Genomic DNA, 103,455 nt, shown 5'->3' with positions numbered 1-103,455 from the left:
TTAATGACAATTTCACAAATTACTCCTAGCCAGTCCCACGCATTGCGCGCCTTGCTGCACTTCTACCGTCTCAACACTGTCAAAATGCTGATGCGGTTTATTGCGCATGCCCAAGGGCTTTCTAGCTAATCATAGGAACCCAAATCAATACGCAGTCATGACAATCAATGGTTGTAGTTGAGGACCAATGAGTGCCGTATATACGCGTCAGGTGCCGGGTGGTATGACACATGACATACGCACCTTCCACGGAGAAAGTCTTTTTGGTAGATACTATTTTTTCTATTGGTCACAGTCACTCGTCCTTAGAACACAGTATTTTGCAAGTGGTGCCCACACAACAAAAGGTAAGGCTAATTTCTATTCATGTTTTTAAAGCTTTTTTTGTTACCAGGTTAGTGTTTTGGTGAACGATAGAGAGATTATATTTCCTGGCTATGAATTATTTTTAGGAGTATTTCAGATTCCGTTTGTAATTAACGAATTAACGAGTTCTAGTAGCCTAGAGGTAGTTTGGGATTGGAATATCGTGGTATCGGTTTAAGATTTCTGACAAAATACGGCTTGCAGTTGTTCATAACAATGACTATCTTTAAGCCACAGAAAAAAACCGACATTTGGAAGCTCGTTTTGCTTCTCGTCCGTATGTGGATGTCAAACTAAAAAAGATGATTTTTTGATTGTCTAATTTCCTCAAATGAGTTGCATGGTGAAGAGCGCAAGACCAAATTTTTCAAGATGTGACCCTTTTCTGGAAAAAGCTGTAGGCATTCAAAGTGAAGTTTCCAAATTCGTGTTTGATTCAATGAAAAAATAAAACAAATTATTCAAAAGATTCATTCTTCGGAATACAACTAAGTTTTTGAAACTGACAGCCTCACTGCAGTCTGACAGTAAACTAGACACACGAACACGTTATCGAACATATAACTGGTTTTAACAGTTTAAATATCAATACATACCTGGAAATTCCTCACTCGTCACAAGTAACATAACTCCATAAGAAGAATGTATTCATTGTATTAACCAGATCATACTGCGAAGGCCAATTAATAAGCTTCCACACAAGACAAAAGTGTTTTTTGTTGTCACAGTAAATATACTGAGCTCTCTTTTCATCGATTTACAAAAAGCGCTGGGCAAACACTTTTCACACTCCCCGTTTACTGTCGACAGATCGGCAGTCGTGACGAGCCCAGAGAAAAACGCTTTAGCAACTCTCAAATTGACCGGAACAGCCAAGGGAATAAACACGTCAGGTCTAATTTCGCGGCAAAACTGAGAGGGGATTACGCGGCAGCCTGATACAATAAAATCGGATCGTGATCACACTGTTTAGTGAACTCAAATTTCCACCCAGTTAAACAGGTTTCCTTTGTAGAACAAATATTTTTTTTCATGAGCTGGAGATTTACATTTCGCGACGTAAAAGGGTTTTATTTTCAAGTGCATTTGGAACAACTGGTTTGATAAACCTTTAGATGGCAGTTTGTCTGAAGAAATTGTAATTTGAGTATTACTTCCGAATTGATAACCGTTTAAGTAAAACTCAAAGCCAGTTTTAAATTGATTTTTTTAATGAAAGGCTAGGCGACACATAAACCACTGAACAATTACGAATAATGTGTGTCTACAATTGTAAGAATTCAGTGCAACAAAAGAGTGTTATACCAACATGCTAATTTATCAAAATGAGGGTAGAATATTGTCTCGTTTTAGCCTCGGTTTGGTTACGACGATTTGAGTCTGAGAAAAGAAAAGATGGTGGCACGATGTTATCTGGTAATTTGGCTCCAAACTCTTCATGAAACTTCAGACTGTTGTTTTGGAAGTTAATCAAAAACGTCAAGAATAAAACAAATAAGAAAACGGGCTTACTTCTATCTTTTTGACTTTCAAATGTGTGATGTTTTCAGCTGGGTTAGAACGACTATCAAAACAGTCTCTCTAAACATGTAAAGTGAGATCTGTCTTCATGTAAACGTGCGATGTTTCGTCCCCTTTAGCAGAAGTCTCTTTTATTGTTCCCACTTTGCAATCTGTAAATATTCCTAGCGGGTTTAGTTGACTGTGTCACAAGGCGTGAAGATACAAGGTACACAACTTTACAGTCATGTCCTTGTCTGTTTGGTGTATCATACACAACTACCTCTAACGTCCTCATGAGTTTTACGTTCAGCCAGTTATCGAATATCGGAATCACAATCTTCAAGAGGGCCACTTGAAAGTCACTACCCGTGTTAGTGTCTCTGCCCCCAAGTCTTAAAACCTTCTCGGGTGTGATGAAACAAAATGCTTGATTCGACCGGGACCCTGGCAGTATGCTCTCCGAACGGTTACTGGCCATGGGGAAGAACACCCTCAAGTACCGTGAAGGACGAGGATGACACCATGAATAAAACATGGACACTGAAGGAGTGATGGCTCTCGGCAAACGCAAGCGCTGATTTTGTTTAGGCAGAGGTAACAGAAAAATATATCAAAAGAGACAAATATCAGTGTCAAGATTCTCTCGTGAATGGAACAAATATTCCCGGCTCTATACTTAAATGTCAACATTCTAAAATATCAAAATAATACTTTGACATGATGAATGAAACACGTACAATGAAATAAATCACGAAAATGTCAATTATAGAATGTATGTAAATTTCTTCTTATGGTTATTGACCTGACGTTTCGAACCTAGCAGAGGCTTTCTTGAAGGCTGCACTGATAGCACATAGAAGCTTTATTCTTTTAGAAATTTACATTTTCAACAAAACAGTGTTTGCAAAAAGAATCACATGGAGGTATCACTTCCTCTGATAGAAAAATTTATGAATTCCATACGATCAAACACGGCAGTCTTGAAATGTATTTTATTCTTGCCAGACCTTTTCAATTTGACCAGAATATAGGTATTGTCTGCTTATGGGATTTTCATTTTAATTTTCAAAGGCAATCCCTAACCAAGGTTACCAATGATCCCTTTTCGCGTCCTTGATATTGGCCCACACTTTTGTTATAGACAATCACAATGTCTTGAATAGTTGTGCAGAAGAGAGTCGTTTTTTACTTGTCTTGTGAAAGTCTTAAGGCGTATATGAAGAAACTATAATGATTGTTCATACGCGTGCTTCGGGAAAGGTCGCCTTCATTTGTATCGTTCCGGTTTCTTATCAAGTTAAGAAAAGTTAAAGCCGATAATTCTAAGAAATCGTAACAATCAAATGTTTTAGCTCAGTTCATTGTACAATTATGAAAGCCGACAACATAATTTCGTAGCATACAAGATTTGTATTCAATTTATTGCTCTGTCTTCGCGATGGCATGTTTCTGTCGTTTTGGTTAGATCCAATTTAATCTTCTGAATGTTCATGTGCAATTTTTTATAAATTAATTACAAAAGCTCATTCCTAAAGTTATTCAATCAAAAGTTCCTGCTCATTTTATTCTGCCATTTAACAAAAATGACCTTCCTCTTATTGTGTTTTGTTAATTATATGATTAGAGAAAATATGTTTCCAATGAACTTTTATAAATTACTTTGAATGAAAGACTTTCAGTTTAAAAGAAAGAAAGAAAGAAAGGTAACTCATATGATTTCCGATGAACTCGCTTAACATGTTAGAATCAACGGCATAATAATATACTTTCATTGGTCAGTTTCAATTATTGTATAATGCACTACAATTTGATAACAACGATCCAAGAAATGTAAAACCTCGCTAAGTGATATTACTAATTGACAAAAAGTGTTTTGTTCAATTAAGCACTAATCTTTAAATTAGTTTGGAAACTAACTGAAAAGAAAACACCTTTTTATAACTTTAAGGAATCTCGTGTATAGAATAAATTATCCCCTCTGTCATAATTGTTCGGTGATAAGGAGGTGGGAGGGGGGGGGGGTTGTTTGTGAGCTGTTGTTACCATGTGGAATTACCGTTAATGATTGCTGTTGACTTGGAAGCTGGCATATAAAAAGTGGTTTCCTTATTTAAACCTGTATACACGGAAACTGGTGCAGCTGGTGCAGTTGCAGAGCTGTTCACCGTACGGACTTGTAGTGACAGGACGGCTTCCGGTTAGGTTCGGACCGGCTGTAATATCCCAGACTAAAAGACTATACAAATTAATATCAATCTTAGGTTCCGGCAACCCAGTAGTAAAGATTGTATCTTTAAAAATCAGTACTGCTCATAATACAGGCAATTCGAAAGTATTTATTTCAAAGGGCAAGTAGTATAGGGTTAAAGGCACTGGACACTATCGGTAATTACTCAAAATAGTTGTTAAAACCTTACTTGGTAACGGGCAATGGAGAGCTGCTGATAAAACATTGTGAGAAACGGCTCCCTCTTAGCTTTTGAGAAAGGGGTAATTTCTCACTCAAATATTGAAAGACTACAGCTGAAGCCTTTAAGCACACTAATGCAACAAAGAGCGTTTTTCTTCATTATTCTCTTGCAAATTCGATGATCGTGTGAGCCCAAATTCCCACAGATGTTTTATTTTATGCATATCTTGGGATACACCAAGTGAGAATACTAGTCTTTGGCAATTACAAAACGTGCCCATAACCTTTAAGTAAGGGCTATAGAAACTCACTGGGTAATTATGTGAAGAGTTGGGTAGCAATGGAAAACTGTATGACAACCCTTTTGCAGAGAGCAAATCGGCGTAAACACAACTAGGTTTGTATTACAGCCTGATCCAGTTGGCCCGAAGCGAACTCTTAAATGCAATGCAGTCTCAGCTTTAAAGGATGTCCACTCTCGTATTAGAATTGTAAAAAAGAAAAACGAGAAAGGAGAAAAGGTCTGAATGACAGTGATGTAATTGGGGGTTGTATTACCCGTATCAAATCAGCACGATGCAGGTCTTTTCTTTAATTAACCTGTAGGTGAGAACTGAGAACAGTAGACATAATGCATCCCTCCATGATGAGGGAACTCTTTTGAGTGATTGAAATACAGTGTTTTTTGCTGCTACTAACCAGTAGACACGAGAAGATACGAGAAGTCACTTGAACCTTCGTGCCCTCCCGAGATTTCATTACTCTAAAAGCCAATGCAAGGTTCATGTTGAGTTAAGTGGCCCGTTTGGCATTGCCAAAGTATTATACCATCATCGTGGAATATTCAAAGGCTGAGGGTTGAAGGAAGAACGGCCATGAAGTTTACAGAAAGGGTTCCAGGCAAATTTGTTCAGAGATTATTTCTGTGTTTCTCTTCAAGTCCCCGTTCAGATCGTTTGAAAATGATTTAACTTGACGCTGTCGATGAACGTTGCGAGGCGGGGGTGGGGGGGGGGGGTAGGGGGTGGGGGCTGTAACCACAGAAGAGAGAAACGGACTTTATATTCTGAGTGCAAGTTGGGGGATATTAGGGATGGCTGAAACATTGTAGATTTGTTTTCGACTTGAAAACAAGTTATGCGTTTCGTCTTGAATTAATGTGAGTTTGAATTGAATTGAAATTAATTGACTATCACGTGATACATGCATTTTGCCGCTAATTGGTCAGAAGTTGCAATGATCCGCACTCATTCGCTACTTAGATCGATGCCAACGAAGTGATGACGCTTATAAAGACATTTTGCTAATCCGATTATGAGCGGCTGTCATTTTAACAAGACATACTTGTCCTTATAATAGATTTTAATACAATTAATAAAATGTGTCCACCACTTAAATCATGTTTAGGGCAGAAGGCCATGATTTATATTTTCCTTCTGATAACTTACTAGTGAAAACAACTTTGAAATAACATGGTTGATCCGCTTCAAGTTTAATTGATATGAATAGAAACAAAAAACATTAAAATATAGTTCAAGTTTTATGACGATCATTTAGAATGACATTAACTGACAAATTTAATATACTCATCTGTTATTCTTTGCTCTTATAATAAACTTTGGGATTTATTTGATCGAGATCATATGCGCCAGCCATTGAAATCAATACAAATAATATTTATTTCACTTAAAACACATATTCTTTCACTTAATTACGAAAACTATACACATGTTTTTCACGGACCCCGTCCAATATTCTTCTCTCTACTGACATCGAATTACTCGCACAAATACTTGGGAATTTAAAATGCAAAGGCGGACCAAGGGTCTAAAGTGTTAATGGGTTCATGGTCTCCAAAGGCTTTGGCCCGTGAAATGCACCCGTAAAATTCGTTAAAAAGTAGGACAAATTTAAACTCGGGTTCCGCCAACACATTTCCCGCCGCGGGCACGAAGATGTCGTCAGCTGTCAACACGCAAATTGAGCGTGTGGTATCGAGGCGCTGGCACGGCGCTTTGCTTACCGTCCAAGCACTCCGGGCGCCGTTTTCAATCTTCAGGAATGAAACCAATTCCTTGGGAATCGTGAGTATCAAGTGCAAAGGAATGAGAAAACAGAAGAGGGGAAACGAATGACGGGTAGACAAACAAAAATGGCTCATTTGGCAAGACGTATGCCATCTTTAATCTTAATAGAATGTGCTAATGGTGCCTGATTATATTTGTGTTGAGTTTTGGATTATGACTACCATGAGAGTTGTATATAGCAGAGGGGAAGGGGGAGATTGGGGGGGGGGGGGGCAAATTACGAAATTCGAAAAGTTTTTATAGTATAGGAAACCTATGTACTATAAAACCCCTTTTATGTGTCAGTGCTATAATCCTTGAACATTGTAGTTCCATTCCAAAGAGTGTTTTCAAATACCCAAAATGACCTATAATTGGATAATTTGTCAAACAAAGGGGCAAAAAGATAAGTAATTTCTCCGAAGGGATATTTTGCTATTTGTGGTAAAAGATTTGCATAGACTTGTTCACAATCAGTTTGAGAATACGTTTCGAACTGCATAAGTCGTTGGTATCCGTCAAGCAATATTAAGAGCCAACGATGCCATTTTGACTTTACTTGAAAGTGGTCCAGACATTAAAGCCATGTCACTCAATGTAACTCTGATATTTCGACTGACACAAAGTTTCAACAATCTAAATCTAAGTCTTAAACGCAGCTCTTAAACAGAAAGGGAACAAGCGCATTTCTATTCACTCTTATTATTTCGTCACATCTCTTTTTAGCCCTGCATTTCCACGGGTTTGTGTCAACAGCCCATCCATTTAGTTTGGATCCATATAAAACGGGGCTGGTGATAAAGGACTGTTAGCATAATTTGATACCTCGCCTGGCAAGCAGGCTTTGCCACCTTGAATCCTAAGGGGTAAGGTAGCCACTTGCTTGGGCATGCCTAATGGAAAGTCCTGTCCAAATCAATGTTAATAAAGTGACTGTTATCGATGTACGGGAGGCTTGCTTTTTATTAAGTTACGTCAGCAAATATTAATATATAAATGAGAAGAGAGAAACCAGGGGAGTTAATTTGCACGTGCATGATAACATGATATCGACTCCTGGGCTGTAATTATTTTAGCGAAGGCTGGAGGTGGTTAGGAAAAAAAAAGACAATTTGGAAAATTGTGTCATCAGTTGGAACAAAGTGTGAAGGGAACTTTTGTTCAGTTTTTGTTCTTCATTGAAAAAATTTATCTTTATTGAGAGCTGTAGATTTTTGCTTTTTTATAAACCACCTGGGTCAATTTTAAATGATTTTGAGTTGAACAAGTTAGTTCAAATCATTTTGCTATTTTTTCCCCCTGAATTTGAACAAATTAGTTGCAAATAACGATACAATTTGATATTGGAATTTGTCTATAATTTAAAAGACACTAAGCGATAACTTCAGTTTAAAAGCAAATTTAATGTCAATTATTCGAGGACAAAATATCTTACTTAACTTTGTTTTTCTGAAGTATTCAGTGACATCGTTTCGCAGTCCTTATTCATAGATGAAATGATTTTCATATTGTATCGTGTTGAATCCATGGTCAGCCGTCCATCATTGGAACGTGTGAGTTTCAATAGAACGAGGTCTGCATGACAGCTTATAATTAGTACCAATTGCAATAGTTTTTATCCTCAGTCACGGACTTACAATTGGGAGGTCAATGGAACGAGATTTCAGATTAATTCATACCCTTAAAATCCACATTCTCTTGCAAAATACAACTACCAATTATTAAACTTCCCTTATTGAAGATTATATAACGAATAATTTGTTACACACAATGTGTTTTTGTATGTTTTACTGTTCCCATTTCAATGTATAGGAGACAACACTTAGGAGAAGAACAATATAAGAATATTGTATCAAAATCAATGGGGACATTTAATTAGACTATTTGAGTCTTAAATATCATTCTAAATTAATCTTGTGTTCACACATTAATCCGAAATGTAGAGTATACACCTCGGGGAGAAACCGTTTCCTCGATGTAACATAACATTTACATTAACAATGATATATCACGAATTCCAATCTGTTTTCAAAAAGACAGCAGACCATTTAGGCTGAGAAAAAAAAGATATAATTCTGAAGAGGCATCAAATGAGTTACAAATTGTGTATAAAACATGCAATTTTAGGATGTAATAGGCACTACCCATTGCCATGCAGTTGTTGTTCCGTCCCTATAACTGCTCATGTGTCAAGGCTAAGCCAATGTTGGTTCTCTCAGACTTAAACAAAGATCAGTAAATATTTACATCCATACCGAATGTACTGGAAAATATCACTTGCTACTTTATATATCCTCATGGTGGAGAAATGCACATTTGAGTTTACAAGGCAGGGAATCTATTTGAAAACAGTATACTGTAGAATCGATTATCTTGGCGGAGTCTTATCAAAGAAGGGCAAGGAATCGATGAGTTGGGAATAGTTGATTTGCGTAAGTACAAATTAAGAGTAAGGCCATACTAACAGTCATGCTTGTGTGGGTAAATGAAATTCTAAGATCGATTCGAGCAGTCGAACTAATTAAAAAAATTGCTACTGCCGGTAACTACATTCGTAATAAACAAACATACGGCAGCTCTATGTTTTCAACGTGTTCTAGTAATGTGACATTCGTTTAGTTAATGCTGTTTGGGGTGATTAATGCTGAGTTAGCATATGTCGTTATATGAGCAATAGGTAAGCTGAAACTGACTCCAAACAGAGTTAGGTATTAGTCACTGACTCATTGTGAGTCAGTTGTCAATATGACGTAGGTCTGGTAGTTGATTCAAAGAGTTACCACGAAGGTGCCATTTGGGGGTAATACATGCTGAGTTAGCATATGTCGTTATTAAAAGCTATAGTTTGTCATTCTACCGAGTCAGGTCTTTGTCACTGACTCATTGCGAGTCAGTTTTCATTATGCTGTTGAAGATTCGTTAAGAGTTATCACGAAGGTCATGGGTTCGATTCCAGCCCTAGGCGTCTTATGGATTACAGTCACTTGTTAAGATATGACTAATCAAAACGGCGCCTTAGAAAAACTTCCAAATGGTCAAGCCAACATGAGTAGGCCCTACTGGTTGTATGTCACATTGAATAGTAACTCTGAGTCAAACAAAAATGGCAGGTTTGGCTCTGACTCAATATAAATGACCACCTTAATCTCATACTTTTACGTGTGAAAAGAGTTTAGTTTTTTGCCAACGAACTCTGCGATTTAAGGATAAGGGGAACCCTGCCGATCATGTTGACAAGAAAAACAGTCTATTGTCATTGTTCAGTATTCAGTATTTAAATTTGTGGCCTGAAAACGAAAGCTATCTTTACTGATTTTGTATGAAAATAATGTCCCAAACATGATGTATTGATTTGTTCCCTTAATTTTTCATGTAAAATGAAATTGCTCCATTTCCATGTACATCATGATCATAGTTATATTTCTAGAAGTACAAATATAAATGAAATAAGTATTAACTTAGACATGAATTTAAAAGTAGATATGACCATATTCAGAAAATTAAACAGTGACATGAGCTAAAAGTTGTCTCTTCGGTCTGATGCTTCGAGGGAAATGCTTCCTAAAATTGTAAAAAAAAAAAATGTGGTGTTTTCTTTTGAAACTATTACTTATTCATCACATGATGTTTTGAAAGCATATGTTTCCCCAATTCAGTTGGTTTCTTAAGACGCCCTACCCGGTGCCAACAAGTCAATAATTGCATTTTTAATTATCGAGGATGGACCATGAAACCAAGCTAGAAATCGTAAGTGTGTACCTAATTGGTTTACGTCATTGCTATCCGGCCTTCATAATATCAATAAGGCTTAAAGAGAGTGAAGACTAATAACGACTCGAATGACGTCTATGTTCTTCCATAGACCCGGATGACGCAGCGACATTTAGTTAATGGTTGTGTCTTTTTGCAGTCTTTATTAAAGGCTAAATAAAAACTACAATTGAATGTTTATGTAAGTTTGAAGTATTTTGAGTTTTGGTAAATTTGGAGTGTTGAATGAGATCGAAATTGTTTGATGAGCGCATTTTGAAAAGCAGAAATTTTTTAACAGTAAACCAAATAAATACTTTATCATCCACAGCATCAACAATAATGAATTCACGCTAATTACCCTGATAGTTTAACTGCAGCAGCAGCTGCATAATGATAGTTTATTTGTCTAGCCTAAATTGAATAAAACCGCTTGACTGTTCCCTTTTATTTTGTTGTTCTACTTTTCAAATATTTGGGAAACATGATCAAAACTGCTGGACTTGCCCATGATGATTTTTTACATTTTTGTCCTCAATTTGAATGATTTCCTTCAAACAACGATACAAAACTGTATAAAAAGTCACCAGGTTATTATTATAGTGCTTTCTACCGAAATACGGTCCACCCTCTTAAAACAAAATCCCACAATTTATAGAAAGCAAATTTACATCCTTTTAATATTCCTCTTATAAGAAGTGAACACAAATATCTGAGCCGAACCTAAATCCATATAAATGTCCTCCAATGAAATCTAACAAGGCGATAGCCACTCATATCCCGGAGGCAAATTGTTTGTCCTTATGTCTGTAAAGCTTTCACAGCTTACGTTTATACATTACAAGCATTTAGGGTTCCTTACCTGGTTCCGAACGCTTCGATGCCCTAAAAAAACCAACCGTTGACTTAGTCTTAAACTTCTTGATGGGTTTCACTCTTGGCTGCCTTCGAATGTCCCAGGCCTACGGCTGTTGCATGTATGTAACGCATGTTATGTTAAGGGTCACATGGACCACTGTGGTGGCATTATGAAGTTGCAATTTTGGCCCGAAGGAGGTGATATAACTGCTTTTTACTGTCCATTGAAATACATACGTTGTAATTCCGGACATAACGTTTGAAACGGGAAATTCAAATTTGCCTTTGGTGCACGTGGAGCAAAACATACACAAGCTGCATTGCCAATTTCTCTCTTGGAAGTTTACACACAAACGGTTAAGTAACAATGGAACTTTGTCATGATATTGACCAATAGTCTATCAAGCTTGTAAGCAAGAAACATTGCTCAGCACAGAAAAAACATGGCTTATCAAAAAAAGGTTACCGGCCTAATACTCTCTTGTTAACAATGTTGTAATTAGCAAAGCCATTTAATGCATGTTAATTACTATAACAAAGTACCTGTTTTAGCAGCATTATGACAACACTATTTGTCGAAGAAAGACACACCCTTTGTAATTTTCCTCTGTTTGAGCTAGAAACAAGCCTCTAAAACAACAAGCATAATTGCCTATCTCAAAGTAACCATATTGTTCTTTCAACAACAACAAACTCTTTACCCCTTAAGGCTTGCCTCACAACCAAGGTCTAAACCTGTGAGGTCTCCACGCCAAAATACCTTTATAATTTATACATTCAATTCTTTCGACTGCTACTGTTCAAAAATTTATTTCAATGGAATTCCTAGCTTGTAATTTTCCCTACTTTCTTTCTCTAACCAAGGCTGTAAAGAGCCGTAGGGTAACGTAAACACTGCTTCTTGCCTGCGGGTCACCTGTGAGCTTTTTCTCTCTAATAGCTCGGGGATTTTTTCGCCTTTTTTTCTTGGTTGACGCGTCTGAACTTCCGATGCAGCTGTAGTTACAAGGTGTTCCGGGTGTTTTTCCCTTTTGTATATCCAATTATTGTAAGAAGACCCCGGGCAATAAACTGCACCCGAAACACTTGAATGAGTCTGAAAAAACACAAGGCATACCTTTTCTGTTTTGTGTGCTGGGTTCGTTCAGGTTTTTCCACTGTCCCATTATCGCATTAATATGAACAGAATTGTCAATGGGAGACAGCGCTGCAATGCTATAATGCAGTTATTACAAAAACGAAGTTACATTTTGGTAGATTTAGCTAATTTTAATGTTTTTGTAAAAACAAAATCTTAGTAGTATGCAGTTTGTGTTTGCTTCATGTGCATGGTCTAGCGTAGAGTTTACAGTTTTTAAATCTTTAAAAAGATTTAGCTTGTAGTTTTAGACTATTGTACAAACAATAACATGTTAATAGTAATACTAATCCCTATCATAAGTTAGGCGAAAAAAAAAATTGTGCCAGCCTACCTGTTCTTAAAACTATTGTTGGAATAACACTAATAAAAATGGCTTCAATTTATACCAAAGGGATTCTAAAGAGTACATTCCGTTAGGTCAGGATCAATTTATACAATGGCCAACATAGGAAACACCGACCAATGGCTGCTAATGTGAACCTGTGTTTAATCAAAATGGACTTAACACTTGACATCTTGTAGTGTTTTAACTTCTGGTATAGCGAACAATATTCGTCATTAAAGTCCAATTCCGAACCCGGTTCATTATCTGCCCTTTTTAACATTGACTTGACACCCGGTTAGGTCTTTGTATCCTGAATAGATATTTAATCAACACTACAGCCAAAATAAACTTAGTATCTTTGTTGAACAATTAGCACTTAATGGATGACTCATTGACTGCTTCTGAGGTAATTAAAACCTCATTGCTTTAACAAAAGACACCCCCCGTCTTGTAGTTTGACTCACACATTGGTTCTATGTGTAAACCACATTTATTGTTTTAATTGCAACATCGCTTGAACCTCTTTGCCTTGGGGCTAATTGGGTACATTAGTGATGCAATGTTACAATGTGGTCATGGACGAAGCCGTTTCGGACATTGACAGTTCTATGTCTTTAAAGCACTGGACACCTTTAAGTACTCTCACTTGATGTATCCCAACATGCATCACAAAACATAATCTGTAAAAATTCGGGCTCAATTGGAGAATAATGGAAGATAAAACGTAAACTAAAATGCTTCAGCTGTTTAGTCTTCTGTTATCTTTGAATGAAAAGTGAACCCTTTCTCTTCAGAGGGAGCCGTTTCTCACAATGTTTTACTGTTAACAGCTCTGCATTGCTCGTTACCAATTATGTTTTTGTGCTACCACTTATTTTGAGCAATTACCAAAAGTGTCCAGTACTTTTAAGATTACCTGTAACTGCTTGTCCACTTAGTGAATGCATCAACACATGATATAAAATGCTGCACAGTTGCTGCACCCTACTGAACTCCTGCAGTTGAATGGCTTATAAGCAACTTACTGGCAATAACAAATATTTTAAATTGCTTCGTCCTTGAGTATAACGAGCAGAACGCCATTCGTTCGTTTCTACAGTATAGTAAAGTTTACTCTTAACCTATCCATTATAATACAAACCACTGTGATAAAGAATAACCTTCAATTCGACAACGGGCTGCTATATCTGGACTAGCATGCAGTCTCACTATCGCTCTAAGGTGTAACTTTACATTAAACAAACTCCCGCCACGTGCGATATCACAAATTATCATACCTAGTTTCTGGTTTAGGATGTTTACCTGTGATACACTGGCGCGAAATTTAAGATGTTGATTTAGAGCAAGGTGGCTGATTCGGTGATGGAGTTTAGTTTAGCCCCACACATTGAGAGAGGCCTTTATTGAATTTGGTGGAACACATGATACCCAGGTTTGACATACTATCCAGGCCGGGTTTTATTGGTGTGAATGTCTTGATGTGAACTCAATAACATATAATTGAAATATCGTCCTGTTGGTCATGAAAGATTGTTTTCGCCTATGACTTGAAAATGTATGTAAGATGTAAATAATGTGTTGACCATATTGTCACCAATAATCTGTCACGTTGCAGTTTGACACTATTCAATAGTCACTGGATTTCTACTCATACCATACTGAGATCTATTTTTGTTCAAAGCATAGACAATAGTTTTGAAACTGAAAAGCAAATTCCTTGTAAATTTTACTTTCCAAAAATGTATAAAACAAAACTTAAACGGCAAAATTCACAGGTTGCTACAAACTGCACTTTTTCTTTCTGATTTGTTTAGTTTGTTGTGTCTCGTTTTCTTTGTAGTTGTACCACCACATGAACAAAATATATTAAAGACTACTCATCACAAAAATGATTACACAAAATAACAGACAGAATATTTTGAAAATTAAATTCTTTTTATTCATTTCATACAGAGTTTTCTAATCGTGACATTGCAGCTTTGTGTTGGTATCGGCAGTGGATATTTTGCATGCAAATTGAACTGGGAACAGCATCCAGTTACTGGAGCCTGAAATGTCCCAAACTAAACTCAAGGGATATTAGAGGTCTTTGAAAAACAGTTCTAATCGAGACACTTTCTTCCTTCTGTGTTCTTCTACAGGTGTGCAAAATATCCAATGCCGAGTGCCTTCCCAGGGGGTTTGTGTGACCGTTTATCATAGAACGAGGTTGTAAACCGATAACTCTCATATAATCCCGTGAGATTTAAGTTGTGCTCTGGATAAAAACATCTACACTAAATAAAGTATGGGAGATCAACTTTATTGCGTCTGAAGAGCTTAAAGATCTTGGATTGCGAGGCTGCCTAGGCCTGTTGAGAATCACCTGATTTGAACTCTGCTACCACCTGGAGCACTGTAAACCCGGAAACAAGATGGATATGGAGTCAGCTAAAGAGAAGATGGAGAATGCCAAAGAGACAATGTCTGAGTTTCTAGGGACAGCTAAGATGCGTATTAAGAATCCAGCTGCACAGCGTCGGTTTATTCTAGTCATCGTCTGTGTAGCCCTCCTCCTTGATAACATGCTCTACATGGTGATCGTACCAGTGATACCAGACTACTTAAGATCTATCGGAGCATGGGATAAAATCATCGCTACAGCTGAACCCATCTATAGTAATATCAGTAATACAACCATTAACTCCACCGCTGAACCTAATGTGATTTACGAGAATGAGGATATCTACGTTGGATTACTGTTTGCCTCTAAGGCCTTGGTTCAACTCCTGATCAACCCCTTCTCTGGTACTCTTATTGATAAGATTGGCTATGATATCCCAATGGTAATCGGACTAAGCATCCTCTTCATAGCAACCACCATATTTGCTTTTGGTACCTCCTATGGCGTGTTGTTCATGGCGAGGAGCATGCAAGGTGTGGGGTCTGCATTCGCTGATACATCTGGTCTTGCCATGATCGCTGATCGCTTCCAAGTCGAGAGTGAACGTACCCGAGCTCTTGGCATTGCCCTTGCGTTCATCTCATTCGGCTGCCTCGTAGCACCTCCTTTTGGCGGGGTACTGTACGAATTCGTCGGGAAGAAAATGCCATTTATAACTCTGGCCTTAATTGCTGTTGTTGATGGCCTACTTCTACTGTTCGTTATTAAACCCTACAGTGATCGTCGTTGGCAAATGCCCAAAGGTACCCCTATCTACAAGCTCATCGTTGACCCATACATTGCTGTCGTAGCGGGCGCCCTCTCCATGTCCAACGTCTCTTTGGCCTTCCTGGAGCCCACAATATCAATATGGATGAAGGATACCATGCAGGCAGTCACATGGCAGACTGGTATCATTTGGTTACCAGCTTTTATTCCCCATGTCTTCGGTGTCGTTATGACTGTCAAACTTGCCTCCAGATACCCGCACTACCAGTGGCTATATGCCGCTATTGGACTCGTTGTCATCGGTCTTTGTACATTTATAGTCCCTGCTTGTGAGACATTTGGTGTTCTGATCATTCCCCTGTGCGGTATTTGCTATGGAGTAGCTCTCGTAGATACCTCCTTACTACCAACTCTAGGCTTCCTTGTGGATGTACGCTACGTATCAGTGTATGGTAGCGTATACGCCATTGCTGATATATCCTATTGCCTAGCCTATGCCATCGGTCCAATCCTAGCCGGTCAGATTGTTCAAAGTCTCGGCTTCACCAATCTCAACGTCTTTATAGGAGTTCTTAACATCGCGTACGCACCTGTCTTGATTGTTCTACGGAAAGTCTACGACCTGAAACCGATGCAGTTTGAAGATACTGTGCTACTGACGGACGAGCCGGCTACTGGGCTCTACGACACGGTCAAGGCAGAGGCGAAGAGAGAAGCGAAAGAAGGAGATAAGTTCTATGTCAACCATAACGCGTTCAGGATGCATAAAGTCAACGGCAATGTACCGAATGGTAATGTTGTAGATAGTGATGATGCTAGTTCTACAGACAGTAGGCATTTGACTACGGGAAGACCGAGTAATGTTATCAACAGGACTGAGGATAATGTACGAAGTGCTATAGCTCATCAACATGGTTACGGAGCCTTCGCTGATCATGATGATTGAACTAATAAACAATCCTAAACTTAACATTGATAATAATAATAATAATTATACAAATAATACGCCATCTTGAGGTATGGTGGACACAATACTATGACACTAATATGTTTGGTTAAATCTGATCATATCCACCCAAACCAAACATTGTACTCTCAAAGTGTCCACCATTTTTCAAAAAGGCCAATATTAAGAACCCACTCCGCGGCAGTGAAGTAAATAATGAGAAGTCCCAGCGGTCCACTAAAGCAAAAGTAGTAGTCCCGGCTGATATCCTACCTTCTACCCAGGTAGTAGTTATTAAACAGGATGGTTCAGACATCTATTCCATGGCAGTATAACAAAAAGCAAAACCTAGTTCCCAAAGAACCAAAATCTACACAGCAAGGCAGATGTTATGGTGTTACTGTAAACGAATACATCAAAACAAATCCGAAAGATCCTTTCATGGCACCCATAAGATATATTATTTTTCCAAAATCAGCCATTAATATTCTTTACTTAGGAAGAAGTATACTGTCAAAATGATATGGTTAATTTCCGTATCAACTTCTTGGAGCCCTTTTTCAAACTAATAAATCAGAGAGCATTTTTCCTGACCAGACGTATTAATCTGACTCTCAAACTTAAAAACCAGACAAACACTTCACAACAGTAACACGTGTGTCTGACCTCCTGTGAGTCGCATGCAGACATTTTTAAGTTTTGAATAGAAAACCATCAATAATTTTTATTGAGAAATCTTCTTGTTGTACTTTAATTAAATTTGTAAACTTGATTATTGTCATAAAGCTAAATTGTTAGTTTGCGTCATGCTTGGTGGGACGATTCACCGTATTTATCGCCTAGTGTAGCTTGGTCCAGAGATTTACAAGCGTTGACCATGTCTTAGTCAGTTACAATAGTTTCTGCATGAAACCACAAATGAAGAAGATAAACTAAAGATGGGGAGAGAGTTAATCTTGGCAAAAAAAGAAAAACAAAAAGCTAAAGGAAATGTATTTAATTTGCCTTAACATGATTCCTGCGATCCGCCAACCTAAATACAACACCATGAACAGTCCGTATATACATTGACGTCATCAGTTTATCAGATGACGTCATGAGCGTTTTGATGTGTAGTTAATAGTCGAATTATTTTCTTTGTCATTAGAAACTCAATTAAATTTATCGTCCCATTTTTATCAAGACAACAGAAAACTAAATAGACAGACCATAATAAGAATGGCAATTACAAAATGCTAAACATATAAAATGCATTTCGATCGGTTGTCCTTAAAAAAGATGAAATGCAAGACAAGTTGAAATGCCACACAGTGAAGTAAAGACGGGCTCTAAAGTTGAGCCAATTTGTTTTTAGTCCCTAGAGACACACGGAATAAGAGCACACCCGAGGGGCTCATAATACCGTGTATTACAAAAAGACATCGTCAACCAACATGCTGACATATTGTAACTACCCATAGGCTATATGTACATGATTCTCTATCTACTTAGATCTAAGCCGATGCTAACTAAATAGGTTTTATCCATTCGCTGCTTTTGAAAGTACTGTTGGTTCTTTCTTCAAAGTGTATGCTTTGAAATTTGAGAACTGACAAATGTTTTGTATAAAGAATTGTGTTCTATAAGATGGTATATATTATTTAGTTTAGACCACTACCCGTCTTTCCAAACTGGCAATAACAAATGTAGAAATCGTAAAGATGTTCAGTATTGTAAAAAAACATTATTGCGCATTGTGTTTAACAACAAATTATATAATTAGGTAAAAAATTACAAGAGTTCTGGTATATTATTGTTATTATTTGTAAAGGTTTGGAAAAGATTATAAAACAAATATATCAATGTAAGTTTTATTTAAATCATGTATATAGATGAGGATATAAAGAGTTAAACGTGGTATTTACACCAATAAAAACTCCTGTGTATTTTGACTCTTATTCTGCATCAGTTTGACAAAGTTTCGGGTCAGTTGGACACCGATTCTAGGTAAACTAACCAGAAATAGGTCAGGCCAGAACCAGGGTCAATTCTAAGCCGATATGTTTTAGGGTGTAAGTTACAGCCATTTTACAACATGCTTGTCAACAAGATTTAAATTAATTTGCTTTTTTTCATGACTAACATGAACTGATACATTTTATGATACAATAATAACATTTTGTTTGAAATAAATCTATAACTGAATCAATCAAATTTTATGGATTGAGACACTTTTATTTATCAACATTTGCTGAAATTATTAAGCGAGGTTGTCCAAGTATGGTAACCGTATTGACCAACGTGAATTACCTGTATTAAACTGCGTTTAAGGCAGGGAACTAGACACACAATGGTTAGAACAAGGCCAATTATTGGGTGGAAGTTGAAGGTGATAAAGTTAACAATTTTCTGCAAAAACAGTACCAATGCTTTCAGTGTAGTATTTTAGTTAGACAATGGTTATCAGTGTGTCATATGGACAATAAATTATTTAAAATGAGTTGGATTAAAATAAATCTTAGTTTTTGCGTGGATAAATTATGTTGATTTGAGTGTTAATGGTTGAGTTTGTTAGCTTTATCCCCGTTTGAACAAATCTAAATAATATGGTTACAACACACCGATCAAATAATATATATTTCTTTTAGAGCTAACACTACTCAATGAAAGATATAGAGCATTATAAGTTTCAGTCTAAACCTAGAGCTGCATTTGCCAGTCAGCAAAGTCTCCAACGTGGCTAATGTTACTGCACCGGGGAAAACAACACTCTACTCACTAGCAATGTCATATTCATGAAGGCCTTGCTTCGTTATCCGGTGTATTGTAAAACCAGTGTATTTAATTATGGACACACACTGTCAAGGGCCCACTCTACAGCCACTTGCCCTTTTTCTCGGTTAGGTGTTTTTAGGTGACCGAAAGGTTCCATGTCAAGGGATGGGGAAAGGGTCCCAAAATAAATACTGCACGGCGTCTTAAAGATGCGATACTAAACCCAGTTTCATGGCGGAGTTTAAGACCCGGAAGTTTAGATTTTGATATTTGTCCACGTATGACCATGGCTTACGAGTGAGCATTGTAGCCAATTGAGTCACTATCAGAGCGGTTCGTACAATGGACCTTAGCATGCAAACGGCGGCATTTTAATTAAGGGCGATTTCGGCTTGAGGTAGAAAAAACCCCGAGTACCACATGTGATTGAGTATACTTTTAAAAAGGCCTGCAAAAATTAGGCCTATATCACTACAAATGAAATGGAACTAAAATTGAGCTCTCAAAATTAGTGTCACATTAAACATACGGATTTATGATCAAATGAGTAATGCTGTGAACTAAAAGAGATTTTATTCTTCTTTTAGACTGCAAAAGAAATTCTATTAAATTATTATACATGTATATGGAGAGTATACATTTTGTTTATGTATCTTGTGGACTTGTATATCCCATGTATAACCCATGCTCAATTAATACTTTATTGACAATTAAGGCTGATTGCACACTGAAACATAGAAATTGATTTTTTTTTTGAGAGGCCATTGGCAAATGATAGAAAACAGTATGTATGCGCAATTTGAGCTGTCTTGTTTTTTTAAATCAAGTTGAAGGGTTTGGGTTTTCTTTGTACGACACAACAACACAAACGTCTACAGACTGACTTTAAACTTACACAGTTTGAAGACAATGATGGTAGAAAGGGGTTTCCCCTAAAATATTACCTACTGAGATGCTGTAGTTTTTTTAGGGACGAGTAAAACAATTTTTTCACTAACATATTTTTTGCCTCAGTGAAATGAAAATTGTTTTAGCATGTACAACGGGTTAACGCGACTCTCCTGAAAACATTGCTCGGTAATTTTCACATTTTTTCCCCCTCAAAAACTTGACATCTATTGAAGCTGTAGTTTGTAGAGGTAGATTATAATATCACATACATTTTTATTCCCAGTGAGTAGGGATTCATGGCATTGTACACAATTTGATCCACAGCAGGTATCAAAACCCTTTAAAAAGGTATGAATCGGTCAGAGTGAAATGTATGGAAGCGCAGACGGAATGCTAACGGGAGTTTATTCTGTGGCAATGTTTACGAGTTTCTGCAGACACCGAGACCAAATAATCCTAGACAAGTCTATACAATGTAAGGACAAGATCCCAAGCCGGTCGAACAAATCTGATTTAGCTCCTAGAAACATTGACAAGACTAATTAAGAATGGCCGCCAAATAACGGTAGGGGAGACAAAATGTTTAACATTGTGCAAATATACACAGAAACATAGAGAAAAAAAATGCTTTCTGGCTTCTGTAAATGCCCCCATATTGGTTTGCTCCATATCCATTATATTATGTTTTTTTTTTTTCAATTTCATTCATTATTTTCTTTACCTGTTCTTGACTGTCTTCAACTTAAATAATTATATTTAATTTGTTTATTATTCTCATTTGTCACCAAATATGGCAATAAATGTTGATTGAAATGAAAACATATAATTCAAGGACTAAGAAGAAGCAGAAGGAATACTGTTAGATTGCATTTTCAAACTGCAGTGTCGAAAACAAATTGTTCTCCAAATGTTGTCTAGGTAGAACGCATATTATTAATATTGTTATTCCCGGCATTAATCAATAATTATTCCTTGTAAGGAACCGGCTTTTATTGTTTTCTGAAAGAGATGCTCATTGATTTTTGAACAAAGAGTCTATTGTCATAATGAAAATAACAAATAGGTTATAGGTTTGCGTAACTAATCTCATTCTGATATAATTCTACACTCCCTCTGTCTGGGCACAAACCGACCCATGTACAGACCTCCATCCATGACAATTAAGAGAATAAGACGTTGGGTACTTGCGTGCAGCTGCATTGAAGAATAAAATAAAATCTGGTTCCTCTTTTTGTCAACAAAGAGCTCTCCAAGAGATGATGTCGTCATCAAGAGGAAGGCTTACGCGTCTTCAAACTATCTTATTTATTTGTAGGTCTTGATATTCTTAAATGGTGACGAGTCTTGGCATAAAGACACAATGCACAACTCGAAATTTGGTTTAGTTATCTCCGAGTGTGGGTTCACATCACCATGACTGTGTACTTCATATTGATTTGAATGATTAGAATCATGTTTGGTTGCTGGTGCTGTGTACTCGTACAGAGTTGCCATGGTTTCAAGATATGCTTGTCACCAGAAGAACCAGGGGTAGTACTACTGAACGGTCTTTTGATTCACCTGTCTTGAGAAGGCCTATATACACCAATAAAAACAAAACCTTATACAGTTTACTGGTATACGGTTTTTACTGGTCCACTTTCTTCACATGAACATGTATTAATACTCGAAAGGGTTGCTGTGGAATTATACTTTTATTCATATAAAACTATTCATTGAACACGTTGTCATGGGACAGTCCTGAACCACAAATCCGCAACACTTTCCCACAACCGTCAACTTGGCTATTATTGAATTGAACATGCCATCCGTAGGCGTAAGTAAGTAGTCTCTTCAGGCACCATATTGATGACTCCTTGTTTGTGTAAAGAGAACAGTTTAAAGGAAGAGGAACTGGAAATACAAATTATTATGTTTAAAATGTTTCTAAACTATGCATGAAGGGCTGAGTGTTCTCTACCAAAAGTGTAGCATTGAGTTTAACCGGAGCCTTTTTCTTACAACTTAACACTAGTGGAAGTAACAGCAATTGACAAATATATTCAAAACCACGTTCGTAACGGAGCGTGAAACTGAACCTTGTGACCCCCCCCCCCCCCCACCTCATGATACATCTCCCGGGTGTCTACTTTGCACTTAAGATTTAAAGGAGAAAGTCAACTTCCACTAGTGGCTTTAATGGATTCAATAAAATCGAAACTGAATAATTGTGACTGGTTGGTGGGAGGCACGTAGTTGGAGTTGGGTGAGAGTGACGGCGTGTCTATGTTAGGTATCGGTAGCGCTTTTCACTACTCACTGCCTCTCCCAATTAAACAGGCAGAGTATGATTACGTAAAGGTTGAACTAATATTGGTACATAGAAAGTGCCAAACCTATTTCCCAGTAATGGCTGCCATCCTCTTAAATGTCTTAGGTGTTGTGCTTGTGACAAAATCGAGGTAGTCATATTAATTTAAACTGTTCAGTAATCACTGGGCTTGTGATTGTGAAAAACCTCAGCAGCAGCAATGAAATAATTAAAAGAAACAATATCTTCAACAAAGACAACAAAGTATTAACCAAAGTAAACAACATGAAGACAGTAAAGACGGCACACCCCATCAGTAGTAACGAAACACCCAACCCAAATCTCATTACTACCGGACTATTATAAGCCACGACATCTGTCCTAACCAGATCCCCCAATTACTTTACATCTTCCGTCTGTTAGACTCAGTGAAACACAACGTTTATACAGGTGTAAATTATGGTGGTCTTGACACGTCAGCCCTTCTTTCTTTTCAATGCATAATGTATATAAATTTCTTCAAAAACAGTAGCTTTTTCTCATTCAAGTTTGTTCATTACAACGATCTCCAAAGGCTTATTTGAAATCTCAACTTGGGCAAGATTGTGTCCATCCATAACCCATGGAATTTAATACCGTCAATATTGTATATTTTTTTAAAGCAACATTTGTTGCTTCGGATTCTGAGGTACACGTGAGTATTCATGTCATGAGATGATATTTTTATTCACAGGATATTCACGAAGCCTGAGGTATGCATTTAACCAACAAGGTACAGACTCGTAAGGTTGTTGTCTATATGGTTGTACTTTCCCCAACCGAACTTTCAACGAGTCGACCAACTGTAAATTCAAATCCGCCACATCAGCACGTGTAGGTGCAACAAAACAGACGCCATTTTGTTTTTTAGTAGGCCACTGCACTTCTCTACGTTCAACGTTCTCTAACAATCTGTCTCAGACTTTTCAGGGTATAGCCATATAGGAAAATCGATTGTGACACTTGGGTCTGCTGATTGAAATCAACCAGAAGCTATAAATCGATTATAGTAACATCTTTATAATCAATTTTCCCAGTACAGTGCTGTGAGGAATTTTTATTTTATTTTAACAAACAGCTTGTCATGCCCCATATATATGTTCCTTTACGATATACAGACTCAAACTTGTCCAGTGGGCAATTGGAAACAGAACTGGTTTGAGAATTACCTCTCTACAAGACAGTCACGTGCAGTGAATTTGATGAGTGTCAATCAACGTCTGCAACTGACGGTTAAATCTCTGAACAGAAGATCTTCGTGTCACTTAATGGTTTACCATTTGATGCAGATTGCATCTCATTGGGCTAGCACATGTAGCAGAAGCTAATTTTAGAATTACTTAGATATGAAGGTGTCTTTGGTCTCCCAATGGAGTGACATTCATATCCTTATTTTGAATAGTGGGTTTCAATCAAGGATCAAGTATTCTAATTGGGGTAGTTTAGGTGGCAAAGTCCTTGTTGTGAACATTTACATGCGGAGATGTTGTCTTCAACCAAAAAGACAACTACACACCAGTGTCTCTCGATTGAGAACATTGAGACTCCCTTTGGGATATAAGGTTCAAATCAGATTATTAGTATATCCCAACTTGGGATAGTTTGAGCGACAGCTACATCCGTGAGTATTAAGAACCAGAGGTGGGTAATCACTCAAGTGTCTCCCGATTGGGAACAGTGATATACCCTCATTGGGGTATAAATATCACATTCAGGGTAACGTTACATCCCAATTGGGAACAAGATGAGGATTTGCTCCAAAGCCAAACCACGTGACTTGGTATGTCGGGATTAGAACTCATATCAAAATCATGGGATCGAACATGACAAGTTTCAAGTCAAGCGGATTCTACTTTATTATACACTTGTCTTTGTCTTTTTATAAAAAAATTGTCTTTGTGTTGTATTTTATTCCGTATTAGTAAGTTTAGATTCACAAAACAGTGCATGAATGTTTGAATGGAATAAAAAACGTTAATTACGGCAAAGCACCCTAAGTCGTTGTCCAATTAAAACCACTGAAACCAAACAGAGGCTGTAAGGAAACAATGGTCTGGTTGCGTTCTAATGGTTGGTATAATGGAAAAAGGTACTCATCAACGTTGAATTACACAGGATGCTAGACATGATTACGTCAGAGCTTCAAATTCGGGACACTCTGCTGCCTTCTGGTTGCGGGATATAATTAAAATACAGACATAACCTCAGGCACAAACACGTATACATTAAAACAAACAGTGTAAATTTGCAATATTTCCCACTTGTAGTTAACATGTTTACAAAGGTATGGCTAAAATGTACTACACAAGTGTTTAGTATGGCTTGGGTTACCAGTTATAAATTAATTTGTAAATTGAGATATGTATGCTATGTACATTCATTATCTCTTAATGTATTTAATGTTCCTTGAGGATTGTTCAAGTACCTCATCATTCGATACTCCAAACTCGATTTGATGAGAATCGTTATTTGTTCAGATGTCGATACCAAAACATTAGTCGATTTGCATCGTTGACGATTGCTGTGCATGTATGAGGAGGCGATGAGTCAATATCGAGAAGTATCTGTTTAGGTTTTAGTTACGGCTGAGTGAGGTTTCCGCTGAACTGCGATCTTCTTAAAAAGAAATCTTTTGACACACTTCTTTTTAAACACAAATACTGAACATTTTAGTTGAAAGAGTAAGTTGACCCGATTCGCAGGATATTTTGTTGGACGATCTGATGTTATCCTTATTGGAATAAACAGGTGGTAATCAGTGTCAATTTATATCCCAGATGGGACAGTAAATGACAGCCATACTGTGATTTATACTCACTCCATCTATGGAGCATTAATCTCCTAACATACGCCCACGCTAGCGACTGTCTGGATGATAGAAATACACTACCAATTAACACCATGGTTATCGTATACTTAATAGATACCAAAGAAATAATCTAACGTTACAGCATTATACGGTTTTGCAATAACACCAATGTCTGCCAACACGATTACATTAGTAGTAATTTTAACACCAATAGTGTTAATTGTGATTCTCTTTGGGATCTTTATGCGATAATAACACCGATGGTGTCAATTTTGACACCCCGGTGTTTGCAGTGTGCCATCTTCGGATTCAAACTGTTGGTCACAATTTCGCAAAGTCAAGCCCCTAAGAGAACGATTCACATGGTCAAGTCCATGATAGGTATAGTTCAATATGAAAAATTTACAATGCCGTTCATTTGATATAGCCCTATCATATTCACCATACTGTCCATACATTGACTCAAACTAAACTATAAAGGACCTAATTTATAACTGGGTCAAGTTGTAATGGGGAAGATGCTGAGGTTACCAGAAGCTTGATGCTTCTAAGGAGCACCTTTTTCATGAAACAAATCTCAGTCATTAAAGACACTGAACACGTTTGGTAATAATTGTCAAAGACCAGTAACCTCCTATGGGATGCCAACATATGCAGAAAATAAATCAAATCTGTGAAAATTTGTACTCATAAATTGATCATCGAAGTTGCTAAAAGAGAACAATGAACAAAAAAAAAAAAACCTTGTTGCATTACTTCGTAGCTGTCAGCTAGATGCGCAGTAAAGGCCGCAGCTGTAGTATTTTATTATTTGAGGGGAATTCTTTTCTCTCAAAAACTACGATACTTCAGAGGGAGCCGTTTCTCACAATGAATTATATATAACCTCAGCATCTTCCCCATATATTGCTCGTAAGTTTGTATGCTCGTAAGTTTTTATGCTTACAATTATTTTGATTAACTACCAATAGTGTCCAGTGCCTTTAAGATTGAGAAAAGCTCTCTTTTTATATCAATCACTACACACGTCTGAAACATCATCACGTGTCTGCTTTTAGTAGTTCTTGAACCAATTGGCGCCAATTTGATTGACACTGTTGAGATCCGTATTGACGTGTGGGTACCATGGACGCGGGAAAGGTTCTCACGTTCTTAGCTAAATATAGACCCTTTTCGAAACCACGGCTTCGGCTTTGGATTCGGCTTCGGTGGTCCTCTCGTCTGAAGCCCTGAGCATGTACGCAAAGCACGCACAATATTGTCAAAACAACCATAAGCTAGCCTGAGCTGGAGCTGAAGCAGTGGTTTCGAAAAGGGCTGTAGTTTTGGAATCACTTACAAGGTTATTAGGACATTGAAACAAATTTCGTCAATTTCGCCCCCTGATTATTTGTTTAGTTTGTCAACAAACCTGACTCTACTCTAATGGATCACGGAAGATAATTTATCTACTCGGACATAAGGGAGGTTGGTAACTTGTTTTAGGAAAATAGTCACATTACGTTCTGCTTATTGCTATGCTCTTGATTCTGTCGGACATCTGTGCGGTCAATATTTTTGTGCAAGCAGTATTGCAAATACTGGTCAACGCGTGTGAAGTACATCGAGTGTGCTTAACACACTTAAGGTTAAGGATGAATATAATATAGAGGTAAACCCGGACTGAATCAACATCAGTGGTCAAGTTCAGCGAGGGATTAAAGCCGACCATTTTGCGATTTTGCCTGGTACCCAGGATGTATTTCCTGCGTAGTCAACAATGGAATATTGACTAGTGGTTGACAAAATGGTCGCTTCTCAAACTTGCTCAGTGTTGTCCAATGTTTGGCAACACTAATGAACTGATGATCCATATAAATGTGATGACCCATATAACAAGATCAAAGCTCTTCACATAAACCTAGAACCACAAATAAACTATAAACAGAAATTGGACAGAGGAAGGTTTCAAGACATTTTGCGACTCGTTCCTTTTTTATGAGGAAAACAGCATTGATGTGAAATTGTCCGGTCGCCACCCTTTAAACTCCAGCTCCACATTACTGTAGCTACATCAATTCATATACCTTGTGAGACCCCTCATGCCCTTAAGCTACCAGGGAACTGATGAAGCAACATTGTTTAGATCTACCGTGACGGTATTTTCTTAGCTCTATTTGCTCACCATGAGTCTGGGATTTCCTTCCAAAGCTTCCAATAATTGCTTATACTCCTAGAGATCCAAACCACCAAATCTAGTCGTTTGAAAGGGTTTTAGAGAAGACGCAATAGTAGTAAAAAGAGTCGAGATTTGTAGGAATTTGCTTGGAGGTTGTTTTACTATCAGGAGGTTGATCTCACGTTAGGACACTAAGTCGGTCAATTTACAGCGAAACTATGATTTTCATCCGGCGGTATCGAAAGCAAAATAGAATGAAAATATTGGATCTGTACAAATTACCTAGGTATTGATGGTGAAAGATGCCTGGGAATTTGCAAAAAATTGTAAAATTGTCTTTTAAAACTAAAGAGGCTTCGTTAGAATTCAACTTGGATATGGTAAAGCCTGAAGACAGATATTTTCATTTACAGCTAGAAAAACAGAACATTGAAACAAATAACTCTGCCTTCAAGTTACTTTAAACGTTTTTGAGCTTTGCTTGTTTTCTCAAAATGTTCTATTTTGTTTTTAAAGCTTTGAGTATAACCACAAGAGGCAGCCGCCGGGACTGATGTGTACACAGGTAGCAAACGGCCACCAGCGACCCATGCCTGTGTCAAACGGAGTTACATCTGCAGGGAACCAGCGTGGGGCAAAGAGGGCGCCCTCTGAGTACATGAACCACGTGACCACCACCCGCTACGTGGCTAACGGTGAACTAGACGATGACATCCATAATCCAATCCAGTTGGTGAGTTCAATCTACAACCCCCCAAAACTCAGTTTCCCAGCTAAAGTTTTGATTGTTTTTAAGGCACTGGACACTATTGGCAATAACTCGAAAAAGTTGTTAGCATAAAAACTAACTTGGTAACGGGTAATGGACAATATTGTTAGAAATGGCTTCCTCTGGAGTAACGTAGACAATATTGTGAGAAATGGCTTCCTCTGGAGTAACGTAGTTTTTTAGAAAGAGGTTTTTTCTCACACAATAAATACACATGTGTGATACCACATTTTCCAATTGCCATGCGGCATTGTTTAAAACGAGAATAGGTTGGGATGTAAACAAGTTTTAAAACATGCTAGATCTGTTGTCAACCTCGTCATCCCAACAAAGCTCAGTGGTTCATTCCCACCTAATGAATAAGTCAAATTTAGAGTCCATAAAACTACTGCTCTTTTTGAAACCACGACTTCTGTTTTGGATTCTGCTTCAGGCTCCGTTCTCTCGTCTGAAGTCCCGAGCACATAACGCAAAGCACGCGCATTTACCAGCACAACCGCGTGGCCATGCTAGCCTGGGCCGCGTCACAGCTGAATCTGTGGTTTCGAAAAGGGCCACAGAACATGATGAGGGAGTTGTGGTTTTATTCAGGGTTTTAGTCAGCCCTATCGACAACTCTCACCGGACGGTCTCGTGCCGTCGAGCAGCAAGCTTGACGGACTCAGCCCCCATGTAAATCGCACCTAACCACCCGCGTGAAATTGAAGCATCGTCCCGCACTCGTCCTTGAATTAAATATAGTAACTGATCCAACAGCGATTAATTGGATGCTAAATTTTGCTAAGCGTCAAACTGACTGCTCCCTTGCACATCTTCGCCACTACTTCTTCGTATAGATGTATTTATTAAACCGATAGGTCCATGCAGTTAGTTTGGACTAGCTGGGGATGTAAGGTATGCTGATGTATATTTTATTGATTAAAAAGAGTCGTGTCTTGTTTCTAGCCATGTCTCTTTTTAGAATGTCTGAGGTGTATCTTTGCAATGGGTTGGTTTTGCTCCACAGACTGCCCTGAACACATTTTATTTATTGTAGTTTTTGTTTTGTGTGTGGATACATCGTTCTTGCGGTAAAATCTCCCGAATGTAAAACTATTTGCGGTAGTAGAATTTACAGTTCACAAATAACACAGTTTACTACACAGCAAATATATTATATATACACATGGTGTTACCGCAAACCATAAAACATTGATACCTCACCATGCAATGCCCTATCGGTCTTGTTTGTCACAAACGCAGCCATCTTGTCTGTATCCTTTTCGAATTAAGGTAGGCCTAACCAAACCGAGACTTGAAGGTTGACATAAGACAGATCCTTTTCCCCAAAGCCACAATCAGCAGTCTTAACTGCAATGGAATAAAGGGGACAATACAAAGAACATGCCAGCCATCCTAAGAAGATACAGCCTAAATAGTTCGTCTCCATCACTCTGATAGCTTGACATGTCGAATTGGGGCAAATTTGTAGAGAAAAACATCAAATCAAAACTAAGTCATCTTAGAAATTTGTCGGACGTGCTTCCAGACTAGATGTTTTGCAACTTTATGATGTTGCTTTTGAAATTCAATCTATTACGATCTGATTTCAGTCAGGACGGCGTGACAAATTGATCGATTAAACAGCCATTGGAGAAGTTGTTAGTTTATACAATTTTGCTATTCGAGAATCCAATCGTGTTACGTTGTAGTCTTAAATTCGAACAGTCTTTAGAAGATCTAACAGAATCCTAAATACTCAAGTCCAATTTGGAAAAAGTGGAAAGGTTTAGGGTTCAGTTTCTACCCTAAACCAAATTAGGATGAAAACTTATGCCTTTTATAATTTGTTTTACCCTGTTGGTATAAAGTAATTGCGTCGCACGCGCGCTCAAATATGTCTCTACTTTCGGTTCCAAAGCTGGCTATACGTTTGCGTGTAATTTACAAGAAATCCCAATTTCATCGTTAACAACTGATAATTCTTGGAAGACCTTCAGTCTTCGAAGAAAGATTGTAAAGGCCAGGTTTTGAACTTTTCTTGCATAAATTCGAGAAAAACGAGCTTAAATCAGCTCCTACGGGCCTCTGGTTAACAGTGTAACCGGTTTGTACGAAGGGGCGTGGCATAGTGGAACGACGTCAAACTTACGAACAAGCTTACACATTGGTGGACTATATACAGTACACTACATCAAGGAATAAGTAGCTGTGGGATGCCTTTGTGTGTCAATGCCTATGGGTGGATATCATAGAAACTAATCTTAGTATTTATTATTCCCACTGGGAGTATATCTGCTCTTGTAATCCGATCTCACTATTGTAAATGATAATGCATAGATGTAGTAGGCTAGTCTGGGGAAAGTGGGATTCATAGGAATGTAAAGAAGTTATTTTTAGTTGTCTGATCTTACTTTCTTACCCATATTAAACATTATTTAAGGAGATGTTTTATTAATAATATATCACACAATATTATTTCCTTTTTCAAAAAGTGACTGCCCCGATGGCTCTCCAGGGGAACAAATGCGCCTCTTTTATTCATATGTATTTATTTTTATTTTGTAAAGACAACAAAATACAAGTTTAAAATTAACATCACATTTTATATGAAAATGAAAAAGAATATGAGAAGAAAGAAGCAACTTTAAAACCCGAAAGAATGACGGAACTGTACGTAAAAACCTACCCAAAATATCATTTTGTTGTTCTCATAGGGGTTTAAATTCAAACGGTTTAAACAATAATATGTTATATACTTTATAATGCGTCAGGATATTTTAACCCACTTCTCCGTTTTTAAATCCTGATTAAAAACTCCAAGAAATTTCCTGAAGATAGTAAGGGATTACCACATGGGTAGAAGAAACGCCTAAACCGAAAATCCAATCTTATATGTAAATCAGAAAATATAATCGCATGGTTTTGATCAAGCTGATTTTCAAGCAAATTGAAGGATATTTTTTCAAACCGGATATCCGGGGTGTTGATTTTCTTTAGGGATAACTGAATTGACGGGCGAGTGTTGAGACGTTCCACTGCCAGCCAAGGGCGTTATTTTCCCCGTCTAATTGAATCAAAGTCTCGGTGACTTGCCGGACTCTAATCTTCGCGTGCGATGCGAGCGGGTGAGGCGTGTCCTGTTCTAATACCACGCAATGAAGACTTAAGACTTTTTTTAAATCCAGTTTCATGTAATGCTTTTGAAGATACTTATAGAGCTTTTGGATTTGTAATTCAAGTTATCTATCGGTTAGAAATACTTAAAGTCGGTTTCATGATCGTTCAAAGCTTGCGAGTTTGAAAAGCTTACGACCTACAATCGTTAATAAATAACTAAATAAATAAATACAATAATACGACTGAGATGCGAACTTTAAATATCCCATTATTAGAGCTACTTAAAGGTAGTTTAATTTTCGGTTTGTTTTTTCCACACTTAACATTAAAGGGCAGCGACTATCTGGAGGGACAATTCTAAAAAGAGTTGATCAATAATTTGCGTGGCGAGATCAATATCGGTTTCATTTTACAATGAGCTCATTTTGGGAACTTCTTAACCAAATCGCCTTAAAGATGACGATGACGTTTCAGAGAGAAGATATAAAAGACGGGGAACGACTTATCAGGCTAGTGGTGTAACATGGTAGTTTCCTTCGTCGACACTGTTCCCAATAGGTTGCTACGTTACGGTTAGTTGACTTGTAGAGGAGACACAAGAATCGTGAGTGTGTTATGCTTCACATCACACCATGGCCCACTTACCCTATTTACAGTTTTTACGCTCGTCTGTTTTCTGCTTAACGTATCAGTTTTCTTAAACATGTAGCCCCCCCCCCAGACAAGAACAAGCAACACACGTATTTGCTTTTGTGTTTGATTTCTAAATAAACGAAATATCTTCCGAATGAAGACTACGCACAAACGAGTTGAAACGTCAAGTAAGATGGGAATAAGACCCAACGAAGAGAAATATAGTTAGACTAGGCGGAGTTATGACGAACCATGAGTTATCCTTTTGATTCGACACTCTAAGGGACAGGTGGAACAAATTGATAAGGTCAAACAAAAGTCAACAGTTTTTTGTTCCTTTTTTGTACAAAATGATTTTGAGCAATCGCAACCAAGTTTTTTTGACAGCACAACATAAATTATTTGGATTGCTTGAAGTCATTTCGAGCGCTTGATATCATTGCAAGGACTCGAAATAATCCTCATCGCCCTGCTCTCACTTTGTGAGCCACTCTCTATCCGTCTAACTATTTCAAACAGTAAAAATAATTTGCAGTACAAATATTTCAAACTGACTTAAGCAAAATGTTGCAGGCCAAAAGTGAAACAATTATGTACAATTTGAACAGATGCTCAGACTATAGCAACAAACTGTAAAGAAGCTTACGGATAATAGAGGGTTGTTACTCAAAGGTGTGAACCTTTGTCGAATATTCTAAGAATTTTGTTTAAAATTCAAGCCCGCAAACACAATAATTATAAACATTGTTCAGTATCAATTTTGTTTAGGCTCACTTATAAATGTTTGCACATTTTGTCCAATCTAGCGCCACTCATAACCACAAAGTGATAAGCGGAAAGTCTGCCGTATCCAGTCCACAAACAGAGTCACCTTTGGTATGGAGTAAAAACAAAATGATTATTAGTGCATAATTAATTTCAGACTCTAACACCACTGTGCCATTGTATTTAACAATTATGTTGTGGCAAATGAGCCCCAAGGCTATCCTATACATTGTTTTAACATAAATCAGAAATAATACTAATAATAACAACAATAACTCGCTGTGTTTCTTTCATAATCCATCCGAAATAAAATATAAGTATTCTTGTAAGTAACCATAACATCACTGAGAGCCTGTAAAACTTTGTGAACAACACAAACATGACAAGTTAGTTCTCACATTTCTTGACTGCATATAGATGTTATTGATACTTAAATTAAAACATTGATAATACTTTGATGCTACAACTTAGTGAACAAATTGGTGAACCTATCTTTAGGTGAAGTTGGTGGTTGACATAATATGCAGATGAAGAACTTTTTGGAATAAACAGTGGTCTTACAACCAAAAGTAAAAAAAATAAGAAAACGGGTACCTGCAAATGAAATGCTCCTGTTGAACAGGTTGTAACTTTAAACTACGTTTGAAGTAAATGTCATCTGACAAAAACACAATGCATTCCTTCTTAAAGAAAGCTGATGTTTGTCTTCACTCCTCAAGAAGTGTTGTATACCCTGTCCCTTTAAAACAGCACATTCAAGTAATCTCTGTCAATTGGAATCGGCCTTTCCAGTAAATTTCATTTGATACGGTATCAGATTTAAGAAGAGTCGTATGAATGATTGGCACCATTGCCGAATTCTGAATTGCAAGTTATTCGCTTGATCCCTCGTATAGCTATAAACTTGCGCTCTCAATATTTAATTACGAAAAAAGTGCAGTAGGACGGTTCAGGTTCATCACATGATTGGTTTGCCTGCATGGTTGTGTTGATTTGAATAAATTGTTTGCTCAATCAAGGGAGATAAACAAAATTGTGTTATTTATTAAACAGTGGCGAGACTTGGTTTTGTGGATTGGGGGGGGGGGGTCAGGAGCACATGCCCCTCGGGAAACACCTTAGTAGGCGCCAAAATCGTAATACATTGTTTTCTTTGACTTTTCTGTTTTACTAATATTGTGTTATTTCACATGGATAGTAACCGCCGTGAAATGTAAGACCCTCGGTTGTAACTAATATTTAACCAATGATTAATTGTTATTAATTAAAATAAATAAATATTGGACTGGTTTTAAGGAAAGAACAGGGCGCCATCTTCTATAGAATTGCTCCCGGATAGATATGCTACTCTTGCTTAGTTTAAAGGCAAATCAATTTCATATTATACTTCGGAAAAAATCGTTTTGATTGCTTGTCACACTTTGCCAAAAAGAAAAGTCTGACGTTGTTGAAGTTTGTTCTTAAGAATTGTGAAAACGGTATAACTTTTAGGGTGGAGCGAAGAGAAACAGATTTGCTTGTACAAAATATCAAAAATAATAATTTTGGAAAAGATGGTTTTGTTTTGAAACGGAGGCGAGGAACACAACGAGTGAAGTACAGATCATGTTCTCTTGTGATTTGTTTTCCTAATAGTTTAGATGATTTGAGTGAGATGATCAAATATGTCCCATTAGTAAGAAGGAACATCTCCAGTTATCAAACAATTATGAAAACTTCATTGACGTCACTGTCAGAGAAGATGTTCACTGCTTACCAAACCTTGGAAATTACCAAATTGACGCCATAATTTGAATTAGCAACCAATCGGGCTCGTAGTGAAATCATCCCCCAGATTATTATTGCAAATTCACCGAAGCATATTGTATCCATTGCAGAATCGACACACCATCAACAAAATTATCAAGTAACACCTAGTTATAGTCTGCGTCATATTCTTGTAGCGACTGAGTGACGTTAATTACACCTCGAGGCAAGGTGCCAGACCATACATGAAGTTCCAGTCAGGCCGTTGATTATTTTCCGGCTGATTAAGGTCCATTACGATCCGATTCCTGTAACACATTACAGCGAGAGTATCCGGACCCGTCTCGACGAGACGAAAAAAAAAAAAACCCGTAAATATTGCCTGAAACATTTCTTGTGATATTTCTTGGGCCCCTAAAGGTTGTTAGAGGTTCCTTTTTAGAACGTGGTCGTACGTCGTGTTATTGTCTACCACCCAACAGTGTTGATTACTTTAAATAACATTTAACCCAGTTCTTTTCTAAAAAGCATCTTCAATTGTTTTTCTTCGTTGGGTGAGTGGAGTTGCAATTCAAACTTTACTGTCTTCCTGTGGGTCCTGGTTCGAATCACGGCTCAGAACTATAAGCATGACACTTCAATTTCTCGGACTAGAGTGCTACCAAAACCGATTGCCAACTAACCAAGTATTTTGTATTATGTTATAATTTTTGTTTCAAACATATACTTGATGTAAATAGAAAAACAGTTTTTTTTTTAAAGTTAAGTCCGTGTTCACTTTAACGTATCATATGCATGTAACTCCATCCCTAATCTTAAAAGAAAATGTTAAAAGTGCTCCTAAAACGTTTCCGACACCCGTCGATAATTAACTGTACCAAAGGTTTTATGTACTACTAAAGTGATCACAAATAACTTAAGCAATCACCACTTGTTTTGTTTAAGTGGTCGGTAATTGTTTGAGTGCTCACAGATAACCAAAGTAAACCTTGCGTAAGTGGCTAATTGTCCTGCTTTTAAAACAAGGGTCATCGCCCTTAGTGCAAATTTGAAAAAAAAGAAGAAAGAAAGATCACTCCCTTAGACAAGTTAATAAGCTTAATGAGTGAAGGCATGCAGTGAGAAGAGATTTGCAAACTAGTTTGCATGCTCTAGTTGAGTCAAGATAAGGTACGATATTTGTTCATCAAGTAACTGCTACAAGTGTCTATACTTTCTTTGATCCGTAAGTATGAGCTGCAACTTTATTTGGCAGTAGGTACAAACTTTTCCAAAATGCCTACTCTGTATGAATCAAGATAAAGTTAATGTCGCTGGTAAATAAATGATGTTTTGGAGTACTAAGTCTCTTTGGCTCAAGCACTGCGCAATACTTTATGCAGATAATGGTTGTAAAACTTGTACTGGCTCTGTGTAGATGACATTCCACAAGAAGGTAAAATATTCCAAGCAAAATAAAATGAAGATTTATCTAAGTATTTGTCACCGTCCCCATCTGTAACCAAAATGCTGTAACCTAACCCAATATTGCTTTTATTTCACGTGCAGTTATCGAAAGGAGAGCTCTAGAATATTGATAGTAAATGCATCACTTGTTAACGCTATTTCACCCTAATACGTCTAGAATAAAATCAATAAGAACTCAGTACAGTTACAAACAGCTGTAAAAGCTGCTGGATTGAACATTGAAATGCATACCGATCATTCTATGTTTAAAGTGTAAACGATAACTTCTCTCATGTGTAGTGTATAATGGGGAAAATAATTCAGTTTATAGTGTTTCGTGTGAAGTGTAAAGATAACTTCGTGTCTTGTGGTACTTTTGTAAAGTGCTAATTTAACTCCGTTTAATTTGTAATGACAAGTATTAAGATTATTACAGAGTGTAAAAGGTCTGGACATGTTGTATTCGTTGACAATTTGTTGTCGGGAAGAATGGATTGTCCCAAATATTATATCTCTAACCAAACATTCAGACACTGCTGGTTTCATGTAATACTGGTTTGTCAGACGTATCAACGAGCCATTATTTGAGATATGGCGGATACACTACTATAAACCTATTATATTTGGGTAAATTTGATCACATCAACCAAAACCAAACATTGCACTCCCAAAGTGGCCATCATTTTTTTCAAAAAAGCAAATGGGCTGGTTTATAATGAGAAAATATAAAGGTCTGTTGACATATAAAACTTAGTGTTGAAACCTCACTCTGTAAATCTTCTTATTCTCAGAGACCATTACCTCGACTTCCCGTACCGCTTCTCCATAACACACTAGTGAGGTACCTTCAGTCGATACGGGCCACCGTTTCTCGAGAACAATATGATAGAACTGAGAATCTTGTACGTGAGTTTGGCAAGACTGGCGGACAAGGAGAGTACCTTCAAGAGAAACTATTGGAGTATGCGGAGTCGGTTACCAACTGGGTGAGTATAGGCTTCAACAACAAATTTCCAGTTATTCCTTACATCTTTTTTAGAATTAACATTTGAAGGGTAACACAAAATGTTTTGACATTCATTCAAGTTTTGGTGTAAGCGAATAGGTTATGTTTAAATTTGCTTTTACATTTTGACAGATGAACGTAGCGTGGTTGTGTAAAAATTCCCCAAATATTTCAATATTTCTTCTTTTGTTTGTATCAAAGTAAAAGTTACTCTGCGATAATATGTTAACTCAACAATGTCGATAAACTTTGAAGAGTATTTTTAAGGCGAAATTGTGAGGCAAGGCAACAAAGAGAGCAAAGTTTTAGAGGATACATTTACTAGTTGTCAAACAAACAGTTGGATTTTTTTTAGTAACAAGAACAACGATAAACGAACAATCGTTCACATTACGTCGTCGTTTTTGTCGTGGCAAAGTTTGTGAAGTCATAACTACTCACAGAACTTGACTTACCCAAAGTGTGTGTTTAAATTAACTTTCATATGTTTGTTAATTTCCCGTGATTAGTCTAACAGATGGTGGCTGAACGACATGTACTTGAAAAATCATCTACCACTTCCACTAAACTCCAACCCCGGGATGGTGTTTCCCAAACAGCACTTCAGAGACGAGGGCCAGAGATTACGGTAAGTACTCTAACACCATATGGAACTGCGAAAAAACATCCAAATTCAAAATGGCGTCCCGTATGGGAAGCCATAAAGAGTTGGTTAATGTTGTAATATTCCACCCAGAAAGTTGGGTTTGAAAATAAATGCAAACAGATTGTAATTAGTTTGTAGTGTGCGTCATGAAGTGTTTACAAATATTTTGTGTAGACTGTGTCAATTAATAACTGAAACGGAGCAAATAATAGTGGCAGCATTTTAAGTGTGGGGTTGGCGTCTATTCTGGGTTAAACCTTCCTTTAAATATTATTTTCTTGTTGTACTTTCTAGCCATTTCTAACTGGCACCAATCACAGTGCATAACAATTTAACATCACAATCTGAATGTTAAAGATCGATTATTCATGTATAAATGTAGATAATAATTATAAATAACAACATAATGATGTTTTATAAACATTTATTTTTTTAAGGTTTGCAGCTAAGCTGATATCTGGAATCTTAGATTACAAAGTCATCATTGATGCGTAAGTCATGACTTCTCCCTTGAACTTTTCTGGTTTAGCAGTAATTTAAAAGTTGTCCCTCAAATTACCATAAAGAAGATCAAATGAGTCTGGGTTCAAATCGAGTTATCTTGAAATAACATTGACTCCGTAAGAGCTAAGCTTAAGTATATTTACATTTGATTAACGTTAATTTTATTAAAATTGGTTACTGGAAAATGCAAGCAAGTCTATTAGATTACTGGAGAACATTTATGTTATTTTGCCCTCTCCGTATACCGGCTCTTAAAGTCATGTATTTACCCCTAAACATGTTGGAACATTTAGGTGCTGCCATCAAATTTTGCACAAATAAAATAACAAAAGAGGAAATCAAAGTGGCTTAATAGGATACAAAAGAATGAAACACAAACACCAACAGCAAGATAGTTTCACAGAAAAAAATAGCTCAACAGCAACAAGCAATTGACAGGGACGATTCTTTAACTTGATACAAATCGAACAACCCTCTCTGACCTGTAGATTTATTTTGCAAGACGTGCTTGAGCCTGTATACCATTATATATTGTGTTGTTCAATTTCCAGATAAATAACAAAAAGTGTTAAAGGTAAAACAAAAATACATCGGGTGAGCTCGTTGACATCGCCAAAAACTACTTCCAAAACAAGATTAAATTAAGCTCCGATTAAAAACAAGTGTTTGTGGCTTAATGTTAATCCTAACCTTTTGAAATTTGAAACTAGATAGAGAGCAAACAGAATCGCTTGACCTAATCGGTCAAAAATAGAACACATTGACAATTACATGTATAGAATAGTTATCTGTTTTCCGAAAAAATATATATTTACTTGTGGAGTACGTGGGATCATGGTTAAAACTCCTCCAAGCGCCTTAAATGTCATAGGTGGATGTTATGTAAAATGTTTATCGCACCAGAACTGTGCCCCGTTTGCGTCAAATGCCATTTTAGCAAATGATTTGATGTGCTATATTTCCTAGTGACCTATAATTATAAAACTTTGCTCAGGTTAACATTGTAATGGAATTGTACGTTAATTTGGACGATCTTGTTTTCTTTAGGCGAGCCCTCCCTGTAGATAGAGTTCGTTACTGTAAACCAGGTCAACCATTGTGTATGGAGCAATATTATCGTCTGTTCTCATCATACCGGGTACCAGGGGAGGTAGCAGATAGCCTGGTTTCACCTACGAGTAGCGTCATGCCTGAACCTGAGCATATCATAGTGGCGTGTAACAATCAGGTACCAGTCAATAAATAAAAATGTTCCCCTGGCCACTTTTTTGGCGCCATACATTAATTCAAATACCAAAAACGGCGTTACTGATACTCCAACTGCAGTTACAAAATGTGCAAATTATTTGTCCACATCCACCTTTTTCAATTGGTTTGGAAAGTCCATGGGCTGATTGAGTGGTTTTTGCAAAGGATACCTGTGCAGTTGACTTTACAAGTAAGCTTAAGTGCAGTGGACACTGGTAATTGTCAAAGACCAGTTTCTCACTTGGTGTATCCCAACATATGTGTAACATAAAAAACCTGTGAAAATTTGAACTCGAACTCGAAAAGAGTAATGAAAGAAAAAGCACTCTTGTTGCAAAAACGTGTGTGCTTTCGGATGCCTAAATGTTTGTTGAAGAAATTGTTGATTTTTTAAAATTTATTTCTATTCCCTTCAGTTTTTTGTACTGGATGTGATAGTGAATTTTAAGCGGTTGAGTGAGCAGGACTTGTTGAGTCAGCTGAAGCGAATCGTAGACGTCTCCGCTGAGAATCCACAGCCTCACGTTCTCGGGCTACTCTCTACCATGGGAAGGGTCGAGTGGGCACATGCACGCAAAAGATTGATCAAAGGTTAGTAAAAACATAGTCCACGAGGGGACGGGGAATTGTAAAAGAGACAATGGTCAACCTCTCACAGTATCATACTGGAGAGTTTCAGTAAATGACAACGTATCCCCCCCCCCCAATACTTATAACAAACGACTACATGACTACCGTTTTTATACGGAGCTCCAGGAGTGCCAACCCACAGATTGAGTTACCGACATAAGTTATCTCATTTTATATGTGGGATGGCACTCCTGGAGTTCCGTAGTTTTATGAACGTGGGTTGTGTACATTTGTTGGAGGCTATTTATAACGGGAAAACTATTTTAACTTGTTTACCATGTGTTTGTTTATCATTTATGTGTAATTTCGATAATTTTGAAGCAGAAGGCCTCAAACCCCAATGTTTTAATGGCCAACCCCTAAACTTCTGCCTTTGAGGGCTTGCGTCAAAATGACGTCATTTGTGGGAAGTTTCTCCATGTTGTTACGAAGCGACTGTACAGAACGGAGCTCCCACAAATACTGATATATGTCACGTGTAACGCCACTGTCATTTAAAGCAAAGCGTAAGATACAAGGTGTGAGTTGACAATGTAATGTGACACACGTTGCTTTATGTTAAAACCTTGGCTTTGGCTTTGGCTAAATCACCCAGTAAATCATATTGTCACCTCTAGGCCGAAGCCGTAGCCATAGCCTGAAAGTCTACCTAAATCACACTGTGGTACAAACTGCGTTTAGGCCAACAAGAACCCCCGTCCCAGTCACACACCTTCCTTGACCGTTCTGTATCCAGGTTAAGTCTCCATACGAGTTGATAGCCTGCCATTTAAAATGGGGTTTCAAATTGCCACGAGGTATTCTACGTAGCATGGGACAATCACCACGCGTTTGTTCCATAATGCCTCAAGCTGTTTATCAGTCGTAATTTATCAATGCATACATCAACGCTATTGTGGACATGGTGAAGTTTTTTGAGTTGGTGAGCCAGTGAACTGCCGACTGCCGACTTCAAAGCCCCCTCGATGTAATGTTATCTACCTTACAGTTTTAAGATCAGTTATATGGTTTAAGTAAAAAAAAAAATAATTAATAAATCTAGTACGACTGACTGCCTTAAACCAACGACTTTCAAACCGCAAATACTTACCCACCTTAAAGGTTAATTAAACTTTCATAGGTTTTGGAAAGCTAAATAATTTCTGACATTTTAATGTGATTATGCAAGCGACGCGCCGTGCAATTAACTGGGCAGTCAGTCGAGTAATTGGGCAATGAGCTAGCCACACTCTGTGAGTTGAAGGGGTTTAGTGGCGACAATTTATCGGAGACATGGCCAATAAAATATATAGAAATTAGGTTCGCGTAATCTGACATTTATATATTTCATTAAAGACCTTTTGATTCATTATTCAAGACTCAGAAAGGGCGCTTGAAGCTTTGAGGTTTTTTTTCTTTCGGTTGCTCTTGGAATTGTTTTATATATAGTTTTTTTGCAGGCATCCTTTTATTCTCCAATGTTTTTTCTTCCCCTCACCTTTGTTTCTTTTCCTTCCTTTTTCATTTTTATTAAACCTTTTTTTTGAGGGAGGGTCATTGATTTATTGATCAAACAGCTCATACGCTTTATTGTGAACAGCGAAAGGCAAAATGCTTCTGAAAGAAATATCGTTTTTTATAAATTATAAAATGTGACAACGCACCAAGACATGAAATTACTAACATTTCTGAAACCCAGACGACGATAACAATATTATTTATCACAACACGTAATCGGACATTGTAATCTTCCGTGGTGTTCACATTTCCCATGAACGTGTCTCGTTGGTAAGGATGCAAAGACACGTACAAAACTCCTCATCTTTTGTCCAATTAATTTATGTTTTTCATGCAATATGATGTTTTGACGATGGAGAAATACACAGGCATAAGACATTCTTTACGGTAACATTTCAATTTGACAGAGCTGTTTAAAGCAGTAACTGACGATGAACAACGAAAACGCACATAAAATGAAGTTTTTTTTCCCCCCAGTCAGCATTGTCATACGTTTCGTTTACAATATGTAAGACTTTGCTTTAAAGGCAGTGGACACTATTGGTAATTACTCAAAATAATTATTAGCATAAAACCTTACTTGGTAACGAGTAATGGGGAGAGGTTGATAGTATAAAACATTGTGAGAAACGGCTCCCTCTGAAGTGGAGTAGTTTTCGAGAGAGAAGTAATTTTCCACGAATTTGATTTCGAGACCTCAGATTTAGAACTTGAGGTCTCGAAATCAACCATCTAAACGCACACAACTTCGTGTGACAAGGGTGTTTTTTCTTTCATTATTATCTCGCAACTTCGATGACCGATTGAGCTCAAATTTTTATGCATATGTTTAGATTAGCAAGTGAGAAGACTGATCTTTGACAATTACCAATAGTGTCCAGTGTCTTTAAAGATCCGATTAAAGATAAGTCAAGTTCCGAAGGTAAAACAAATAATGGTGATATAAATCTTCTAATCATAAAAGCCACCAATGCCAAAACAAGAAAGAGCTTTAGATCGAGGGAGCAAGAAGACAAATGGGTAAAATTATTGTAATTTTGTTACATGACGTATTCAATTCAATTCAATTCAAAAAACGTTATCAATCCTGAACATGCAATTACACATAGGCCTACTACCAAGGAAGTGAACAGTCAGTTTCTGCATAATGATTTCATAATAACTTGATATCATCAGTTAAGTGTTTGTAAATAAGTAAGGGGCTAGAATATCTGCTCCCAAATGCAAACACGCAAGGTGTTGAGTGAAACCTAATACCCCGTGATATCGTGCAAAACGTTAATAGACATTACGGTAGCGTAGGAATCATTTACAGTGATGACGTCAGATATTTGCTATGGGCTTATCCCTGCGTGTAATGGCAACCACATATAGAACTTGATGGCGGGTTATTTGTCCACTCATTAATTTATATGAATCTTGTGATAGTTTTGCTCTTGACTTCATCAGAGTTATGAGCAAAGCAGTTCGTGTAGACCGTTGCAAATGAAGTAGCATACGGCACCCTTCATGTACGATTTAAGTCATCGAGCGCGTCAAAATTTGACAGCCAATTACACCTTAATTACGACATTCAACATTTGGCACGCGACTTCTTTGTCCATACATTATTAGAACATAAATTCAGTGTAAAGCCATGTTGACGAAATAAGAATCTGTACGAGTGAGCAACAATATGTTTATTATGAAGGTGTCTTTAGTAATGCGCGGGGTCCGAATTTGCGGCTATGGCTTCGACTGGATCACTGTGTCATCCTGCGTTGAAGTATAACAGTCTTAGCAGCAGCTATAGCCAAAGCCGTAGCCATTATTTTGGATACGGCCCTTGTTATTTTACCATAACTTAAAAGTCAATCAAACAGGCATAAATCCCATTTGAGGGTGGGGTCGTCTAAGTCGCATTGACCATCCAACCCACCAAGCATACAATTAATTAGTAGAAGACAATCTTTCAAAAAGCCGCAAACAGTCAACCTATAAATGATATTTCTTCTTTGGACTTGGACATATCTAGGACGCGGGATCGTTCCCAAAACCCCAGCACCAAATACAAATCACAATATGTATCTCTCCTTCTGTCATCGCACCCACTATCCCAAGCACACCGCCTCCCCCACTGATTGAATGTGCCTTAAGCAACCAATATATTATAGGATTCGTATCAGGCCCGGAAGTTGCAACTATTAATCAACTCTGGCAGTGATAGCTTAGAATCGCACGATGGCTCCTTCTCAAACTCTGATGCCTTTTCCTTCTACGAAACCGAGAGAGGGAAGCCGAGAGAGAGAAATTGAAGTCGCAGTGCTGATGTATTTGCAATTACATTGGAAAGACAAATATATACAGGATTTCTCCAGACCAATGTATATGGCGATCTGTGGAAAGACGTCACACGTCACCGCGACATTTTCCGTGAATTTTGACATTGTTAATTTGCCTCCGTCCGTAATTTGTCAGTTTTTTTTATTGTTAAACATTTCCTTCTAATTATTGACCATATTCAAAGGCTGCAGAGAAGCCGTGGCGTTGGTCTGTATACCCGGCTCTGGTCATTGGCAAAACAAAATCTTACAATATTATAACTTCTGTTCTTTCTTCATTCCTACACATCCTTACAGTTTCCACCAACCGAGATTCGTTGGACATGATCGAGAGGTGTATTTTTGTACTTTGTCTTGATGCAAATATGGGAAACCCCCCTGCTGAAGTGGGTAAGCCCATAGATGCTGATGATGAACCATTAGCTCATCAGATGCTTCATGGTGGTGGGACAGCTCTAAATAGTGGAAACAGGTGGTTTGACAAAACTATGCAGGTGGGTGTGAAATCAATTAATCAGTCCTTCAAGTACACTTTAATGTTTATCATCAGTTGACCAATATTGTTGGCAAATCCGTATAAAAACAGGTTTACCATAACCCCGCCCCTTCCTAACATAACAAGGTTGCGAAAGTGCCGTTTTGTTGTGTATTGTTTAAAAGATTTAAACTATCAAACGGCCCCCAAAACAAAGGAATACGTTCCCTTTAAGTGCTAGAGTCTGGAAAGTAATATTAGACACCCCCACATCCCCAACGGAAGCTTCTCCCCACCCATTCCATTTTACTCTCGCTATAATAGACAGAGTGAAAAAATAACTCAATTTCACAAATCAAAACAAAATTCATGGTATGCCTTTTAACGAGTGATATTATAAAAACAACATTTTCCACAAAAGGCTACCTCGAAACTAGAAGTGCATTGTGACGGTCCATTGAAACAAAACAAAAAAACTCACCCTTTTTCAACCATAGCGTTATCAAATAAGTGCCCTAAAAATAGCCAGGGGCAATTCGACTTGTTACAACCTCAAATTCAGTTATCTCTTTTCGTGTATCAGGGAGAGTTTGACGTCGACCCCGGAGTGAGCCTCATTTCGTTTTTGCTCCTGTATAATAAATTCCTTAAATTCAGTTACTTTCCCCAACCCCGGAAAACTGCTGTTCCGTCCAGGTTGATAATTCGCTCAAATCAAGAGTGATTTGTACATCTTTTGGTCAGGCTCTCCCCGTAATATTTTAATCAGCTTTACATTGAAACGTTCGATGAAGGATTGAGTCACTTTTCTTTCAATGGAATTGACAATTGTGTTGACTTTATTTTTCCCAAGTAATGACCTACGGCTAGATTCTGTACTTTCGGATAAAAATAAATTCTTCATGGAATTCAGAATAAATGTTTAATGACGACAAAGAAACTTATGACGTTTAAAGCGTCACGTGACCACTGCCTGGACAGTCTCATTGAAACTATACGTTTAAATATTTAAACCTTTCTTAGCTATTATGCTAATTTTGATTAATTTACATACGTTTATTTTGCATAGTTTATCATCGGAGATGACGGGACGTGTGGACTCAATTACGAACACTCGCCGTCAGAGGGCGTAGCTGTCGTCCAGCTAGTGGAACATCTGCTCAGATATATGTAGGTCTATGAATTATTAATTTGTTTGGCAGTTGCTCATTTTAATACTTATTGGTTGGAATAATAGCATGTGTTGCATACTTGAATAAATGAGTCGAGCTATTTGAATATTTGCTAATTGATCATGTTCCCTTGACCTAAACATGTGTACCCTTTCAGAGAGGATGGCTTAAGCACAACATATAGCTAAGCCTATAAAAGTAACGTTTACCAGAATAATGGTTTCTAGTCACAAGTACAATTTGCGACTGGTATCCTGTTCATTCCTGCTTAGCAGAAATGTTAAGCAAATGTATTTGTTTCTAACTATTCTTGTTTAATCTTCCATTTGTGTAGTGATTCTGAGACGCATAAGCGAAAGTTGACGAGAGCTCAGTCGATATGTGAGCTTCCTTGCCCAAGAGTTCTCAGATGGAAACTCTCTGAAGAATCAATCCAAGATATTGAGACGGCTAGAATACGAATGGATAGGTAAACAGTTTAAATGAAATTTCTCTCAACGAAAAGACAGACCAGCTTCTCTAAACGGCTATTCCATGTTATAGATATGTAAGATCTTGTAGACATTGTCACAACACGAAGCTCTTTTGCCCAATTTACAAACAGCGTGAAATTTCCCTAACCTCAAACTGTTTTCTATAATGTAGCACCAACCAGTTAGCACAAAAGCATCAAAGATGTACATGATTATAACGAGCCTAGGCTACATCTAGGCCAGTGTTTAGGTTTATGTTTTCGGAACTATAGTTCACTGAGGTTTGAGCTATTATTTACTATAGGCTCGGTTACAATTTGTGGCTACATTAATGTCTTATGGTTTGGGTTATACAGTGGGCTCAATGGTGCTGCCCTGAGATTCGGGCTACATTAGGTTCGGAGCTATACATGTACCACACATCATACAGTTCTACGTCGATGCTCCAACTCCTTTTATGGAATAATTAGAGGACATACCACCTTGTTAATACACTGTTTATTATTTTCTCTCAACAGACACGTTGGTGATTTCGATCTAAAGCTCCACAGGTACACAAAGTTCGGCAAAGGCTTTCCTAAATCACAGAACATGAGCCCAGACGCCTTCATCCAGATCGCACTTCAGTTCACTTATTACAGGTAAAGACTTGAGTCACTTGAAACATTCCCGCCCCCCCCCCCCAAAAAAAAAAGAAAAAAAAAAAAGAAAAAAAAAAAAAAGAAGAAGTACATTTCCATAATCAGTACATGTGGCGGATACTAAGTTGCAATAGAAAAGTGTTGTGCCTTATGTTATGCAATTATTATCAGCTCTACCAGTGTTTTTTAATACGTGGAACCAAAGCCAAACAAGAAGACTCTCATCTTTGCCAGAATAACCACAATATGGGTTTCTTTTTATTTACCGTCTGAGTGATTCCACTGACTTTGTTGGAGAGGAGCAATGTCAACAGGGGATAACAATGGCTGGTTTAGTTTTTACAGCATGTATGTGGAGCTTAACACTGCACGATTTGCATTAAATACAGTCACATTGTGGTCGGTTTCTGTTTTCAGGATCTATGGTCACCTGACGTCAACGTACGAGAGCGCCTCCACTCGGCGGTTCCAGGAAGGTAGAGTGGATAACATCCGGGCCGCTACGGTTGAAGCACTGGAGTTTGCACGATCGATGGTCGGGGATCGAGTTGCAACGGTAGGTAATCTGTCAGACGGGGGAAACTTCCTATGGGATCTGAGAGTGGTCAGGTTGATGGGTCCCTTTCAACTAAAGGGCATTGAAATCAACATGAGGGCAACTATTTAGGCTTTAATGGTAATATATATACACACTATACTTGAATAAACTTGCACGAATTATTTCCTTCAAATCTTACGCCTTTCGCAACCCTTGCGCCACCCTGTGTCACCACTGCTCCTCGAACACCCTGTCCAGCCACCCCTCGCCTTAGCGAGAGTCTGGACCACAATGCTTGGAAAATAAGGTGGACATAAATCTAAACCGAATGACTTTTATATCAACTGATGATTACGGAAGCAAAAGTCTTTTCAAACCAGTGATTTTTTTATTTATATATTTACAATTAGGCGGCTTATTCAAGGTGGTCTTCTTTACTAGCGCCCTCTATTGACCATTTTGTTTGTTTATAACAGCAGTTTTGTCCACACGTTATTGATGACGATTTGTTTCGAATGACAATCTTTTTTTGCAGTCTTTAATTGCAGTTCAAAAAAAATTGATTTGTGAACCGATTTGTGCTGAATAAGAAAAATTAAATCTAAATTTGATTTTTTTTTTAATCAATTTTTCTTTGAAGGAAGCAGAGAAGATGGAATTGCTCCGAGCTGCGATTCAACAACAAACAGATATATGCATTATGGTAAGATTCGATTTATAACCATTTCATTTCAAGTTCTTATTCTAGTTTCATGCCCTATTAATTTCCACAACAATATCATTTTATTTGTTTTCCTGATTGAAACTTTTATCACAACCTTTACAGAATATAACAGGGCAGGGTTTTGACTGCCACCTTCTGGGACTTCGCGAACTCGCGCGAGAATTGGGAGAGCCGATTCCGGATATTTTTTCAGATGAATCTTACCACCACAGTAACTACTTCAACTTGAGCACAAGTCAGGTGAGTCAGAACTTTACTGCAATGCAAAGGTCGTGGGTTTCAATCCCACCCATTTGTTTTCTCTCCACAGAACTCGGGAAAGTAGTGAGTATAGTTCATATTATAACACATCGGTATGGTAGACTTAAAAATGTTGTTTATATCTCTCACCAATGTTGCATATATAGGTCTACCCTTTATCAATTGACTCATTAGTGGCATTGGCATTTTCTATTCTGCTAGGTACTCACTAAGTTAGACACCTTCATGTGTTATGGAGCCGTGGTACCAGACGGATACGGTGCTGCGTATAACCCACATGAGGACTACATCTTATTCGCTATCGCATCATGGAAGAGTTGCCCGACTACATCATCTGAAGTGTTCCGGGATAAGCTTTTCAAGAGCTTGAATGACATGCGCGCACTTTGTAAAAGGGCATCCACATTGAATAATAATCACATTGTGAAGTAAACATTTAGTGATTACAACTGTGGATGGTACAGCATTTTGATTTGCAATAAATAATAGCGGGTTTTATTTCAGCGACGTTGGGTTTTAGTTGACTACAAGACCAACATTAAAAACATACAAATACTAACGTGAATAACTATTTCAAAGAGAGGACTCAGCCACTTCCCTCATAACACCCGTCCCATCTCCTACACTAACACGAAAATCGTCAAAGCATTGCTTTTCTTTTATTTCAAATCGCTCTAAGCTTGCTGCATAAAAAATGCCCTAATTTGTCAACTCCTGGATTTTCGAAGCCCTTGTTAGAATTGAGCGTAGCGCCCCCTGTTGATGTAATTTTACAATCTATTATTTCATACATAATCAGATACATTGCATTGGTGGTCAAGGAGCCCGCAAAGAACATGAAGAAAATCATGCCATCAACTTCAACTTTGAACATTATTTTAACCCATTAAAATGTCGTCAAAATGCTGTACCTTCCCTTATAGAAAGAGAAAATTATACCAAATTTGAAATGCAGTTGATATTGTTTAAGACCAGTGCGAACCCACAATGGCAATCAAGTTTCTGCCGCAAGAAAATCGAAGAGATGGATCGCACATGACGTCATTGACCACCATCTTTGATGAAAAACAATAGACCTTATGCATTGACGTCACCCAGCGGCCATCTTAGTGGAAAAACGGTGATGAAACAATCAAAACACACAGATTTGTACGCGCGGCGCACAGGATTGACCAATGAACAACCTCCTTTTGTGCATAAGGTCTATAGAAGGTGCACGCATGTACGCGCTGCGCACGACTCTCAGCCAATGATGCAGCTCTTCAGTGGTGCACGGTACATTAAATTGGCGGTCAATGCAAAGGGTCTAAAATTATAACACGTTGTGGAGTTGTGCCCCACAAGACCAATACAAAATACATGTACTTTAAAGATGTAGACCGTTACCATGGAAATGCTGTGAAATAACTGTTGAAGGATATGATACATTATGCAAATTAGTTTGTAGGTTTAGGTTCCAAATAACGTGCGATGTATGAGCGAGAGAAGAGAGTGTGTGTTTGTGTTGGGGGGGGGGGGGGCTGATTACAACTTAGCCCTCCTGGAGGTGTGACGCTGTTTCTGGAAGTATTTGGGAAGTAGTTCATGATGCGACTATCACTTTGCTAAGATTTCAGATGTATCGCTCCAACATGGGTGATAAGGTTGCCCCATGATCCAACAGAATGGGGCGTGAAGTGTCCATTGTTAGGGATTTGAGAAGGTGCCCTCAATTATACAATTAGGAATTCCATCCCTGTTCCTTTTTGTTTTTGTTTTATCTTCAAAATGTAATCAATGTGTCCCTCACAACATCACATCTGGTCACGATTCAGCGGGGCCGGTTGGTAAGGGGGTCTGGCGCGTATGTCACAGTGAAGTTATAACCCATCAACTCAAACCGCTGTTTCTTTAATTCCCTCTCATTTGAGTTATATTTACTTTGAGGTTTAAATTGTAACAGGGGAAAAAAGGTATTGATAAGAATAATTAATTGTTTTGTCAGCTTTGGTTCAGTTTCATTAAGTTTTGACCATTTTGCTTCCACTATACAATTAACGGTACTTTTTGATGAACTTCTGATCGGAAGTGATTGTTTGTTTTTATAATTCTCTTTAAAAAAAGACAATTATTCTAAGGATCGTCTTCTACCCTTTGTTTTCAATGAGTTATGTGATCCTTTTTTACTCAGAGAGGTAATTTTTGACTATAAATTGATATACAATGTTAATTGTGTGTGAGAAGGGGAAAGAGTTTTGATGTGAACTATTATGTATGACGTTTAGGTATTTCCCGATCAAGTGGTAGAGGGCGCTCTGCACAAAGCTCTATCGCTGTAAAGTTAACTGTTTTGAAGACAGTATACAGAACTGGGCAGCAAAATCTGCTAAGGATTTATGTATTGAACCAAGACTACGTGTGTAATAGTTATTATTATATTATATTGGGCATAGAGGTGTTGCGGCTTGTTTTAATTTCTTTAGGGCTGATACAAATTAAAACCCAGAGATTCCTGAGAAATTTGAAAAGAGTTATACAAAGTAAATCAACATTTTAAATCGCTTTGGCGCAATAATTGTGAATACAGAGATGTCTATAACAAATATTTATTGTAGAATTAATTAATTAACTATTTATAATAATTACTAAAAGCGTGTACCATAATTTATTTATTAAATTTAGGAGCGAAATTATTAACTAGAGTTTTATCCCAAAAAGAATTTATAATAAATATTGTTAACTGAATCAGTACAACATGTATTTTATCATCTTCGTCTGAATAACTGTATTAATCCAATAACATGGATTAGTTTGATTACTTTGTAAAGAACAGTTGTTATGCAATAATAATAAATAAATGTAACAACCTAATCAAGTTTGATTTAATTTGTTGTAAGTATTAAAATAAATTCTAAACCCACTGACCAACGTGAACCATGCTTTGTGTTTTTTGGTTAGCCCTTGCACGTACTTGGTGGGGTGTTTGTTTGTTTTGTGTCTTTGTTTGTTTTTTTACCAAAAGGACAACTTTTAATTGGATGCAGAAGTTGCGTTTTGGAAGACAGTAATGAGTTCCGCGGATTTTTTATTATTTGATTGTTTGTTAATTTTTTTATTTGCTTATTTAATATCATTTTTCCCCTAAAATTTATTTTGTTTGATAATTTAGTTATTATATAATATTGATGTATAATTTTTTTTTGGGAATGTATTTATTTTCACATGGGGGTTTAGTTTAAACATTGCTCTCGTTTGAAATGACATTACAAAAGCTGAACAAATCAAAAAGGCACCTCTGATGTGTGTTGAGGGACTCCTTAGAAAATAACCACAACAATACACATTTAAAAAAATAATTAATGGCTTGACGTTAAGGCCCTTTTCGAAGCCACGGCTTCGGGTCTGGATTCGGCTCCGGCGGCTAGCTTGGTCCCGCGGTTGAATAGTGCACGTGCTTTGCGTACACGCTCAGTGCTTCAGACGAGAGAACGGAGCCTGAAGCCTAAGCAAAAGCCGAAGCCGTGGTTTCGAAAGGAGCCTAAATTGACAGCAATACAATGCTGGTGATACGACGAAACCAGCCAAGTAGAAAGAAATACAAAGAGGGAGAAATGCTCTTAAAGACGTAGTGCTATACATGGATGGATATTCACAAAGGAACAGTGGTGGTGTAGATGGGAGAGGCTGGGTACGGTTTGACTACGATGAGCAGGAACACGAGGACAAACAAAATAGTTTGCATCCCCGTCCAATCTGTCAGAGTTTTATATTATTTGTTCGTATTGACAAGAATTGTTCATGTTTATTTTGTTGTCTTTTAGCTTTCGAGAAAGACTCTGATAGAGTCGAAATATTAGGTCATTAATTTGACTACGATGAGCAGGAACACGAGGACAAACAAAATAGTTTGCATCCCCGTCCAATCTGTCAGAGTTTTATATTATTTGTTCGTATTGACAAGAATTGTTCATGTTTATTTTGTTGTCTTTTAGCTTTCGAGAAAGACTCTGATAGAGTCGAAATATTAGGCCATTAATTTATTTTTGCATTTTAAAAGAAAATCGATTTTGTTTTTGCTGGTGGGTGGTTTTAAACATGACACAGTTGGGAAAAATTATCTGTACGAGTCCTCATCAGTTTCCCCGTTACGACCCAGTGCGCACGGGATAAAGTTTTACAAGAAATGGTTAATGTTTAATGTGTTGTCTATCTGATATAGTCGACAATATAGGCAATTAATTAACTTTAATTTGCATTAAAAAGAAAATCGATTTTGTTTTTGCTGGCGGGTAGGTTGTTTAAACCTCAACAAAAATAAAAATGGGAAAGATCCGCACGAATCCTCAGTTTCCGTGTCACAACCCAGTGCGCAGGGGCCAAAGTTCAAGGCAATTAACTATAGCACATTACTGCCTACTACAGTAAACCAGGTTGCATAGCTTGATAGCTCTCATAACACCGAGATACTGGTTGGGAAAGTAGCGTAAATTGCAATGGCTGTCACCCGTCGGACGGCGCTCCTTGTCGGTTGGATGTGCCTGGTTCTCTGCCAAATTACAGGTAACTATTGGGTAGATTTTAGCTGATTATACCATAATTGTTGTTGTAATGCTTTTTAAAGCCCACAATCTACACATGCAGCATGTTTGTGTGTGTCAGAGATCACTTTAATGGTTGGTTTATATACTATATTATTATTATTAACACAACAACAACAATATAGAAATGTAAACACTACAACTGGTTGGACTTTGTCCTAATGATAGTAAACACAAACCCAAATGTGGGTCACTCAAATGTGTAATCAGAAATCCTATGTAGACGTTGTCGGAAGCCGAGTTCGACACATTGCTTCACTCCTCCGAGTAAACATTAAGAAATGTTTTACGAATGTCTTCAACGTAATCGTTTATAATAAATTTAACTTTCGAGGAGTTGTAACAGGTATTTGTTTGCTGCAAAAAGACATCCCTTGTATTTTGCTAAAAGAAGACGGTGTATGGGGGGGGGGGGGGCACCCGAAAACAAGAAGAGACACAACACAAACACAAAGGGAGGCGTGGTCCTATTATAAAGGGTCAGATTGTCTCAACGTTATGTTTCATGTGCATTAATTGCATTCACTCTTAATTTCTTTTCTCAGTCGCCGCACCCGTGAGCTCCAATATTCTGATACAGAATGTGTTGAATGCACTGCGGGCACAGGTTAGATCTCAGATTAGTCTGCCCCGCTGTTATCCCATTTCTCTCTTTCTCTCTCTTCTTATTCATCTTATAAATTGTTCTTACTGTTGAGAACAACAAGGTTTTGCCTATAAATAATTCTTGATACAAAGTCGTGCCTTAAGCGCGGTGACCGTCGCAAGCACCCCTGCAGTTTAGTGCGCACTGCCCAATCAATGCAAGGGTTGTTTGCCCCACTAAAACCATTTTATTTAATATCCGGCAAATATTAAAGTACGCCATTATATAACCGATTACCTATACCAATAATTAATTTACAAGAAACCAACAGCTCTCCTCTAAATTTAATAATATTCATTACTTACTGTATGGTGTTTCATAATAGAGTCGAGCAGATACATTTCATTGAAGTTAACTAGACTGCATTCAGAATTATGGAGATCAATAAATCATGAGTGAAGTGGTGAGAATGGATGGTTTTGCCTATAAATTATTTACTTGATATTCTTTTTAATTCAGTATGAGTCGGTGAATCAGGTTATTATTGTATTTGTTGACACAATCCAGTTGTCTATAAATAATTTCATGCTTGCAAAAAACTACTGTAGCAGTGACTTGGTAGAATTTGATTGAATGGTCATTTGCTTCCCAAAGTGTTTACACTTTTGTAACATCGTCGTAGAACAAAAATATTTACAAAATAGGGAGACCGCCAAAACAGGGCTGGTATATAGCTTAGTTGGTAGATCGGTGGCACGTTCATCCGGAGGTCGTTGGTTCCCCACTCTAGTCAATTCTTTGTTCAACCCCCAAAGTAATAGATTTTCGATAGTAGCATAATTTTCCCTGTCGCCTTTCCATAAAGACTGGAACGAGTGTTCGTGCAAGATGTGTCTTACAAGTGAACTCTGACCTTGCAGATGACGTCAAAGTAAATAACCAAGTCAGTGGGACACTTGACTTCGAACAGTCGGTAAGTTGACATCAAAATATACACCCAAAGTAAAACACGGTTTATTGTGCCATTGGTTTTACAAGTCATCATTATTGCATCGATTCTCGAAAGAGTTCCCCTATAACGATACAGCAAACTCTCAGGAAAATATACCTGAAATTCATACCACTTCATCCAGTAAATAACTGGTTTGAGGGTAAGTTTATATCAATGCTGCCATAAATCGCAATAATTCCGAATGAATCATACATGTTTTAATACAAATGGCAGTCGTGAACATTTTACAAATTATAGTGATAACAAGGTGAACTTATAAACAAAATAGCAACATCTTGGTCCGGGCTGAAGCAAGAGCCTTTGTTCCCAGCCTGGGGGCGGGCGGACAGACAAAAGATGACATACCCGACAAGACAGCACATAGTTTTGTCATTGAAATAAATTAGTGTCCAAATTGAGAGTTCAACGAACCATGCTTTGTATTGCTATACGTTTTTAGAATAAAATATAACCCAGCATATTGTAATAAAGCGTACTTTCTCTGTACTACGTTCAAAGGCGCACCGGTCCAGGTCAATCAAATAATTCTCAGATATGCTCAAATGCCAATCTGAAAAGATGTGTTTTCTTAGAAACAGTTTTGGAAGTGAGAAAATGTCATAATAATATTTTAGTATTATAAGTGTAAATGATTTGCTTTCCTCAGTCATTAGGTGGTACTCTGCGGGTATCCGGCACTGTGTCTGGTATAGACCCAACCAGTGCTGATCTTCACGGGTTCCACGTCCATTCATCCAGTGATATGAGTAACGGATGTACGTCAACAGGAGGGCATTTCAATCCGTTTGGTAAAAACCACGGGGCACCTAGTGACGAAGAGAGGTTTGTTTTTGTGTTTGTATCTTCAGATCTTTCTTTGGATTTTAATTTTGGCTTTGTTCAATTCCTTCAAACCGTTGAACGGCAAACTAAAATGAATAACCTGGTCTTCTCCTACGCTTTGAATTAATCAAACATTTACATTGTGTGAAATAGTGCAAATTTCACTCATGTCCAAGTGGTGTTAGTTTCGCTCTTTTGAGAGTGAAAGTCAGTCTGTTTCACTCTTTTGAGAGTGAACGTCAGTCTGTTTCACTCTTTTGAGAGTGAAAGTCAGTCTGTTTCACTCTTTTGAGAGTGAGAGTCAGTCTGTTTCACTCTTTTGAGAGTGAGAGTCAGTCTGTTTCACTCTTTTGAGAGTGAGAGTCAGTCTGTTTCACTCTTTTGAGAGTGAGAGTCGGTCTGTTTCACTCTTTTGAGAGTGAGAGTCAGTCTGTTTCACTCTTTTGAGAGTGAACGTCAGTCTGTTTCACTCTTTTGAGAGTGAGAGTCAGTCTGTTTCACTCTTTGAGAGAGAAATTGAAACGAGTTGACCCGTCTTTCTCTCTTAAAAGAGTTGTCCGCCGATGGGCTCTTTGCAATAGTGATGACGGACAAAACGAGTGTTTTTTCACGCATTTTACTCTATGGAAGTAGGACGCTCCAGGTATCATAAACGACGACCGACGTGTCGCCACGCCGTTCACTTCCTGCTTGCCGTAACATTTACGGTACGGTTAAAGGTAAAGGTTTTTACGTCTACCGTTATTAACGTTCAAGCTACATCATTGAAATACCTTGCTGTGGTGTATTAATACGTTTCGACTGCATGCAGTAGTTTTTAATTAATGTCATTAACCCTTGAATAATGTGTCTTTATCTTGATGTTTAGGCATGTTGGTGACTTTGGCAATGTTTACCAATATCAAGGCAATGTGGATGTCTCTATACAAGATCACTTGGCGTCTTTGGTCGGAGACAACTCTATTATCGGAAAAGCCATCGTGGTATGTCAATTTCAATTAATTAATTATTATATCAAAACTTTCGAAATACTTACCAAAAGACTAAAATTGAACGCTTTAAGCATTATCGCCTCAAGAAACTTGTGAAATTCACGACACGTACAAAAAGGCAATTATTTTTTATAGTATAATAAGCAATAACAGAAACTTGTTTTATTAATTTTAGTATTTCTCTAGCATTCAAAAGGGAAACATTGCTCACGGAGTATTCGAAAAAAAACAACATAATGAGCTGTGTATTATGTGTTGCCTCACAATAATATTGACTCGGCCTTCTATTGATTGAACCAATACCTTCTGTTTCTTGCATGTTCTCCTTGTTCTCCTTTGGAGACCCTCAGTGGCCCTTCGGTCCTTTTTTATTAAGTGGAGCGAGTTATCTTAAAAGAAGACATTATTATCATAAGATGTGAGATGTGTGATTAGTGGAACTATACGGACAGTGTGACACAAGTACTATACAATACGAATACCCCCCTCTGTCCACTACCTAAAGAAGATGGAAGATCATCGCAGGGGGTCACGTCAGTGCAAACGATAAACTGATTGATTCCCTAATTGCAAAAATCTCTGATTCTTTTTTTTTCAATGCAGTTACACAAAGAGAGAGATGATCTTGGCACAGGTGGTTACTCCGATAGTTTGACTACTGGACACGCTGGAGCTCGTCTTGCTTGCTGTGAGATCGTCGCGGTCTAATCAGCTTGCTGTCCGAGATCGCCGGGATTTAATCAATTACTATTCAAGGATACCCCATTCTTTATTCACAGTGGACAGAGGTATTCGTATTGTATTCATCTCAGTATTCAAACTATATTATTATGTATTGAAAGATTAATTATATCCACGTTCTCTAATTTTAAGTGAGGACTTGGTTTTAGAATTGCATAACCTAAGTAAATTATAATGGGCTCAAACCCGATAACGAAATAAGGAATAATATATATTGGTGCTTATAATAATCACTTTTTGGTGTAGGGTAATTATTTGGAGGAATAACTATTAAGATCTCAATTACATTTTTGAATGACCAATTATTTGAATTATTGACGTAGAATAATATTTCTATGTCATTATTTGCATTCAAATTATTGGGAGTTTTCAGTTTAGAATAATGTTTGGGTGGGGGCTCGTTTTTCCCTTCTTTTTTCCCTCTAGAAATATCCAAGATAACTTTTATTATTCTCTCTTCTTGCAGATGCAGTTGATTAAACAGTTATTAAAATGTATCTAATAATAGCCAGATGTCATCAATAATCCTTTATTGATTTTCTCGTGTGATTATAACACCGTTCTCAGCAGCAAAACTCGTCACAACGTAGTTATTATGGTTAGTTGACATTAAAACACACAAAGCTAACTGTAGTGTATTTCATTTTTGTTAACATTTATGGCAGAATTATAGCTCTTTGGTGCTTTGCATGTTGGTGGAAGGGGAAATCGTGGGTGATAATTATGTTTTAATTTTATCAGTTTTCGGAATCAATAAATCTATACATCTGATAACGATTTTCAATCCGATAACAGTAAACACCTTTTATTATAATTATTTATTCACCCGTGTGTCTTAACGAATTTTTATTTTTCATTACCTTTGTTGATTTTACTTTTAATTAGCTCTATTGACAAAGACAAACAAAATGAAGAATACAAAATCAAATTCATAATAAATTTTATTTAGTATATAATTCGTTCAAACGTTTCAAATTGGAATTCATAATGCGTTTTGTAAAAACAATGTATCTACCCGCAGCAACAAAAACGCATTAGAAGATAACAAAAGCATAGCGCCCCCTCCCTGACAAGATAAACAATAGAAGAGGCATATAAGAAACCCCAATATAAATCGATGTTGTGGTGAGGACAATAGCCTCCCGCCTGCTGCCTGCTGCCTGCTGCCTGCAGCATGCACTGATGTTACTACAAAATCACGCTCAGCCCCCGCCCGGATCCATTACAGCGCCCTCTGTTGAGAAAACAGTCAACTTTGTTTGTTGCCAAGTTACACACATAATAATTCGCCGTAGCACGTCAGAGTTGTAATCACAACAGATTTCCAGCTCAACTTTTACACTGATGCCCGATGACAACATTTCTCTTTAGCAGCTTCCAACCTATTGCTTTAAACGTGAGTTATTTTGATAAGTCTTGATTCCTTGATGTGTTGGTGTGTGACTTCTTTTTTTAAAAGTACGTTACCATTGGGTTTCACTTGATGATATTGATAGGGGATTTGTTCGTTTCAAGACGTCAACAACACGACAAAATGGGTCAACTCGACCGATCTAAAGTTAGACTTAGAAATAACTCATGTGGGGGATGATGGGGTTTGGAACAGTTGAGTTTTGTTGCAGGCGTAAAGCTCTTACAAAAACAGAATATCATGTCTTCATGATTTTAACGGAATATTGATTGAGCCATTAAATTTATGTATTCTCAGTCAGAGTCAGAGAGTCCCGAGTCCATCCATCCATGAAATGAATCCACGATTCATCCAATTTTAGTTACCGAGGGTAGGCTAATATAATATTATAATAATAATAAATACAAATATAAATATTTAATAGCAGTACAGTAGATTTGCGGGTACAACATACATGTTTAACTTTTTTTTTTTAGGGAGTGTTGGCTCAGAAAAGAGCCAGTTTCAAAGCTGGTTTCAGAGCCAACACCCTCTCAAAAAAGATTTTACACAGTATGGTTGTAAACTTGTTGTAGAATGTAGTAGGCCTACCCGCAAATCCTAGTTTACTAAGCTATGTATTAATTAGCCTATGTCTTTATTTATGTTTATTATTCTCCACACCATCACCACACAAAGCTTCAAACACCATTTACAACTTAACCAAGTTTATATTAATTTATAATAAATAAATATATTTTATATTTACCTCTCTGATCTGAAATTGAGAATCTGACCTTTCCTCGTTCATTTACCAGCATTTCACCTCTACTCTAGTCTCTACAAACAATAAACATTGAATGTTAATTTTTTTTTTTTTTTTTTTGGGGGGGGGGGGCGGTGGGCGTGGTAATAAGTTTGCTAATTTGCTTGTAAATGATTTCATTCTCCAGATTAATTCAAAAAAGAATAACACCCAACCACTTCCACCATGCCTGTCCCACTGGTTGAGGGAATCGAAGACCACATCAGAAAGTTTATGCTTTCTAAACGGGTCCGTGTCGCAGAATTCTTCAAAGATTTTGACAATTTGAGAAGTGGATGTGTTACAAGTGAGTACAAAAAATAGGTGCTTTGATTGCTTTGAATGATTGTCTAAAGTAAAGTAATTTTGTACACAATACCTCCCAAGGTTATTAATCCTAGCCTGGGCTGCCGGGCATGCCCTTTTCCCGAATGTAGAGTCGGTCATGAGAAATTTCTCATGACAGAAGATGATTGGAGGATGATTTTTTAAATAAGATCAACTACAAATATAAAGATGAATAGAAGACTTGCGGGTACAACCATGGGTAAAATCTCTTTTGAAGGAGTGTTGGCTCTGAAAAGAGCCGGTTTGGTCTTGACGTTTCAAACATTATACTCTGCTCGTCTTCAGAAGAAATTTTAAATGTCAAGATAACCGCAGAGTACTCCCCTTTTCAGGGCCAATACACTTGTTATTATTACTAAACGTCCTGTTGTTTTTATCTTCTTTGTCCTAGAATCCCAATTCAAGAGATGTCTTGATCAGAGTTTTTCCAGTATCCTCTCTGAGGGAGAGGAAGAAGTTCTTATTGAGAAATTCAAAGACAATAATGGAATGGTCAACTATAAGAGGTTTGCAGATGTCATCGAAAGCAGTAAGTACAAGAAATTCAGCAAACAATTCAGGGAATTGACTATAACGTTTTGACTGTTTAAAAAAAAACATAAATAAAACCCAAAACAGCAATAAAAAAAGTCACTTTGTGTATGAAGAACAAATTTGCGCCAGGAGTATCATCATTGACAGATATAAGCGCACTAGATATTTGCAACGTTATTATTGTTATGAATTTAAACTCAAATTAAATTACAAATCTCTTTATTCAATGTTGCAGCTTTCCAGCCAGACAACCTTAAAGTTGAACCAAAGTCACAAACGATTGCACCAGATGAGTTGTAAGTATTGACGTGATGCCAAGCTCAATTTCAACGAGCCACTGCTTAACGGCAGATTTTAAGCTTACTGCTCATTTCTCATATCTTAGCGCTGCTAACAAAAAAGCATGCTACCCTTTCCTAGCTAATTGATGAAAGTATTCAACGCGATTACATAAGCTGGCTGTATAACCTGTGCCGGCTTCATCTGGGATTCAACCCAGGGTCCTTGCAGGTGAAATGCAGGGATGAAACGATTAGTTGACCTGAATGCCAAGATTTGTAAACATTAAACCACAACGATCTCAACATATTTATTAATAATTTTTGTGTTTATTATTGCAAATTTTAGCCTAGGTACTACTCGTTCTTTGCGACCACTCAGCCCAGCGTCAGTGAAGAAGGTTCAGCTGATCATTCAGAGGATTGCTCCGTATTACAAATATCATGGAATCAATATCAGTTCTAGCTACACTGACTTTGATAGACATCATATTGGAACTGTTACTGACAGCCAGGTCAGTACAATAAGAATCATTAATTCAGTTCTTAATAACACTTAACATCAGACCCTATTAGTGTCACCTAGCCCTATTGGTTTTTCCTACAGGTATGCATAGCTACACTTGGAATTACAAGACATACTTAAAAAAAGGGACTTTTACAGTTTATTTACAAGCTGCGGCGCAAGTTAATGCAGGCAACACCATGCCATAAACATGAAGGTTAACCTTCTTAAGTTAAGTGTACTCGGTTGTTATCCTTGCATAGCAACACACGCAGGAAAGACAATAGTGTCTTTGTGAAGGACATTATATAGTAGACTGCGACGAACATAGTCATCGAACCCAGATTTCACCAAAAGCTTTCTTGTCTTTAAGGGATTCTAAACCAAGTTGCTTTTTGGTCTTCTTTTTTTGCAGTTTGCGAGAAGTTTTCCACGACCACCAGGTCTTGAAGATGAAGAAGTGGAACTTTTGAAGAAGAGCTATTTGGACCCAAACACCCCAAACCTCTGCAACTATCTCAACTTCCACAACGACGTTGAGGCGGCCAAAGCTGGACTCGAGGACGATCTATTTAATCCTTTGCCTCAGAATCATTACAACATTCCAAGAGTGGTGCGTAACTTTTTGTTTTTGGTTGTTAGATTTTTGTATAGCTGCAATAAGATTAAAAACAAAACTTGAGAGAAAAGTCTTCAGGTGTTGAAAATTGTGAACATGTTTGAATACAACTCCTTCACATTTAAGACTGCTGCCAGCTTTCACTATGAATATTTATCATGTCCTTTATTTCTTAACCAATCAGGAAAAAGGAGACGAGGTACTAAGGGAGATCTTCAAACGTATTCAGATCGCTGTCCACAAGAACGGAATCCGAACCACCGAGTTCTTCTGCGACCATGACAAACTCCGCAGCGGTGTGATCACAGAGAATCAGTTCAAGTGTGGTCTGATGTTGTGTGTCGGTAAAGAAGGTTGTTTGACTCGCGGAGAGGTACAGCAGCTAGCAGAGTTTTACAAGTTGCCAGATGGGAGGGTACGCTACAAGGAGTTCTGTGATCTTATGGAAAACGGTACGTATAATGGACTCATCTCACCCAACATCATTACTCATAAAAAATCTTGGTAGAATCTTTTTCACAGTCCCTAGTCAGCTTCCCTGTTTTGTTATTGCACGGTTAGCATTGTAGATGACGCGCATGCAGTAAGCCCGGTTGTATTTCCTGCGAATGCAAAGCAAATATTGACGCCACATAATGCTGTTTTTGCAGCGAATGTTTTACAGGAGTTGAACACAGGAAAGCAGGAAGAAATAGGAAACCAAGCTTTAGAATCTGTAATTTCTTGTAGGCTTTAATTTAGTTGTGACTTAATTTTCAACGAATTTGTATTTCCTCCCTTCAATATTCAAAGTGCCTCCTTTAAGATTGCATGAATTTTATCTTTGAGTTTCCTTAAAATAATTTTTTTTAAATAATTTCTTGGCACAGCATTCAATGAGCCCCACCTTGAGAAGAACCCAGAGACGCGAGTGTACCGTCCGCCTCAAGGTCAACTCTCAAGGTCGTTGAACCCTCTTAACCAATCAGAGGAAGCTAGAGTTTCTCAGATTCTCAAGGAGATGTCTTCAACTGTTGAGAGGCGGAGACTCATGTGCTTCCCCATCTTCAAGGATTACGATCGAGTAAGTCAGAAGAAAGCCTTTTAACTGAGTTTTGTTTTCAATAATTAAAGAAAGAGTAAACTTTTGGTTGGCCAAGGACCAGTACCCTCAGTTGAAAATTTTGACTCAATTGGTCATTGAAGTTGTAAGATAATAATGCATGGAAAAACACAGAGCAATTATACTGTAAGTTCTTTGCGAAAGTTGTGCCATGATACGCAACCAATTCTGTAAAAACTGTCTCCATATAAGACGTAGGAGAAAATTAAACTAATGTGTGAGTTAATTGTTCAGAAAACTTGGGATTCTGTCTTGCCTTTTTAATTATGATCTTCATTTTTTGTGTAATGTTAGAGTAAAGCCTACACTCGTAACATCACACCGTCACAGTTCCGTCGCATCCTCCACTTCTTGAGCATTAACGTCCAATCAGAAGACTTCAAACTTCTATGTCGTAAATTTGAAGAACCCAAAAGTGGTGACGTGAACTATCCAGCACTGGTTCAAGCTATTGATAAAGGTAAGCTTATCACCGCAAGTCTCGATTTTATTCATTGCTTTAAATGTAAACAATCAAAACTAAATAAAAGCGTTGTTTTAAAGTTGCAGGAGTAATGCCAAAAAGTGCACCAAAATTGAAGATAAAATAGACCATGCCACATACTCTTTCTTAATTTGTTTGTCTTTGAGCTACTGTCAGTGGCTTGCTTGAGGCTTGGTTTAATTTACCGAGTCGCTATGAGCAGAAAGTGCTATAATGAAAGAGTCTTATAACTCAGAGGGCTTTCAATAACAACTAATTCAGGACTTGGGTTCAGGTTGATTTATGTCGGTGTATCTCAGCTCAACTGATTCATGTTACAGCAACCTACTTTCTATAATTTGTTTCCATGGTGCAAAGTTTCAAATCCTACTTTTATGGATAATTTGTATTCACCTGTTTTGTGTCTCTCCTACCAGACTATATTGCCTTCACAATGGACTCAGATACACCAGCTGAGAAGGAACCACCTCGGACTCCATACGATCAGAAAGCACTGGACACCAGCCAAGTGGATCTCATTGACTTGTTGAAGAGGATTAAACATGATGTATTGGTCAACAGAGTCAGGGTAAATAACTGTTTATTTCTCTTGTATGATAACTGGTCTCTGTGACAATGCAAGAAACTAGTTCTATCCCCATTGCATCACTTTCTGTATCATTGTTATTAACTCTCATGAGTGTTCATTTTATGTCTAATTGAAACAGTTTTCATGAGACGTTCTGGATACGTTTATCAAGCTATAAACTGCAACTGAAAAAGGCATTGGTAAAAGTTGAAATAATTTGAGGATGAACGAAGAAAAGTTGACTGGCCAGTGTTCTTCACTCAACTGAAAATTAAACTCTATCAAACAAACACTTCACACTCAAAGGTGAATGTTTCTGAAAATATTTGAGGGAAAGTATGTAATAATTCTTTGAAAAATTAGGGAAAATGTCACACAATGTGTCACACATTATTCGAACTTCCACATTTTATTTTCTGCCACACAGGTTTGCGAGTACTTCCAAGACTTTGACCCGTTGAGAGAGCATTCCATCCCACGTAGTCAGTTCACTATGGGTCTGACCTCGATGGGACAACGTAACCTAACCAGGGAGGAATCAAAAGCTCTATGTGATTATTACACTCACCCCCAGAAACCTCTACATGTCCAATGGAAACGCTTTGAGAAAGACATCGAAGGTGGTGAGTTCACCCTTTTGAAATTTCTTTAATTATTATTTTAATTTGTTTTCATGCAAGTCGCCAGACACACAATGCCTGAAGGCCACTTCAAGGTGTTGGCTACAACCAACTATTTGTGAGGGGCCTGTGCCACTTCTCGGGCTGAAACAGGGTTGCCTCATTTGCAGTCAAAGGAACCAGGGCTCAGTTTGATATAGAGCTCAGAGCGGTTATGCCTTTTGACAAGATATAAAAGCGGAAAGGGCCGTCTTCAGGTGCTAAAAAATAGTCTAAACTAGATTTCCTTTTGAAAGTAATAGTATTTTTTTTATCAGCACAGGTTTTAGTTTTTAAATCTTGTTTCTTTTATACAGTTTTTACTCAGGTAGAACCTGACCTGGAGAAGACCCCCACCAATAAAGTCCTTCCACATGAGTCTTTCCTCATTGAGAAGCCAGGCACCATGAACTGGTCTTCAGCAACCCCTGACCAGGCTGCCATCGTTGAGCAGGCCATGGACCGCATGCACAAACGCAGCGTCCAGCGACGCATCCACAGCAAGCCCTGCTTCCAAGACTACGATTTACACAACATGGGGGTGGTCACCAAGCAGCAATTCCGTCAATGCTTGACCTTCCTGGGGCTTAACGCCTCTGAGATTGAGATGGAGCTTTTGGAGTTGAAGTACGCCAATGCGATGGGATTCAACTACCTGAGGTTCCTGGAAGATCTACAGCCGAGGGACCCCCAGGAGCTGAAATACACCAAGAGGCTTGAAGACCTCAGACTGGTTAACTCTAGAGTGGTATCGCTAGAGAAGAATCCACTGTCAAACTATGAGGAGATTATGAAAAAGATTAAGATTAAGGTACAACCCTAAAGTAAAATTGGATTGAAAAGTCTATTAACCGACTCCCCAAATCACCCCCAAAACATTCAAGACAAGGATCAGCAATACTGATAACAAGAAAACAAAACGTAGTTTCAAAAGGAAAGTTCACTGATTATAACGAGCAACTGTGTCAATGTATAATTTGATTGGCTCAACTGAAATAAGCATACAATGAGCATTACACAAAACTATTTGAAAACCTTAGCTGTTTGTTATTGCTTTCACTGATTCAAGATTATTAAATTTGATGAAATGTTCAAAAGTTTGTCGATTGGTGATGTACTGACGTGCTATTTACTTCCTAAACAAAATTTTTGTGCACAATTAATTCAAAGCTGCAATCTAAAGTAGTGAAAACTTAGATGAGTATCCTTTTGTTGCTTCTCCCAGTTTTTCATTTACCATCAACTCGGGCCCACGGCACCCACACATCAATTGCTATTGTGGTGCCCTGTGCTATGCCCTTTGTAAAGTTCCAGTACAAACATTTTCCTCATACAAGTGCCCATTGACAAAAGGAAATTACTGTGCCCATTCAAGAAGGAAGTCCAAGGCTTGTCAACTATTTTTTTACAATAATTTTTCTTAAAATCGCAGGTCAGTCGAGAGAGAATCCGAGTCCAAGAGTTCATTCGTGACTATGATAAGCTCCGTACGGGTCGCATGCTGAAGACGACATTCAGGCGAGCTCTTGATCTTGCACATCTTGAACTTCAAGCGTCAGAAGTGGACATCTTGCAGCAAGTGTAAGTCTCTAATAAGACTTTAGTTATCATATAAAGTAACACTTATTTTACATGGCTATAGAAGTACCCTTTTCTATAATATTTCTTTGCCCAACCCCAATTTTTTATTTGTTTGGAGTAAAATGCTCATCCTTGATACCTTATTGCACCGCAGAAAATATAAACCAACAATGGAGATTTACGATCCTAGTCAATCTTATTAAAAATGGCAAAAGTTTGTTGTCTACCATAAACTGAGGCAGCTAAAATGAAAGTAGATAAAAACAACAATATAACTCTTGCCTCAACCCCCAACTCCCGCTTGTAAGATTAAAACAAGTTGAACAACTCATAAACTTCCATTCACTTTATCTACTTGTGCTTATAGATCCTTTCTTTGTTTATCTTTATAGCTATGAATACCCACCTGATGTTGCCTACGTCCAGTACGAGCCGTTCTGTGATGAGATCGAAAGCATTTTCACTTTGAAGCATTTAGAGAAAGCTCCTCAGGTCAAACCCGTCCAGTTCAAGCCTCCAGTTGAGGTCGATCTGAATATCCTGGATAAAGACTCGGAAATCATTCTTCAACGAACTCTGGCTAGACTTGCAGAACAGGTAAATACTCTTAAAGGAATCATTGTTACTGAAGATTTGCTCATGAATCTATTGAATCATGTTTGTTTTTGTTAAACAAAAACAATATTCACATTTGAAATTGACATCCTTTTTCACTTTTAATAAAAAAAATTCAGTGCAAAAAGAAAAGAAAATCTTCCTATGATTTATTCTTGGATTCATACGTTTTTGTTTTGCTCTATGCCATGGACAATGTACAAAATACATCATTCAAAATTGACATTGTACGTTGGGAAAGGATGTGACTTAAATGTCAGGATCCTGGCAACTTTTATTTGACTACTTTTAAAAGCAACTTTGTTTTGCCTCTTGTTTTTCTTGAACAATCTAGGTCAGGAAATCGAATATGCAGATGTACACATTCTTTGAGGACTACGATCGTGTACACAACGGCACAGTCTCGCGGTCACAGTTCCGTCGTGTCCTGAGTGAACTTGAGCTTGGTTCACTTGTCAATGAAACCGAATTCCAAGTTCTCTACCAGAAATTTGACATCAAGGTTGGCGGAAAAGATGTCATGGACTACAATACATTCTGTGATGTCATCTACAAAATGGCCAAGATTGAATTGTTTAGACCATAAAGTTCTTGTTTGTTAAGTTTTTTTCTCAAAGAGCTAGACTTGTTGTAAGCCCTCACTACTGCCTAGAGTGTTGACTTACGCTGAGCAGTCAGCGAGTAGAAGTCAACACCTTTGTTTTGGAGGTAAAAGGCGTAAGGGCTCAGGGTGTTTGGGCTCATTTATTTTTATGAGAAAAGGGTCAATCCATGAGATAAAATGTTAAATTTATAAAACAATTGTAAATAATATCGACAATAGCCGGGAAATAATTTCTGATACTTTGTGTTACATGGGTTGGTAAGAATAAAAATCACAAAGAAAGTCCCAAAGCATTCTATTTTTGTTTCTCAATAAACTTTGCAATTGGCTTAAAGGCAGTGGACACTATTGGTAATTACTCAAAATAATTATTAGCATAAATCCTATACTTGGTAACGAGTAATGGGTAGAGGTTGATAGTATAAAAACTTGTGAGAAACAGCTCCCTCTGAAGTGACGTAGTTTTTGAGAAAGAGGTAATTTTCCATGAATTTGATTTCGAGACCTCAAGTTTAGAATTTGAGGTCTCGAAATCAAGCACAATCTGAAAGCACACAACTTCGGTGACAAGGGTTTTTTTTCTTTCATTAATATCTCGCAAATCTGACGGCCAATCAAGCTCAAATTTTCACAGGTTTGTTGTTTTATGCATATGTTGAGATACACCAAGTGAGAAGACTGTTCTTTGACAACTACCAATAGTGTCCATTGTTTTTAAACAAATTATGACAACATATCACGCACTTTACCAAAATATTTATCAGATATTGTGCGCACCCATACTAAGTTGATAACATGTTCAAAGGTTTCAGTTGATAAACACTTGTGTGGTGTGTGAATAAAGACAGCTTTAAAAAGTAGAGCGTCACTGTTAACTACTGGAAATTCTTGCTTAGCTAAAACAGCTTACCAGCCACAATTCATTAAGTTTACACGGTTATGACTGGTCACTCATTTCGTGCTTAAAATAGAAATCTCTCAAGCATTATTTTCTCCTAAAACAGCTTCATGAAATTGGGCCCTCTCGGTCTCAGAGTGAACGAATACAACCCAAAACTATGTTGTTTTACCACTTATCAATGTAATTCAAGACCATTGTTGCACCCCAACATTAATTTGGCATATCAGTTTCATTTTGTTTATGTAAATAATTATACTATATTACAGTTCCGTTGGATTTTGTTTGAAAATATATTAATTTGTAAAAGGCCTGATTAAAATTGTACAGTACAAACTTGTTATTTCAAGTCTGAAGTTGATTTTGAAACTGTGTTGTTGATAAACGGGACTGTTGTTGTGGATGTTAAGGTCGGCCCCCCCCCCCCCCCGCATTATTCCCCTTTCTTGTTTGCCCTTTAACAAAAAATTCTTATGTTTGTTTCTGCTGGTACCAAACTATGAGGATCATCAGCTGCATAACACTTTTCGATTTTTAAGAGGGCATGCAGCCTTAAAATTATATATTTGTTGGGGAAGTTTTGCACACTCGTCTCAAAATCAAATTCGTGGAAAGTTTCCTTCTTGAAAGCTATGTCACTTCAGAGGGAGCTGTTTCTCATCACAACGTTTTATACTGTTATCAACCTCTCCCCATTACTCAATAATACATGCAGTATTTCCCTCTATAAGTAAAGAAGATTCGAAACTTGTATCGTATTGATTGAGATTAATTAACAATTAATCAAATTTGATTTCAACGTTTTTAGATCACGATTATTTTCTCTGCATCGTCCGCTAAAAAAAAATAGAAATAAAAGCCACACGTCCTACACTTTTTCATAGAAGGGAGTTTGATCACAAGAGGGCGTTACTTAATACAATGCACCAAGTTTATGATTTACACGGTTGCTTTGGAGATCAAAATGGTGAGACTGGCCTGGGCGAGTCCATTTTCAGGATGAAATTTAACCGCACTCATTAAGTTCAATGGAAAACACTATAAACAGGACCACTATTTTTTCCCCTGCCATCACAACCATGTCAACAAATTTAAGTTTCTTTAAAAGTAATAATAATACTTAAAGTGCTTTGAATGAGATCATACGTTGTTTTCATTTTCTTGTTTATAATGAGAATCACCTCTTGTCAAAATAAAGTGTACCCAATCTGTGCACAGTGCCCCCATCCCGTCCCAGCCCCCATGGGTCTAACCACCACCATGCTTACTTCCTTACACTCCGCCCATGATTAATTTGCCGGCTGGTGATTGGTGAACCGTGGTGTATAGGATGGCACAGACGATCTCAGATAGGCCGGATGTTGTTGTGTAAACACCACGTGACTTGCACGTGCGGCGTGTACGAGGCGGGGGGACGGACGGATGAAATTACAGCGCTGACTTTTGCCCGCGAAATATTGCGGTCATATTTTGATCATGAACCGTGAAATAGGCAGACCGAAAGGAAGACAGGTTGGATATGCCTCTTGGTTATTGCTAACTTTCAAATTGGGTCACATTGTACTCTCAGTTCCCCACCCATTTCTTTACTACATACTGCTACCAAGCAAGAATAGAATAAAGTTTCTGTTGTGTCAACTCATGGAGGTTGTTGATCTACTCTACACGTGTACACTGCTGCGAAGAACATTAGTTATCTTTTCGAGCTTCGCGAGAGGAGCACCATTTTCACATTGAGTCTTTGGGAGTTGAGGGTTGGGCTCAAACAAGGCCTCAAAACGACAGCAAAACGTTACAGGTAAGGCTCAAATTAAATTGCTGGGTCTGCCATTCTGTCCGTACCAATAACTTGTGGTCATGACCCAATGACGAACCGGACAAATAGAAGTAAATAACCCCTTTTTTTAATCCCTCCGAACTTCGCTAGGAATGTTTTTTCTTTTTTTCGACGACGATCAAAACCACTGTTGAAACTTCAACAAGTTTCTCTCGTGATCGATTATTTGGCCGACCAGCCAGCACTGAGCACACACAGCAACCTATCCGGCCATGGAAATGGCATACAAACTGATCGAGTTTGAGATTGAGGTAAGTTTTACTGCCCTACGTTGAGTTCAACACCCGTCAGCCTGGTCTTCGTCTGCATTTTGGGGAATTGGAAAACAGATGCCACAATGCATCTAGAAATGGACCATTTTGTGCCCATGCTTGGTTGCTTGGTGTGCACGGTACATGTACGGAACATGCCGTGTTACAACTGCACCATGGAGCTATATAGCTCTATGAACTGCACCCATGAACATGGGTCGTTCCACACGTGTGGCTATGGCCGGCCGGGGCCTAAACGCTAGTCGTCCTTCTCGAGTTTGGTGTTCGGTTACTTTATTAACTGACCCTCACAAAATCACAAGGCTCAAGGACCATGGAGCTTGTGAGAGGTAAAAAACTGCTGAGGCAAGCAAGTACGACCACCACCGGAGCTGAGTGATTATCGTGGCCTCTGGTGTTGAATGAATTATACTTGGATTTGGATGGAGAGATTATAGAAATGGCTGTGCATTGTAATAATACATTTGCATTGGTTTGTTTATTTTGCTGTGTGGGATATCCGCTGTATCCAGCAGAAAACATAGCACATGCATGTACATGGTCAACTTTTTGGTATACTGTACGTTATGAATTTATCTGAAACTGCTGAATATACATGAACACCCGCCAAAATATTATTATGTTGATGAAAAACCATCATTTTGTTTCCCCCAAAAAAGTAATAATCAAATCCACTATCAAAACAATCACAATGAACAAAAATAAATCTTGTATTGAAAAATACAGTTCATGTTGCAAGGATGCAAACATTTACACCATGTTGTTTTCTTCGTTGAGAACATTGACAATTAACTTGTCTAGTCTCTAGCAATGTATAGATCATGGTGTGGACGCACTTTTGTTAAGCAGCTATTGTGAACCTGGCTGAGCATTCTCCCACTGGATCCTTACTCTATACTGCTCTATGGATTGATTGATGGTTAGTAAGGATTGATGGTTCTAAGTAAGAAGTGGGTTTTAAATGCCATCATGCACTAAATCCCTTTGCTTCAAAGGTTTAATGAATGGCATGCCTGATGCATCTTGTTGGCTATATAAAGGCAATTTCCTCCATGCCCTCAGCTGGTCAATGCTTTCATGCCCTTTACAAAGGAGAAGAAATGCCTTTGTGCCATTGCCCTCTCAAAAAAAAACGAAGCTTACATGCCTCAAGTGACCACATGAATACATGTAGCATGAAGTCTGGGTACTGAAAACTCCACATGGACATTTTTAATCTGAGCAAATCAAAGTTATCAGGTCATGACAATTTTTAAAGAAAAGTTTTTTGTAGATTTCTTAAAATATTAAAAATTATCTCAGAGGTGAAATATTCACTTGGAGTACCGGTATTCGAGGAGTTGTCCATTTTTCAAATCAAAACATTGTCCATTTTTCAAATCAAAACATTAATTGGTGAATAATCATGATGATATGTTCATGAGTGAAAAAATCATTTGATGATAAGTAACCTTAGAGTCGTGCATGTTTTTCTCATTCAATAATGAGTAACCTGGAGTTTTCCCAAGTGTGAAATATTCGATGATGAGTAACTGTGGAGTCGTTCAATGCGAAACATTCGATGATGAGTAGCCCTGGAACTGTTCATGGGTAAACTCAATGAGTAACCATGGAGTTGCGATAGGTGATGAAGAAATTTGCAATGATGAGAAACCTATGAGTCATCCATGTGTGAAACATTCGATGATGAGTAACCATGGAGATGCCTTGATGAATTATTAAATGATGAGTCACAGTGGAGTTGTCCGTGTGTGAAACACCCGATTAGGAGTAACAGTTGAGACACCATACTAAATGTGTGAACCATTGAGTAACAATAGAGTAGTAATGATTGGAGATGCCACGTGTGAAAAACTTGATGATTTTCTTCATGAAAATTCACGACCCCAAATTATCTCTCATGACTGAGACTGCAAGAGATTTGCACTGCATGCATAATGAACTTCTTACCAATATCACAGCCAAGATCACAGTGAATAAACAGATCCTGCTCTCAAGTTAATCCCCTCTTTCAGCTTAGCACAGTCAATAAAAGGATAATTAACCTTAAGTTAAACCATGGAGGAAGAAGATCTATTTTCTTCCTCCATGGTTAAACCCCCTTCCTATCAGTTCTTGTGGGGGGGGGGGGGGGGCAGGATTAAAAGTACAATAACTTGACTCTGAAGGTGGTCCTTGTTCTATATGCCTCTCTTAATATTTATGCATGAGGTACGTCACAATGTTAACTCAAAACGAGGCGATGGGCGCAGCCACTGCAAGTGATGGGGAACGTGCGCCCATAGCCTCATTTTGGGTAATAATTATGACGTCATGCATTTAAGTATTAAGAGAGGCGTATAAGCAGTACCTATCTAGGCATTTCACAATGAGTTAGGGCGATTCAAAGACGGAACATAATCAAAACAACTTTAGAAGAGGCTTTATAGTCTAAAGTTAGTATAAGGAATAAGTACTGTGTAAAGTTTGAGGCAGTTCTGCTGTTAATCAATACAGCACTTGGTGAGGTTCTGCAACTTTTTCTTGCAGATAAGACAACCCTGCTCTCAAACGAAAAGAAACAAAAGCCAAGCAACCTTTCAGATGTGGGGGGAATGAACATTTGCCTATAAACCACTGAAGGTGGGGTGGGGGTGTACATGTGTAGGTGGTCTGTGTACTGAGTGTGGCAGGTGGTCCATAGCAATGATGCAAAGCAAACAAAAAGACTAATGAAAAACAAATTTTCCTGCACATGAACCTGAGAACTTGCTGTCCAAAACAGCAGCAAAGTAAACAAAACACAAAGCAAGCAAATGTCTGCACACAATACATTATTCACCTTGCCAAAAGAGGGCCTTTATAAATCAACTCAACTGAAGTAGTCACCCTGTAGTTGCGCAAGTCTGATTGCAATCCATGGGTAATCCCCAAATGTATGCAATCTGCTGCTTGGTCAAGTCGGTATTCTAGCTTGTGATGTTTGAGTTCCAGTCATGACCTTTGACCTACATGGCACTAAGTCCTTGAGGAACAGCTTTACTGTAATTGATTCATCCTTTGAATGGGACATTATTTCAGGTTTGTTGTGAAAGTATAAACTAGAGAGAAGGGATTTGACCTTGTGCTGTGCTTTGTGGCACATTTGCTGCGGACTGCATGGCCTTGGCCGTCTGTATTGTTGAAACTTTGTAGGCTGTCCTTCATCATTACAGCACATTTAATTCAATTCAATTTATTTATTTCAACACAGATGACAAATAAAAATGAAAAATTGTTTTCCCTGCGTTCACTAAAAAGATTCAAATTTGAATATAGAAAAACAAAAAACATAACATCTAAAAAAAAAAAAATAATTACAAATTTTTTGTATTTAAGCAATAAATAGGCTAGTTCAAATTTTAAAAAGAGAGAGACGTTATCAAAATCCCACCATCACTGATTAAAATGGAAACAACAACTAAGTTACCTTACAATGACAAGTGAGTTAAAAAGATAATACCAACTGGATAAAAAGATAGTCTGAACCGGTTTTTAATGGCCATACTGATGAGGTTCTGCAACTTTTCTTGGAGATAATTCAACCCTACTCTTCAAAGGAAATAAACCAAAGCCGAGCAACCTGTCTGAAGTGGGCGCCTATGAACCGGGAGGGGTATTTTCATACTACATGTACAAAGCACTCGCAGGTGGTACTTTATGTGACAGGTGGTCCATAGTGACGGTGCTATCAAAATACTTCATTAAAAAAATAACATTCCTGCACATGAACTTTGGAACTATTCATCGAAAACAGCAGCAACTTAAAAGAACAATTTTTTACAAAGTAAGCAAATATCTGCACACAATACATTATACACTATACTAAACAGGTGGCCTTTTTGAAATAACTCAACTGAATGTAACATGTGTACACATTGCATCTATGTAGATGCACAAGCCTGTGATTTCAAACTATGGGTAATTCCCTAAATGTATGCAATCTGCGGCTTGCATTGGTTGGTATACAGACCTGATACTTTACTGCGGCCATGAAGGCATTTGCCTCCATGCCCCCTGGTCATTGCCTTGGTGCCCTTAAACAGTTTTAATGGAAATTTCTAGTTTCCTAATAAGGTTCCCTTTACCAAGAAAAAAATGGTGCCCTACCCTTGTCCAAGGAGGAAATGCCCAGGTGCCCTTACCCTTTCAAAAGTGAAGCAGACTATAGATGTGAAATATGAGTGAGTTTGAGATAATTTCACTTGATTTGAAAACCAACACCCATTAATCACAAACTTAAGCTAATATAAACTATGTGCCTGAAATGTAAAAGTAACAGTTTGTGCAGTTCTGCTTTGCCCTGTTTTGGGCCGTTTTTCTTTAATTCCAAAAAATTGCCCTTTCAATTGTCCAATTTATTTGTTGGAGGCAAAAGTTTGGTTCTGCAAATTAGTGTTCTGGCTCTAGTTTTATCACCAACTATTAAAACATTTTTTTTTTACACTTTTATGTTGCCGCCTTTTGAAACAGTAAACATTCTTCTTTTTATTAAGATTTGAACTATCAATTGATTGGAGTAGAAATACTTCCTTACTGAGTGTGACTTGCAGTTTGACTAAAACTGCCTTCAGCAACCTGCCTGTGTTCTGCTTGCTCTCGGGCGGAATGGAACCAAGCGGAACATTTTATGCTCTGGTCTGAACTCAAAATGAGAAATCATGTTGACAACTTGACATACAAAACAATGCTTGTGTCAACCACATTTGAAAACCAGTTGAAAAAGTACTGATCATAGCCTTACACGCAAGCTACAGTACTGACTTGATAGAACTACAAAGTCATCTATAAAGCAAACAAAAAGAAAAACTAATTTTTCTAATTACAATGTATGTTGAAAAGTTATGAATATTTGTGCACCAAAATAATTATGATAATTGGTTTTCTCTTACAGCCACTAAGAGTATTCAAGTCTAAGGGATGGATCTGGGAGGCAGAGATTCCAAAAGTCCAAAGAAGTTCCTTATCCCAAAAGTCAGTCGCTCTCAAACAAAAGGTAAAACGTCCCTTTAAGGTCATCATGTTTAGATTTTTACATCGTTTGAGTTGATGGCAATGGTTCATTACTGGACTGTTTTCTAGCTAACAAATCGTTGAATTCTTTAATCAGATTAAAGGCCCGATCACACAGGCCACAAGAAAGTTAAAAAAGCCTGCCTTCTATTGGTTGAATAAGCGTGGGCGTATTCTGCGTTGAGGAGTTCAACCAATAGAATGCGTTCTCTTTGCGTTGTTATCGTTTTTGTTATCGCTGCAGTGTCACACGTCCTTGGCTGATCAACATTTAAAGTATACCAGTACATTAATGTTGTTTTACATTGGGAAACCTTGCCCTGTGATCAATTAAAACGGACAACTTTGTTTCAAGTAAAAGTGGGTTTAATCTTGAAACCAAAGCCTTTTACACTTAAGCGAGTAGTGTAATTTGCTTCATGTAATTCAAAATTCAATTTTTCCCTTAGGATTTCAGCGTCTTCTTGAACCAGAGTCAATTCCCGGAAAGAGTATCACTGCACTTATAGAAGGCTCTGTAACCCTTAAGGAGAAGTTTAAATGGAGCAGTCACTGGAGCCTTAGAACCATCACCCAAGTCTGCAATAGTAACTTCCAACAGCGCTTCCTAGAGAAGAAAGTAGAACTTTTGAAAGAAGTGAAGCAGTTCAAGGAATACTTCGCATATGGACTGACCCAATCAGACACTGAGGCGAACAACATTTGTAGCAACGGAGCTTTTGCTGGACAGATTTTGAACTTTCCTCTTGGAGATGTTGAGCATGGAGTCAACGTTTGTCAATATCCAGATGTACTCTTAAGATGGGCTGAAAAGAAGGGATTCAAGCATCCCTGTATTGTTATCTACAAGGTAAAAAAATGAGGAATCAATGTTGTTCTGTTTTGGACGTTTAAATTTTTTCACAATTTTCCAAAGATTAAAATGTTAAGTGGCAGTTATTATTTACATTCAGCCTCTTACAAGAACCTCCAATGTAGAGTTGTATATGAAGCGGAGGGTACAGGGTAAAACATAGTTGGGGATATACTCTTGCAAAGTTTCTGAACTTCTGAAGTTCATCATTCGATTGTATCATGTCAAATCGGAATAGTTCATATGTTTCAAGTTGTTTCAAGTTGTTATGACGTTCCAGTTGTAGCACTTGGATTACATGGTAATAGTGGCCTTGAGGATTGGACATTATTATGCCATACGTGTGTTGTGAATGTAAAAAAAATACAACTCTTTTCAGTATATTTGACAGAAGGGATTTGCCCACGCAGTTGGCCTAACAAGGCATAATTGATTATGTGACAGGCTTGTGTGCAGGCTCAAACAAAGGAAAACCAGTCTAGTGATCATGGGTTGACAACATGATTTTCTTGACATAGGTTTTGACTCGCTGTATAACAAAGAAACAATGGTTCGAATGGAATAGTAGTATTTGTTATCTTGATAACTTGAAAGCTATGTATTGATACATGCTAGACGTTCAAATTGCAAGAATCATTGTCTGGCCATTTTCACATGACAATAAAAAACGGTCCTTGCTAGACGCTCAAATTATGCTGATGTTTTTTGTTGTCATTATGCATGACTGGTTTTAAAAGCTTTCACTATTTTTGTGCTTTGGTAATAAACACTTCATTGGTAACCAGTGGGATCAAGTTGTTGCATGTTTACTTGGGGCAAAACCAGGCTCCACAAAGCCAGGATGTTTCTGACAATGGTTTTTAGTTTATCCATGGTCCATAGATTCGCTAAAGCAGTGCTTTGCATATTGTAAAATACACCATTATTATGTGGGTATGAAGTTTTTTTGGAGGATATCGAAATGACAAATAAATAATGATGATTGTTTGACACCCTTGTTCATCTACAGATACTTAAGGGCCGATGCAAGACGGTTAATGCTAGAACATCCTCCAAACAGCAAATGGTGGAGCCAACTCCTAATCTTGAATACCATATTGCTAATGGAACTCCTACTCCAGAAGAACCACTCTTTATGCAATTGAGTAAATCACAGGTAATGGAAATATTTTGATGTTTTCTTCTTTAAGTCATTAAGGATAATAATAAATAATAATAATAAGACTTGTAATGCGCACATATCCACCCTGCTGGGTGTTCAAGGCGCAGTAAAACCAAAAACAAAACAAAAAACAGAAACACAATACAAAGAAAAACAGAAACAACAAAATTAGTCATTGAAAACCTGTGACATAAGATAAGTTTTGAGAAGAGACTTGAATTTTGCGGTACAAACACAAGATCGAAGATTAAGTGGTAGAGAGTTCCAGATGCGTGGCGCGGCTGAAGAAAAAGACCTGTCACCCCATGAGTGTCGAGACTTGGGTTCAATGAGGAGAAGCATGGAACTTGATCTAAGATTCCTTGATTAAGGACAAGCCATATTTGTTTTCAGTAATTTTTGTTTCAAATCTGGAACAAATTTTGAGAACATGGTTCTATGTAGTGGAGTGCCTATGTGATATTTCAGCTGTGATTGAGGCCTTTGCAGGATGACTGGGCCTATTATCATACCATTTGAAGAGGTATTTGAGCTGTCATTTCACTGTGTTCAGGTAGGATTTGTGTCTTACCTGAATCTGATAGGGTCATATCTGTGTCTTGTTAAAACTCAGAAAAACCTACACGATTGTAATTAAATAACCAGAAAAGTCTGTTGAAGCCTTTACCATTCTTTCATATGGGTCTTGTACTTTATCATATTTTCCCACATTTTCCCTCAAGGACCAAATATCTTGCCTGTATGGTCAAGTTGAAAATCAAATCAAAAATATTTCTGAATAATTTTGACAATCGAGCCAAGTTCAAGTTGCCATGTGTTCACACCTTTTTATCATGACTTTTTTTTGGGTTTGATTTTAGCTGTTTCTGTATGAATACGACGATGACGCACTTCCTGCTAAACACCCGAGACACTGTCTTCCATATGCTGTGATATCATTGAGAAAGAGGACTCAATCACCTCCACTTCCACCTCTCACTGACAAGGAACAATCAAGATCTTCTGCTTCTAAGACTTCTAGGGACCTAGCCTCAACAGAGTTAGACCGTAACAACAACCGGAGGAAGGTTAAGGTACCAGCTGATCTGCCAACAGTTGGCAAAATATCAAAAATGTCAGCTCATAGTAAACCCACAAGTAGGAACCCTCAAGAAAATCAGTCGTATGTCACATCAGGAATGGAATCGTTGGATAATGATGAGAAAAAAACAGGGGCGACCAAGAATTTGACAACCATGGAAAATGAGGCGCAACCAGAGGTCCGAATGAAACTTTCTGATCGGTTTGCACCTACATCTTCAGCAATGGATGACCCGAAGCTAGACTCATTGAGACAGGAGCATTTAAAGATGCTTGAGAAACTAAAAGCTGTGCGGGTTGAGCGGATGAACAACTCCTTATTAGGATTTGGGAAGACGTCTCAGGATGAACAACGTTTCTTCAAAAATGAGCATCTCAAGACTGTCACAACAAACTGTAGTAGTAACAAACCTGAAGCTACTCCAAAAACGGTGCCACAACTTTCCAGTTTAAAAATAACAATTAACAATGATACCAGGGAACAAATCACCAGTTCAAATTCAAGCGTTGGAAAGAATACACAAGTATCTGCAGATCAAATACCTCATAATAACTCAGAACGTTTATCTGATAGATCTGAAGGTTGTGTCTCGCACAGGTCGAATAAAAACAGAAATCGGACGACGAACTATCAGACACAAGCGCCCTTTAGATGTCAAAATAAAACCTTCAGGAATGCAACTCGTTTCTTTGGTCCAAGGGGAGGATCAAATAACATGAGCTACAGAGGAGTTGCACAGAGAGGTAGAAACAGAGCTGGGTTCTTAAATAGGAGGAGGATGCCTTTTTATGGTTCACAGGATTTCAAAAGATACAACAGGACACATAACTTCAACATGGGAGAACAACATGAACATGTTGGCAGCTTCAATCAACAAACTCGTAGAGCTTGGCGAGGGGAATGTCCTTCAGATTACTATTCTCATAATGAACAAGATTCAGCTCATTTCATGCAGGGTGGAAGCAACTTTAGGGATAGAGGGAAAAGGATGCCACGGAGAGCTTGCAGGGAGCGATTTGTACAATGTAGCAATCCTCGGATACAACCTTTGTTTCCTAAGCCAAGGTTTCAAAACAACAGGAAGCAAAGGAGCATGAAGCAGACTGAGACGTTTCGACTTATGAGGGATTCTTCAAACAACAGTAGCAAGATTGATTCATCAGTGCTTTCTTGCCAGCATTCAGTTGGTAATACTGTTGAAACAAGTAAGAGACAACTTCCCACACGTGCATCTCTGACTGATGTTGGAGGTCACAACCATGACAAAGAATCTGCTCAAAGTGATCTTGATGACTATGAAAGCAGCCCCTCTCAACATGAAACACTAGTAGAACCTGGTGTGGAAGAAATACGGTCAGGCTTAAAGAGAAATGGAAAGTATTGTGAATCTGCTAAAGTTGAAATATCTGACCAGCCTTGTAGAGGAGAATTTATCGGCTTGTATGACAATATTTCCAGTGGTGAGGAGTCCTGTGTAAAAACACTTTGCGTAGATGATTTAGAACTTCAAGACATGGATTATGACTCTGGAGAATCTTTGTCGGCCAAATTACCACAAACAGGTGGTTCACAAATTGACCCCAACCCTACCCTTCACTGCAATTTGAGTAGCCAAACCAACAATACACCATGGGAGCATGGAGATTTGGCTACTGAACAACAGCATTACACTCTCAACAACACTTCACATCCAAATTCCAATAGTTTTGCTTACAGGTTTCCAAAAATAACCGGAATACAACGTTTACAATCACGAACACCTTGTGTTGGACCTAGTTCTTCCTATGGCTGCCAACCTAACGGTACACAACAGAATCAAACAGGTGAGCAGTTGATTAGTGAACAAGCTCATAGAGTCCCTACAGAGTTTTTTGAACAACATGATTCTTACTCTTCACATGCGCAACAGTTGCAAACGGATGACTCTACTAACTTGATGACTACAACCCATGGTTGTGAATCTTGGACAACAGAATCTCCACAGGCATATGTACCCAATGGTCCCGTACAAGAGCCCTCTAACATGCAGAATTCCTACGCTCCCTTACAAAACAATTTTTCTGCTCATTCATACGCTTCTCAAACTCCAACTGCAGGACTAAATGAGTCGACCAATCAGCTGTTCACATCCCCTAATTTTGGATCTGTGACTGGGTCCAATAGCCATTCACAGGACTTTCTCCCTTGTCCATCCAAAATGCCAACTTCAAATGCGGAAGTCAAACCAGATACAGCACTACCAAACAGTTTGAGTAACATATACAGCAATGCACAAAACTATCCTACAGGTGAGCAAACTAATTGGATCGGACAGGAAGGAGTTTTTATCTCCACTGCACAGCATCGTCACGCAGAACTGGATGCCTTAACCCCAACATTTTCAGGAAGCCCTTATTCTGATATGTCGATTTCTATGTCGATGTCGAAGGGCAGCAAAGAAGGAATCTGTCCACCAGACCTTCTATATGATGTAGGATGTGATTCATTCATAAACAACCCTCACATGCTTGCTTCAACTTTAGAGTATTGTAGTAAAAACTATAAACAAGCGCAAGCCCGTAGAAATTCACAAGGATCTTGCACCAGCAGAGTAAGCATGGATGCGCAACAGTTGCAAACGGATGACTCTACTAACTTGATGACTACAACCCATGGTTGTGAATCTTGGACAACAGAATCTCCACAGGCATATGTACCCAATGGTCACGTACAAGAGCCCTCTAACATGCAGAATTCCTACGCTCCCTTACAAAACATTTTTTCTGCTCATTCATACGCTTCTCAAACTCCAACTGCAGGACTAAATGAGTCGACCAATCAGCTGTTCACATCCCCTAATTCTGGATCTGTGACTGGGTCCAATAGCCATTCACAGGACTTCCTCCCTTGTCCATCCAAAATGCCAACTTCAAATGCGGAAGTCAAACCGGATACAGCACTACCAAACAGTTTGAGTAACATGGACAGCAATGCACAAAACTATCCTACAGGTGAGCAAACTAATTGGATCGGACAGGAAGGAGTTTTTATCTCCACTGCACAGCATCCTCACGCAGAACTGGATGCCTTAACCCCAACATTTTCAGGAAGCCCTTATTCTGATATGTCGATTTCTATGTCGATGTCGAAGGGCAGCAAAGATGGAATCTGTCCACCAGACCTTCCATATGATGTAGGAAGTGATTCACTCATAAACAACCCTCACATGCTTGCTTCAACTTTAGAGTATTGTAGTAAAAACTATAAACAAGCGCAAGCCCGTAGAAATTCACAAGGATCTTGCACCAGCAGAGTAAGCATGGATGCGCAACAGTTGCAAACGGATGACTCTACTAACTTGATGACTACAACCCATGGTTGTGAATCTTGGACAACAGAATCTCCACAGGCACATGTACCCAATGGTCCCGTACAAGAGCCCTCTAACATGCAGAATTCCTACGCTCCCTTACAAAACAATTTTTCTGCTCATTCATACGCTTCTCAAGCTCCAACTGCAGGACTAAATGAGTCGACCAATCAGCTGTTCACATCCCCTAATTCTGGATCTGTGACTGGGTCCAATAGCCATTCACAGGACTTTCTCCCTTGTCCATCCAAAATGCCAACTTCAAATGCGGAAGTCAAACCGGATACAGCACTACCAAACAGTTTGAGTAACATGGACAGCAATGCACAAAACTATCCTACAGGTGAGCAAACTAATTGGATCGGACAGGAAGGAGTTTTTATCTCCACTGCACAGCATCCTCACGCAGAACTGGATGCCTTAACCCCAACATTTTCAGGAAGCCCTTATTCTGATATGTCGATTTCTATGTCGATGTCGAAGGGCAGCAAAGAAGGAATCTGTCCACCAGACTTTCCATATGATGTAGGAAGTGATTCATTCATAAACAACCCTCACATGCTTGCTTCAACTTTAGAGTATTGTAGTAAAAACTATAAACAAGCGCAAGCCCGTAGAAATTCACAAGGATCTTGCACCAGCAGAGTAAGCATGGATGAAGTTGAAGCCCCCACAGAATCAAAGCAAAAGCTCTTCTATGGAAGTCCACTCATAACCAAAAAAGGGGGAAAGCCATGTGAAGTACTTTTGGATAACATTCCTGGTCTACCCAAGCCGGTAGATCCAAGAGCAGCCTTATCTGCATTGTTTGGAAGGAGGTTCCAGATTGAATTAAAGCAAGTTAATTTTAGCTCTGACTTTTCAAGTGAAAGTGAAGGTGTTAATGCTATTAAGAGAACGACTGTCACTCAAACAACAGAGCGTAAATGTGCCAGTGGTAGACAAAACTCAAGAGATCCAAGATTGATTAACAATAAGGTAAAAAAGGATACAAACAAGGGAACAGTCCTAACAGCTGGAATTGCTTCAGAAGTTTACTCAAGTACTAACTTAGTAACAGCTGCAGTACAACCAAATCAAGATTCCTCTGGACTCGAGTCAGTGCAATCCTTTCTGGAGCCCCAAAAGGGTAACGGCCCTGGTAATATGCCTCTTCTGACGCCAAATGAATCTGCTGGACATCGGACAAGCTTCATCTGCAGTTCTGAGAAACCAACGATTTCTAATGAAAGTAGTCATGACACATTGATAACCTCAAATCCGTTAGAGTTGGAAAGTTGCGCTGAAGCACAGCCCAATCCTGATAATCAACCTGTAGCAACAATCAAAAGTGAGGCACTTGAGGACGTAACCCATTATATACCAGAAATCAGTGTGGATAACCAAGTGCCTGAACGCAAGTCAGCAGAACTACATTTGTTAGGAAAAATCGCTTTGAAAGTGAGAAAGCTCCGACATGGATTAAATGCCCCCAAACCATCGTCTTCTGAGCAACCCCCCAAACCTAATGATGCCAACACTTCATCGTTTTTACTCCAGAAGCTCAAGCATGTAAGCGGCTTGGATGTTGGTATGCATCCCAAACCTTCAAAACCAGTAAATCATGATGATGGCACTGAACAAGAAAGCAAATGTTTGTCAGATAAGAGAGACAGTTCAAGTGAGTCCAGTAATAATGTCAGTTGTAGAGGCATCTCAAGCATAAATCCATCTCCTGGGGAAAGTTGCGAGCAGTGTGCTATAAGACGGTTGTCACCCCTTAAAGGCTCAAATGCACTTTGTAATAAGAGTACGTCAAGTGCAAGTTCATGCACAAGCTCAATTGGGATGGAAAATCAAGGTAATTCACGGCTATCACCTTTGAGTAGTTCAGTCCAAGAAGAAAGATCTACCAGCCAGGGAAGTACAACATGTGAAAGGAATCAGTTGTCATCTGAGATCAGTTGTGATCTGACTGCAAGGAGAAGGTCATTACCATCAAGGAGTACATCAAAATATAGCGAGAGCAGGTCAAATCGAAGAAGTAGATCACCAAGGAGAAGAAGTAGATCACCATGTAGAAGAAGCAGATCGCCAATTCAAAGCAGTAGATCACCAACTCGAAGCAGTATATCACCAAGGAGAAGAAGTAGATCACCAAGGAGAAGAAGTAGATCACCATGGAGGGGAAGCAGATCACCAAGGAGAAGAAGTAGATCACCATGGAGGGGAAGCAGATCACCAAGGAGAAGAAGTAGATCACCAAGGAGAAGAAGTAAATCACCACATAGTAGAGGTAGATCCCCAAGGAGAACAAGTAGATCACCAAGGAGAAGAGGCAGATCACCAAGACGAAGAAGTAGATCCCCAAGAAGAAGAAGTAGATCACCAACTCGAAGAAGCAGATCACCAAGACGAAGAAGTAGATCACTAAGTCAAAGGAGGAGATCACCGCGTTCATGTAGAGGAAGCAGATCACAAAATACAAGAAATAGATCACCAATTTCACAACAGGGCTCTTCAGTAATGATGGGAACGACCCAGCTCAGAGACTTTCTGCCCAACCAATCAGAAGCTGCTCAGAACTGCTCTTTTAGGATTGAAGTCTGTCAAGATATTCGGAAAGTTATTGTGAGGAACGTTGGAACTGAAGTACTTGAATCACAGTGTGCCAATTGGCAAGAATATAGAGCAGCAAACCCGACAACCCAAAATGCAGGTAAATAGTTTTCAAATAATTGACTTCGTGGCACACCACTTGGGCCATATTTCATAGCGCTGCTTACATTGTATTAACCATGAGTTTGCGCTGTGATGTCATATGTTTTCGTGTGGTAAGCACCCGGAACGTTTGCATGCCTTTTCGTGTGCTTATGGTTAGCAGTGTTATGTAATGGAAATGGCTCAGTAAGCACAAAATCAGGCCGCTAAGCAGCGCTATGAAATTGGGCCATGGTGTGTAACTTGTCCAACACTAGTGACTAGATCTGAAGATCAGTTTGAAAAACAGCTCAGTAATCCAGTTTTGACTGTACTGTTTAGATAGCTAGAGTGTACAAGTCGAGCAAAACAAAAATTAACCACATTTAAACTGAAATTGCCCATGCAGATGCAAAAATGGCAGGAACGCCCAAAACCCTGTGATAAATTTATAAAACAAGAATCATAGTTGGTTTAGACGGACTGATGTGAAAAATACTCTCCTTCAGGAAATCTTACGATGGAGATTGCTTATTATCTGAACACTATAACAGTGCTTTCCCTCAACAATTTGAACATTTTGAAGAAAGCCAGCTGCATCTGTTAACTTGTAGCTTCACAAGTCTGCCAGGGTTGACACTGGTCCATATTATGCCCTTTTTAACACTGAACTTTCCAGCTGAACTTGGAGCTGAACTTTTGCTAGTCCAAGGAAGCTGTTAAACTAACATTTGGCTCGTACACTGTTCAGTGAAAGCTTGCGGTTCGGCTGGCACGCCTTGATCAAGTCATATTTTTTTCTGTTCAATGTAATATAAATTAATTAATTAGTTATTTATTTGTTCTTTTTTGCAGACTTCCAGCAGAGAAATATTTAGACATGAACTGGATTCAGTGGTCAGTAGGTTCATTGCAGTAGATGTTAAGTCCTTGAACGTTGGAACAGATCCCACAACAGGCCAGTTTAGGTTCTTTTAATCTCAACATTTCACCAGAGATATTGACTGATATATTGATTTTTATATTGATCAGGGCTTTCATACACCAAATATACAAACACCTTTTGCTGGAATAGTTTTCCAACAATATTGGTCCAAAAATTACTTTTGAAATATTTCTTTTGAAAACTAATTTTGTACTGTTTACACTTTCTTAGTTGTTTTCTTAACCTATTTTTTATAATTATATCAAAATAGATTCCTTTTACATTTTTGATAGATTTTGAGTATGTGCCAAAATAAAGTCATGGGTAAAAATTTTAACTGTTCGTTTCACGAGTATTCATAAATAGTTTTCACACCGAAATAGTCTAAAAGATGACAAGAAATGGTTTCATTGCTGAAAGCTTGTCAATGATTTGTTTTTAAAAGTAATTTTCTCCTAAAAAAGGGTGGGGGGGGGGATTATACAAATCAACACACTCAGTACTACTATGAATCAGTTATGCATACATTGCTGCAGCCATTTTGGTCAGGATCCCCCGTCTATCTCATGAATTCAACTATTCGCGTTCCAATAAGGATCCTGGCTATTTTTCCTCCCAGCCTCATTTTGACTTGCGTTGGTTTCAATGGAAGAAGAAACAGGTTGTTGCATTATTGTACACCAACACAAACACATTAAAGAAAGGGGACGATGGCTGCATGTATATAGAAATGTACAAGATACAAAATATGTCTTGGGGTCAAACACAAAATGTAATCTTTATTCCCAGCAGTGCCCCAATATTGAATGTGTTATAATGCCATGCAATAAATAATTCAAGCGATAATTTGCGGCTCGATTATGAGTCGTTTTCTCAAACATTATTCAAACCCAACTTGCTAAATGGCAGATTGAGAATTTGGAGCCTTTGGAGCTCAGATTAAAGGTGTGCCTTTGAATAGGGGGCATCCATTGACCTGTGAAACATCTATAAACAAGTTTGAGTGGGCACATTTAGTGGAGCTGTGGTTGACTATTGACCAGCAATGTAAATGCGCAGTGACGCACTCACTCAAACGACTCACTTTGGAAGTTTAGTCAACCTTCCGCCTTTTCGCTATAGTGTCACTGGTTCCCCTTTGGGCTTTATACATGTTATAATGGAACATGCTGTTTGGGACCAGTGAAAAACCATGGGCTCGAGGCTGGTTCCAAATGGTCGACCAGAGTAGTCAACCAATGGTCTATCAACCTTTAGTTAACCATGGTGCGCACTCGAACTTGCTCAAAGTAAATGGCTGCAGTGTCAAATGTAAATGTGAAGAACACCATTTTACTACTATGCTTAATTTGCATGCGGGATAAAGAATATCAGGGATGAAGAAAACATAATGTAGGTTTCACCATTATACAGATGTTTATTATCCATAGGATTGTTACTGCCTCTTGCTACCAGGCAATACCGGTGGTTCAGTTATGCTAGACACTGCTCTAGAATTGCAAAGGACGGGGTTTGAATCCCATCGGAGATCCCTTACTTTTTCCACATATCTTGGGAAAGTACTTTGTACATGAATACATTTACAGTTTCGTTTTACGGTTGTATGGCTTCTGACTGGCACCCCCGAACAAAGATATTGACAAAGTAGGGACACTGGCAATATAGGGCTAGTTAGCTCAGTTGGTAGAGCGCCGGCACGTTAATCCGGAGGACGTTGGTTCGAATCCCACTTCAGTCAATTCTTTGTTCAACCCCAAAAATCATTTCAAAATTTACCCAGTCAGTTTCCCTTGTGGGTTACATGTATATTGATATCATTTACATTTTCAACACACATCGGTGGAAGGGTAAGACAAAATTTAACATTCCTTATCCCTGATAACATTTTACCAGTTATATTATGTGTGTATTGTGTGTGAAGTGGGGGGGGGGGGGGGGCTGGCGATGTAGCCAGATCACATTCAGTGCCTCAGTGGAACTTATTTCAAAGTCTTCCAAAGACACTAAGTGTCGACGTTTTCTTACTAAGTAATGTACATAGAGTCTTATTGTACAAAATTTAAAGATGTTTATGAAGTACATTTTGTTGTTACATTTTGAAGTGCTGCAAAAGCAGTGTTTTTGTATAAAGGCGTCTGGTGAAATAAACAAACTATACAGAAATTTATACTGATTTTATACAGTCTGAAGTGATGCATTTATAGCACTGATACTATAGAGGTTAAAGTGGGTTTAACTTTATCCTGATCTTTTTTTATAGTACTATCAAATAGATATCAATATAAACCACAAAAATCACAATAAATAGATCACAATATAAATATAAACCACAATAAATAGAAGAACAAACTATTGACATGATTGATGTTGTTCTGTACAATGCATGTAGTATGTACCTTTATTCCATACTCTCAACTTGTTGTGAATACTCGGCTCTTTGAGAACAAAATTCGGCATAGTTTGAATGCAAATACATGTAGTGAATAATTATTACAAAGCACCTTTTGGTTGGCATGCTTTAACTGTTTATACTATCCACTGGTTTTGAAAAGATAGATCAATGATGCAATGATGCAAGCCAGTGATATGATAAGAGAAGAATACAGCCATTTGCCCATTATTAATTATTAAAATTCCCTTCTAGGTGGTAGCACGTATTAGTATTCCAGGCATGCAACTCAAGTTTTTGTCCAGAAAAACAAACGAACAAAAAAAGGTTTTAACAAGGAAAAGGAAGACTTTGTACAGTGTTCTGTATTTTTCAGTTTTCATTGAAATCCAAATTGGCTGATCAGTTGCATGCCTGTGGTACATTTCATACCAACAGAGTTAAGGTATACCTTTGGCTCTACACACTACAATGCATGTAGTAATCTACATGAAACATAATTCTAAAAAGGTCACCTCTTAAAATAGGCTTGTTTTTCAAGGTTTCAGAAATTTAAAACTGTACATAATTAGGGTGATAATTTAGATTTAATCAGATTATTATACTTGATTTCAAGTTTTTCTCCAGAGAAAGGGTCCAGCACTATAGTATTTTACACTGTATATGAAACCCAAAACCTAATTACTGTACAATATGGTAATGGACGCCTCTAAAATATCTGGGCCAAATGTCTTAGAGCTGCTTAATGGCTGATTTTGTGCTTACTGTACCATTTCCATTTCATGGAGATGCTAACCATAAGCAAAAAGAAAAAGACGTGCTAACCTTGCAGTGCATACTGTAGTAAAATGAATGACGTTACACTGCAAATCCATTGAGAACGCACAAGCCGTCCGCCAAATTTTCTTGCTTACCTGTGAAATACGCTTACACCTTAGCAAATTTGTCTGATACAGTAAGCAAGAAAATGTTCTTACTGTTAAGCAGTGCTATGAAATTTGGCCCTTGCTCTGGGTTAATGCACACTGCTAAAAAATGTACGACAGAACTGGAACCCATAGACTTCGCGTCTACAACAGAATATTTGGAGGTACAAAAATATAAAAAAATTCTGCAACTAGACATTTTTAGTTTTAGTTTGTACTTTGCCAACTTTTTATGTTTTATAGCAAGATGGTTTTATTTTCTAATATAAATAAAGAAATTACTGTATGTACACCTCGTAGTGCAATGCTGCAAAGACGGAAGAACATTTACACAAAATACATATGTATTTCTTTTGTAGCATTTTATGCCTCACTTACAAGTCGAAGAAAAAAAAGTACTAAAATATTTGTACATAAAATTTGTTCACTGAAAAAGACAACAAGGTCACTTCAAAATTGCTTGATCTTTAAATGTGAATAATATAATGGTGTCACTACAGTAAATTGTTTCATAAATACTGTGTGCAGGTCTTAGCTTTGAAATAGGTGCATACTTGTATAGTTAGTGACCAAAAGAAGTTACCATGGTTACACGCCATAAATATTGAGGTGCAATAATTGTCATCTCTAAGTTAGATTGCTTCATCTTATATTTCATAAAACAAAAAAACAAAAAGGAAAATAGTTACACAAGCATACTTTTTCTACTTTTTTCGCAAACTTAAATGGCTTGGATAACTTTTTGTGTACAGCATAATTTCTTCAAATTTTCTTTTTGAAATATAAACTAAGGAAATTCAGTGAAAGTAAAAGAAAAGGGTTTTTCATCTTTTCTTCTTAGTATCATCAACATCATCTTTACATATATGACCAGCATTCTGTTTAACACATCGCCGTGGAAACCATCCTCTAATTCGAGGTGTTGACTCATCTCCATCATTGATGAACTGCACCTCACCATACAACCAGTACCTACAAGACAAAGAAATTTTTTGTTTTATGAAACACTGATTTAAAAACAAAAAATGAAAGAGCAAACTGCCAGGCACGGAAAACTTTGTACTTTTTTTCCAATTAATGACAGTGAGAAACCGAAAATGAGAAAATTTGCTGATTGGCTTATAGTTGTATCCCTGATATCAAAACCAAAGATTTACAAACAAATAAAAACAAAATTAACCTTCACAAGTTCAAACTCGGTAAGTGGTCATCCAAAGTTTTTAAGGAAGTTCAGGGATACATTTTGTGTACTCACTAAGTGTAGTCACTAAGTTTTATGCCATTCAGTGTCAAAAATAGGATCCTACATTCAGTGTCAAGAATAGCCTGTTTCTGTGACAGCAAAAGGATCCTACAGTAAGTGTCAGGAATAGGTTCCTTTAGGTAGTGTCAGCATTAGGGACCAATCGGTAGTACATATACACTAAACATAACTACTCCAGGTGGACAGCAGTCACTAGTTGTTAAATGAACAGAATTGACAACCAACAACCTTCACAGATGCTCTTAATTCCGGCAGTTAACTACATGTAGGGTAAGACAAACCATCTTGTTGATTTGACCAAGCATTTTTTTACAATTTGTGTTTAAAAATACCCAGGACAGGATTGGTAAAGAGGAAGTCACGTGGCTATGTTTAAACACCCTTCTACACCTGTATATATAGCCCAGTGCTGGCATTGTTCAGTAAAGGTAAAACAAGACCAGTACAATGGGAATCAAACCCACAACTATAAATTAAGACAATTAATAATTGAATTACTTATTAAAATAAAAAATATAAATTACTTTTTCCATCTGCTGACCATGATGATGTCTTCTTCATCTATTTCAATGCGTGGTTCATCGGTTAATGGAAAACATAGACACGTACAGCAGCCTTTAGATATAGGGAACCAGGAGCCTTCGTAGTCCTCAATCACGATATACTCAATCTAAAATATAAACATCAATCAAACAAAATTAATCAGTCTTTGATTGTACGGATTACTTTGGCTTTTGGACGCCTAGCGAAGCAAGACATTTAACACAAGTTTTCTGTGTCGGTCTTCTGTCACATGGTCATAAAAGTCCTCATTGTCGTTTTCAGTCTGAGTCCCCCCCCCCCCCCCCCCCAGAAAAAAAACCAATGCAAAAAAAAACAAAACACAAAAATGAAAAAAATTGCATACAAATAAAGAAGAAACAAATCTTACCATTCGTTCTTTTTTCAGTTGCTTCTGGGCAATCTGCTCAATCTGCCAAAACAAATAAGGTTGGACTCTTATTACATTAAATTTATGTTTAACTTACAATTTGCATAATACGAACCTTTCTAATTGTCTACTTATCTTTTTCAATGGCAAGGTTATACATGTTCCGAAAATTAACTTACATGCATGATATATACTCAAAAATTGCAGGATCACGAGAGGGCTTTATCACTCAAGAAATACAATTGACTTTTGGGATGTACCACTCTAAATCAGCAAGATACACTACGCTTTATTCTTCTCCTTTTCTTAATACACACAATTTCTAAAAACCTCAGTTTAGGTTCAAAACAAAACCCTGAGTTGTCAATTGCTGGCCCAACACCTGGCAAAAACTACTTACCGTTAGTGTATACTGTGTACATCCCTCAACCACCGGCCATGAAATCCCATCTCCCTGTGGCCGTCCTTGCCAGGTGAAGACCTCCAGAAGGTTTCGTTTCCGACCCAGGTTGTACGGATACACAAACTTGCTCTCCATTTTGCTGTGTCTATGCTTTGCCTTTACGAGACGGACAGAATTGACAAACAGAAATTATTATAAGCTAAAGAAGTTTGTTTGTCTTTAGTACATGTATAAATCTAAGAATAAGAGCACTTGATAAACGACCTTCCTGAGTAATGCCGTCTTTATTTGCACAGCACTACAAGTCTTGTGTGTCTGGTTTGATCACCCGGGGCCAGTTTTGTGAAGCCTTTTACTGCAGCAGAAAATTAGGGTCAGCAGAAAACTTCTGCTTACAGCATATCAGTCCAAATACATTTTCTGCAAGCTAACTTTGTGAAACTCGTTGAAGTTTTAGTGCACTCAGTTCTATGGAAGAATAGTGTACCGTTACTTACCTTTGCAACAATCCAATTTTCTATGCCACTTTCATTTTTCAAGATAGACCGGATCTGTAAAAAGAAAATGTAAAATCTTTTGTAAAGTTACAAAATGCTCAAACCAAATAAAAACCTGCTTTAGGCTTCTAACCGATAGTTTTACTTGCCAATAATGTTATTCAGTGATTACCAAATAAATGCCTCCCCTTTAAAGGCAGTGGACACTACTGGTAATTACTGGTAATTACTCAAAATACTTATTAGCATAAAACCTTACTTGGTGACATGTAATGAGGAGAGGTTGATGGTATAAAACATTGTGAGAAACGGCTCCCTGTGAAGTGACATAGTTTTCGAGAAAGAAGTAATTTGCCACAAATTTGATTTCAAGACCTCAGATTTAAAGGTTGAGGTCTCAAAATCTCAAATTTTCAAAGTTTTTTTTTTATGCATATGTTGAGATACACCAAGTGAGAAGACTGGTCTTTGACAGTTACCAATAGTGTCCAGTGTGTTTAAACAGCTGATCAATAACTTACCTGAGTTATAAATAAGAATAAGACAGCGAGGGTTACTCCGATGGCTAAACCAACAGCTACAAAGCTCATGAAGAGCTGTGGTAAACCAAACTCCACTCCTAGTGGGATATTATTGGGCCTTCTGTACTTGCGAGGAGAATAGAGTTGCTAAAATGAATGAAACAAAAGAAACAATAAATCAGTCATATGAAACTGAATCAGTAATGCTCAATGTTGGTCAGGGTATGATTAAATCTGGCAGTGCGACTATCTCCAATCATGAAGGCTGCACTAGAGTTAGTGTCACGGTGATGTCCCTAATAGTATGTAAAGCTTAATAAGTTGTCTCCTGAATTTAACAGAATAAAACAAAACCTGCAGTTGGATTTTGATGGAATGGTGATGATTAGGGCCAAGTGATATTTTGTATAATATTGAGACATACATATTGCTTTTTGTTGTCATATTCTTTAAGTAATTCTGAAAGCAATAATTATTTATTTGTATTATTATTATTATTATTATTATTATTAATTCGGCATAAACACACATACAAAATACTTTGTAAATTTCGTCATACCTTGTAAATTTCGGAGTAAATAGTGACCGAGATAATGATGGTAGCATGGAAGCATCCTAGAGGTGCAAACCAGAGGAAGTAAGTGAAATGGGCGTGGTTACGATGTCCACAACAGGTGTTTATCCAGGGACAGTGATGGTCCATCTTCATTACACACCTGTAATATAGAGATAATTAGATAATGTGTCTTCAAAAGGGTGGGATGGAGGAAGGCGAGCATGTTCTAGCAAAAAAAAAAAAGACCCAGAAAATGAAAACTCACTTTATGTTCCATGCAAAGCTCTTTAGCTGATGATCGGTCTTCCTTTGACCCATGTAAAGACACTGTTTGAGCTTGAGACATTGATATATATTTAATACCCCAATGACAAAACAATCTTCTCTACATGTCTTAGCGTTTGTTCAAATAAAAACAAATAACTAATGTTTTAAAGCTTTCTCTTATATTGAATTCAATACTATTGATTGTGGTCCTGTAAAAATAATTCTGGTCCAGTTAACATTTTAAACCAAAAGCGCTGTAGTCTTGTGACTTTTCTCTGAAAATTGAAGCCCTGTTTGAAATCAGTCGCTAGTTATATGGAATGAGAGACCTTACCTGTTACAATATCTACAGTGATGAGACCTGGGTGCCTTGAACCCTTTACATACATGACAGTACTGTAGACTTTTCTCATCTTCAGGATTCTCCTATCATGAAATAAATATGTTGATATAATTTAAAGTCTAGAAGTGCAGCATTCAGTGAGAGAGTTAAACACCGTACTTAAAGGCAGTGGACACTAGTGGTAATTCCTAAAAAAAATTATTATCAAAAAACCTCATTTTTGGTAACGAGTAATGGGGAGAGGTTGATAGTAAAAAGCGTTGTGAGAAACGGCTCCCTATGAAGTGATGTTGTTTTTGCAAAAGAAGTTATTTTCCACGAATTTGATTTCGATACCCCAGATTTAGAATTTGAGATCACGAAATCAAGCATCTGAAAGCACACAACTTCGTGTGACAAGTTTTTTTTTCTTCTTCCATATCTTGCAACTTCGACGACCAATTGAGCTGAAATTTTCACAGGTTGGTTATTTTATGCATATGTTGAGATACAGCAAGTGAGAAGAGTGGTCTTTGACAGTTACTGATAGTGTCCAGTGTCTTTAAACACTGGATCTTTAAAGAGAAAGTACAGTAAACCCTCATTATAAAGAAAACTGTATACAGAGATTCTGCTTACAAAGAGTGCATTCTGAAGTCCCAAATCTCATGTCTGCTTTGGGTTCCTTTGTTCTGATGTCCTTATTATAACAACATTTCCGCTATAAAGAGATTATTTGGACAGTACCGGCGATCTTGATATAGCGAGAGTCAACTGAAATATCGTAATGTATGTTGACAGATGATACTAAAAAACGTAACGCATGCACTTGACATAGACAATGCCATAAATGCATATTTTGTACTGGCTAATTGTGTTTTAATGGGATTTTGATACCCTCAATAACTCAGTTTTTATTAACTACCACATATTACTGGTGGATGTGTGAGTGTGTGCAGTACCTTGAGTAAAAGCTTGTAACTTTCCTGAATTTTATAAAAAACTGTATTTAAAATTAAAAAACAAATGTTCGGGTAAAAACAGGGAAAATTTGACCCAGCATCTTTACCTCAAACCCTCTGGATTTTAATGGTGGAGTTTGTTCTGAGACAACTTTAGAATAATCCTTTTATCATTTTTAGGAAGTTATGTTTATAACTGAAAGTTGTTGAACAGGTCTAAATGTTTTATTGACACAATTGGACAATTAGTACTTACTGGTTTCCATCCCAGTGGAACAAACCCAGGTCCATAGAATACTGCATGGAAGTAGTTCCACAAAATGAAAAAAATCCAAGATGACAGAACGACAAAGTGAACAATGCTTAAGAGGCTATCCTTGTTTGGTGTCCAGTAGAACAGATCACACATTACAGCTGTTCCTGTGATGTAGAAAATGAGGAAGAGAGCAACGAATGGCCCCCAGTGGCACAGCTGACGAAATGGTCCGAAACACATGATGGTGGGCTGGGGTTGATTCTAATTAGAGGATGACGCTCTAGGAAGGCAGTGGGATGAGCATTCCATCCAGCTGTTTATAACCAGGACGGAGAATTCTGTATTGGAAGATAACAAGCATCAGAGCATTGACGTCATCAGTACAACTTTAAACCTTTGCTTTGATTTGTGTCAAAGAAAAAGTTAGTTCTGTAAAGATTTAGGAAGCTGTTTTAGTATCAATCTTTGCCATTTCAAATTTATTAATTTATGCAACCTATTTGTTACTGGTCTAAATCGCAAAGACAAAAATTCATCCTCCCCCACAAAGATTGCCAGTGTAAATGGTATTAAATTGGGACGATTAACAGCGCCTCCGGCTCGGTCTGTTAACAGCGCTAGCCACCAACCCGGTCATTACCACGCAGTGAAGACCAGGTACTCGCACTGTTATTCCCTAATTTATGCATGGTTTGTTGTGGAATTGAAGGCCCCGAAAGCCGAACAAAATTTTATAAAAAGGGGAAAAGTTTTTGTATACGCCACTACTTTATCATTCCATATGAAATAATATAGAATCTAATTTACCTCAATGAGATATCCCTTTTTGTAAAAATTAGTGAAAATGTGGTGGCCATCATCCCCATCGTCAGCGCGCAAAATGACCGGGCGTTGGGTGCGCCCGAAATGCAAATAAAATGAAATGCCCAGCTATTTTCGATCGTTTCCCCTTTCTCTGTTTACAGTTGTAAGTAGTAAGTTTGTGTTGCTAAGGTACCCAAGAATGTACCCAAGAGTGTCTTGCAAAATGTCTCATCATTGTACTCATTGTACTTTGTAGAAAGAAGGAAACCGGCTCACCTTTTTCTGTTGTTTCTGCGTGGACTTGTGTGTGTCCATGCATGAAGGTAGATGGTAGAATGGTTCTCTAACATACTTCCCTTCAAAACGTACGTATTGAGTCCAGGCTCTATGTGGTGAAACTACAACATAAACTCGACACAAGTCCTCGAAGCTTTTCTGCCCTTCTCACCGGTTAAAACTGATAATGTTGGTTGGTGGCGCTGTTTAACAATTTCGGTAAAACACCACTTTCTGACTGCCTCTCTGCTGGCCACTGTCCCGGTGGTACTGTGCCATATGACTAGTGTAACAAATTTTGTGTGGCAATGTGATGATACACTATAGTCTGATGTGAGCTCATGTTAATTTGTTTCAACTAAAACATAATCCATAAAATTATGGGCCCTATAAATAACTCACAATGCAACCAATTGGCAATGGCAAAACAATTAACGGCAAGAAACTGCAGCCACCGAATAGCATTTTCCCCAAAATCTGAGTGGAAAACAGGTACAACTTAACAGTAGGCGTACGAGTAATACGTTTTTTATAAAGTGAGTACTTAGCTAATGCACTTTCGATTAGATATGCCTTTCGTTGTGCGGCATCTACCTCACAAAGGGCTACCTCCATGATGAGACTTAGCTGACCCAGTCCCGTGAGTGGCAGTTTTGAATCTGAGCATTTAGCCTACTTCTTGAGGGGGGGGGGGGGGGGGAGAGAATCAATATGCTCTTACAAGCCATGTTGTTTTGTGACTCAAATACTTTATTTTATTTTATTTGGAACAGATCAAGGAGTAAAACTATGCCGATCATTAATTTGCTGTAACGACAGCTGCGATCTGTTGCCAGTCTAGCCCCATAATAGGTTGGGGAAAACAGTTGTCAGTAAGCAACACCACAGTCTAGATTTTACTCTTTTAACTAAGCTGTCACTTCATTATAGTTACACCGTCATTTGCAACTCAGATATAGCTAGGGCAAATCTAATAAGGGAAAATTAGGCCAATACAAGTCTACGGCTATTGACATTACGGGAGCTTCAAAGAAGGAGAGTGTGTATTTTGCTTAGTTTAGTGTCAGAAAGTAGGCCACGACACAAGTGGGATGGATGGCATTGTGAACGTCTCTCAAGGTGCTGTAGGGTGAGACTTCATTGATTTAGACCTCCACACGCTCTACATGATGCATGTCATCATCACTAGAAACTCTTAAGACTGTTAATTGAGACTCAAGGCTATTATGTAGCATCCTCAGTCTTGAGATGCACAAAGAGTGAGTCTGTTGGCAAGTTAACAGAATAAGTGATGTCGCGAATCGTAGACCATTTTTTATAGCTTTACCACACTCTTGAAGTAACACGACAGTTTTCAAGAAAGAAGTAAGTTTCCACTAAAATTATTTGAATTTGATTTCCAGACCTCAGAATTAGATTTTGGGGTCTCGAAATCAATCATTTGAAAGAACACAACTTCGTGTGGCAAGGGTGCAATTTCTTTTATTCTTGCAACTTCGACTACCAATTTAGTTCAAATTTTCACAGTTTTGTTATTTTGTGCATGTTGAGATAAAACAAGTGAGAAGACAAGTCTTGAGAAGAAGAAGGAAAAAAACACACACAAAACAAACAGCGCCCTCGGTGTTAATACCAAACTACTTTTTTTGCAGCGTGCTATTATTTGTTGGAGAAATCTTTATCACGAATAAAGCATTGTTAAAAACCCATAAGTTTACTTTCAGTAGCACAGAAAGAGAGCCCAGTTTCACACACGTGTAATGTATAGCTTTTATTACCCTTCTGATTCACACCTTTGTTGCTGCCAAGGCCGCTTGACAATTTTGGTCAAGTTTACAAAAACGTTCCGCACACTGTACAGCTGAGGAAAGACACTGAGAAAAAAAAAAAAAGGAAAAAAAAAAAAGTGTCAAATTGCACAGGAGTCAAGTTATGTCATAGTCGGAGTGTCGTGTCCAGTTCCAGATCATGGTACTTGTGTCCTTGAGCAAGATACTCAAGTGACTCGACCACAGTTGCTACGTCCTTCGAAAAGGACGTAAAACCTCATGCCCGTCCGAGTTGCTGCGTAAGCACATATTACTTTAAAGGCAGTGGACACTTTAATTAATTTGAATTAACCAAAATATTAATTAGCATAAAACCTTACTTGGTAACGAGTAGTGGGGAGCTGTTGATAGTATAAAGCATGTGAGAAACGGTTCCCTCAGAAGTGACGTAGTTTTCGAGAAAGATGTAATTTTCCACGAATTTGATTTCGAGACCTCAGATTTAGAATTTGAGTTCACGAAATCAAGCATCTGAATGCACACAACTTCGTATAATGACATGTGTTTTTTTTCTTCATTGTTATCTTGCAACTTCGACGACCAAAATGAAGCTCAAATTTCCACAGGTTTGTTATGCATGTTGAGATACACCAAGTGAGGAGACTGATCTTTAACAATCAATAGTGGCCATTGTCTTTAAGAAGACGGGTATTTCTTATTACGTAAATTTGTGTTGCCATTAATTTTTAAAGCCATTACCAAACGTACCAATTGCAAACACCCCACCAAAAAAGAAAAACAAAGTCTACTGTCACAAACTCAGAAAACACCACATAAAACGAGGCACGATCGCGTCCGCCTGCGTCTCATGCTCTCGCCATATGGACAGCGTTGAAAAACCCATGTGGCGGCGCCACATCAACAAACTGTGTTTATGCTCAAAATTGCCGAGTTGCAGATTTGATAACAATATTACTTCTGCTTGAACAGTGACTATAAGAGAATAAATCCCCAGCAAACACGTTTCCTCTCCAACTGTCAACATGCAAAGCCAAACATAATTGACTTAAAATGCAAATTATGATAATCAGTGATGGTGTTTTTATGGCGGTTGCTGTTGTTGGAACTACACCATGGCTCTAAGAAATAACATGACGTCACGATGTGGTTACCTTTTCATAATAGATGCATACAAGGTCAAAAGCGCTGCTTAGCGCCAAGCACACTTCCATGCTTACTGTTTCAGGAAAAGTTGCTGTAAACTTATTTCATTAACAAGGATTTGCATTGTTACACCATTCATTTTCGAGTGCACGCCATAGCACGCCATTTTGTGTGTTTTGAATTGGAATTCGCACAACAAGCACACAATCGGCCGGTAAGCAGCTGCATGAAATTGGGCCCAGATCTTGAATATCAACTAGGCCAGTAAATCATGAACCATAAAACGAATTGGAAATAAATGGAGAGATAATGGAGTGACAAATGCACCCAGGAGACTACAGAAATGATACAGAGTCACAAGGGGGCTACTTATGTCACTTAACATTCCAACGGATATCCTCCTCCAAGCCTACCTTATAGACCATTTTTATGTCTTTCCTCTGTAAGCAAATGATCGTTTTTTCATTCCAGGGGATTCTCTGGCAGGCAAGATAAATCACCCTCTCATAATAAATCTTAAAATTAACTCAAAACAAGTACATCGAAGATAGATCGAGTTGAATTGAAATTTAGAGGTGGATTTTTATTCAACAAAACCAGTATCAATAGTTCTTATTTGGCAAATTCCTTTAAATGTAAATGTAAAAATACTATTTAACCGATTTACAAAAATGTTTTGCAGTGTTGTGCCCAGGGAAATCCGGATTCTGCTGTACAGGCCCCGGTCCTGTGATAGGGCTAAAAATGTAGCACATACGCTCACCAGGAAGCCAAGAGCTATGTATAAGCTGCACATTAATTGCCTTCGGTCCTTACAGAAAATAAACACATCAACGCACAATCTGAACATCTATATTGCTTTAGGAAACTTACACATCAACCCGCATTTTGTACTGTCTACGTTGCTATACAGAATAGTCACTATTACAGTTTGAGGAACAACTGCAGCTTATTCCATAATGGATTTAAAATAGGGGACAATGTAATAGTCACTATTACAGTTTGAAGAATAACTGCAGCTTATTCCATAATGGATTTAAGATAGGGGACAATGTAATAGTCACTATAACAGTTTGAAGAATAACTGCAGCTTATTCCATAATGGATTTAAGATAGGGGACAATGTAATCAAAAAGCAATAATCTAATGGCTCGATTCAATTCATTCAGCGAAATTCGGGGGCTTCGGTTTTCTTTGGATTTACTTTCCCCTTCGGACAGATGATTTGACCTTTGACTGCTGGCCAGATTGTTGGCCTTGTCCCTGACCTTGTCCCTTTTGACCTGATTGCTGGCCGTGTTCTTGGCCTGACTGTTGACCCTTGGCCTGTCTGTTGACCCTGGTCTTGACCTGACTGGCCAGGTTGTTTGCCTTGTCCCTGACCTTGTCCCTTTTGACCTGATTGCTGGCCGTGTTCTTGGCCTGATTGTTGACCCTGGTCTTGACCTGACTGGCCAGGTTGTTGGCCTTGTCCCTGACCTTGTCCATGTTGACCTGATTGTTGTCCGGAGTGCTGGCCTGACTGCTGACCACTCAGCAGTTGTTCGAATCAACCTCCCCGCGTTAACATCCTATAATAAACGGGAAATCACTGGTTGGATGATAGCGATATTTCCCATCCACAATTCGTCCATGACAGTCATCAAGGTCACCAGAGGTCAATGTCACGCCATTTTCATCGTTTGGTCCGTAGATGAGGAAACCATCGAAAGCGACACCAATAACAGACGACGGTTGACCTTCAATTACATCAAAAGGACAACTCGAAGGCATCTTGTGATAATGATATACACCTGTTTGTGTTGGATGTCCGTCACAATCATCGAATACTTCCGTCTCTACGGCATCCAAGCCATCCGAGGTGTACGGACTGAAGAATGGTATACCGTTAATCACGACGCCGATCGGGCCCATTGGTAGGGAAGTAGTTGCCCCAGCCACTACTGGATTTACGGGGATTAACCCATTGGAACGTCTGCTCTGTGACGTCATTTGGGTTGTCATTATTCGGGAACTCAGCTGTCTCGTGGTCAGGGACTCCGTTACTGGTGATTATATGAAATTCTCCTTCCGTTGCTATGGCGACGGTACCACTTACACCCGTGTTCCCCTCAACGTGGTTGTCGGAGTGAAACATGGCGATTTCATCATCGCTGAGGGCGTTTACTGTTGTGACGAATATCAAGATCAGAAGGAGCCATCAAAAAGCTGTTAATAACGCAATCTTGAATGTTTTTATTCATTATTAACATTATTACAGAATGAACCCAAAGTCAAATTGCATGTCGGTAACCAATACGACAGAAATGTTTGCCCAACTTGACACTTATGATTTTTTTTTAATTAGGAAGCAATTTTTTGTTGCGTTTCAGTCATTTACTTATTATGTACTCTAGTACATGTAGTGCAAAAAACATAAATTTAAACTTCGTTTAAGTTCAGCTTTAAACAGTTATGTTTAAAGACACTATACTTTGTTGAAGATTTAACCCTGAATCCAGCCTTTCACTATAAATGAAACGGCAGTCCAACAAAATTGTAAACAAACTTAGGTCTAACAGTAAAACATGTAAACAAAAATAAATAAAAGAAAATAATGTTAATTAAAAACAAATGCAAACAAGTTTTTTTTATAGTTTAAAATGAAATACATGATAATTTGCGTAACACTTAGGCTACTGCATGCACTAGAAGACGATTTTGCCATTTTGTTTCTATAAACTCTGGGTGCACAGTTAACCAGCTTAAAATACTATCATCTTCTGCCTTTACGATCGTCCATAATATTAAAGGTACAACGCGGTAATCAAAAGTGAAATACCATTGGATTATTTGTCACTACCTATTTCACACGAATATACCGGCTTGGCATCTTTAATCATAGCAAATCGACAATTATTCCGATTTTCATGTTGCGCAGTCTGTATTATCTGATGGGCGCGAAGCATTGCATACTAGCTACATTGAATCTACACCCAATGTACTGATTGATATTTTCTTCACTTCTTTCTTTTGATCAGAGTAAGATGTATGGCTTTTTAACCGATTGGAATTCCAGTGCAGCACTGGACTGTGATTCAAGATATGAATACAGGGTAAGTTATCTATGAACTGTTCGTTCAGCACATCTTTGTTTGTTTGTTGGTTGGTTGTGTTTAAGGAGAGGAGATTCATCCAAACCCTTTATTTAACAACTCATTAAACAAAAGTTGTGAACAGTTAAAAGATATCTTTACAATGTTCGTAAAACCAAAAAAAAACTCTTTAACGATCTCTAGCGTTACAATCAATTCTACAATCCCTAAACACCAAAGCAAGATGAGATAGAAACAAAGACCAGCCCATCTCCATTTAGCTTGTTTTATTGTCCTTGTGATGTATCTTACTCCAGTTTTGAGCACTTTTGGCAACATAACAAGTCCACTTGGGAAAACATTACAAGTGTCTTATACCTCAAGTGGAAAAATTCAAGCGTCCAATGACTTCAAATTTCTTTCTTTGTGAATTTTGTTTTACTTGCCGGTGATAATATCTAGGGTCGGCATGCTTTCATGGGATGGAACGGTTGTTCGTTCCGTGGGGGCTTCATTCGCTTGTGATACAATTGAAAACATAATTAATTCAATTGTTATCTCGGAGCAATGTTATCATCATCACGAAATCACTAAATCTGATAAAACTTGGGAAGTTTTAGTTCCTATACGCATCCAGATCTTTATCAATCTTATTGACTGAACATCAAAGAGATATTATGTACAGTCGGCACCGTAAGCTAAATTGAAGATTACTCCATAATTTAGCGACAATAAAAACCAAGGCAATTAGTAAGTTTGTTTGTCTGTAATCAGGGCAGTTCCATAGGGAAAGAGGGGCTGGGGACTACAATGTTGGTTAACGCCTCATTCCTTAGTCTTAACTCAAGCCAACTGCAGTTATGTTAATGCATTTGTCTATGTAATATTGTTCTTAAGTAAAGTGACACAGAGTGGGGTAGTAGTAATAGTAGCCAGTTCACCGAGCATCCTTACTCCTAAAACGTCATCCATCTATATATGAACCACATACTGATTGACTTCAATTGCCTACTATCAATTAGGTTTTATTTGCTTTTCAGCAAACATAAAGGAAGATCCTCAAATGGTGGCCAGAATCACGAAGCCACATTAAAATGTAGAACATGCCCTAAAGGCAAAGTCAATGCTGATTAAATGTTTCATTCCCGATGCCCGATCAGCTTAGGATGCCCTGTTTGTTGTTCGGTTTAACAGAAGTTCTCTACTTTCATAAGGACTGTATCCATCGGAAAATCATTTAACCATAAAACTGACTTTGGCCTCTGTAAACAAACACCCGTCATCAGCCCAAACAAATTAAATCATGGTGTATCAAATTGAGTCGTTTGATTTGCCTGACGAAACAATATTCTCACCTTACAAGACAACTCAAAGACTTGCCTTGCTTACACCCCCTTCTTGGTATCGTTTGAATAAATAAAGCAATTTTAACGACAGAAGATAATCCTGAAAGATCAGCAAACCTCCCGAGGGAAATCATTCTCTAATCTTCACCAGACTTAAAACCCAACATTTTACCCATAAAAGCAACGTCTGCTTTTCTATTTAGCGATTAATTGAAATGTTCAAAATCAAACATCAAAATCAAATCACCGCAAATCTTCATCGAAGTAAATACTTTAAGATTGCTTTGATGAAATTGAGCAGAACCGGTCTCACATTGTAATACAATCAAGTCAAGGATAAAGGAAGCTTAGAGGGATGTGTTGTGCATCGCCCATAACCAAAACCATACCCGTCTGCCCGGCAATCAAATTAGTGTAAAATGCTAGTATATATTAAGTCATGAACTATTAATGTTCAGAGCACATTACATCATTTCTGGTTTAGTGATCACTGCTCAATGCATTAGCTTGATCTCATCTTGGGAGTCCTGCAAATCCATTAACAGCTCAGTTTCCTTGAGAGTAACTTAGACCCCGTCACCTCAAGGAGGCAATCGTTCTTGTAAAGAACGGAGGACCACAAACCATAAACCTAATACACCTCTCACCGTACTTTAGGTGAGGGACGCTTGTTCTACATATTACCTATACTAAAATGGGGTGAGCTTGTGAGCATTATTACAGTTGAAAGACTCTGACAGTCACAAGCTACTCGACCCCCCCCCTTCT

The 103,455-nt window shown here is 38.0% G+C and overlaps 5 protein-coding genes and 1 pseudogene across 9 annotated transcripts; 4 read left to right on the top strand and 2 right to left on the bottom strand.

Annotated features, from left to right (window-relative positions):
* The first annotated feature begins 213 nt into the window (after positions 1 to 213).
* LOC139953085 (probable vesicular acetylcholine transporter-B) lies at positions 214 to 50,892 on the top strand. Of its 3 annotated transcripts, none has more exons than XM_071952490.1 (15): positions 214 to 347; positions 27,974 to 28,190; positions 36,707 to 36,901; positions 37,431 to 37,549; positions 38,005 to 38,058; positions 39,119 to 39,299; positions 39,736 to 39,910; positions 44,065 to 44,261; positions 45,312 to 45,412; positions 45,749 to 45,883; positions 46,406 to 46,528; positions 46,946 to 47,084; positions 47,707 to 47,769; positions 47,893 to 48,030; positions 48,253 to 50,892. In XM_071952490.1, the coding sequence occupies exons 2-15, from the start codon at positions 28,011 to 28,013 to the stop codon at positions 48,481 to 48,483; spliced, it is 2,031 nt and encodes a 676-aa protein (XP_071808591.1). In that variant the 5' UTR covers positions 214 to 347; positions 27,974 to 28,010; the 3' UTR covers positions 48,484 to 50,892. The 3 variants fall into 3 exon arrangements, with proteins under 3 accessions (XP_071808591.1, XP_071808593.1, XP_071808592.1); XM_071952491.1 differs by lacking the exon at positions 214 to 347 and adding an exon at positions 32,765 to 32,834 and having other exon boundaries at positions 28,032 to 28,190; XM_071952492.1 differs by lacking the exons at positions 27,974 to 28,190; positions 36,707 to 36,901; positions 37,431 to 37,549; ... (9 more) ...; positions 47,893 to 48,030; positions 48,253 to 50,892 and adding an exon at positions 14,561 to 19,018 and having other exon boundaries at positions 237 to 347.
* A 1,631-nt stretch (positions 50,893 to 52,523) lies between these two features.
* Positions 52,524 to 56,748, top strand: LOC139953346 (superoxide dismutase [Cu-Zn]-like). The gene is made up of 7 exons (XM_071952854.1): positions 52,524 to 52,590; positions 53,174 to 53,235; positions 53,734 to 53,751; positions 54,080 to 54,187; positions 54,873 to 55,048; positions 55,917 to 56,031; positions 56,644 to 56,748. The coding sequence occupies exons 1-7, from the start codon at positions 52,524 to 52,526 to the stop codon at positions 56,746 to 56,748; spliced, it is 651 nt and encodes a 216-aa protein (XP_071808955.1).
* Positions 56,749 to 56,756: 8 nt separating this feature from the next.
* On the top strand, positions 56,757 to 68,114 carry LOC139953000 (uncharacterized). 2 transcript variants are annotated; one of them, XM_071952377.1, is made up of 16 exons: positions 56,757 to 58,177; positions 58,490 to 58,562; positions 59,125 to 59,283; positions 59,716 to 59,853; positions 60,094 to 60,154; positions 60,486 to 60,651; positions 61,057 to 61,254; positions 61,445 to 61,712; positions 62,130 to 62,323; positions 62,657 to 62,822; positions 63,263 to 63,414; positions 63,842 to 64,037; positions 64,391 to 64,884; positions 65,506 to 65,654; positions 66,047 to 66,251; positions 66,604 to 68,114. In XM_071952377.1, exons 3-16 carry the CDS (start codon positions 59,163 to 59,165, stop codon positions 66,853 to 66,855), a joined length of 2,760 nt encoding a protein of 919 aa, XP_071808478.1. In that variant the 5' UTR covers positions 56,757 to 58,177; positions 58,490 to 58,562; positions 59,125 to 59,162; the 3' UTR covers positions 66,856 to 68,114. The 2 variants fall into 2 exon arrangements, with proteins under 2 accessions (XP_071808478.1, XP_071808477.1); XM_071952376.1 differs by lacking the exon at positions 58,490 to 58,562.
* A 937-nt stretch (positions 68,115 to 69,051) lies between these two features.
* LOC139952881 (uncharacterized) lies at positions 69,052 to 88,897 on the top strand. The gene is made up of 6 exons (XM_071952157.1): positions 69,052 to 69,569; positions 74,793 to 74,894; positions 75,361 to 75,761; positions 76,774 to 76,920; positions 77,787 to 84,054; positions 84,891 to 88,897. Exons 2-6 carry the CDS (start codon positions 74,819 to 74,821, stop codon positions 84,911 to 84,913), a joined length of 6,915 nt encoding a protein of 2,304 aa, XP_071808258.1. The 5' UTR covers positions 69,052 to 69,569; positions 74,793 to 74,818; the 3' UTR covers positions 84,914 to 88,897.
* A 132-nt stretch (positions 88,898 to 89,029) lies between these two features.
* On the bottom strand, positions 89,030 to 95,392 carry LOC139952882 (palmitoyltransferase ZDHHC6-like). Of its 2 annotated transcripts, none has more exons than XM_071952158.1 (10): positions 95,335 to 95,392; positions 94,255 to 94,592; positions 93,049 to 93,140; positions 92,451 to 92,607; positions 91,892 to 92,038; positions 91,371 to 91,424; positions 90,871 to 91,029; positions 90,471 to 90,512; positions 90,064 to 90,209; positions 89,030 to 89,247 (listed from the first exon to the last, which is right to left on the bottom strand). In XM_071952158.1, the coding sequence occupies exons 2-10, from the start codon at positions 94,492 to 94,494 to the stop codon at positions 89,100 to 89,102; spliced, it is 1,185 nt and encodes a 394-aa protein (XP_071808259.1). In that variant the 5' UTR covers positions 94,495 to 94,592; positions 95,335 to 95,392; the 3' UTR covers positions 89,030 to 89,099. The 2 variants fall into 2 exon arrangements, with proteins under 2 accessions (XP_071808259.1, XP_071808260.1); XM_071952159.1 differs by lacking the exon at positions 95,335 to 95,392 and adding an exon at positions 95,062 to 95,224.
* A 4,408-nt stretch (positions 95,393 to 99,800) lies between these two features.
* On the bottom strand, positions 99,801 to 102,313 carry LOC139953345 (uncharacterized; annotated as a pseudogene).
* Positions 102,314 to 103,455: the final 1,142 nt, after the last annotated feature.

The sequence above is a fragment of the Asterias amurensis genome, chromosome 21, assembly GCF_032118995.1.
Source record: "Asterias amurensis chromosome 21, ASM3211899v1".
Taxonomy (NCBI): domain Eukaryota; kingdom Metazoa; phylum Echinodermata; class Asteroidea; order Forcipulatida; family Asteriidae; genus Asterias; species Asterias amurensis.
Note: the sequence above shows the minus strand (reverse complement) of the source record. Positions and strands in the feature narration are given on the sequence as shown.

What these genes read in the sequence shown, in the direction of transcription:
- LOC139953085 (XM_071952490.1), top strand. Translation starts at nt 28,011, where the DNA reads ATGTGTACACAGGTAGCAAACGGCCACCAGCGACCCATGCCTGTGTCA. An exon ending in TCCATAATCCAATCCAGTTG is followed by an intron (nt 28,191 to 36,706) that starts GTGAGTTCAATC and finishes TCTTATTCTCAG; the next exon opens with AGACCATTACCTCGACTTCC. An exon ending in TCGGGGATCGAGTTGCAACG is followed by an intron (nt 47,085 to 47,706) that starts GTAGGTAATCTG and finishes TTTTCTTTGAAG; the next exon opens with GAAGCAGAGAAGATGGAATT.
- LOC139953346 (XM_071952854.1), top strand. Translation starts at nt 52,524, where the DNA reads ATGGCTGTCACCCGTCGGACGGCGCTCCTTGTCGGTTGGATGTGCCTG. An exon ending in CACTTGACTTCGAACAGTCG is followed by an intron (nt 54,188 to 54,872) that starts GTAAGTTGACAT and finishes TGCTTTCCTCAG; the next exon opens with TCATTAGGTGGTACTCTGCG. An exon ending in GCACCTAGTGACGAAGAGAG is followed by an intron (nt 55,049 to 55,916) that starts GTTTGTTTTTGT and finishes CTTGATGTTTAG; the next exon opens with GCATGTTGGTGACTTTGGCA.
- LOC139953000 (XM_071952376.1), top strand. Translation starts at nt 59,163, where the DNA reads ATGCCTGTCCCACTGGTTGAGGGAATCGAAGACCACATCAGAAAGTTT. An exon ending in GAGAAGTGGATGTGTTACAA is followed by an intron (nt 59,284 to 59,715) that starts GTGAGTACAAAA and finishes TCTTTGTCCTAG; the next exon opens with AATCCCAATTCAAGAGATGT. An exon ending in GAACTGTTACTGACAGCCAG is followed by an intron (nt 60,652 to 61,056) that starts GTCAGTACAATA and finishes CTTTTTTTGCAG; the next exon opens with TTTGCGAGAAGTTTTCCACG.
- LOC139952881 (XM_071952157.1), top strand. Translation starts at nt 74,819, where the DNA reads ATGGATCTGGGAGGCAGAGATTCCAAAAGTCCAAAGAAGTTCCTTATC. An exon ending in CCTGTATTGTTATCTACAAG is followed by an intron (nt 75,762 to 76,773) that starts GTAAAAAAATGA and finishes GTTCATCTACAG; the next exon opens with ATACTTAAGGGCCGATGCAA. An exon ending in TGCAATTGAGTAAATCACAG is followed by an intron (nt 76,921 to 77,786) that starts GTAATGGAAATA and finishes GTTTGATTTTAG; the next exon opens with CTGTTTCTGTATGAATACGA.
- LOC139952882 (XM_071952158.1), bottom strand. Translation starts at nt 94,494, where the DNA reads ATGTGTTTCGGACCATTTCGTCAGCTGTGCCACTGGGGGCCATTCGTT. An exon ending in AAAATTGGATTGTTGCAAAG is followed by an intron (nt 91,030 to 91,370) that starts GTAAGTAACGGT and finishes CGTCTCGTAAAG; the next exon opens with GCAAAGCATAGACACAGCAA. An exon ending in GTACACAGTATACACTAACG is followed by an intron (nt 90,513 to 90,870) that starts GTAAGTAGTTTT and finishes TTGTTTTGGCAG; the next exon opens with ATTGAGCAGATTGCCCAGAA.